Source organism: Lissotriton vulgaris, chromosome 3_2, assembly GCF_964263255.1.
Source record: "Lissotriton vulgaris chromosome 3_2, aLisVul1.2, whole genome shotgun sequence".
Lineage (NCBI taxonomy): Eukaryota > Metazoa > Chordata > Amphibia > Caudata > Salamandridae > Lissotriton > Lissotriton vulgaris.
The window spans coordinates 26,375,611-26,519,789 of NC_141690.1; positions in this window are offsets into that span (position 1 = coordinate 26,375,611).

Here is a 144,179-nt window from a genome sequence, read left to right on the forward strand (position 1 = left end):
CTGTGGACCTCGCTCCTACCCCTGTGTTTCCATTGGTGGAACCTTAGCTTGCTCCACCAGAGATAATATTGGCACAAAGGCCTGTCCACCACAGTTTATTCTGACATTTGCAACAACATAATGAAGGTGTGGCAATAGTCATAGATTTTCCCTTCTTCTGTGTGATAGGCAAGACATGGCAGAGCCATCTGAGAAAATGGATATCCCTGACAAGCAAGGAGAAACATCCCTGCTTAAAAGGGCAATTTGATTTTGTTTAGAGGGAAAAATAACTCCATTGGGAGTTTGTTTTCACTAAACCAGAATTTTTGCCTAGCAGGTGTTTTACCCACTGTGCCGTTCTTCGAACCCGCAGAGCTGTGAAGGGAGGCGCCATGGCGGAAGCTGTTTTCCCAGCACAGACATCCTCATAAGTCAGATAGGGATTTTTCTATAGGGTGGAAAGTCATCCACCGGGTTGGCTAAGGCTCATGTTGGATCTAAATCAGTCACATCATTCGATATCCACTCTCCCAAGTACACCTTTTCTATGTGGAGTGCCCAGCAAGAGGGGTTATTCTGTTAGAAGAATGAAGTTGAATATGTAAATTACTCTTGTATTTGTTTTTTGTAATTATGATGTTTTGTGCCAAAAGTGCTGGAAACGTGGTGCCTCCGTGTCCTCTTCAATGATCACTGTTAATGAGTATAATAAATGAATAAATATATTTGTGGGAGAAAAGTATAATTATGTTGGTTCATATATACAGTTTTTAGATTCCAAACTGACTACTTGGTCGAGCTTTCTGGTAGCGGGGAGGAGGTGAATTGAGGTACTAACAGTATGCTATATATGACTTGCAGTAAAGACCGTGTAGACAATCATATGACACATGGTTTTCGCTTCTAAAGTCTGTTTGGGCTGGATTATTTCTATTAGATCCGGATGAAGTCGGATTTGCAGGTGAGTGGTCCCTGTCTACCGGAGGACAGTGGGTAAAAAGTATGAAATGGAATGTGACCCCAGTAATTACTGGTCGCTGAGATTAGTTGAAATATTCCACCTATTCCACTTTTTGTTTGTTTTTCTTAGTGCGATTTCTTGTATGAGGCAGGCATATGTTTGATCGTGTGGTCACTGTACTATAGCATTCCAGCTGCACCTCACTGATGAGGCTCAACAAGGCTGAAACCGATTAGGAGTTGGTTGCATTACCATATACAGCCTTTCTGGCCTGGGTGTGTTGTACCTGATCCCTTCTTTATGGAGAAATACTACGTTTGGTTTGCATATGGCTGGTCCTTGTCTGGAGTGATACAATGGGCAAACATAATGGGCTGGAATGCAGCTGTGGCTAAAAGTAATTCAGACAATCCACCCATCACCTGTTCTAGCTTTCTAACTGAGACACTCTAAGTGTGAGCAGTATTTTCAGATGTGGCTTCTGGGCTCAATGTTCCATAGGACTCAAGTCATCAATTTATTTTTTCTAAGTAAGGGCAATGTAGGCATTAAAAGTTTACTGTAAAAGAGTGTTCTCCTGTGAGAGGCATTGCTTCACCAGTTCATGATTCATGTAGTTACTATACCCGTCCTATTGCTGGAATGTCGTGCTGTTAATTCTGTAGCTTTTGTCTAATTCTCGTTTTCCTACAGCAATAATATGAGTGAACGAATTTTCACTAAACTACTTGACATCTGTTTCCTTTCGCGGAGTAACTCCAGATAAACTTTGATTATTAAAATGAATTGCTGACTAGCAGACTTCCATATGTTTAGCACGTCTCCTTCCCATTGATACTCTTTTCACTCCCAAAATATTTTGTAGTTTCATAAGCTTCACAAAAGCTGAATTCTAAATTTTGCTTCAAATAAAGATTCTTGTATTTCCCTTCTTTGGTGAGGTCATTTTTCAGAATAGCCACATAGCTGAGCAGGTCACTGGAGTGGACTGAGTTTAATCGATTGGTATTTCTTACTTGTGTGTTAGGCCTGTGGTAAAGCCATCCTTTGATGTAGCAGGATGTCTTCTGCCTTCACCTATAAAACACGAGGCACAATGTAATGTGGATGCGCTTAAAAGCTGAGCGGATATGTACATAAAAAAGACCTACAGTTAGAAGACAGGAGTGTTTCTTTGCCTAGTTGACCTATTAGAAACCTATCACAGTGTGCAGTGTAATTCTGGCACTATTAGTATTAGAAAACTAACTCCAGGAGAGGGTGTTCATTATGAACATGTTCACTTTGTTGTAGGTGCTTAGCTGGGGGCTCCTTCTTAGATACTGAACTCGCCATGGTTTCTTTGTCCTTCAGAGTAAGGGAAAATATTTTGTTTTCTGCACTGACAAGGATTTTATTTATTCTGCATGTGTGGTCTTTTGTGCTTTCTCTCGCCCTCCGATTGTGGTGTATGGCTTCTTAGGTCCAAACTACAATTTATTTTCCGCATAGTAGTCAAAATTGCTATTTTATGTTTAAAGTATTTTGTTTGGTGCAACATAAATGTACAAACATTCAGAATGTATGAGGCATCAGATCAGTGCGCTATTTTGAGGCAATTTAGTTTAAGTTCTGATTCCCCTTTTGCTAGAACAATTCAAGACTGTAATTGATAAATTAAAACTGATGAAAATATGGGGAGCTGCAGAACCTGCTCGTCTGGCTGGTCTCCATTGTTGCTGAAAACTAGCCAGATGGTGGAGGAGGAGAGAGGTATCACAGTTTTTTGGAGCAGGATTGTGCCCGGCCTGAAAAGAGTAAAACCAGTTCGAGGGCTCTCTAGCCTTGTAATATAGAGAAATAGAACTGGCAGGATCCATTGTATCACAAAGAAAATCAACAGAAAACAGATTACTTTTAGAAAAATATTTGTAAATGACATTATTGTGACTAGAGATATCTGGTCTATTTGCTGAGATATCTTTTACCCCCTTCCAACTGGCAAAATGTTAATGTCTTCTTCGAACTATTAACAAGAAATACCTCGTCCTGTTGATTTTGTCTTTGTTCACTGGAGAACGACACCGTGATATTATCAATGCTAAACCTGGAGATCACGGCAGAACTTGAGGCCAAATTATCAAGAAAGGGCGATACATTATCGCCACTTTTATCGGCAGGAAACTGCCGCTAAAGCGGCGATAATGGGCTTGATAATATGCCCTTGTGAATTGCCATAGAAGCCCAGGTAACACCAGAACCTGGGCTTCTATGGGAATTCACAAGAACACATTATCAAGCCCATTATCGCCGCTTTAGTGGCAGTTTCCTGCCGATAAAAGCGGTGATAATGTATCGCCCTTTCTTGATAATATGGCCCTTGGAACCCAAAGCAGCCCTGGCAAAAGACTTGTTGGTGTAAGTGTGAAACACTGCTACTGCCTTTATTACTGGGGGTCAATATTGCAACACTGCTGCAAAACCCGACACCAGTAACAAAAATAGCCCACATTGTCCAAAACCAGTCCCCACCTTTCCAGCCTGCTGGGTAAATGCCCGATACCTGCTACGACCAGTCCGGCCCTGCCCTATGCATCACAGTTATGGGTCCATTTCAGAACCTAACTCTCTGAGATGGGAGTGGCGGGACAGGCCCTAGCCTGGATAAAGTCGTTCTTGGCCGATAGGAGCTTTCAGATGCACTGTCCACCCTTCAAATCTTCCCTTAGAAAGGCAAGCCATGGGGTTCCCCAGGGCTCAAGTTTGAGCCCCACCTTGTTTAATATCTATATGGAACCCCTGGCTCGCCTAGTGGGAGTATTTGGGGTGGGCACTGTAAGCTATGCTGACGACACCCAACTGATGTTCAAACTTACACCCAACCACAGAGAAGATGCCACTCATTTTTCCAACTATCTGCTATCAGTGGCACCTTGGATGAACAGCAACTGTCTGCGCCTTAATGGCGCAAAAACAGAATTGCTGGAGGTGGGGAAATCAGTTTCTGCATGGTCACACATGTGGTGGGCAACTGAACTGGGTACCCCACCTCGTCCTGTGGATTCGGTACGTAATCTGGGCATAATGCTGGACTCAGATCTCTCTTACAAATCTCATGTCAGTAAAGTGACAGCTGGGTGCTTCAGCATTCTGAAAGTCTTGCGTAAGGTTTTAGATCTCCTGCCTATCGATGCCAGAAAGACTATTGTCCACGCTTTGGTGACCCCCCATCTCGATTATGGGAATGCTCTACTTCTAGGGTTGAGCAAAAAAGGCCTTCACCAACTGCAGTGCGTCCAGAACGCGGCTGCTCGCCTTGTGCTCAAAATCCCTCGCAGAGCATCTGGGAAGAACGCTCTGGCTAAACTCCACTGGCTCCCGGTCAAGGAGCGAATTAAATTTAAAGCCCTCTGCTTTGCGCATCGAATTGCCCAGGGCAAAGGCCCAGACTACTTAAAAAATCTTCTCACCATGCATCGCCCCATCAGAAACCTGAGATCGTCCGGTGCAATGTTGTTTAAACTCCCTAGAATCACCAGAGCTAGGATGGGAGGTTGCTCATTTAGATACCTGGCCTCCAGGTGTTGGAATGAACTTCCGCTCGACCTTCGAATGGAGCCTTCTGAGACCAGGTTCCGTGCAAAACTCATGACGCTCCTTTTTCCTTCTGTGTAACCTTTTACTAGTTTCCCCTCTCTGGCCATCCCCTCTTCTGCCTCTGGCGATTTAGCAGTATTTAGCGTGGGGACACACTGTTTTCTGTGTAACCAGGCGCTTTAAAAATGGTTTTATTATTATTATTATTATTATGAGGGTGCATTTTGCGTCCTTGCATTAGCGCCCCTGGCGTCCCGGCTACACCACTACAAGATGCTGCTTTCAGAAACAGGTCCATGATCCACAAATACGTGTATTATTTCTTTGGCTTGTTGAATCGATTGAGGCATAAAATGTAATAGCCACAAACCCATTTAGTAACCTTCATTGTTTTAAGGAACAGTAGCTTGTTTTTTTGCTCATGCTAATAATGCCTATGTACTGGTATCAATGCTTTCAGCAGCAGTCGGTGTACTGGTAATATATTTGATTTGTACTGCCTTTTATTCAAAACTGTTGCACACACTGTGCTGTAATTGTATTTCCATCACCTACACATAGTTTAATAGAAGCACTTTTATGAGTTTTGTTCCCAGTAGGTTTTCTCAGTACTAAAATCTTTCCAATCTATTTTGTGCTCCGTAATTCAAACGAGTGCAGGTATTCTCCAATGTGCAGGAAAATTGCTCTTACACAATCTGTGTCAAACCTAATAGAAAGACAAATCTAGTAGCTGCAAGTAGGGATTTAACGATTTTTCTTGTTCTAAAGATAATTTAAAATTAGAAATCAATTTACAGTTTAGAAAGTGTATTTTTCAATTCTACTGTATCCATGAATCATAAATGATTTGCAAATGTTTGTGTTTTAAACATGCTTTTACGGAGAGCTGTGTTTTTATGTACAAAATGCAAAGTAAAATTGAGTTATAACGTGTTTGGATTGAAGTAAAAATTTTTAGCATAATGTGTAGGCATATTAAGACATTGTGTAAATGGCAAATGTAGGTATGGAAAGAAATGCTTGTGCTGACACTAACTGCCCGTTATTAAATGTGTTGGTAGTGAGTGTTTTGCAACCAGCTTGATCGTTACTTTATTGCATTTGCAAGTAAGACAGATTGGGGCCTCATTTACAAGCTCCTTGTGCGTCGCAGCGTTACTTTTTTTTAATCAACGGCAGAGCAATCTATGTGCCAGACTGCGCCATATCTGCAAACTGGCACATTTGGTCCAATATGTCAGTTTGTAGAGCTCCGCCTCACGTTATACCTGCGCCAGGTATAATGTATGAAGGGTAGGCGTTCCCATGAAACATTTCACTGTGCCACTTTATGACTTCACTGCATCCCAATCCTTTCTCCAGCTCAGTCCAGGCATAAGGAATGACGCAGGGATTATACAATGGGAATCGCCTATATGTTCTGGCTTATTGCTGGAGGTGCGTCAGTTTAACCACCAATGGCAGCAATGTGTCGCTTTTGAGCCAACAGATGTGTCAGAATTTCTGATGCATCAGTTAATCCTTGTGTCATGGAGCCCTTTATTGTAAATGCAGCGCATCCATGGTGTTGCAAGGACATTTGGTGCAGTCTCAAGGAATTGCATCAGCTTCTTTTAAATGAGGCCCAATGTGTTTAGCCTCCTGGTCGTGATGACAATGGTCTCCCAGTAAAGAGACAGGGACAACGTTTTTAGGCTGTACATTTTTATTAACTGTTTTTCTTGCATTGGGGGTTACATTGGTTGGTGTCATAGTGGAACGTGGATAGATATGTGATGGGGGATGTATTTTAAGTGTGTGCCTGTTTATGACTTCTTGGGGTTTGATTTATTATGTATATATATATAAGTAGAGGTGTATCTATTTCAAGGGTGTTTAGCAGGTTTGTAGCCGGTGTACTACTGGATATATATGAGGAGGTATGCCCATTCAGGTACTCACACAAAATGATAGCTATTGAAATGATATATACTTGTAACACAGGGCTCCGATTCATAAATACATTTGTGCTTGTAAATCATGTCTAAAAGTGAAATGTCTACAAGACAGTCACAAAAGATGACAAACAGCCAGAAATCTTTTTCCTCCTCCCTAATTGTAAACCACAGCTGAATGAAATTGCGCAGGGATAGTCTCATAGAGGAGGTGGGGTGTGGTGTGGTTTGCTTTATAAGTTTGTGAAACCCCACATACCTGCAAGTCTATGAACATTCACAAGCACTTCCCCAACCTTTCCACTATCACACACAAATATGCGCTCTATTTCTTACAAAGAGGCAGACACATACATATAAATGCACACATACAAATGTACACTTCCATGCAGTCTCATGCATATCTAGACAATAGCACAAGCATGCACTATTGGACAAGCATCCAATCGATAATTGAACTTGTGTAGAGGGAGATATTGAGAGGCTACAATGTTCATCCCCCACTCATTACTGGTCCTATGGAGGGTTGGTGACACCTGTGAAATTAACGAAGCAGCTTAAAGTTTAATAATTTTCTTGCTGATAAGTTTTTACTAATCAGCAGGTCTGGTTCCTAATGTGAGTGCATTCTCAATAACAACAGCACAGTCATGGGAAAACATGACATCTTGGAGGCAAAACTTGCTTTTGAACTTATGTATTTTTGAACTCAGGTTAATAAGAAAACCAGTCTGACATTGTAGACCAGGTGTTGAGCCTTAGTCTTACTCTGTCCCTTTAAACGGGACCAGAAGGAGCCTTGTGCCTGTATATGATAATTCACTCTGTCTGAGGAGTATACCTTCACTTGGTGGCTCCACAGGGGATGTGTGCTGTGGTTGGGTGTATGTAGCATTGTGGTTAATCTCTTTGATATTTAATTAGAATTATCTGGTTCTAGAGAATGTAGAATCAGAATTATTAGTTTGGTTCTGTGTATTTATTTCTTGTCTTTAAATGTTTGTGTCAGATTATCCTGTGACTCAGCTTACTTGTATTATGCCGAGGGGTTGTCTGCTTATCATGTTTTATGCATTGTCGAGCCATGAGCCATTTCGCACGACGTGAAATACGTGCCTCCATTTTGTGACTGCATTATTCTACTGCTATTGCGACAATCGTCAAGTTTCATTCACACTTTGCCAACCACGTTTTGGTTCCTGATCGACATTTTTTTTTGTCCGTTGGCAATTAATTCATGAGCTCTTATTTTAGAAGACTTTACATACTTCTAGCTATTGAAAATTATAAAGATTTTTGTTTCCACCGTAAGTACTTTTATATTAAATTTTGGTTGCATTAACTTTTACCACTTTTTTTTTAGATTTCCTCAGCAATTCAACCTATAGCTAATATATTAAAAACATAATTGGAAATCTTGTTTTCTGAACATGCCTAAAACAGAAGAACCCCCTAGATCTTGTGCTTTTAATCTCAATTTGCCTAAAGAATTCTTATCTGATCCTGGTGAACCTAAAGTGCAATGGCTAGAATGGAAAGAATATTTCTTAAATAATATTGCCAATTTAGAAGATTGCTGTGGCGGTTTTTCTCCAGAAATAAAGAAAAGAATCTTATTGTACTGCTTGGGTCCAGAAGGTTTAAGAGTCTATAATCAATTACAAAAACGTGACAGATCTGGTGACTTTAATGTTTTTAAAAGTGCTTTATTAGACTTAGATGGACATTTTTCTCCCACAGTTAGCGAGGCTGTTATGAGACATGCTTTTTTTCAAGTAAACAAGAGAAACATGAATGCATTATTGACTGCGTTTCCGCACTAAAGAAATTAGCGATCACTTGCAATTTTGGCACTCTCCATGACAACCTCATCTGAGACCAAGTCATAATGTATACTAAAAACAAGTCGATTCAAGATAGACTTTGGGTAGATGGAGATTCCAGTCTTAAAGACATTTTAACTATTGTCAAAAAAGCTGAACTCTCTGAATGTTGTGCGAAAGTATCATTAGGAAGTACTAAGGTTGAGACTAATGAATCTGTGAATAAGATTTCTGATACTAAAAATAAATTTGTTCCCAATTCATCTCATATTAACTTTAAAAACAGGATCGTAGCACGTTACAAAAATCCTAATTTTGCTTGTTACAGGTGCAGAAGTCCATCTCATTCTGCAAACTTTGATAAGTGCCCAGCTAGATTCGTAAAATGTTCTGAATTCGGTCTAGTTGGACACTTTGCTAAAGCCTGTTTGCGCAAAGGTAAAAGTATGAGAAAAGTTAAGGTCTCCTGCATAAATGAGAGTGATGTGGAACAATCTTCTTCTGACAGTGATGGCGATCATTCCATTGTGTTCCGAACAAAATATAAGGTACTTAATGTCTCCAGTCAATCTGGTTGTAAACCTATTTGCTGCATTTCTTTTGGTGGTGAGTCATTACAAGCTGCTTCTTGTTTCAGGCTCTTTGTATCCAATTGTTGCTGAAATTATTTGGATTAAACATTTTGTTAATGCTATAGGAGATTATTTAGTGTCTCCTGACATATCTCCAGAAAGCTACAGTGGTGAAAAAATTGATGTTATCGGTTTCAGAGAACTCATTTTTAGATTTAAAGGTAGACATGCCCTATGCAAATTGTATGTAGCTAAGGGTGGAAGGACCAAAAGAAACTTACAACTATTCTAAATCCCAACAGCCCTGAACAATTTCTTGTTGCATGTGATGCTGAGGATACTGGAAAATGGGTTCTACGTGATTTTCCAGAAGGGTTTAACACCTTGGGTGCTAAGGGGTTTCCTCCTGCCACGCTGGATTTTCAGGATCCCCATTGTTCATGACAAGGTCAACTCGTCATAAGCACAGGGCAGGTAAAACCCATGACGAGTTGACCTTGTCATGAGCACTGAAGAGGCTAATGGTACTATAGGCAAGTTAAAAGGTTTTTCACACTTGATTAGGTTGAAACAAAATGCTTTGCCAAAAATACACGAAACACGTAATATTCCCTTCATTGTCAGGAATGAGGTCAAGGCAGAATTACAAAAATTATTACATGCACAAATTATTGAACCCATCACAGCATCTGAGTGGGTTTCGCCTTTAGTCGTAGCCAGACGTGCCAATGGCAAGGTTCGTTTGTGTGTAGCTTTAAGAGGGTTAAATGACAATATCGTGGTCGACCAATTTCCTTTGCCCCGCATAGATGAAATGTTAATGTTAACCAAAGATGCTAAGTGGTTTTCCACTTTAGACCTATCTAGCGCCTATCACCAGGTTGTTCTCAATAAAAAGTCTAAACATTTGATGGCCTTTTGTACGCCTTTTTGGATTATACCAATTCAGATGCATGCCTTTTGGACTTGCGTCGGCAGCAGCTGTTTTCCAAAGGTTGATGTTTGAACTTTTTGGCAACATAAAAGAGGTCATTTTTTTTCAAGATGACATTTTAATCATGGGTAAATCAAGACAACATCATGATGAGGTGTTAAAAAAGGTTTTATCTATTTTATCCTTGAAGGGTCTTACTGTTAAAATAAGCAAATGCAAATTTGCTGAAAAAAAGTTACCTATCTCAGACACAAAATCACCAACCAAGGCATTAAACCAAAACAAAAATTAGTTGAAGCTGTCTGTCAAGAACCTGCACCTTCTAATAAAGATGAATTGCGTTCATTTTCAGGGTTAGCTGAATTTTATTCTAAATACATGAAGAATTTTTCTTAACGTACACATGAAATGCGATCTCTAATAAAAAACGAAAACAACTCATAGGCAAATGGAAAGCAAAGCTTAAACCTACCCTGAGCTCCTGCTGTAACTCTGACTACCGCTTTCACAAACAGCGGATTCTAGCGCTGCTTTGTAAAGTTGTTTTCGACGGCGCCATCGCCAGTCGCGAGGCCACGCCCACCGGACAGGCCACGCCCACCCCGCCTGCCTATTAAAGCACTGAACACTAGTGCGACCATTAGAATACACCACCTCTGAGGCGGAAGCCGGAGGAGTTGAACTACGACATTTTAAAATTGTTTACTTTGGTTATTCATTGCTTTTAAACTTATTCACCTACCCTGAGCTCCTGCTGTAACTCTGACTACCGCTTTCACAAACAGCGGATTCTAGCGCTGCTTTGTAAAGTTGTTTTCGACGGCGCCATCGCCAGTCGCGAGGCCACGCCCACCGGACAGGCCACGCCCACCCCGCCTGCCTACAAATGTGCCTACCACGCAAGCGCAGCGGACGAGCGCAGCGGGAGCGCCGTTTGCGCGCCGAAGGCGCGCCTAAGGCAAGCCCGTCTGCGCCCGTCCGCGCCAGCACACGCCTGGAGCCAGGCAAGAGGCCTGAGGTAAGAACTACCTATTCAGGGGATGCTCTTCGCTATCTCAACAGGCCCGTTCCATCTCCATGCTCCCAAATACTAATGGGAGACTCCCGCCTCAATCACTGTCCACATTGCTCCTTTAAATACACCCCCTCTATCACCAACGTCCCCACCCAGACGACTATAAACATGGCAATGATCAATTGCAGATCACTACCCAAACACGCCCTTGAAATAAATATGCTTATTGAAGACCTTAGTCTTGATATAATTTTTCTTACAGAAACATGGCTGACATCCAACTCGGACGCCGACATAGTCCTAGCACTTCCCCCAGGATTCAGTATCCAACATCTTGACCGGCCCAAAGGTAGAGGTGGTGGCATTGCTGTCATCTCCAAGGACTCAATACCATGCCGTTTCCTTGATAGTCCTCTGGTAGACTGTGAAAACGTCCAATTCACCTTGCAGATCTCCCCTTGTTCCTCTCTTTCCGGACTCCTTATTTACCGCCCCCCCGGTTCTATGGGAAAATTCCTTAACTCCCTCCTAGAATGCTCCTTGGCCAGATCTAGCACTCGGACCAACTTCCTCATTCTAGGGGACTTTAATGTCCATTTTGAAGACAGCAAAGACAATACGGCCTCAGAACTGATCCAAGACTTGGCTACTCACCAATTGCACTTACAGAATTCCCTCCCTACTCATAATCGGGGGCATTTGCTCGACCCCATATTCTGTAATTTCCAGGACCTTGTGACCAGGCCCCCCACTCCTGTGCCATGGTCCGACCACCTTCTTATTCCTTTCAGTTGGCACACCTTCCCCAAACCGCCGCAAACTCAAGCCCCCGGCAGACCATCCAGACCCTGGGCGAAATTAGACTTTGCTATATGGAAACAAGCCCTCGAGGATACAGTCCCCACCCTTAGCTCAACCATCGACCTCGCAGATAGGGAATTTTTATCCTGGATTACCAACTCTTTAGACCTAGCCCTCCCAAAAAAACCTCATCGTAAACCAAGGACAAAAGCTACCTCTCCATGGTTTACCCAAGAAATACGCCTTCTAAAGAAAACCTGCAAGAGAGCAGAAAGAGTCTGGAGAAAAGACTTCAATCCTATCAGCAAAAACAACTACAGACTGATGATTCTCAATTATAAAAAAGCTCTGAAAAACGCACAAATCTCCTTTTACAGCGAGAAAATCAGCAAAGCAGCAAACTCGTCGAGGGAGACGTTTCTCACTTTGAAAAAGCTTCTAAAACCCCCCACTCCCCCAGCTGCGCGAGACCCTACAACCGAACACTGTAATGAGTTAGCCAACTTCTTTGACTCTAAAATTCAAACTATACTCAAACAACTTCCGCCTCTCTCCCCCTTAGACCCCTCCCCCCTTCCCACCTCCCAACATCAGAGCAAAGGCGTTGAGCTAAGCAAATTCCAACCCATCAACGCGGAAACTCTTGGTTCTATATTACAAGCCCTCAAAAGCGGATCGCCCCATGACCCAGCCCCGATGAGACATCTTAAACAGGTGGCCCTGAGTATCCTACCTCTTATGACCAACTTACTGAATACCTCTTTCGAATCTGGAATAGTGCCCACAAGCTGGAAAAAAGCGGTGGTGAAGGCACTCATAAAAAAACCTAACCTTGACCCGGACAACCTGGCCAACTTCAGACCTATATCTCTCCTCCCAGGTATCAGTAAACTGGCGGAAAAACACATAAACTCCCAGCTTTCACATTATCTGGAGTCCAATGAGCTGCTAAAAACCTCTCAAACGGGCTTCCGCCCGGGCCAAGGGACAGAAACAGCAATGGTGGCGGTAGTCGAAGAAACCAGGAAAGTCATCGATGCAGGAGGATCAGTGGCAGTGATCCTCCTGGACCTCAGCGCAGCATTCGACACCGTCAACCATAGCATCCTTGCCCAACGCCTAGAAAACCTCGCCATCTCCGGGACGGCCCTCAAATGGCTAAAATCCTTCCTCTACAACCGCTCCTTTCAGGTGGCAGATGGAGACTGTATCTCTAAGGAAACCCCGATACGTTGCGGAGTGCCTCAGGGCTCCTCTTTGAGCCCGACACTCTTCAACGTATATATGGCACCTCTGGAACAAATCGTCGTCCCCTACGGCATTAAACTCCTGACCTACGCGGACGACACACAGCTGGTCGTTTCCCTGAGCCAGTCAGAACCCCCCTCCATCGATCTGTATTCCTGCCTGGAGAATATAGTCAGCTGGATGAGCGACTCCCATTTAAAGCTCAATGGGGAAAAAACCGAGCTAATGGTACTAGGCAACCAGTCCCTTTTCTGCCCGGAGTCTCTATGGCCTCCCAGTATGGGCCCACCACCAATCCCCAAAACTGATATCAAAAGCCTAGGGATTTGGCTGGATGACAAACTTACTCTCAACACCCAGGCCAAAAAAACTGCAGGAACTTGCTTTGGCTTGCTCCGCTCCATCCGCAAAATTCTCCCACTCTTACCATTCCAGTCAAGAAAATTGGTCATCCAGGGCCTCATACTGTCCAGACTGGACTACGGCAATGCCTTATATCTTGGATCCCCAAAGAAAGTCATCTCTAGGCTTCAGGTGGTGCAAAATGCGGCCGCCAGAATTCTCACTGGCACCAAAAAACGCTGCTCTGCCAAACCTGCACTCAAAGAACTTCATTGGCTCCCGGTGGAACAAAGGGTGCATTTCAAGGCCATGTGCCTAACCCACAAAATCCTGCACGGAAAAGCCCCCCCGGTTCTGAAAAATCTCGTGACTCCCCACACGACAACCAGAACCCTACGCTCTACCAATGCCCACCTGACCAAAATACCCAAGATCAAAAAATCACGTTTTGGAGGTCGACAATTCTCATTTCAGGCATCCAAGATGTGGAATACTCTTCCACCGGACCTCCGGGCCCAACCTAATCTCCTAGCATTCCGCAAATCCCTGAAGACATGGCTGTTCCCTTGATCCCTTGCTTTCCCTCCGGCCCCTCCCTTGGAGATCTTAGTGGATTCTGTCAGCGCTGGGACGCTCTCGGGCAGCCATGCGCTCTATAAATCTCCAAAATAAATAAAAAATAAAAATAAATAAACTTAGATGGTAACGAGTTTGGAGACTCACTTAAATTAGCAAATACAGTATTGAAGGTAGTGAATTTGCAGGCCCAATACTACAAGACCGCCTATGAGTTATATTATACCCGCATAGAATAGCGACTTGGGGCGCAACATGAGGTATAAGTTGTCTGAGATGCCAAAGTATGGGAGCAGATACAATTCATATGTTTGCGTCTTGCCCGAGCTTAGATCAATACAAAAGTTCAATAGAAAATGTTATGGATAGGTCCTTGGGGATCCCCATAAGGCTGAGCAATGAAGTGATGGTACTGGGAGTCACTAGAGAAGGGAGCCCCGCAGTCCACCCGGAATTAATCTTTTTGGCAGCAGCCATAAGTAGGTTATGCATTGCTTCCCTATGGAAAGATCCAAACCCGCCGACATTTCAACAATGGATGACACGTTTGTTAGCCATGTATAACCTTGAAAAGGCTTTGTATGAAAAGAAAGGATGGAAAGTAAAACAACGGGGGAAACGGATATGGGCCCCAGTTTCTGAGTGTTTTCCATTTCTTTAACTTTTTCCTGGTTTTTTTTCTTCTCTTTTCTCTGTATGTATAATATTTAAAAATCTGTATGTCTTGCAACTTGTATAGCGCAGATCTTAATATGGAAACTATATATTTATTGTATCCTTTGTGTGTAATAATGAAATTTGAAACTCAAGAAATGATGATGAAATAAAGAAAGTAAAAAAAAAAAAATTTGAATGGACTTTAGATTGCCAATATGCCTTTGATGATATCAAACTTCCCATTAGTAAAGCGCCTAAACTACAAACTTTTAACTCCACTGCTTCTACTTTTGTAACCACAGACGCCAGTGACAAGGGTTTAGGCAGTGTACTTTCCCATAGAGACGATAACGATTTGGATAGTGTTATTGCTTTTGCCTCCAGGACACTGTCTCACACTGAACAGAAATACTCTGTAATTGAGAGGGAGACATTGGCCTGTGGGACATTCCGGAAATTTCTGTGGGGAAGGAGATTTACGGTACGCACTGACCATAAACCTTTGACTAAATTACTTACCTCTGATGGATTGTCCAGAGCTTTGGCTAGAATAGCCAGACTTTCCATGCATCTTCAAGACTTTAATTATGATGTACAGTATGTTCCAGGTAAAAAAAATATGACCACAGACTTTCTCAGTAGGTTGTCTCTACCACTCAGAGAAATTGTTTCTAATCCCTGGAATGATTTCTGTGTTGCTAGCATCTTTTCCACTAATGAAACTAAAGGGTTACAAGAATCTGAATAGGAACAAGCTGAGAAGATTGATGATACCCTTAATTCAGTCAGGATCAAAGTTCAACAAGGTTGGGGTTCTGTTAAACCCGAACTTCTTGGTGAAATGAAAGCCTTTTGGGAGGTCAGAAATGAATTGGGTATTGATGGAATGTTCATTGTTAGAGGTGACAAAATTATTCCACCACTTTCTTTGAGAAACAAGATTATTTCCTTATGCCATGAAGGCCATAGTGGTATTACTCGTACAAAAAAAAACGTTAAAGCTTTATATTGGTGGCTAAAAATTGATTTAGAAATTGAAAGGTTTGTAAGATCTTGTAGTGATTGTGAAAGTGCTGATAAATCACAAAAAACTCTAAATCCCCCTTTAAGTTCTTTGGGTTGTCCTTCTCTTTCTAGGAATGAATTGGCGATAGATATTATGACTCCCATTGTTTGGAGTGATGGTTCAACCGAATATATTCTTGTACTTATTGATCTTTTTTCCAAATGGTTGGAACTCAATGTAGTTGACAAAGCCAATACCACATGTGTCATTGACTTCTTAGGTGATGTTTTTATACGTGAGGGTTTTCCTAAAAACATCCTCACTGCAATTTAAGTCAGTTGAGATGAAAAAAATTTCTGGATGTTGCTGGTATTTCAAAGACATTTTCTGTACTTTACCACCCATGGGGCAATGGTGTCGTTGAGAGAGTCAACTGTGTTATCAAAGGGGTTCTACAGTTGGCTATTCACTGTAAGAAAAATTCAGAGCATGAACTTATGAAAATGCTTTGGAACTACAGAGTAACTTGTCATGATTCTATTGGTGAGACTCCTTTTGGTATTATGAGAGGCGCATTCCACATTCAAAGATCAATCCGGGATGGGTGGACAGAAGCAAACAAGTAATGTGGGATGTTGAGAATAATAAAAGTTGTATTCTAGCTTCTTAATGTAAAAACAAGGAATACTTTGATAAAAAACATGGTACTAAGAATGTTCATCTGTCTGTTGGACAATGGGTTCATGTAAAATCCAACAAGAAAGTAACTAAGGGACAAAATAAATTTGGTCCTCCAATTCAAACTGTGAAACTTATAAAAACACTGTCATACTTTCTGATGGAAATGTACGTCATATGAGTCCTTTATTGTTAGTTAAAAAATTATGTCACACCTGGTGATCCCAAACAATTTGTATCGTCCTGCAACTGTTGGTGGATTAATATCCATCTTGAATGTTCTTCTTCTATTGTCAATTTTGATTTTTGTGTTCAGAGTGAGGATAGTCCTTGTGTTATAGACATTCCACCTTCTTTGGTTTCTTCAGAGGGCCTTGCTCAGCCTGAAAATTCTTCTGAATCCTGTTTGGACAATGTTCCACAACATTCTTGTGAATTAAAGGTTAATACCTTTGGTAAAAACATTGTTAACACCTTGGCTGCTAGTGGTTTTCCCCTCCTGTGCTGACATTCCATGAATCCCTCTATTCATGACGAGCTCAGCTCGTCATAAGCACAGCTCAACTGTGCCTCATGACGAGCTGAGCTCTCGTCATGAGCAGCAAAGTGGTTAAACTAAAACGTTTTGATGATTATGATTGTGAGTCTTACATTTTTTTTGTTTGTTTTCTCTTCTGAAAGAAGGAGGATTGTGGTTAATATCTTTGTTATTTCATTAGAATTATCTGGTTCTAGAAAATGTAGAATCAGAATTATTAGTTTGGTTCTGTGTATTTATTTCTTGTCTTAGAATGTTTGTGTTAGATTAACCTGTGACTCAGTTGACTTGTATTATTATGAGGCATTGTCAAGAATAAAGAATACATCTACAGTTTACTTGCTTCCAGCAGAATTACTACAGTGTACCAGCAAGCTGTTGCTGCTACATGTTTACTAGCTGCTGTTTCTTTGGTGCATGCACTGAGTCACAGGATTGTGGAACTGGTGCAGTGCTGTGGACGATGTTGGTCCTCTGGAACAGGTGCATAGCTTATTTAGCCCATGTGTTTAGACAATGAGGAGTGTCAGAAAGTGGCCCCAGATATAGACTGTATTTCAAACAGCACTTAGGACCTCATTTGTAAGTTGGCGGATGGCCAGTCGTTCTGCCAAGGAGAACTCAGTAAAATAGTCTGTCCCCCTGGTGGAGGGACTGCTCTCATCTTTTATAAATGACCATTAACCAGGAAGTCATTTATAATGCTTCGTCAGGAACCCTGAAACAGGATTTTCTTTTTGAAAATATCAAATGTTATGCTCTCCTTGCCATGGTAGTCACTCCGTAGGAGAGGTTTGGCTATTGCGGCAACAGAGTTCATTGTGTCGTACCATAAGCGACAGAAGGCTAGGTGCTGCCACTATGAATCTTGTTAAAAATTGGGGACTCCAGTTGTCAGTGGCTTGCACCCTGTCCAAGTGTTGACGCTTCCTTCTAGTCAGGGTAAGGGAGTTACACACCCAAGATGACCTGCACTCACCCCCTTGGCTGCTTAGCATGAGCAGTGAGGCTTATCATATAGGTAATGTGTAAAGGATTTGTGCATAACACACACAGTGAAAACACTTCAAATGAACACCACACCAGTTTAGAAAAATAATTTGTATCTAAACCAAACAAAAATAAAACGACATAAATCCAACAGATATACCTCAAACTATCACTTTTAAAAGGTATAAGCAATTCTGTCCATTGAAATCTATGGATGCATTGATTTGAGCACAATGTAACTTTGATGTGTCAAAATCCATGAAGAAAAATATCCACAAAGGAGGAAAGCATCAGAAAACACAGCAAATTGTTGGTTTTTGAGTTCCAAGGGAAAGGAGGCGTCAGCTCGGCTGCACGCAGTTGAAGTGTTGAATCAATTCCTTACTGCGAGGAGAAGCTATGCATCAGCTTCCTTTAGACGGGGTGATGCATTAAAAATTTGGCACATAGGGGCGATGTGTGGCAATCCCATGCTGCAATGGCGAAACAGGCATTGCGTCAGGTCTTTCAGCTGTGGACCTGTGATGCGTTAATTGTTTAAGACGCACAACAGGGCCTGCGTCGGAGTCGGAACGCTGGCCTCAGGCGTCAGAGACACTTTGCTCTGGACTTGGGCTGTGGTAGTTCTTTGGGCCACGAACAGGCGCTACATCAATTTTTCAGCCACGCGGCAGCAATGCATTGGTATTTTCAACTGCGCAGCAAGCTTGTGGTGGGAAAAAGTCACTGTTAAGGCGATGCATAGATTTTCAAGTCTTGAAGCAGCAGGCCACCTCCAGGGCCCAGAACTAGAAGTCGCACCACCTAGCGGGTCAGAACTCCCAGCGGTGGAATTCAAGGGGGCTGCAGATGAAGTCTTTGATGGCCCTGAGACTTCCAACAGGAAGGAAGCACACACAAACCCTTGGGGAACCGGGGAAAAGCCGGATAAAAGAAAACTAAGGGCCATATGTATGAAACTTGGGTTTTGCAATTCTCAAATTGCGATTTTTTGAGAATCTTTTTTTGAGAATCGCAAAACGCTATGTATGTAGGATTTGCAAATAAATTTGCGAATCCTACATATTCCTTAATTGAGAACTGCAAATTGTGATTCGCAATTAAGAAATACCTTCTCAATCATACCTATGGGCCTAGAGGCCCATAGGAATGAATGGGAAGACATTCTCAATTTGCGATTCTCAATTAGAGAATCGCAAATTGAGAATGCAATTTCAAGGGTGACAGGGTGTCAAAAGGACACCCTGTTGCATCCCTGAAATGTGCATGTTTGCACATGTGGCACACATACATGCCCTAAGGGCCTTTATGTGCGCCACATGGCACTTTGAAAAATGCAAAAAAGTGCATTTTTCAGAGAAATCGCAAATTACTACCAACTTGAAGTTAGTGGTAATTTGCGATTCCTTAAGGCCAAATTGCACTTTTTCTGTGCTTCTTACATTGCAATTAAGAAATAGCACTTTGCGATTCCTTAAATGCAATTGCAAAATAAGGAATCGCAAATTTTGTGATTCCTTATTTTGCGAGGCAGTTTTTCTTTCATACATACCACTGAGCCAAATTGCGATGTCAAACGCAAATTCTGCTAATTTCGGCATTTGGGATTGCAATTTGGAATGATACATATGGCCCCAAGTCCAGTTATTTCACTGCTCACAGACAGAAGCAGCACCTGCAAGCAAACCCAGCAAAGCAAAACACAGCAAAGGGGCAGTACTCTTCCTGACAAGCTCTTCTTCTTGGCAGAGTCCTCAGTCCAGAAGTGTTCTAAAAGTCTGGGGTTACAGGACCAATACTTATACCACTTTTGGCCCTTGAAGTAGACATACTTCAAAGGATTGTTTTGTAGTACACAGATCCTGTCTTTCCCTGACCTAACTCCAGACACACTACCGGGATTTGAAGACAGCAATGTGAGAGGGGAGGCACAGCCCTATTCAGGTGTCAGTGACAACTCCTCCCACCACTCTAGCTCAGGAAGACCCACAGGGCACATCTCAGCTTTATGTGAATGTCTAGAGAGAATGCACACACAGCCCCTTTCAGTCTAAACCAGATGTTGATTCCACAGGCATGTAGAGGCACAAAATGATAAAGCAAGAAAATGCTCACTTTCTAAAAGTGGCATTTTCAAACCCACAATTTAAAAAACAACTTCACTAAAAGATGTATTTTTCAATCCTTGTACTGTAGTTCCTATTTTCCCAATAGGCTCTGCGCATTGGAATAACATAAACAGCAGTGTAGACGTAGGACTGGGGTCATCTAGGTCTCTACTGACTATGTTAAACTTAATTTAGGTTTGCGCCAGCTAGCTCAGAGGTCACTAGAAACTTTCTTGAATGAATAGGGAGGGTTGAACTTCCCTGACTCAGACAAGAAGGGATTCAGTTTCGAACAACCGCATAAACATGACAACTTTGCTCCCTCAGAATAAGAGTGTATCTCTAGAGTTGTGTGAAAACAATAGGCAGCTATTTCACTCAGTCAACTGTGCATACTTAGTTTCACAAGAGTGCAGAGAAATAGAGAGACGGGCGTTTTCAATAAAAGGTGTTATTTATTGAGCAGTCTTCTTTCTCATGCAAGAAAAATGAATTGCCACAATTGCAATACTTATCATAAAGTAAAGTGCGTACAATAAAAGTAGTATTATGAAATAATACTGTAAAAGCATTGATATGGTTTCTTAGCCATATGATACTTTAAAATGGATAAAATATATACATACATAAAAACCTTTGACTAACGTACTCAACTGGTGCTTCTAATTAAGCCTACCCCAGTGTACCTGACCTAAGCCTAATACTTGGGAAGGAGTAAGTAAGTAGCAGTTTAAGTTAAGTTGGTTAAGATTGTTTTGCTAAGAATCTGCATCAAGAATTCTCTTAAGGGTTTAGACAGGTCCGTACCTTGGTAATAGAATGTGGGAGGTCTGGTATCTCTTTCCTCAGCACTTGATCTCCCAGCAACCCGCAAGGGTAGGCTGGAAACACCAGAGCTGGATTTTCTCGGCTGGAGAAAAAGACATTGTCTCTCTCAGTGTGTCAAACGGAAGGGGCGGCTTCCGTGGACTCTCGCATCAGCTGGGCTCTCTGGCAAGTAGATGGCCGCTCTGCTCCAAACCACTGTGTGTTTGCTCAAGGCAACTGTTGGTATATTTATACCTGAAAGGTGCCGGGTTTGACGTAAGGTTGGACATAAGACGTCAATACGAACTAACAGTTCTTTCTGGACTCCAGGAGTTCTTGTTCAAATCAAAACAAAAGCAGGGGGGATTTCCTGGGCTGCTGGAGGCTTGGTTTGTTTAAAGAACGTGTTGTGCTTTCTAGGAGTCAATGGGAGTAGCCGTGCTGTGCTTTGGACTGCATGGGCTATTACTGAATATGGATATGATTCTTATGCCTTTATCAGGACATTATTGATTATTACCTCACAAGTCAAGAATCGGGAATATCGAATTAGGGTCCTAGATATAAACACAACATCCTGAGATAAGGGAACCCAAACTCCAAATCTCTATCTATTCCCAATTGAAAGCTGCACTTGCAAGATGATACAGGGCACGTCCAATGATAATGTATGGGAGAGATAGTCCTAGCAATTGGAAAAAACTAAATTGGCACTTTTTCACTATCAGGACATGCAAAATACACCAGCACAAGTACTACCTTTAACATACACTGAACCCTGCCCATTGGGCTACCTTGGGCATACCATAGGTGTGTCTTAAATGTAGACAAAGGGAAGGTTTGGGGCCTGGCAAGTTGGTACACTTGCCAGTCTGACATGGCAGTTTAAAACTGCTCTCACTGACACTGCAATGGCAGGCCTGAGACATGTTTGCAGGGCTACTCATGTGGGTGCCGCAATCAGTGCTGCAGGCCCACTAGTAGCATTTGATGTTTGGCACCTGGGCACAAATAGGGCACTTCACTAGGGACTTACCAGTAAATCAAAAAATGCCAATCATGAATATAAACCAATCTCCATTACAATTTATACAGGGAGCACATTCACTTTAGCACTGATCATTAGTGGTTAAGTGCCCAAGAAAACAAACCAGCAAAATTGAAGCCCAGTACACAGTCCAAAATACAGGAGGTAGAGGCAAAAAGATGCCTAGGATGGCGGGTCTAACAAATCTTCTCTCACCATACAAACAAAATGGCACTGGTGTTCTATATTTTTGAACTTACACTTACATGCTGAGTCGATAGAAATTAATTATGCTTACTAATGTCGCTACGCATTTTAAAGTGGGTATATATTCCAAGTGCTTTGTGGTTTGTGATAGAGTTGTAATGTGCAACATACACCTGAAGACATCTTGATGCTCAAAGTCGCAAAAAACAAACTGAATAAACATGTCAGAGCAGATTGTCGAGCAGCAGAATGATAAGGGAAATTCAATGCAAAGAGGTAGAGAGTTTTGTTAGGATGGGGAAGATGTCGAAAAGCTCCCCCTTCCCCCACCCCACAGTTGTGGTTATTTTAACTATAATAAACCTGTCATAGAAATGAATCTGTGGACCTCAAAGAACAGAGAGGCTGATACCAGTTGAAGCATCAGGACAAAGGAGAGTACTTCTGATTGTTAACGGCTTTATGCGCTGTGCAAACGACATAAAAAGGGTCATTTTTCAATGGAAATCATTGCAAAAATGCCAAAGCTGAAGAAACGTGATCTCTACTTAAGAAGCCCAGAGTTAACTTGGATGCCGAATTTTTGGACCAATTGAAGCTTAGGCAATCCAGATAAAGAGCATTACTGTAATTGATCAGGGCGGTCAGGTATTCATTAGATGAACTTTATGCAAAAGGAAAGTAAAGGCAGATTTTCTTCTGATAAAAACTGGTTCTATTTATAGAATTTATTTGAGCTTGGTCAAGTTGAGAATCAAATCTTAGATCCAAGGGGCATATCATCAAGAAAGCTTGATACATTATCGCCGCTTTTATCGGCAGGAAACTGCTGATAAAAGCGGAGAAGGTGGAGAAGTGTGGCTCACCGGTTAGAGGCAGCAGACCCAGAAGCAGAGATCGGCCTGGGACCAGGGTACAATTCCCGACGCGGCAGGGTACGGAACCAATGTCAGCGGGCTCGATAAATCTCGCATCGGTGCCTCTCTAACCATGGGTCCCACGCTGCAACTCTGGGCAATAGCTTGCTTAATCTCCACAACAGCCCCCTCGCTGCCGGGGATGCCTGGCTTCACCTTGGGGATGCCCAATAGGGACCATCTCACAGGGAAAGCCAGGACGGGTTCCCCAGTGGCACACAGCGCCAAGAAACACTGGGGTGAACGTGCGCTCTACAAATTCATACTAACATAACATAACGATAAAGCGGCGATAATGGGCTTGGTAATATGCTCTATGGAATTCCAATCGAAGCTCATGTTAGATGTGAAGATATCTAACATGGGCTTCGATTGGAATTCCATAGAGCATATTATCAAGCCCATTATCTCCGTTTTATCAGCAGTTTCCTGCCGATAAAAGCGGCGATAATGTATCGAGCTTTCTTGATATTATGCCCCCAAGTTCTTTGCACAAGACATTGGGACAGGTTTAGCCCAAAAGGACTGCAACCAGAACGGTGGTATCAAAAGGGAGAAGCACTAAAGAACAACATACTTTCCAGTTCATCACCTATTAAGTTGATTGAAGCACATCCAGTTTTCAAGAGCATCAAGAAATCATGCCAGTTTGTGGAGCATGATGCAAGTGTTTTGTGATTTCGAAGACAATCTGAGTATTGTCTGCATATACAAACAAGCACTGACAAAGCCAATAGTAATGTCGCCAGCCATTGGCAATTCTTGTTTTGTTTTGTGATGGTATTTGCAAAACGTGATTGTTCAGATAGCTGCCGGGTGTTCATTCACCTTCAAATAATGCATTGACTAAAGGCAAAATGTTTTCTGCTCTTAAAAAGAAAACAAATACTATAGTTCTCCCTGGCACTGAAGGCTATTACTTTGTGTATGAATGTGCTCATTGTAGCATCAGCAAATGGCTTAAGTGGGCTGACACATTGCCCCTAGATGCATGCTTGAGTGAGTTGGAGTAAAAATGTGAATGACACAACAGATACAACAGATACATCGATGAATTGTGGTGAAAACCCCAATAAGTAAGTCATGCACATAATTTTAGTAAAATCATAAGGTCCTGGCAAACACAGACCTAAACAAGCCAATCATTCTGCCATTTCCCGCCAACTTCTTGCCTTGCTGTGAGAAAGAAAGAAAGGAAGAAAGAAAGAAAGTAAGAAAGAAAGAAAGAGACAGGTAAAAGAAAGAAAGAAGGAATCAAATAAAAAGAGCAAATAAGGAAAGAAATCAAGAAAGAAGGAAAGATGGAAAAAAAGAAAGAAAGAAGGAAAGACAGCATGAAAGAATAAAAGAAAGAATAGAAGGATGGTAAGAACAGAGAAACAAAGAAATAAGGAGATAGATAGATAGATAGATAGATAGATAGATAGATAGATAGATAGATGGATAGATAGATAGATAGATAGATGGATAGATAGATGGATAGATAGATAGATAGATAGATAGATAGATAGATAGATAGATAGATAGATAGATAGATAGATAGATAGATAGATAGATAGATAGATAGATAGATAGATAGATAGATAGATAGATAGATAGATAGATAGATAGATAGATAGATAGATAGATAGATAGATAGATAGATAGATAAGTAGAAAGGAAGAAAGAAAGAAGGAAAGAAGGCAAGAAGGAAAGTTATTTAGATGGAAAGAAAGGAGGAATGATAAAAAAGAATTAATGAAAGAAAGAAAAAAGAAAGAAATGAAAGAGACAAGGAATGAGAAAAAGGAAAGAAACTGAAAGAAAGAAGGAAAGAAAGCAGGATGGACAAAAGGAAAGAAAGCAAGAAAGGAAGATGGTTGGAGCTATAAAAAGAAGGACAGAAAGAAAAAGAACAAAAAGAAAGAAGGAACAAAGGAAAAAAGAAAAGGAAGATGAATGATAGAAGGAAAGAAGGAAAGAAAGAAGGGGAGAAAGAAAGAGAAAGGAAGGTAGAAAGAAAATGAAATGAAAGAAGGAAGGAAGGAAAGAAAGCAGACAAGAGAGAAAGACAACCAGAAGGAAAGAAACAAAGAAAGAAACAAAGGAAGAAGAAAGATGGAAAGAAACAAAAAAAGAAGGAAGTACATGAAAAAACGTGAAATAAATGCTGCAAATCAAACATGATAAAGGCTGTTATACTGCATGTCCGGGGAGTGGGGGGGAGTTTCATGCATCCCTCAGTCGGGGATTCTTCATAATTTTTTATTGTTCTGTTTTATGTTCTGGAGCAGTGCGAAGTTTGACTAGCTTTCCGGGCCTTCTGTTGACCCCACCGAGTGATGAGGTAGGACTAGAGGGACCATTCATCCGAAGTATGGCTGACCGACTTTACATTGTCACAGGGAATGTCTGAGGGCTCTGAGACTATACAAAGCGCTATAGGGTCCACTCCTTTCTTAGACACCATAAGATTCCCATTCCCTGCTTACAGGAGATGCACCTAGGGAATACTGAGGTGCAAAAGTTGCAAAAAAAGTGGACGAGTCAGGTGTTCTCTGATTCTTGCTCCACGTATGCCAGGGTGGTGGCCATATTGGTGGCCCCGGGGATCCCAATTCGGCTCACTTATTGAGAGGCTGATGTGGAGGGGCGATATGTACTAATCCAGAGTTCTCTGGAGAAGAGGAAGCTCACATTGCTCAATTCATATGCCCCCAATCTAGAATACAGGTACTTCTTTCAGGGGTTGCAGCATCTACTGTCGAACACTGTAGGATCCTCCATCATTTGGGGGGAGATTTTTGTTGTGTTTTGGATGGTGTGGGGGACCGCCACCCCCTCAGAGTTGGGACAAAACCTTTGATGACAAGTGCTTTGACATCAGCAATTCAGAATCTGTGGCTGCAGGATGAGTGGCGCCCATGCACCTGGAGGGCCGCGACTGTACATGTCAATCCCTAACACATTATACATCAAAATAAAGATCTCTGCTGTGATGCATATGGCCCAGTGTCTGTCTGATCATGCTCCAGTCCTGCTGGCATTGGACTGGAATGGGGGGTCGGATGGTTGCAGATTGTGGTGTGTGCCCTCTGACTTGCTGGAGGATCCCTTGTGTAGGGAGGACCTGCAAACTGTTCTTAACACTGATCTTGATAATAACTGGGGGACAATGAACATCAGGGCCATTGAATGGGAGGCCTTAAAGGTTTCTGAGCGGGATGCATGTATTAGTACTGTTTATGGGGTGCGTAGGAGACTCATAGTGGATAAAAAGTTAGGCGGACCGATTGGTCACTCATCAGAAACAGATTGCTCTTGTGGCTGGGGACTGTGTGGCGGTACTGGAGGCTCATAAAGAGGTACGCTCTCTCTGGGACACCCTGGACAAAACAGTTCTGAAATCCTACTGCCAATTGCTGCATAGCAAGGGGACAAATCGGGTAAACCGTTGGCATGGATTTTAAAACGGGAGGTGGAGATGCCCCTCATTATCTCGATACAGGATGCAGAGGGTAATCCGCACTCTCGGTGCCATGAAGAGCTAATATCGCTCTTGGACCACTTTAAGGAAGTATGGAAGGCAGGGCCCCTGGATGTCGAGGGCAGTCTGCAGGGCTTTCTGGCACAGGAGGGCTCCAATGGCTGCAGAGTATAGCCATGTTAGAATTGGAAAAGGACCTCTCAGAGAGTTGGGAGAGGCCATTTAGGTTACACAAATCCCAGCAGAATTTTATTGGGCTTATTATCCAACTTTTAGAGAGAAACTGGTCGAGGTTTATCTGGAAGCTAAAGCTAAAAGGCATTTAGTGCAAACTATGAGAGAGGACGTTGAGTGCTGAATTTTGAAACCTGGAGGGGATCCTGAGGGCAAATCCACCTACAAGCCCTTAACTATGCTTAATAACGACCTAATAATGTTATGCAAGATTTTGGCAACACGACTGGGGGAGGTTACCCGGGATCTAGTCCACGAGGACCAACGTGGTATCATGGAAGCGTCAAGTACTGCGCATAATATTCATAGACTGACACATGTGCAACATGCTGCCTGGTAGAGAAGAGGACATGGCACTGATCTTATTGGATTTAAAAAAGGCAATTGGTACGGGGCATGGGCCTTTCTCATGGCAGTATTGAGGGGTTTGTGGTTGGGTCCCAATTTCTGAGCCTGCAATCAGCTTTTATATACTGAGCTCTTGATATATATCAAGGTTGGAGGGCAGCACTCAGAGACTTGGCTGGTGGGGATGGGCACCCATCAGGGCCCCCCCACTCTCGCCTTTGTTGTTTGCGTTGGGGATTGAGCCATTGGCACTATTGCTGTGTGCAGAGATGGCCCCTCGGGACATTTGGGCGGGGAATCATAACCATGTAGTCTCGCTTTATTTGGATGATGTGTTATTGTTTATTCATGAGCCGGGAGTCCATCCTGTTGTTGTTGAGGCATTTGGGTGATTTTGGTGCTGTCTCAGGACTGAAATGTAACATTTGTAAGTCCTTGATGTTCCCCCTGGGGGGAATGATTTAGAAGTAGCCACATCAGCTACTAGTTGTGGGCCTCGGATGGGAATTGGAAGGGTTTCGAAATTTGGGAATCTGGGTTACACATACAGAGGACCAGCACAACCGTCAGAATGTCAACAGTATGTTGTCCGTTCTGGAAGATTCCATAGCCTTCTTGAATCGGCTACCCCCTCTCTAATGGGATATTCCATATCTGTAATTTAGATCTGGTTGGACTGCTTGTTTTTAATGTTTGTCAGCTATAGATTCTCTTCCGGATTTGACAAAATACACTGTATTTTTGTTGTTGCTGAAACATCTATAAAATACAGTTTTAAAAACAAACATGATAAAGGCTTATTTTCTTCCTGGAAAACGTTTATTAAAGAACCATTGGTGAAATTGAGTCCAGAATAGACATGTTCTGAAGAATTGTCCACTTATGACTTTGCATGTATAATATTGAAACTTTCCATTTGTGTATTGCATGCATAGTAAAAGAGAATAACTTAATATAAGACATTTTCAAACGCAAGGGGCCTGGTATACTGTGAAATGCCAGCAGCCAGATAAGCAAAGAACCCTTCAAAAGGACTTTACAACTGCATTGGCAGGTGGTAGGAACTGATTAAAAGTGGAATATGACCTGTGCTCACATCTGCTTTTTTAGTTCCTGCTTTTATCTCAGGCTCTAAACACAAAGGCAACACTAAGGTAATTATAAAGTTAAAGCAAAAACACTGGCACTGAAGGGAACTACCTGGTGAAAGGAAGTGTTCTTTCTGAAAGAGCAAAATGCAGTCACTCAAGATAACATTAACTAGTGGCTGAATGCTGCCTCATGCTATATGCTGTAGTGGGCAGAAGCAAAATGTGAATAACGTAAGAGCATATCAATGGATAAAGAGCGGTTTAAGTGAGTATATTACACATATAATTTTAGTAAAATCCAAAGATCTTGTCTAACGCCCCATAACAGACTAAAATAAGCAAAAGGACACATACACAGGTTAAAGTGTAAACAAATGAGGATACAATATGTGTTAGATTCTGTTAGTCAGAATGTCTAAAATCCATTTTAACACCGACTCTTTGAAAGTAAACGCACAACAAGTTTAGATGTTAAGACCTGATAGCCTATAGTTTCAAATACTGTTGACAGCTCTAATAGTAATACATCTGCAGTTGAGCCTTCTTTTAAAAGACAGCACAGTTCTTCTAACTCTGCCACAATGAACGGTCCATCAGTCCTTGAGCTCGAACGTAAATCTGCTTGCATGGAATATAATATTCCTTGCAGAAGATCTGTCAGGCCATAAAAGGCTTTTATTAAGTTTAGCCGGTAGAATACCTGCCTAAAAATCGATGGGTTTGCTTTTATCCACAAGCTGGGCAAAACATTGTTACAATCACAGACAAATGTAATAGAGTACCAATAATTGCAAACAATGAAAAATAACACTTAAACTTAGGTGTACAGTGATGCCTATTAATTGCTAAAGTGGTTATGTTATATGTTATTTTATGTGTGGCTACTTAACCATTGTAACCCATTTAATTAGTGACGTGCTCATGATGTAGTCATATGTATCTTCAGTTCAGCCCCTCCCAATGCACATTGATTTCTTGCTTTTCTGTAGCCTATTGTTATTTGGTGAGGGGAGGTAAGGTTTCCTGCCACTTGCATCAATTTCAGGCCTGTGCAAAACTGACTATTTTTGTGAAAGTTCACAAAATGTCATAAAAAGTTTGCATGTTCATATGAATGGCACAAAACTTATTTTGCAGGTATGGTACAAAAAATGGTCACACCAGTGCATTGCTCATGTACTAAAGTCATGCGAGATACAATAGGAGTCTGGCTCCTATTTAATATATATATATATATCACTGAAAAAACCATAAGTTATAGACCATATATAGTTAGGAATTTGGATTTACAAAACCTTGAACATTCACTGAAAAAACCATAGGTTATAGACCATATATAGTTAGCTGGACATTTTATTGACATAAAACCAATGAAATTCCATATATAGTTAGTTGCACTAACTATATATTTCGCGCACCCGCAATCCACTGCTGATGATGTCACATATTACATCATTCATGACATGGTCAGTGACATCACTGATGACATCACTGATGACATCTCAAATGACATCACTGATGACATCACTGATGACATCATCCAGTGACTGTGTGTTCCTGTGAAGTTAAAATATGTTTTACACATTGAAGAATGAGTGGATGTATAAGTGTCTGGATGAAGGATTTAGTAGGTGCGTGACTGACTATATGAGTGAGTGAATAAATGTGTTGTACTAAATGCATGGGTTAGTGACTAAACTGTCTGAATGTGTGCATCAGTATGTCTGTTGTGATGTAAACTGCTGCATGTGTTGATCATTAGCTATACGAGAGGCTATATGTGTTATTGATTAGTTGCCCAAGTATTTGTATGGGAGATTGAGTCTGTGTGGGGGTGGCTGGGAGGTGTGTGACTCTGTGCATAAATGTGTGAGCAGTTGATTCACTAGGTGTATGAGTTCAAGAGTGCATGTGGAAACAGCTACATGGGCGGTTGACTGTGTGCATGAGTGTATTGATGAGTGAATAGATATCTCAATGCTACATGTCTTAGTAAGTACCTATGTAAAACACAATACATGTGAGAGTTGGCATATATAAATAACTGAACATGAGAGCGAGTGAATGTGTGAGTGGCTGTATGGATCATTGTGAACTTGTATCAGTGATTGTATAAGAGAGTAAATATGTGTTAGTATATGTTTGAATAAGTAAGGTGTGTATAACTGTATAGTTGAGGAAATCGAGGTCAGATTGATTCTTTCCATGACTGACTAGGTGTGTGAGTAACTCCATGGATGAGTGACAGTGTGTGAGTGTCTGTATACACTGAGTGTATCTAAGGTTATATTAGAGTTTGAAGAGGTTCATCGTATTAGCACATGAATGATTTCATCAGTGATGTCATTTGAGATGTCATCAGTGATGTCATTTGAGATGTCATCAGTGATGTCATCAGTGATGTCACTGACCATGTCATGAATGATGTAATATGTGACATCATCAGCAGTGGATTGCGGGTGCGCGAAATATATAGTTAGATCAACTAACTATATATGGAATTTCATTGGTTTTATGTCAATAAAATGTCCAGCTAACTATATATGGTCTATAACCTATGGTTTTTTCAGTGAATTTTCAAGGTTTTGTAAATGCAAATTCCTAACTATATATGGTCTATAACCTATGGTTTTTTCAGTGAATTTCAATGGTTTTTTAATAGCAAATATCAAAAGCTGTAAAATGTATTCTTCTTTTAAAGGAAAAATATATTTTATATGTATTTCATATAATTTTTTTATGTATATACATTTTTTGAGGGAGAGAATTTATCAACTATCATGCTGAAGAAGAGTGTGGGGAAAAAAAAACAAAGAGGAGGACTAAGAGGAAAGAACAATCAGTTCAAAAATACAATTGCTTTAAAGCATGAAGTGCTTTTCCACACATTTACATTTAAATAACCCATATTAGAACATACAAAATATCTACAGAGGAGACGGTGTACATTGAATTTTAGACTCTTCATTGGTACCTACATGTTGGTACTTACATCACCCACACAACACAACAGCTCTATTCTGAGCTACCCTACCTCAAAGCACTATAAAATATTATTTTACTATTTCCCTTGGTTTTCCCCTTGTTACGCTTTCCGGAACGCTACCCGGTGCGCGGACCGGGCGCTAACCGTGAGAAAATTTTGGTTGGTTGGTTTTTTTCCGCATATATGGGCCTCCTCAACCACCCTCAGAAAACCTAGGGGGTCAGGATATGTCTCCCGTGCCCCCTTATACCCATTCCCAACATTGTTTATACTCCATCTTGTGACTAAATTCGTCCAAAACACAAGATGGCGGACTCCCATTACGCTACCGGTGAGCTACCTGGTTCGCGTACCGGGTAGCGCTTTCACCGCGAAAAATCGAAATAAAAATTATTTTATTTTTTTGCCCAGCGGGGCCCTTTAATAGCCCCCATATCAATGCTAGGGAGTCAGGAGGGGTCTACCTTGCCCCCTTTCATTCATTTCCCCCTTCCTTTATTTCCACCTCTTGTCTCTCGATCCTACCGAGAAACAAGATGGCGGCCGCTCCGGACTGTTTAGAATATTGACAGTAACCGGAGAGCCAATCCGCTTCTCCTCGCGAAGTTCCGTTACGCGTCTGGTACGCGAACCGGGGCACTAACTGGGACGCTGTCACGGATATATATATTTTTTTGAATGTTAATTTCTCAAAATCCACTGGAGCACATATCTTGAGACCTAGCAAAGGCACATCGGGCAAACAGTCTCTACAATTTTGCCAAGTTTCATAGAAATCCATTCAGCTGTTCGAGCTAAAAGTGAGTCCAACCGCCCTATGGAAAACTCAATGTTAAAAACACGTTTTGGGACCCCCCTTTTTCTCGGCCCCGGCTTGACGAAACCCCCCCAAACTTTCAGGGGACGCTCAGAAACAAAATGTGCCATTTTCCTGAAAAACGCCAAAGTTATTCAACATAGAATTTTCAGAAATCCCTATTCAAAAAAATCCCTATATTGTATATTATGATATTATTTTTGTTTAAATATATATATATATTTTTTTCATTTTTGACTTTTGTGCGCTTCCGGTGCGCGTACCGGTGCGCGTACCGTGCGCTCCCCCCGCGAAAAACGCAAAAAAAAAATTTTTGGGAGACCCCGCGGGGCCCTTTAATGGCCCCCATATCAAACCTAGGGGGTCAGGGGGGGTCTACCCTGCCCCCTTATGGTCAATTCCCCCCTTTGTTTTTGCCACCTCTTATGACTAGATTTTACCGACAGACAAGATGGCGGCCGCTCCTGACTGTTTCGAATGTTTACAGACAACTGGGAGCCAATCAGCTCTCTGCGCGCAAGTCGCGTGGCGCGCCCGGTGCGCGTACCCGTGCGCGTACCGGAGCGCGGCTATAGATATATATATTTTTTTGAACGTTAATTTCTCAAAATCCACTGGAGCACATATCTTGAGACATAGCAAAGGCACATCGGGCTACCAGTCCCTACAATTTTGCCAAGTTTGGTGGAAATCCATTCAGCCGTTCGGGCTAAAAGTGAAATCGACCGCCCTATGGAAATTAACATGGGGAAAACGCGTTTTGGGACCCCCCTTTTATCTCGGCCCCCGCTTGACGAATCTCCCCCAAACTTTCAGGGAAGGACCGGGGCTTGAAGAGGCCATTTTGAGAAAATTTTCAGGCAGATTCGTCAACCGGCGCCAAAGTTATTCCAAATAGAATTTTGAGATTTAACATTGAAAAAAATCCTAACTATATATACCTACTGGCGACCGCCAGTAGGTAATATATATATATATATATATATATATATATATATTTAGTAGCAACATTTTTTTTGCTCAAATCAATCTCTTGCAAGATAAAACAAATGCAAAGCGGCGTAATGCAAAATGTTGTGAATTGTAAATTTTGTATTATGCAACATTTTTTATTAAATCTTACCTGTTGTCAATGCAATTAAAAGGTTGCATTGACCTACTTGATTTTCATCTCTTGGAAGCTTCATCTACCACAGTATCACCTTCAGTGTCCCTGCAGAAACATGTGGTTTCCACACTAGCAACATTGAAGCCTGTGACTGCACTCCACACCTGGGTCGTCACAACAGAATGAAAACCGAGCAAATCCCAGGTCCGTTCTGGTACATTTGCAGGTATGAAGAGTTATGGATGCTGTATACTGCTTTCCGCAACCAAGGTTGAATCAGTGCAGTGGCAGCCTTGGGGTATCACTGAATGATACTGCACTTGCCCTTTCTTTATGTTTAAGCACTGGTAAGACATTTGACTCGGAGCTTTTTGTAACTAGTTGAAAGCTATCTTCTGTAACGTATTCTGTATCAGCATCATCTGCATAAACTCTCAGCATAATACAGTAGACAGAAAATCGCATTCATCCAGCAGTCAATGTAGTTGGCTATTACTGTGCTCACAAAAGTATGCATCTATAGTCTTGTGACAGAAGCATATAATTCAAAGGAACACAAATCTAAAAAGGCACAGACATTTAGGGGCATATTATCAAGGACCGGTGTTAAAATGATCTCAGTTTTATCGGCAGGAAACTGCCGATAAAACGGCGATAATGGGCTTGATAATACGCCCTTGTTAATTCCCATAGAAGCTCATGTTATCATCAGAGCATGGTTCTTCTATGGGAATTAACAAGGGCGTATTATCAAGTCCATTATCGCTGTTTTATCGGCAGTTTCCTGCCAATAAAACGGCGATACTTTTAACAACGGTCCCTGATAATATCCCCCTTAATGTAGTTAGATACCATTGGCCCAGAGCTGCCTAGCGGGACACAGGACGCACTATCCTATAACAGCACAGATTAAGACTAAACTACCAGCATACATACAACACACTTCAGATATGCCATTTAGGGCTAAAGTTAGTTCCAGCATCACTCAATAGCACAGAAATACATGTATGCTGGACATTGGGAAGTCCTACTGCCCTGAAAGTATGCAATCAATTTAGTTTAGCGCTCCGGTTTTACCTATTGAGCACTAACATTTTCACTAATATGATCAAACCTACAGAACCATTTGGAAAGACAAACCAAGCACTGCCATACCAATGACAGACTGTGAGATGTACAAATAACTACAACAAACCCGACACAAGCAAAAAAGACACTAAAGGGAGAATATATTTGCAGCAATATTTATCTCAATAATTCAGTATTCAGATTGTTTCTTGCAACCAATGTGTTAAGCATATTGCTGCTATTTATGGACAATGAGTTCCAAGTATATTCATACTGGTTTCATTCTCAGCTTACGACAAGTATGGGAAATAGAACCTCAGGTGGCATCTGTATTTAAGTCCAGGCTTTTTCAAAGGATTCTTTACAGAAGTCAACGGTAAACCGTGAACCAATATGATTGGTCACACAAAAAGGAAAGTATTCCTCTGAGAACAACAATACCAGCAACGTCTATCCTATTTGGTTAACCAGAAATGCAGCAATATATATCCAGAACAGAGTGCACCAGACTCGTACTCAAACATGTTCTTTAAAAAAAATATTTTATTGAGTTTTTAATACAAGAATAGGTAATGTATCACCCACCACCCACAACCAAGTTTGTGAGCCATACCGGTCGAATTACTTTAGTAACAATACCGTACCAAATTCCTATGACTCTGATTGGCAGGCATTTATACCACTTGTTTGATTGATTGATTGATTGATTGATTGTTCAGCATAACATGCATAGAAAAGTTCCCCATTTCGCTGAGGGTGACTCTCTGCTTCCATCCTCTGCCCGGTCCCAGGGCCTATTGGTGCCCTCTACAGGACCACATCCACTACATTGCTTCAGGGACTCCATATTTTGTCAAAGTTTCTTAGGTAACCTGGAGCCTGATATGCCATTTTTTTCTGCCCACATGCCCCAGTCTAGGTTGACTTGAGGGAAAACCGCATTCATGGAGGCAACCATCTGAACTCTGCTGCCAATGTTGTACACAAACCAACCTGGCCCTCACTGGTATCAACATGCCAGTTGGTCCAATAGATATAACCTAGGCACGTTGTGGCAGTACATGAATAATAAAGTGCATACAGTGCAACAACGTACCAAAATGATCAAGTAAGCACAGCCATGACTCATTGCAGTAATAGCGATTAAATTTAAAATTATACACGTAGAGAAATAAATACACCCAACATAACAGCATAATAAAAGCCAATTAGCATAACACAGATGACGATATGCATACAGTAATATCAACCTCAATGATTCGAACTACGGAACTGTGCAAGTGAATATATGCAGGGCTGGCTTAAGCGCAGTACGACTGATGCTGCCGCACTGGCACTGACCTGTGGAGGGGGTCTCTGACCTCAGGGGATGTGCTGTGTTTAGAAATTTCTTATGATTTGAGAGATGAGGCGCACTTTTGCCCAGTGGTAGTGAGAGAATCCGAAGAGCAGGTCATGGGGTGCCAAAAATGATTGTCGCATTGGGCTCCACCAGTGCTTAAGCTGCCCCTAAATATATGGGAAGGGCTCTTACCACACTTCTGCATGCTTAGCCCTCCGTTGATCTCATACACCTAAGCGCTGCTTTAGGAAAGGAGCAGACTCTGTAGCAGCCATCCAGCCTACCTAACAACTGAAGCTGCAGCAATGCAATCCTGCACTTGCGAAACACTAAGGGGGACATGCATCAATGAAAATACTGATCACAAACAGGCCAATTTTGCATCTGGGATATATCAACCAAAATGCAAATTCGCAATTTAAGTAATTGTAAATTTTGCGATTACGTAAATTGCAAATGCATTTAGTTGGGGAATCACAAATTGCGATTCCATATTTGGAATGCAACAAGCATTTCTAAAATCCAACTTTGCATTTAGGAAACACAAATTACCATCAACTACAAGTTGATGGTAATTTGCAAAAACTTAGAAAAATGCACAAAAATGCTTTTCTCAAAGTGTCATGTGGCGCACACACAAAGGGCATGTGAGTGCGCCACATATGCACACATGCCAATTCCAAGGGTGCACCAGGGTTTCCTGCAGCTTCATTACTACATTTGTATGGCGACGATCGACAGAGGATTGCTGGACCCACGTAGCTTCTCTTAGTTTGTCTTCAAGTATCTTCTAAGCTCCTCTTCTAGTATCCGGCTTTGGCAAGTTTTTGGTGGCAATACAGATGCAGCGTTAAAACAAGAGACATCCGTTGCGGATCTGAGGGCAAGGATTTTGAGGTACTGTGGGAGCACAGCAGCAGCTTCATTTACTGTTAACTACCCTAAGACAACCACATTCTTCCATGGTAACACACACCTGGCTCTTTGTATTTTGAAGATGGTTTTTCCAGTTGTGTTCTTCTTGTTTCTTTTTTTTCCTTCTTCAGTTTTGTTTTACTGGTGCCGCTCAACTCAATTTACTTCTTTTGGGGTGTATTTTCTTTTCTTTTATAAGTAGAGCTACTATGCAGTCTGTTTCACCTCCACCTCCTTTTCTTGAAGTACATGGAAAACTGCCTATAACTTGAAATAATTGGTATGATGAGTTTGAAACTTACTTGGATGCCATTGGAGCCTCTTATTATAGGACGGAAAGGAAACAAATGCTCCTGCTTCATTCTCTAGGATTCGAAGGTAGATTAGTGTTCAAACAGTTGCCACCATTGGCACGAGCTCAAGATAAGGAATTTGATGAGTACGTTGAAGCAGTAAAGAAGTTGGAGTTGCATTTCGATGAACAGCACAGTCTTGTTGTCCTCCAATACAAGTTCTTCAAAAGGGAGCCGATATCTGGTGAATATGTTGATGCTTTTGTCTCTGCTCCCCACAAATTGAGTGCTGATTGTCAATTTGAAGCGTTCACTGAGCAATTGGTCAAGGACCAGTACATTTGTAAGTGCTCAGACAAGTCTATTCAGAAAAGGGGGTGGTGATGAACAGAGTGTCTGAATTAAGCAGACCACTCTTACCCAGTCCAAAGATCAGGGCTTGATTCATCACCGTTTTTTAGCTCACTGCACCATCCCAGCTCAGAACCTGGCTACATGCAAATTAGTCTGTTCCTGTCCCAGTGCATGATGGGAACAGGGCAAACCAAACTACCAAGCCAATTCTTATACTGGGAAGGAAACAAGCTACCGGGGATCGGTTTCTGGCATTTCAGCCGTCGTCGGCCCGGCTTGCTTGAATCCTGATGGTGCAATGAGCAAGGGACTCACATCTGAGTATACCCTTCCACGCTTATGGTGGACAAAATGATTCAGAAAAGGGGGTGGTGACGAACAGAGTGTCTGAATTAAGCAGACCACTCTTACCCAGTCCAAAGATCAGGGCTTGATCCATCACCGTTTTTTAGCTCACTGCACCATCCCAGCTCAGAACTTGGCTACATGCAAATTAGTCTGTTCCTGTCCCAGTGCATGATGGGAACAGGGCAAACCAAACTACCAAGCCAATTCTTATACTGGGAAGGAAACAAGCTACCGGGGACCGGTTTCTGGCATTTCAACCGTCGTCGGCCCGGCTTGCTTGAATCCTGATGGTGCAATGAGCAAGGGACTCACATCTGAGTATACCCTTCCACGCTTATGGTGGACAAAATGATTCAGAAAAGGGGGTGGTGATGAACAGAGTGTCTGAATTAAGCAGACCACTCTTACCCAGTCCAAAGATCAGGGCTTGATCCATCACCGTTTTTTAGCTCACTGCACCATCCCAGCTCAGAACCTGGCTACATGCAAATTAGTCTGTTCCTGTCCCAGTGCATGATGGGAACAGGGCAAACCAAACTACCAAGCCAATTCTTATACTGGGAAGGAAACAAGCTACCGGGGACCGGTTTCTGGCATTTCAGCCGACAAGTCTATTCAGCAAAAGCTGTTATCCATGGATAATCCTTCGCTTGATGAGACTATTTCACCGCAAAAAGCTTCGAGCTCTCCAAAGCCTTGGTGAAAGGGTTGGAGGAGCAGTCTAAATAGATCCAAGGAAGTCAAAAACAATGTTGCATCCTGTTCTGATAATCTTTTTTCAAACAAACCAACTTGTGTTCCGTTGTGGTAATATCTTACATGTCAAAGGGGGTAGGGGTTGTCCAGCAAAAAATGTCATTTGCAGGTCCTGTGGCAAGCTTGGGCATTTTGCTAAACAGAAACGCAGTGGGTTGTTTTTCTAAGTGGGCAAACAGGTCAATACCCCCTCTGTTGCAAATGTGTCAGTTGCAGAGTGTGTTCATTCTGACAGTTACCACAGCATCCAGAATGAGCTGACGGATATGGTCTTGGTTGATGGCAAGAATGTGTTTCTTGTCGCTGACATCTCTGAAGGGAGGTGTATGTGGCTATCAAGGGTTTTTCCATTCTTGGTTGGTTCCACCAAGATCTCTTTCAGATGGTTCTTAGACCTGGATCAAAGGAACAAGTCTCTATTGTCTCCTCTAATGATTTTACAGATAAATATTTCAAACGTTTTCCATCAGTTTTTGGTGGAGGGTTGGGTCAGATCAGGGGTTTTACTCATCAGATTAGATTTAAAGACGACACCATTCAGGTCAAGCACAGACTCAGGAGTGTTCCCTTTAGTGTCAGGGATCAGCTTGAACATGAACGTAATGACAAATGCCAGAGAGGCATTATCAAGCCTATTGAGTTCTCTCTCTGGCTTTCTCCCTTGTTTGCGGCCAGGAATAAAAAATGGTGATCTTCGTGTTTGTATTGACTTACGCAGTCTGAACAAAAACATCTGGGTTGATTTTCACACTCTCCCCAAGATTTTAGAATGTTGTCCATGATCAATGGTCCAAAATGGTTCAGCATATTGGACTTAGTGTCAGCTTACCACTAAGTGGTTTTGGATCCTTCTTCAATGCATCTCACGGCATTTGTATCGCCGATTGGTACTTTTCAATTCTGTCGTATTCCTTTTGGTCTTGTCTCGGCTGCAGCAGCTTTTCAAAGGATCATGTGCCACATACTTGAAGGGGTTAAAGGTGTTGCTGTCTTTCAATAAAATGTTTTGTGTTATGGTGCATCTAAGGAGTTGCATGATGAGTCTTTGTACCGTGTATTGGATATCATGCAAGAAAAGGGAGTTGTGCTAAAAAAGAAAAGTGTCTTTTCATGGTACAGAAAATAGAATACTTGGGTCATGTGTTGTCAGAGGATGGTGTGGAACTGAGGCCTGGTCTTGTCAGTGCTATTGTTGACAGCTCTGCTCCTACTGATAAGGTTGGTATTAAGTTTTTCATTGAACTCATGGTTTGTGCAACCTCTTACCAACATGTTAAAGAACAGTGTGGTGTTTGTTTGGCATGATCTCTGTCGGGAAGTTTTTGAGTGGATCAAGACTCAATTGGTTGCCCCATTTATTCTTAAACCCTTTGATCCTAATGTTATGTGCACCATCACTGTTGATGGAAGTGATGTTGGGTTAGGTGCCATTCTTACTCAAACTAAAGACAGAACAGAGAATACTTTAGGTAATGCATCTAGAGTGTTGCGTGGCCCAGAGTTGAAATTCTCTGTTATCGAAAGAGAACTGTTGGCTTGCTGGTGGGCCATCAGAAATGTTCAACCATAAATTTGGGGTAACCACTTCATGCTATGCACTGGTCAAAACCCACTGGTCTCCACTCTTTCAGGGGACAAAATAAAAGACCACACTCCCAGGATTGCAAAATTGTCCACCAAGGTGCATCAGTATGATTTTGAGGTTTCCTATCTTCAAGGTAACAAGAATGGCAGGGCGGACTTTATCTCTAGGTTTCCTGTGTCTGATGATGATTCTTTTCATTGTGATGAGGATGATGATTTGGACAATTGTTTTATTTCTTTCATGGTTATGGGTGATATGTGTGCTGTGAGTGAGGAGGAGTGGAGGGATGCGTTGTCAAAGGATGCTTTGCTGTGCCAGGTCATAAAGTGGGTCAAGAATGGTTGGCCCAAGGAGAAAAACACACCGTACACTTTACAAACATTTTTAAAAGTCTACATGGAACTCTAAGTGGAAGACGGTATCTTGATGTGTGGTGACAGGCTGATTCCTCCAGAAAAACATAGGGGCAGGTTGATCAGTGGTGCTCACGAAGGGCATTTGGGGAACATTTTCACCAAGCGAAGGTTACATGAGTGTTTTGGTGGCCTCTTAAGGAAAAGGATGTTGATGTTTTTGTTTGTGAATGTGTAATGATGAAAAAGGACTGAAAGTGAGAACGACTCCTCTCCAACCCATTGCACTTCCAGCTAGGACCTGGGAGAAAATTGTTATTGATCTGGTTCGTCCCTTCAACCTTCTTCCACCCTCAGTTCGGTTTGCTGTTGTTGCTATAGATTACTATTCAAAGTGGCCAGAGGTCTGTTTCCTTAATTCCAGAAACGTCATCCATTTCCTCAAGACATTTTCCTGCGGGAGGGATTTCCCTCTACAATTGTTTCTGACAATGGTGTACAGTTCCTCAGTCAGGAATTTTAAGACTTCTTAGTTCAGTGTGGGATTTCTCAATCCAAGAGCTCCCTTTATCACCCACAGACCAATGGTCTTGTGGAATGCATGAATAGTAGCTTGTGCACTGGCTACAACTCGAGTGACAAGAACGGGCGGCCATTACACTGGTCGTCCCTTGGTCAACAAAATTGTTGGCCTTCTTGGAATTACTTTAATGCAAAATCTTCACAACAGACTACTGATCGGGATAAAACATTGGACATTTACTTCATATATGAGCCCTGACGAAGTTCATTCGAATGAAACTCGTTGGCTGAGGTTTTTAATCTGAATAGAAATAAAAGAATTTTGGACACTACTTGGAGCTTCCGAGCACTCTGTTTGGTGCACCGTCCTTTTGTATATGAACTTTTGGATCTGCTTTGCAGGAGAGTATTGGTGCGGCATACTGGACGTATTGTGCACAACTTATAAACTTACACATCATACTTTGAAATGTTATGTGCATAACCATGGTCAGCCGCCTGTTTCTTTTCAATTAACATGTCCAGAGTTGTTTAGTTGTCGGGACATGTTTCCAACAGTAGCTTCTTTTACAGTTCTCCTGATGTATCCAATGGAAAACACTTGCGTGCTCCTTTACCATTGGGTTTTTGTAGGAGTGTTAGATTTCACTAATTTGTTTTCCTGTTCTTAGAATGCTCCTTCACTGTTTGGTTTGCGAAGGAGCATTTGACAACGCTTTGTTCCTATTAGTTTACGCTTTTTCTTTTTCTTCCTTTTCCCTGTCTCTATCTGTTCTCCTTTCATTTCTGTCCTATTTCCTTTTATTTTGTTAAAATGCATTTAGGGGAGGGGGATAATATAGCGGTCTTTCCTTGTGGTTTACTCTTTTGTGGAATGCTCGCCCCTCGTGGGTTTGGGCGTGTGTGCATTCCACAACAGAACCTAGAACTCTGGGTTTAAAATAGTGGTCAGTTGTTTGCTGTGCTTCACTGGTGCTGGCTGCTGCACAGTCTTCGTCTTAAATAAAGCTTTCCTGCCCCACTTACCAACGTTTCCTGTGGCTTCATTACTACACAATCCTGGTGGCATCCCTGACTGTGCCAATCAAAAATAACTCAAATTGTTGATATCTATATATAAAAAAGAAAGTATGTCTGTCTGTCTGTTTGTCCTTCATGCATTACTACACCATTCATCCGATCACCATGAAACTTTAGGAAGTTGTTGAGTACACACCCGCGAAGGTTTCTGTCAAAAACAAAAGAAAATTTAAAAATCGGCCCCTCAGGGCCCTCATAATCTTTCGAATACTGAAATAGACAGCGATTTTGCGAGCATCGTTGACAGTTATGACCCCCAAACGGAAATCGATTGGTCAATCTACATCAGAAGCATGAAAGAAAAAGGCATTATGAGCTTCAGAAACAGACGAGCAACAGGAAAAAAGATTAGAAGCTGTTCGAATACAAACTGCTCAATCGCGTAATTCTCAAACAAACGAGCAACGAGAATCAAGATTGGAAGCCAATCTAGTACGCACTGCTCAAGCCCGTTCTTCCCAAACGAACAAGCAACCAGAATCAAGATTGGAAGCCAATCGGGCACGCACTGCTCAAGCCACACTTAGAGATGTTTTAAAAAATAAAATGAATACGTTTCAATGACAATGACACAATGTAAATTTAATGTTATCATAACGAGTTTCCTTGAAATTCCATTCTTCTGAGATCGCAGCAACACGCGACGGGTAAGCTAGTAAATAATAAACAACAGTCACACCAGGATACAAACCTGATCCACTCCTCTAGCAAGCGAGAAGGTGTCTATCATTTTTGCCTACCTGGCTAAAATGAGCCCTCACAACTACGTTCTCATGCAGGTTTTACAGACAATTCTCCAATGACACCTCAACCCCCAAATCTAACAGTATCAACCATAGCTTAGTTCTTTTACACAATCAAATGCTGGGAATAGGTCTGTACAAGGCAGGTACATAGGACATTGCTTGGCAAAGGTGTACTTTCCTACAATCAGATGTAATTTCACGCACCTTTCCATGGTACCCAGCCCTGGATGAAAACCAAATTGATAGGGACTCATAGTATTATTTAAATTAGCTGAAAATAGTAATCAATTGAATATCACCCTTATAATTATTTTGACTGTGCTGTCTGCCAAGGAGATTGGTCAGTAACATTTAGGTGCCATGCGGTCTTCTTTCTTAAATATGGGGACAATGATAGAAAGTGCCCAGGAACGCGGGATCATTTTACACAGAGAGCTATTCTACCCAAACCCCGGTGGGATCTATAGCGATTGAAATAAGTGTCTTCCTTAACTTCTGCTGAGCATTGTCTATCAAACCAACGCAGTTTCTCATGTAACCTCAGTCCAAAATCCTAATACACCAAGTTTGTAGTGATCTGTCATCGCCCCCACACAATCATCACTCAGACAGCCTTAAGGTGGGTTCTTAAAAGTAGAGTGAGAGTGACCCCTGGTCCCTTAAGGTGCCATACAAGCTTACAACCCTTATTAGGATGCTGGGTGACAGGGGTAATTTCTGCAGGGCTGTTTGATCTAAAGACAGGAAAATGTCCTGCTGCAGTTAAAGAATTATGGTCCTCCCATTCTGTCTCAATAATGGTACCCTTTGAGAACCTGGGTAATACATTTCTAGTTACAAATATGTAGTCAATGACTGATGCCCGTCCCACTCCTCTAAAAGTTGCTTGGGGTGGACAATATCTTTTAAACAAGTCTACAACATCTACAAGATCATGCATAGACAAGTGCAGACTTAACTACTTTCCTCTCCTATCTGATTTACACCTGTATGAGACACAGCACTTGGGGCTACATGCATGAAAAATCTAAATTGCGAACATCTAATTGCAAATTCCTGAGAATCGCAATTAGGTAATTGCAATTACAATGTATGAAACTCAAAGAGTTTTAGATAGTTATTTCTTGGGTTTGCAAATCACTCTACCTCATTAATACTAATAAGGTAGATCACAATTTTCAACCCCATAAGAATCACAAAAATTACCGGTATGGTGGCCTGCTGAGGTCAGCTGACCACCATGTCCATAATTGCTTTAAATAAAGCTTTGCAAAAAGTGAAATTAAAAGTTTACTTTTAATTTTTTAAGAGTAGGCAGTGGTCAATGGGACCACTGCTTGCTTCTAAAAAATTCTGTAACAAACATTCACAAAGGGGTCCCTTGGGAACCCCTTCCCATTTGCGAATGGGTTACCACCTACTTAAAGTAGGTGGTAAAATGCAAATGTTCTGCAACCGCATTTCTGGCAAAAAACATTCCTATATACCAATGCGATTCGGTATTAGGAAGGGATGCCCTAAACACGCCCCTTCCCAATAGAGAATCGCAAACCCATTTTTCAATTTGGTAACAGGTTACAAATCGCAAAAAAGGGTTTGCTCTATCTGAGAAGCATTTTTTGCGTTTGTTAATGGCCCAATTCTGCAAATCAGCCTGTTTGCAAAGGCAAATATGCTTGATGCATGTGCCCCTTGGATCCTGTCTCTCCAAATTGCTTACTAGTTTGTCATTAAAATCCCCACAGAGTATAAAATCTGGCTGAAACAGAAAACCAATCGATCTGAAGTTCACTTATTACACAATCCCCAAGTGTCTGATGGCCTGGACCGATTCAGCCGACCCTACCGGTCAGAAAGATTTCATTAGCGGAAGTAAAAGGAAAACAACTATTATGTACCAACCAATCCAGAACCTTATTTTTTAATTCCATATGGGATTCCCCCTGATCCCCACGTAGAGGAGGATCTCCCTTGAGTAGTTCAAAACAGGGACCGGCGGCTGGAGGGAGATTAACGGTAATATGATTGATATTTGGAATATTATCATAAGGCACGTGCATTCCTTTGTGGAGACTAATGGATGAGTGAATATCATACCTTGGCCAGTCTGATTTGTCCCATCAGGTAGCTGAGAAACCCCAGCGGTTGATGTCGACACCATAACCATAGTGAAATGTGTGACAGTGTCATGTGTTTCCTGCATGGCACATTATAGTTGTCCCTATGTTAGCCTAATTGTGCATGTTGTAGACTCCATTTTCACTTGCACAAGTTACTGTATAAACATACTTGCTTTTTGCCCCACTGTACTCTCACACGGAACCTTCATATGTTTTTGCTTTCTGTTCATTTCCTGGGATTTAGTCTGAACTCCCTAGACAACGTCATATAACAATGCCCCTTGTTATTTTATCTGGTCAGATACTAGCACCAAGACACAACACAAAAATGCAGCTGTTGTTTATGAACACACATGTCTTGTCATACAACGGAGCACAAGATTTCGAGAAAACAAATGGAGCAAGAGTTATGAGACAAGAATTTCTCCACAAAGCCAGTGGACAGCGTCCCCTTTTTAAATATGCACAGTGGGAATATTGTCCAACTACCCGTCAAGGTTCTAGAAAGTAAAAGAACAAGAGCACTTATTTTACGTGATATGACACAAATGGTTGTCATGCCCCTTTCCTTAATTCCACGCCTGGGTTTAAATCAAGCAGACCTGATCCCCAATACTCCCAGTCAACACATTCTAGTATTATTACCACCTATTTGGTGGGAAAGGTATGTCAACAATGGTTGGAACATTCTACACTGTCTTCAGTGAAACAACATCTTTCTCTCCTGTCTGAGGACATTAATTTATCAGATTTTCTTTTAGGTCCCAGATCCCCAAGGTCTAAAAGATTTTTATATGCAAATTACGATGACATTTGGAAATTGTCCCAAATGGATACTGCTGTACGTTTAAGAAAAATTGACCAAGATCATTTAGGTAAAGTTCCAGCTTTTGTTGATAATAGTATTAATACGTTGTCATCTCAGAGTTACAACTGTTACTGTTTATCTGCAATGGATGCTACTTTTGTGGGCGCTCTGGAGCTTGCACTGCTTCAACACTACTTTGAGCATATGCTTCAAATCTTTGGAAGGTTAAAACTGCAGTATCTGCACCTTGATTGATTCCTAACATTTCTCCTGCCTGGTTTACCTGTGTGCAACATGTGTTCCAATGTATCATCAAAGGGGCACTGGACATATGCCTGGCTTTGAAGACACCTGCTACTTTGGACATTGAACTACTAATGAGACCCTTAGTGAACCATTTTCAAACGTTTTCCTTCGATTTGCTGCTTCTTCACAATGTGAAGTTAGAGCCACTAGCCTACAAGACAATAGGTGAATCAGCACATGCATCACAGGACACAGGCTTTGCTAACTTGGATGCAGGTTGCCCGGTAGCCGTCTCAGCATCAGCTGTGACTGGAGATCATGTCTGTTCCTTGGAGCTCGTGACTTTGGCAGTTGACCAATCATCATGTGTGGACTCAGATTCCTTTATGGAGTCTCTAATATTTGAGATGGTGAGTATCGCAATGGATTCCTCCAAAGCAACCTAATTTGACTATTTTTCCAAAGTTACATTTTCTTCTGTTCACTTTCAGTAACTGCCATTTTTAAACTATACTTTAAGTATGTTTATATTCTGATTACATTTATTTAATGCTATTATCCTGGCCTAAGGGAGGGTGTCATTCATGTGTTTCCTGCATGGCCCATTGCAGTTTTCACTATGTTAGCTTAATGGTGCATGTTGTAGGCCACATTTTCATTTGCACGTGTTTCTTTATAAACATACTTGCTTTGTGCTACGCGGTACTTTCACACGGAACCTGCATATGTTTTCACGTTCTGTTCTTTTCCTGGGATTCATTCTGAACACCCTAGACAAGGTCAAGCAATTATGCCCCTTTTTAGTCTATCTGGTCAGACACTAGCACCTAGCTACAACACGAGAATGCAGCTGTTGTTAATGAACACAGGTCTTGTCATATAGCTGAGCACACGTGTTTAAGAAAATACATTGAGTGAGAGTTCAGAGACAAGATCACTGCAGCAATTGAGATGTAGAGTGGCCATCTGTGTGTGCTAAGGCACGGGGTCCACCACTAATTCCAGAGATCTCTGATGTATAATCATTTAGCTTCAGTAGAAAAAAAGGAAAGGAGGGGCTTTCAGGCTAAATCTGTCTTTTAGTATGACAGTGCTTTTTATAGTATATGGTCATTAGCCCTCATAACAGTATTTTTAACAAGCAGTTGGTTTCTAATTGTGGCACAAAAACAAAATTTTAGGACAAAATAGTTTGAATAAACATTCCTTACTTTCTTTGTGTCTTTTGTTTATTTTATTGTGGACAAGTGTGAGTGAGAAGTGCCAATGTTTGTGTCCTGTTACTGCAATCCCTGAGAGGGTCGAGAGTGTTGTGTTCTGGGGTGTCTCTTCACTTGTTCCTCTAAAAAGGTTAGGAGGATAAGTTAGGCACTATAGCTAGTTGTACAAAGGCTCATAGGTACTCAGGTAGCATGGTGACTCAATCACTATATGCCGATGTTTTATGATTCCAAGCGTAGTTCTGTTCCTGAGCAGAATCCCTGGCAGGGAACCTTCCCGATAACCCAGAGGTTTTACTGCAAGTGCAGGACTAGAGTACAGTTACAGGAGGATGTTCAAGGTTAGGCGAGTTTAAAATGGAGATGGGTTGTGGGGACAGCCATGCAAGGATGGCTAGCTGAGACTCTATTAGTTTAAGTCTTTCCATTAGCGGATAAAGTTTAGCTAGAAAGAGCGATTTAAATTTTACAAATTAATCTTCCATAAGGTGTTCAATGCAAGACTGGCTGGAACTCAAATCCCCCAGGATAACCAATGGGAAACGTAGGTAACGCTGTGGAAGGGGTCCTTAGATGCAGAGCTCGAGGCCATAGTCTGACTATCCTGATGAATATGGCTAGATGATGCTCCATGCCAAACACAAGTTCCCTGCCTGACCTTCTTTCTGGTGTTGGCAGAGGTAAAGGGCTACTGACATCATGCTTCGCTACAATTGGTGGGTTAAGAGGGCAAGCAGCTCTCTCAATAGGTAAGTGAAATGCGGAGGACAAGCCAGATGACGGGTCCATGAATGAGTCAATAACAGCCTCATTAAGGGGAAGACTAAGGCAGACCTCAAGCTCAATGACATTTGTCTTTCAATCAAGGAAATATCAGTGAAAATGACCTCCATAGTACTCTCCAGTAGCATCCTATCAATTTAGGTGCCATTCATTGGAGAAGTTAAGATGGGTTGACAGGCCAAAAGGGTTTTTCATTCCCATAATGTTGGGCAAGGGAAGTCACAGACTTAAAAGAAATTAGTAGAAATTAGACAAAAGATATCTTTTAAAGAAAGTCCAAGAAGAGTGGCCCAGTTGCCTCTGGGATTCGACGGTCATGGATTGGCTTGTCCTTAGTCTGGGCTTTGACCGGCCTCAGCCCTTGTTAATACCATGCAGCAAGAGATTAGAGACGCTTTGTAGCACTAGAGAAGCTCCTCCTCAGCATTGACGCTCAGGGTGCAATGATCACTGGGGCTTATAGTTTCTCCCCGCAGAGCAGTAGATTTAAGTGGCGTCCAGCACAGTGGATGATTGGAGGCACTTTGTAGAGCTAAAGAGGCTTCTTCTCCCTCTCCTCCATGTTGGCACTCAGGCCACAATGATCAATGCAGTTTTTTGTCCCCCCCACAGGGCAGCAAAGTTGTTTGGCATCCAGCACTGCAGGAGATTGGAGACACTTTTTAGCGCTAGAGAGGCTCCTCCTCGGTGTTGGTACTCATGGAGCAATGACCACTGGGGCTTGTAGTACCCCCTAAAGGACAGAAAATGTGCATGGCATCCCACTCCTTAGCAATGGCGCACAGGCGGCGATAATCACAGAGGCTTGTAGTCCCCCCTACAGGGCAGGAAAGTTGTGTGGAGACACGTGCAGTGGGAGATTGATGGCGCTTTGTAGCACTGGAGAGGCTTCCCCTCCTCAGCATTGACGCTCAGGGCTTGATAATCACTGGGGCTTGCATTTCCCCACAAAGGGGCAGCAAAGTTGCGTGATGTTGTACTGTATTACATAAACAGCACTCAATACTATGCAATAAATTGCAAATATACACATGATGGCAGGTGGAAATGTACCTATTATGACACACTTCTAATAGTTTAGACGACTATGGAGCCTGAACCATAAAACCAAAATACCCCTACATCTAGTGGACAAAATATTATGTGGTAAGAAAGGCCTGCTGGGTTTGTCAGTGTTGTCACCATATTAACAAAAGAAGAAATACATCATAATAAGCCAATAAAACACCTTTAAACCCTCTAAGGATGATACCACCTTACAATTACATTCATTAGGGCATGCAATTATTTAATGTTAACTTTGCATTTTCAATTATGAATTTCAGTGGCCTTCATTAATACATGCAATATTTCACTTTTATCTTTAGCATTATCAATAAAGTATTTTGTTAAATGTTTGCATGAGCTTTTTCTACTTTTACATATGTTATAAAGCAGCCTTAGGACCCACCAATAGGAATATGTGTACTCCAGACGGTTTAGGTTAAAACTCAAGCTCCAAGATTGCTCGTAAATCATGGGGCAGCCTACTCAAGTCATGTATCCTTGACCTGTGAGAATTAGGGTAACTATCCTGAATTTTATGTTGGGCTACTTTGAGAGCTGCTGCAATACCTGCAGCCCCAGAATAACTTTGGTAATGTTGGTGGTGCCTCTGTCCCTTCTGGGGCACCACATCAAGTGATATGCAAACGTATTGTGCTCCCCAAAAGGTTTTTAGGGCACCTATTTTGCCTTGGACTATCTTTTTCTTTACTTTGTCAGCTGCCTCATGATTCAACAATAATATTTTATTGTAGATCTGGCCTTGTGCTGTGTCTTATTTCCTTAGTTTACGTGGATGCTGTGCCCTCGATGGGGCATCCAGGATATAGCAGTCCTTGAGTCATATAAGGGCCTAATCTCATGTGACCCAGCTAGCTGCTTCTCGTTTCCCTTCCTGTGTCCATGCAGTCAATGTAGTGTGCTCTCTGCTGCCCCCAGACAGGGCCAAGGCAAATGGAGAAGACAGTACATGGTGCTCCCAAGTCCTGGGATCCCCTAGCTGGAATTCTTCAGGAATACAGTGGCACTCCAATAACCTTGTTTGGCTCTTGAAAACTGGAGCCCACAGGATACCACAATGGTGGTGTGCAATGGTGCTTGTTCTTTGCTTTGGTTCCCATCTTGAGATGGCCCACTTCTTTTTTGTCTGCAGGGAATGGGGGTTCATGGGGACAACAAACAAAATATAAGGTGAGGACACCACAAACGCCATGCTGACCATTTGTCTCCTTGAACTTTGACCCTCCCTGTGAAAGATTTGTTATGTTATGTTATAGCCGTACTTTTAGAGCGCACGGCTACCCCGAGGGGTGTCCCGGCGCTTTAGCAAAGAGGCCTGAAAAACTCAGAAACACAAGGCAGAGACGCAGCAGTCACGGAGATCATGAAGAGAAAAGCACGGTTTGAAATAGGAGGGAGCTCCATACACCCAATCCCAGCCGGTTCCTGGGGGAAAAACTCTTTCTCCTACTAGAAGGCTTTTTTTCACAGGCACCCTGGCCTTTAATATATTCTTGCCTTCTAGGAACTATGCTTCTTCTTTCCCCCCCCCCATTAAGTGCGACCTTAGGGCCACCCTCCTGCCTCTTCACACATGGCCCAGACTCTGACCTTTTTCCAGTGTCTAGTGTGCCCCTTAGCTTGGGTCATCTCCAGAAGCACCTCTCAGCCCTCAAGACAGAATATCCTTAATGCCTGAACATTTTAGGTCCCATAGCCTACTTTACCACTTGCAGGGCATCCATGTGGCAGCAGAAGTCAATGACTGAATCTCCGATAAAGGTTACCCCTCTGCAGACCCAGACCTCAGAACTTTCAGGGGACCACTTCTCCTCACATTACCAAGCAGGTGCCCTGACTTCCATAGGTCACTGGTTCCTTCACTCTAAAATTTCAAGGGGGACTACTCCTTTGATACACACCAAGAGTCTGGCCTTCTCCCCTTTTTTTCTGTGGGAGGCTTCCAATGCCAGGTGCAGTGTAAAATGTATTTAGCACAATCAAATTCTGTCCACACTATTTGCTCTCCCAAGAGAAGGTCTAATTACTGTCAAATTGCCCTATCATGTTTGGAGGCTTTTGGTCCTTCATATGGCTAGAAGAGTAATTAACTTGGTCTAGCATGTGGAACAAAAAACAGGTGTTAGAAACTGGGCTTTATTGCAGTTAGCACCATATTTGTTGCCCCATTAGAACTGCTAGATCCTGATTATTTACTCTTATAGTGCACTGGGACCTGCTAACAATGCCCCAGTACCCATGCTCTCTCCCCCAATACTAATGTGAAATGGTTCACCCAATTGGCAAGGTACTTTTCCCTCATATAATTCCCTAGTATATGGTAATAGTAATACCCCGAGGAAGGTTGATTAAGGGGTCACCAGGGCTGCAGCACTGTACTGTGCCACCTTGTGTGACCCAAGTAAAAGTGTGCAAGTCTACCATTGCAGCCCTACATGAGCAGCCTATATGCTCGACAGTGACTCTACATACAATAGTTGCTGCAGAGCAACAACACTACCTTAATGTATGTAAGTCACTCTTAAGGTTATCCTCCTAAGCCCAGGAGGTAGAGTGCATTATATCAAAGGTGTGGATATAAATGTTTATACATATATATTCCTACAGTAACCATTTAAGGCAAGATTTGACTGTAAGTGTCTGTCAATCCATAGAGTAACATGGGCTCTCTACTAAGGAAACCTAAGATAGCTAGTACAGTTATGGAATGACTGAATTATGTTGTGTTTGTTGTTAAACACTGTGCTTTTTCAGCCCCAACATGATTCTTGTGTTGAGTTTGAGCTGCTTGCACAGTTGTGCCACCTTGAATGGGTACCCCCCTAGGTCCCAGTGGCCCAGTGCCTTGGCAGGCTTCCATGAACTGTTGATGCTAAGAAAAGAGTCTGCCCTCCTAGTGGGATGTGCTAGCTCTTCTCCAGGATGGAGAGAAAGGTTTGGGCAGGAAAGAGGTCACACCTCCTCTCTCCCAGGATGGCTATGTGTACAGTCATCAAGGCGCTGATCCTCAAAGGTTTTCACTGCCCTTAAAGTGAGATGGCATGACCGCTACTGGAGGACAAACCTCTTCCCATCCTGTCCAGCCTGGCAGGCGGGAAATTTAGGTATTCAGGAGGTGTGCACATCCAAAAGGCTAGCCACACCTTTAAGGTGGGCTAAGAGGTCTGTACAGCCAAGGAAGTGTTCTACCATGTTGGAAGACCCTAAATTAGAGCACACTGGGTAGAAAGGTAACTTATACCTACAGGATGTTGTCACCACAGGGGCTTGGTTAGCCCCCAGGACCAGTATCTCATTGGCGACTGTCCTTTATACCCCTAACGCCCCCTAAACTAGGATTTAAGGGGCTATCCTGTCACCAGAACCTCAAGGCTGACTTTGTATCCGAGAGGAGGCACAAAGGACATGCTGTCACTGACAACAAGACCCTGGACTCTGCCGCAGTGCAAAGATAGATGCAAAAACAACAATTGATGGACAGAATGCCTCATGGGAACAGTCCAGCCCGAACTGCCAAGCCATGTCTTTCCTGGACCGGAATCAAGCATCCTAGGACCGGTTTCTGGCTATCAGCCGTCTTCAGCCAGGATAGCTTGACTCCAGTGGTGTGGAGAGCATGGGACTCACGTCTGAGCATACCCATCCCACTCGGGGTGACAAATGCAAAAACAACAATTGATGGACAGAATGCAGAGCAATGTCATACATTCACCCCAATACAGAGATCTGGGCCTAAATCCATTGTTTTGTGGTGTGGAGTGCAAAAAAATGATGGATTTGGCCCCAGATCTCTGTACTGGGGTGAATGTATGACATTGTTCTGCATTCTGTCCATCAACTGTGGTTTTTGCATTTGTCAGCCCGAGTGGGATGGGTATGCTCAGACGTGAGTCCCATGCACTCCACACCACTGGATTCAAGCAAGCCGGGCTGAAGACGGCTGGAATGCCAGAAACTGGCCCTCGGATGCTTGTTTCCGGTCCAGGGAAGGCATGGCTTGGCAGTTCGGGCTGGACTGTTCCCATGAGGCACAGGGTCAGACTGATTTGCATATGGTCATGTCTGACCTGGGGTGGTGTGGAGTGCAAAAAAACTATGGATTTGGGCCCAGATCTCTGTACTGGGGTTAATGTATGACATTGTTCTGCATTCTGTCCATCAACTGTGGTTTTTGCATTTGTCACCCCGATTGGGATGGGTATGCTCAGACGTGAGTCCCATGCACTCCACACCACTGGGTTCAAGCAAGCCAGGCTGAAGACGGCTGGAATGACAGAAACTGGTCCTCGGAAGCTTGTTTCCGGTCCAGGGAAGGCATGGCTTGGCAGTTCGGGCTGGACTGTTCCCATGAGGCACAGGGTCAGACTGATTTGCATATGGTCATGTCTGAACTGGGGTGGTGTGGAGTGCAAAAAAACGATGGATTTGGGCTCAGATCTCTGTACTCGGGTGAATGTATGACATTGTTCTGCATTCTGTCCATCAACTGTGGTTTTTGCATTTGTCACCCCGAGTGGGATGGGTATGCTCAGACGTGAGCCCCATGCGCTCCACACCACTGGATTCAAGCAAGCCGGGCGGAAGACGGCTGGAATGCCAGAAACCGGTCCTCGGAAGCTTGTTTCTGGTCCAGGGAAGGCATGGCTTGGCCGTTCGGGCTGGACTGTTCCTATGAGGCACAGTGTCAGACTGATTTGCATATGGCCATGTCTGAACTGGGGTGGTGTGGAGTGCAAAAAAATGATGGATTTGGGCCCAGATCTCTGTACTGGGGTGAATGTATGGCATTGTTCTGCATTCTGTCCATCAACTGTGGTTTTTGCAGTGCAAAGATAGGACACTGCCTTGAGGAGACCATATACTGGAACCATGTTTTGTCATAAATCTGTGGACAAAGCTAGTTGCTCCCAGCAAGAGGGACTCCAGTGGACACCAGACACCAAGCAGAGTCCCTTGGATTGCTGTGACTAGTCCCTCAAATTGAAGGAAAATCTACATGCTGCATCACAAGAATTGCGAACTGCTGGGCCTGTTGAGGGTAAGCCCTTAGAGAAGAGGTGTTCTGCAAGGCAGGAGTGGTAGCTAAGCTTTCACTAAGTTTCAAGCCGCATTTGACTCCTGATTCAGAAAAGGGGGTGGTGATGAACAGAGTGTCTGAATTAAGCAGACCACTCTTACCCAGTCCAAAGATCAGGGCTTGATCCATCACCGTTTTTTAGCTCACTGCACCATCCCAGCTCAGAACTTGGCTATATGCAAATTAGTCTGACCCTGGCCCAGTGCATCATGGGAACAGGGCAGACCAAACTACCAAGCCAATTCTTATACTGGGAAGGAAACAAGCTACCGGGGACCGGTTTCTGGCATTTCAGCCGTCTTCGGCCCGGCTTGCTTGAATCCTGATGGTGCAATGAGCTAGGGACTCACATCTGAGTATACCCTTCCACGCTTATGGTGGACAAAAATGATTCAGAAAAGGGGGTGGTGATGAACAGAGTGTCTGAATTAAGCAGACCACTCTTACCCAGTCCAAAGATCAGGGCTTGATCCATCACCGTTTTTTAGCTCACTGCACCATCCCAGCTCAGAACTTGGCTATATGCAAATTAGTCTGACCCTGGCCCAGTGCATCATGGGAACAGGGCAGACCAAACTACCAAGCCAATTCTTATACTGGGAAGGAAACAAGCTACCGGGGACCGGTTTCTGGCATTTCAGCCGTCTTCGGCCCGGCTTGCTTGAATCCTGATGGTGCAATGAGCTTTGACTCCTGTCGGCCTCCAGAGGCCATGGTAAATGCTGACTACATTTGCTGCAATCAAGTCTTGCTGATTGCCTTGCGAGTGATCAATGACTCCTTGAGTGACAAATCACCCAGCGACCGATATCAGCAACAACCCAGCTGCTGTGTTCCTGCATCCTGAAGTTGTTGTTGTCAAGTGTGTAACAAAGCATTTTTGGCGCAACCTGCCCCGGTGATGGACAACTTCCAGCTACCTCTGCACCCGGAGCTGCTGAGCATGGTAGAAGAAATCCAGCTGTTGAACCCAGGTCCTAGGTGCCAAAAGGCCTCTACTCTCCAAAAGTAGAGTGGAACTCCATCTCCAAGTGTGGTTTTGTCAAGTGCTGCAAGTTTGACAGCTTCTGTGGGTCCAGTTCAGTGCCAAGGATAGCTAAGTTACAGCTGCACTCGGATTCCATGGGTAAGGTAACGAAGTAACAACTGCTGGTCTAAGGACCCACATGACCTTATCCACAAGAGGTTTCATTTGAAGTCACACTTCAAGTGACCGAGTGTCACATGTGTATTCCCCCATTCATTTCAATGGGAGTAATTTAACAGAAGTAATGCATCTATTTTTTAACTATTTAAAAATCCACAACTCACCCAGGGTCACAATGAGCATTTAGGACTGGGAGGTCACATATTTGTTCTGTGCAATCATTGTGTGATCTGTGTTCCAATTATACATGTACAACATCATGGTAGATTTTAGCTGACACTGGATGAGGTCTTGTTCAGCACATCTTCTGAACTGAGGCATTTAACCTGTTGCTTATATATGAATATGATAAAAGAAGAAGGAAGCTGACATTAAATATTTGGCTAGGATCATAGATTGTGGTAAAGTATAGAAGCTTGGATGGTAGCCTCCTACACTGGATTTACCCTGTGCAGTTCAGCCACCAGATGTATATATTTTACTTCCTCTACATCCCCATTAGTATTCCATAACTCCTCTTCAAACACAACCCAACTGGCATCAGTGTGACCCTCATTCACATTAATTTCCATACTTCTTGGGCTCTGGGATTATGCTTGAGAGTTTTCATATCATGGATTTACAATCCAGTTGTAGATACTCCACTTCATATGGCACCAGATAGCCTAATATGTATGTACGGCACTCACTTGCCATACATTTAGAATCATCCTTTGACTAGCCAACATGATGTGATATGGCATGCTGTAATTCAGCATATGTGAGCATATTGAGATGAGGGACAACAGTAATGTTAGACACACATATCATACTTCAGACATTAAATCCACATTTTATGAGCATGATCATTCAGGTGCATCATTCTTGGGTTTACTTACCAGGGTCCCCCATCCGCCCTGTGTATGGTTCCTGACCAGATGTCATAGCCCACATTGTATCAGGTCTGGCATTGTTGATGGACTAAATGTAACTTGTCCATGGGTTGTCTGCTAACAATATAGGCTTTTGGACCATCACCTGCCCACATTTCTTTACCAGTTTTTGATGGTGGGATAGTTTGTTGTGGCTCATATTGTTGCCTCCCAGCAGATGAAGGGACCTCTGCTACCGTGGATGACTATACTCTGGCTGTATGTGGCAATAGAGGAGAGCAGAGAAAAACAAGCATGCAAAAATTATACATGGTCAATGTGTCACAAATGTCACCATTGCAGCTACATGCTAACAGTAATGCTAAGTGCAAAGAGCACTTTGTCTATTGCCATTTAACAGTGTTAAGTAAATGCACCCCAAGCCTGGGCCCCTGATGGGGACTGAGGAATTGGGATTTGCCATTTCTGTCACAAAGGAATTTGGGACTAGTAGCACATTGTATGAAAGGAGACACATGAGGCTCTGACTCACCATGCTTTTTACACAAACTTGTAACAACTTCCATAGTGACAATTTTGGTGCAACACAGACAGATATTTCATATCAATGTTATTGTCATCACATTAACCTGGCAACACATTGCGGACATCACTCACAGGAAGCCTATGGAACATGTGTGGGAGCATGTTGTTGAGGACATCCTCCTCTAGTGGGGTGAGATGAGAGTGGGGTCCAGATTGTAAACCAGGTAGAACTCTGGCCACCTCTATCTTGGCATACTCCTCCTTCACCCGACTCCGCTCGTCCTGCCACTTCTTCTTAATGTCAATAACAGTTTGGGCATCCTCCCCAACGCTGTGACTGCAGTGGCTAAATGCTGCCATTGGGCTGCATTCTGCGTGCCACTGGTGGTGTAGGGAGGAGACCATGGAGCCTTTTAGTTTGAAATCTTTTGATTGAGTTATCAGCAAACAAGATGCAGTGAGAAATGAGGCCTAGGTCATAGGCGGGCGCCTGACGTATTTCTTTGCAGAGCATCAAAATAACACCAGAATGAACTCCCCCCCTCCTTGTTCCCAACCGCTCCTCCCCCCACCTGTCTCCTGCCCCGTTTAATATGTCTGGACAGAAAAGCGAAAGGCAGACCCAGCAATCCAGTGCACCGAATAGTGATTTTTAGTTTGAACTTTGGCTCAACTCGGGAAGGCGTATCGGCTGTAAATAACTAGGGCAGAACAGCTCCCAGGATTTAGTGCACAGCAGAGAGACAAAGGACCGCCATCAGTGAAAGAAGCCCCGTCTCCTTGAAGTTAGAAGGAGATGCGTGCCATGCCAAGAACATACCACAATCGAAGTAACCATCCTTGCACTGTTGGTGTTCTGTCTTTGCCCCAGTATGATAATATATTCTGTAGTGCCGCCCCTAACGCTATACCTAGTTGCTTACCTTTACAAGACTTGAGGGGAACGGTAAGCCTATCGGACAATCCCAGGAGCACAAATGCAGGAAAGCCTAATAGCATAGAGTTGAAGTGACAATCAATCTCGTCCAGTAGGTAGTGAGAGCAGGGCACTCGCCACTCCCACAACAGGTGCAAGAGTGTGCCTTCAGCGTCGCACCCCCTCCAGCAAGTAGGGGAATGGTCAGGGTTGCTCTTGAGGAGTCGGGAGGGTGTAAGACACCAATATATCATGATTTTATTGGCTGTTTCAATGCAAGATATATTTTGCGCTGAATGTCAGGCTCTGTAATAAACGTTTGTCCATTCTTTATGGGCCAAGGTCCGACCGAGCTCGGCCTCCCACTGTATTTTTCCTGCTGACTTAACCAACTGTTCTGGCGGATGCAGGATGTGGTAGAGTTCTGTGATAAGTCACTTTGTGGATTGTTTCGAGAGAAACCAGCGCTCATACTGAGTGAGGGACCTCTCCGCTTCAGGGCGGATTTGGTGTTGCTTGACCCAGTGTCATATTTGCAACTAATGGTAGCGTTCGTTTCGGGTATAGGAAAGACAGACTTAAAATCCTCGAAGGATATAGGGCCTTCGATATAAAAAAATGCCCTATAGACCTGTTCCAGCTGCATCTCACTGACTAAATGCCTCCCAATCAAGGCACGGGGAGAAATCTGGATTTTCCGTAATAGGAGTGAGGGGCGAAGGGAAAGTTGTCAGACCATTACGGAGAGCTGTAGCATCCCAAGCTTTCAGTGTGGCGCAAGCCACAGGGGAGCCAAACAGCCCAGAGGGCCTAGAGGCCTTGCGAAGTAATGGAATTTTCCACAAAGCCATTTTGCTGGCACTCGCTCCATTAAGAGCCAACACTTCTCAGATTCCGGTTTAGCCCATTCTAATAGAGTCCACAGCTGCGTTGCTTTAGAATAGCGGTCAAGATCGGGGAAACCCAGCCCCCACCTCCTCGTGGGGTCTAAAACCAAGGTCTTTATTTATTTTCGGTCTCTTGTCCGCCCAAACAAATGCATTAAATTTGAATTGTAACTGTTGGAGCATCCGCAGAAGGTTCTACCGGGAGGGTTTGGAAGAGGTATAGAACTCTGAGGAGTATGATCATCTTGAGGGCTGCTACTCTGCTCAGCCACAAGAGATGAAATGGCCGCCATCGTTTGAGCTCCTGCCTTGTCTGATGCAGTAGCAGAGAGTAGTTTAGGGATGTTGTCTCAGTGGTGGATAAGGACAGTGTAATACCTAGGTAGGGCATAACCTTTTGATCCCACCAAATAGGGCATGCCTGGGCCAGAACCGTGATGGTGATCTGCGTCAGTGAGAAGCCCAATGCTTGGGACTTGGCCACATTGACCTTGAATCCAGAAACTGCTGCAAATGCCTCTAATTTTGCCAAAACCCCAGAACTGAGGTATGAGGGGACTCCAGCTTGGTGACAACATCGTCCGCATAAAGGCTAATGGTATAGTGCTCTTGCCCAAAAACGATCCCCTGAATCTGCTGGTTCCCCCGGACCTGGTGAGCAGGCAGCCCTGACGCGTTCCCCTGGTGATATTAAAGGGTGCAGGGATAAAGACGTTTATTCTGAGAGGAACTGAAGGGTGGCTGTAGCCGCTAAAAACCCATTGGCGAAAGTGGCGCCCAAATCCAAACCTCTCCAAAATAGTCTCCAATAAGAGCCAGTGGACCCTATCAAACGCCTTCTCTGCGTCTATTGATAGGCACTCCTCCGACTGTCGGTGGGACTTGTCCAAGAGATGTAGTAGCTTTCTTGTATTATCGCCACACTACTTAGTCGCAACAAATCTGGCTTGGTCCAGGTCAATTAATCCCAGCATCATAGACCCCAGTTGTGCCGCAGGAATCCCTGCGAAGATCTTGAAGTTGATGTTCAAGAGAGATATCGGCCTATATAAGGCACAATATCTTTTGTATTTGCCGGGCTTCAGAAAGACTGTCACTGACGTCAAAAGCATTTTGGATGGAAGCCCCCTGGTGTTGCTGATGGCATTGAAAAGCTGTGCCAATATTGGGGCTACAAGTGAACAAAATGTTTTGTAAAAAAGGGTGGTAAATCCATCTGGGCTGGGGATTTAAGGAGTTTAAGTCAAGCTATGGCTGATATAACTTCTACGACTGTGATGGGATTATCTAGGGCAGCTTCCTGGTCAGCCATCAGCTTGGAGTTTGTTATGCCTTGACAATATCTGGATGGGTTCTGGTCAGGTAAAGACTGTGCAGTGTACAATTTTGCTTAGAAATCTTGGAAAATGTTTGCTATAGCCTCACCCTACGTGTTCTCAATGCCTTCGTCAGTTAGAATGAGTGGGACTATCACCGCCTGTCTTTGCATGCGTAATTTATGGGCCAATAAGCGGCCGCACGTGTCCCCCCAGTATAAAATGCGTGTTTCAAATGAAGAGTAGCATATTCCACGCTTTCAAGATCTAGGCTGGCCATCTGTGCCCTGGCGGCTTTTAGTTTTCTCCAAATTCAAGGGGCCCATTCTCCTATGGATCCGTTCTAATTCAAGTGCTTGCTTGGAAAGTTCATCCCTCTCCTCTCTGCGCGGCCTATTATCAGCAGCCGATGTAGCTATGAAGTCGCCCCTAGCTGATAATTTGAGGGCTTCCCAAAGGGAGACAATTGAGGTGTCTGGCGTGTCATTTATAGCTAGGAAGTCTTCCAGCGTCTTTGTGAGGTGGGTGATGACTTTAGGAAGGTGGAGGAGTGTATCCCTAAGTCTCCAGGAATATGATGGTCTAGAGGTAGGGGGGAACAGAAGAGTTGTGGTCATGGCTACATGATCTGAGAGTGCCTGGGGCTCAGTGACTGAGGTCTGCAATACCTGAAGGAGAGAACAAGTCATTAGGAAGTAGTCCAGTCGGGCACAAGTCCCTTGTGCATGAGAATAAAAAGTGTAATCTAGTGTGTGAGGATGAAAATGCCGCCATAGATCCACTAGTACCAGGTCATGCAGCCATTGGGGGTGTATGTCAGAGAGAGCCCCCGTCAGTCACTGTGCAGAACGATCAAGCTGACCATCAAACGCAATGTTCAGGTCGCCCCCAATGAGGATTTGTCGATCGGGTGTGGCAGTTAAGTCGCCTATCGCCTTGTGAAAAAAGGTCTCCTGACACTCGTTAGGGGCGTTTTTAATGGTCAGTGTTAGGGTGTGTCCACCTATGGTCACCAAATGCACCACAAGCCTCCCTTTAATCTCCAATACCTTGGCCCCTGCCCTCCCAGGAAACATATGCACAACTAGGATGGCTACCCCGGCCTTCTTGATAGGTAGGGAAGAGTAGTACTGTTGCAGGAAAGTCTTCAAGCGCATTCTATGGGTATCGTTGGGCATCAAGTGGGTCTCTTGCACTAAACAGATATGGGCCCCAGAATTTTCCAGATAAAACAGGATAGCCCTACATTTAATTGTTTTGTTAAGCCCTTTTACATTTAATGTTAGCATCTTAACACTCAGCTACTGTAAATGTTGGGGACGCCATGCGCTGCAGATGTCTAGAGGCCAGTCGAGCCATAATTGTCCTAGAGCCGAGGTAGCCCAGGTAGTAGTCGCTGATAATATGCATGTGTTACTGCCCTGCATGCACACGAGAGAGACTCAGCAGGGGGGAGGAGACCCCAACATTGAAAAAAACAAAACCCCATTGTCGGATGCCCCACAAGACCTACCTTTGCTTGTGAAGCGATTCCGCAGAGACGACAAGAGCCACCGCCCCTATACCCACCTGACCCATGCGGAGATGTGGTACCCAGTAGGGATGAGATGGAACCAGGGAAGGGAGACAAAAACGAAATGAAGAAGCCTTGGTGGTTGTGGAGCTGGGTAGGATCATTTGGGGCCAACTGGGGAGACAAGAAGGCTTAATTAGAAAAAGACCACACCACCCCCTTAATGGCAGACCTCTAGACACATACAGAAAGGATTCCTTTAACAATGGACTCACCAGGGCTCGTGTAGACCTATGAACCATGGAAATTATGAATGCACCAATGAATAAAGGAAAAACCAAGGCAAGCGCTCCTGCGCTGTAGAAAGAAACCAAAGTACTGGGCTCCTGCAAGGCAATGTGAAACACATGAATAGCACTCCTGCGCTGTGGAAAGTGACCAAGGTACTGGTCTCCTGCACGGCAATGTGCAACTAATGAATAGCGCTCCTGCGCTGTCACTGTTTAACTACAAAGAAAAGCGCACCTGCACAGCTAATGAATAAACAAAGAACAATGCTCCAGCGTGAACACAGACCTGACTGCAGCGCAGATCGGTAGCCCAAGTCCTGCAGCAGCAAGCGTTTGTAAGGCACAGCAAGGAAACCGGAAAACAAGGTGTCCGTGGAATCCCTGGTGTTTGGCTCCGAAGGTACCAGGCAAATCCGGGTAGCAGGACGAATCCGAAGCACAGAGCTGGCAGGAAACGCAGCGTTTAAGCGTTTTCCCCGGATGTGCTTTGGTGGAGGCAGGTCGTGGAAGACTAGACCGGGACTCGACTTCCGCCCGGAAGTGAGTATTCTGATTGCCGTATGTGTCTAGCGGCCTCTCTGGAACAGCAAGACACCGCAAACATGCAGTACCCCCCCCTAAGACAGAACCCCCAACACCCCCGGAATCAAAAATGGGAGGCGGGGCGAGGGCTAAGCGGGTGACTCAAATGGAAAGCACGGACCAGAACGGAAGCATGGCGTACATGGGACAAGGGTTCCCAGGACCATTCGTCGGGACCGTACCCCTTCCAGTCCACCAGGTAGTAGAGCTTCCCCCTGGTACGACAAGAACCCAAGATGGCCGTGACCTCGTACTCAACATGGTCCTCCACCACCACCGGGGAAGGAGGAGGGGGTATCGTGCTGCCGGGACAGACCGCATGAAGAAGGGAGACATGGAAAACAGGGTGTATCTTCATGTGTGGAGGAAGCGAGAGCCTCATAGCCACGGGGTTGACCACCTTTTCGATGACATAAGGACCCACAAAACGAGGCAACAGTTTCTTGGAACCATGCACGTTGAGGTGCTGAATTGAGAGCCACACACTGTCGCCCTTGCGGTATTCAGGCTCTTTCTGCCTATGAGCGTCAGAGTGTGCCTTATAGGAGTCCTTTGCCTTGGCCAGCTCGAACCGGGCTTGTTGCCAGAGACTACACAAAGCATCATGGCAAGCCCGCACCGTCGGCAACGGGCTGTCCAGGGGTGCCTCCCAAGCAGTGGTGCGGGGGTGTCCTCCTTGGATGCAGAAGAAAGGAGACATGACTATGGCCGAATGCTTACTGTTGTTGTATGTGTATTCCGCCATCCATAGTATGTCAGACCATTCCTTTTCAACCACAAGCAGCAAGCAGCGGAGGTATTGCTCCATGGTATGGTTCGTTCTTTCAGCCTGCCCGTCCGTCTGGGGATGGTACGTGGAAGAAAGGCGTACATCCATTTCTGATATCCTGCATACTTCTTTCCAGAAACGGGAAATGAATTGCGACCCCCGATCTGTTATCACCTCCGATGGAATGCCGTGGAGGTGAACCACGTTGTGCACAAAGACCAAAGCCATCTCGGCTGCTGTGGGTATCTTCGACAAAGGCATGAAATGAGCCATCTTGGTTAGATGATCAACCACGGTAAGTATCGTGGTGTGGCCGGTTTTGGTAGGTGGGAGCTTCACCACGAAATCCATGGAGTTGGTGTGCCACGGATATGGTGGTACCGGAATGGGACGCAGAAGACCTGTAGGGGGTTTCGAACTGTTCTTGCCTTGCAGACAAAGGGCACAACTGGAAATGTGGTTTCTCGTGTCGGCATCCATGGTTGGCCACCAGAATTGTCTCTGTAGCAGGTCGAGCATCTTGTGGTAACCTGGATGGCTCGAGAGGAAGTGATCGTGACACATGCGTATTGCTTGTTGCTGACGAGCCGCCCTAGGCAGGTACAGCTTGTCTCCTTTGAACAGGAACCTGCTCACCCTTGTCATGCCCTTGTGTCCTTCTGCTAGGACAGCCGGATCGGTTAAGTCCACATCCTTTTGTAACTGAGTCATGAACTCCGAAGAGGTTATGATGCCCTGGAAATGTTGTTCCGGTATGATGGGAACACGCTCGGTAGTATCAGTAGAGTCATCGGCTTCCTCTAGTCGGGAAAGGGCGTCCGCTTTGGCGTTCTCTTTTCCGGGTCGGAACGTTATGTTGAAGTCGTATTTGTTAAAGAACAAGGTCCAACGAAGCTGTCGGGCTGTGAGAGCACGTGCTGAACGCAGGAACTGAAGGTTCCTGTGGTCTGTGTAGATGGTTATGGTGTGTTTTGCGTCCTTCAGGTAGTGGCGCCATTCCTCGAACGCCGTCTTGATAGCCAGTAGCTCCCGGTCAGACACAGTATAGTTACGTTCAGCGGGTTGGAGTTTCTTGGAATAGAATGTCACATGGTGTAGCTGTCCTGTGCTGGCGTCTCTTTGTGACAACACACCCCCTATAGCGTCCTGTGAGGCGTCCGCCTCCACTATGAAAGGCAGCTCGGTGTCTGGGTGCGCAAGAACAGGGGCTGTGGTGAACCGCCTTTTCAGTTCCTGAAATGCGTTGTCTGTCTTCTGGTCCCAACAAAAGCAAACCCCTTTGCGTAGCAAGCGTGTGATGGGAGCCACCATTCCGGAAAAGCTCGTGATGAACCAGCGGTAGTAGTTAGAAAACCCCAGGAACCTTTGGACCCCTTTTATGGTCTCAGGAGTGGGCCATTTCAGGATGGCCTCTACTTTGTTGTTGTCCATCTGAATGCCAGCTGGAGGGATGATATGCCCCAGGAACTCAACAGCTTTAACGTGAAAAACACTCTTCTCCAATTTTACCTTCAAACGATGCTTGCCCAAATGTTGGAGGACAGAAGGCACATGATGAACGTGTTCTGCGACGGTCTGTGAGTATATCAGTATATCGTCTATGTAGACAATACAGAAGACATCGATGAATTCCCTCAACACCTCATCGATGAAATACTGGAACGCTGCGGGGGAGCGTTCCAGAGTCCGAAAGGCATGACCTGATATTCAAACAGGCCAAATTTAGTTCGGAAGGCGGTCTTCCACTCGTCACCCTTTCGGACTCTGACCAGGTGGTAGGCACCCGGTAGGTCCAGTATTGTATAGATGGAGGCGTTCTTTACCTGATCCAAGAGGTTGGAGATTAGCGGCAAGGGGTATCGGTTCTTCACCGTGATGGCGTTTATTGCTCTAAAGTCGATGCAGGTCCTCAGATCGCCCTCCTTCTTCGACACGAAGAAAAGGGGAGAGGATACCAGAGACCTGGAGTGGCAGATGAACTCGTTGTTCAGATACTCATCCAGATAAGAGCGCAGGTGGACATTCTCCTTCTCCTTGAGGAATTAGATTCTGCTGCATGGTAACGTGGAGCCAGGTATCAGGTCTATCCTGCAATCAAAGGAACGATGTGGCGGTAAGGTGTTGGCTCCTTTCTTGTCGAACACTTCCGCCAAGTCCAGATAGGCCTCTGGTACTTCTGCTTGAGTAACCATCCCCATGCCTTGTAAGGGCAATGAATGAGCTTGTACGGTACGAAGACCAATCAGGTCATCTTCCGTGTAGCAGGACCTGCAGCAGTGTTCCGAATCAAGGGTCAGAATCCTGGACACCCAATCGATACGGGGATTGTGGTTTACCAACCACGGCAGACCCAAGATGACCTTGAACTGTGGGGCGTCAATCAAGTCAAAGCTGATGGATTCGGTGTGGCGATTCGCGAAGGTCATGCTCATGTCCTCGGTTTGATGCCTGATAAGGCCGGAAGTCAGGTCCGTTCCATCCCCAGCCTTGACCGTTTCTGGTTGTGCCTTTTGCACTGTGTTCATACCCAAGGCTTGAGAATAGTTAGTGTCAATAAAGTTGCCGGTTGCTCCGGAGTCCAGCAGAGCGGTTACCTGCCATGTAATGCCTGTCCAGTTCTGCAAGGTCACTTCCACACCTACGTGGTGACTACCGTCGAAAAGTGCAGGGATCGCTGAGTCGCAGGAAGGGAAACCCAGAGGACGGACCCCTTTGTCTACTGGGTTGCCTCGTTTCCCGTCTGGTCGCCCTTGTTAATGGGCAACGCAAAAGGCCTTCTGTTCCGTAGGCGTGTGGGTTTCACTGGACATTCCCTGACGAAGTGTCCGCTTTTGCCACAATACAGACACTGGTTCTGTTTCCTCCTCTTTTCTCTTTCTTGACTGGTTAGGGGCCCTCTGATGCCTCCTATCTGCATAGGCTCCGGGGTGTCGCCTGGAGGAGCTGCTTCCTCCTTGCTTTTATCCATGCCCTTATCCCCGAAAGAAAGGAAGCAGTTGTCGCTGCCTTTCCCTTTTTTGGTTCTTCTTTCCTGTAAACGGAAGTTCATTTTGACCACCATGTCTATGAAAGGGCCTATTACGTCAGGCAGATTGGGCATCTGCGATATGAGATCCTTAAGGTCATCACGCAAACCCCTATAGAACACTGATACCTCTTGGACTCGGGCCAATGGGCCTCGATGACGAGCCTACTGAACACAGTGATGTAATGGAGCAGGTCGTTGTTACCTTGCTTTAAGTTGAGCGGTTCATTGTCGGCGGCTTGTACAAAGGTGTGACGGGCAAACATCCGCTGCATGGCTTCCTTAAACATCGGTAGATCATTGAGCATGGAATCATCCTTTTCAACCAGCGAAATGGACCACTGAGCGGCGTCCCCACCCATATAAGACAGTACAAATGCGACTTTCGATGCATCGTCGGGGAAGGCTGATGCCCTGGACATGAAATGCAAATGGCATTGATGGAAGAAGATGCCATATTTGGCACTGTTGCCATAGAAGCGTTCAGGTGGAGCCAGCTGCACAGGGTGAGGTGTGACGACATGTATCGCTGTGTCCTGATTGGTGGCAGTGAAGGACCCACCAAAGGTGAATGTAGGCGGCCTCAACAACCCCTTTTGTCTAACTCTGGGGCTAGGGCTGGTTCCCCAAGGGTTGGGAACACCAGCTGCCAACTGACTCTGAATGGCCTTCATGTCATGACGTGGGCTTAGGTTCTCTGCCTGCATAGCAGCCAGCATGGCTGCTATGTCTTGCAGGGACACCTCCGGGTCGCTGCTGTCGTCTGGGCGGAATGGAGTACGTGGGGTTCGGATTCTGTCGGATGCCCCACAAGACCTACCTTTGCTTGTGAAGCGATTCCGCAGAGAGGACAAGAGTCACCGCCCCTGTACCCACCTGATCCGTGCGGAGATGTGGTACCCAGCAGGGATGAGATGGAACCAGGGAATGGAGCCAGAAACGAAATGAAGAGGCCTTGGTGGTTGTGGAGCTGGGTAGGATCGTTTGGTGCCAACTGGGGAGACAAGAAGGCTTAATTAGGAAAAGACCACACCACCACCTTAATGGCAGACCTCTAGACACATACAGAAAGGATTCCTTTAACCATGGACTCACCAGGGCACGTGTAGACCTATGAACCAAGGAAATTATGAATGCACCAATAAATAAAGGAAAACCCAAGGCAAGCACACCTGCACTGTAGAAAGAAACCAAAGTACTGGGCTCCTGCACGGCAATGTGCAACACATGAATAGCGCTCCTGCGCTGTGGAAAGTGACCAAAGTACTGGGCTCCTGCACGGCAATTTGCAACTAATGAATAGCGCTCCTGCGCTGTGGAAAGAAACCAAGGTATTGGGCTCCTGCATGGCAATGTGCAACTAATGAATAGCGCTCCTGCGCTGACACTGTTTAACCACAAAGAAAAGCGCACCTGCGCAGCTAATGAATAAACAAAGAACAATGCTCCAGCGTGAACACCGACCTGACTGCAGCGCAGATCCGTAGCCCAAGTCCTGCGGCATCAAACGTTTGTAAGGCACAGCAAGGAAACTGGAAAACAAGGTGTCCGTGGAATCCCTGGTGTTTGGCTCCGAAGGTACCAGGCGAATCCGGGTAGCAGGACGAATCCGAAGCACAGAGCCGGCGGGAAACGCAGCGTTTAAGCGTTTCCCCCGTAAGTGCTTCGGTGGAGGCAGGTCGTGGAACTAGACCGAGACTCGACTATCGCCTGGAAGTGAGTATTGCGATCGCGTTATGTGTCTAGCGGCCCCTCAGGAATGGCAAGACGCCGCAAACATGACACCCATAAAGAACAAAAACATAAGGTGATGCGAGGACTCGGAGTCAATGTCCAGAGGGTTCTGCTCTTAGAAAAGAGAGAGAAAGTTACTCATGGCCCATAGCTCCCCACTCCCACCAGTTGGACCCACAAAAATGTATCTACACCATCGGCTGGAAGGGAGGATGATCTTTCGGAGCACCAAAAGGCAAGTAGTGGAGGTGTCACCTCATTTCGAAGATGCCCCTGCGAGGGATAACAGCACTGCTTGCCGCTCCTTGGCCATAGTGTGCAGATCAGGGTGCGCTGTGGAACTTGGGGGTCTAATGGTGGTCCAGTCATGCTCGCTTGGGTGTCTGCGAAGATGCGAGTTCTGGTTAGATTGGTCCTGTGTGAGTTCAACACTGCCCAAGAGTTTATAGGTCCCTGGGAGTGAACAGATTTGCCTTAGCTCCCTTTTGTAGGAGAAAATCAACCTGAATGGGTGCCCCCAGGAGTATTTTATTGCCAGAGTCTCGGAGGTCGAGCATGATTGGCCGGAAAGACTTGCGCTTGAGCAACATGGAGACAGCTAAGTCCTGGAATAAAGTGGGTCTGTGTCCCTGATATGTGAAGTCTGGATTCCACTGAAACTCACGAAGAATCCTCTTCTTTAGTTGGTAGTCGTGGACAAAGGGTAAGGTGTCGCTGGGGGCACAGGGGCTGCCCTGGTTGGGCCCACCTTGTGGGTGCATTCCAGCCTGACCGGGAACTCCAGAGATTCCCCTAAGATGAAGTGAAAAGGCCTGCCACAAGGGCCTTCATGTCACTATCATCGTGCACCATAACTGAGATGCAGATGTTATTCGTCAGGACCTGTTTTCTAAGTCCTTGGTTTGGGCCTACAAGTTCAGGTTCTGCTGGAGGTTCTCAATTTCCTCATCCCTTCCAGCTTCATGCTCCTCAAGCATTTGGACTCACTCTCCCAGAGAGTCCACAATGCGACGTACGTCCCGCAAGTCCGCCTGAAGTTTGCGCTTCATGGTAGCCAGATCATCTCCAAGAGAGGAAAAGAGGGATGAACGACTGACCGGGGCCTACGGGGCCTCACTCCCGTCAGTTTTGTCTGCGCACCCCAGACTCGTCTGGTGTCTGTTGAGTGGACTTGAGTGGTAGCTCCTTTACGGACATGTCTTTCTTGTCTTTGGGGGCAGCCATAGCTTCTGTGCATGTTGGACCAACTGCTGGAGTGAGGGCAAGGTGTACAGAGGTCCACTGGTGAGAAAGGCCATGAAAAAGCGGTGGAGAATAATGCCAGGACCACAGCCGCATGTCCTCTCATTCAAGCCTCCCCGGTCACCCCACAGTAGACAACACAGAAAAAGCGTGGAAGACGTCTGAGGCCTACATCTGGGGCCTTGCCTTCTCAGCACTGTCGCGATCGTGCTGTCTTCACAGCTAAGGGGTCCAGAGCTGCGCTCTTCAATTGCGCTGCCGGACGAGATGTCTGGGGAAGACCACTAGACCCGCCATTTTGAGTGCCCGGACCTGGTGTGGCGCTTGTCCTCCTTCGTGGGATTCTTTGAGCATTGAGACCCCCCCGGGACCCCCTTTGAAAACTGGCCGGGACCCGAGGGCTGCCTGAGCTGGCGAAATTCTTGGCGGCTCCCCGCCGAGAGAGGTGATGGCCTGGCGGGCAAGAACTGCACACCAGCCGAGGCGCCCGCCATTTTCAGCGACTGGGCCCTGCACTATACTGCTGGAATCGCCTTTGCTTCCTCGTGGTGCTGGGGGCTTGCCACGCTGCCCTGAGTTGCGCGAAGGGGCCTGCAACCAGAATTCATCAGAGAGACTCGTCGCTGCCCCCACCTGATGAGGCGCCCGCTGTTTTTGGTGCCTGGGGCCCGCTGGATCCCGCTCCGAGATTGAGGGACGTTGGAGGCCTACTGGCCCGATCGGAGGCGTACTGAGGAGCCTGCAGGGGACCCGAGGGCTATCTGAGCCGGTGAAATCTTTGGCAGCTCCCCGCCGGGAGAAGTGGCGGTATGGCTGGCGAGAGCTGCACAACAGCCGAGGCTCCTGCAGGGGACGTCAAAGCGCAAAGGACAAGAAGCGGTGAGCCCCCCACCACCCCTTTCTATAGCAAGGGTCAGTGCAGAAGGCCGAAGGAAGCCTGGAGCCAGGCGTCTGCCATTTTCCTTCCCTGCGCACTGCGCTCCCTGGAGGCCGGGGGAGTCTGGAGGCGTACTGCGATACCTGGGGGAACTTTGCAGCACCTATAGCAGAGAGCGGAGGCAGCCCCCCCTCTACTCTGGCTGCCCTGTGGGAGAAGTCACCGGGGGCGCCCATCACCCCTGTTACCGGAGCTTTTGAGGAGCCGTGGAGTGTGAGTGGAGCCTGGCGCTTTGCGGCCAGAGCCCGGCTGAAACCTCACCTGGACGTTGGAGACTGGCTGGCAGCGGCGGGGCCCCAGAGAGCGGGTCCTGAGCAGGTACAGAGGTGGGGGGTGCCGTTGCCACTGCGGGGTGTGCATTGCTGCGTTTCGGGTGACCTGACTCTCCTGCACTCCTGTTGATGCCCTGGATTTGGTGCTATACCCTAATGGCGGCCCCTCCACCCCTACCTGTGTGAGTTGGGCCCTATTGGGGGGGGTCCGGCCATAACTACCTTGATCCTCGCTGCCTCCTGTAGCTCTTGCTGGGGCTGGACATCCCCTTGCACCCTCCTAATTAACTTGCGCTGGTGACGTGGCCTACTCTGCACTCCCTGTGGCTACTTGGGGCCTCTTCGCCGCTGCTGTTCTAGCCCCTACACGGCCGCACCACAAACGCTAGCCCCCTGACGATTCCTGCCACGGGTCTGTCTCCTGGAGGCCCTGTATTCTGCCTACTGATCTGCCCTCACTGCATGGGACCTTCCTGGCTGCTTGGAGATCTATCTGGGTTGCTTATACCTAGTGACTCACTGGACGACGAGTCTGTTGCGCGACAGCCCAACCCCTGCATAGTTGGTAACCTCCTATCCCTCGGAGCACATCTCTGCCTCACGCTATTTGGGAACTTGCGGATGCCCCAATGTGCTTGCTCCTTCTCTGACCTGCGCACCCGTTGGCGTCTGGGCCTAGAGGCTGGGTGGACAGCTAACTCATAAGACGGCAGCTCCTAACAAGGTGGCGCCCCCGTGGGGTCCACATTCTCACTGCATCGCTCCTACACACGGGAAGGACCCCTCGTCAGCCTAGTCAGCCTCGTCAGCCTCTGGGGAGGGTGCAGGCACAACTGCAGGGGACAATTTGGGGCCGACCTCTGCTTCGGCTGAGGTGATGGTGACTGGAGGCCCCTCCGAACCAGTCATGCAAGCATTTATGACGCTCTTTATGAAACAACTCAAATCTGAAATCGAATCTCTACTCAATGAGGTTCAAGCCTGTGTCAAAGACCTCCGTAAGGAGGAGGGGGAGTTGGGGAACCGAGTAGACGACTTGGAAAGAACCTTGGATACTCGTACGGAGGATCAAGAACACCTGTGGCAGCGGCTGGCCAACCTAGAAGAGCAGCACATCGAGTTGCAAATCAAACAGGAGGACTTGGAAAATAGGGGGTGCCGTAACAACATACGCATACGGGGGTTCCGGCCGACGCAGAAGGTGCGCATATAATGACGTTTGTGGCGGACCTGCTCCGTGACATCAGGGGAGATGACAACGCCCATCGCCTGCCTTGGACTGCGCGCATAGAGTGACTGGACCCACGGGGAGGCCTGGCCTTGTCCCTGACATTCTAACTCGTCCATTTCTTCACCGAGAAGGAAACGATTCTCAAGGCGGCGCGGGACAAGCCCGAGATCCGGCTCAATGGGACTCCTATCCAGCTTTATCAAGACCTAGCCCCCACGACACTCCGTCGCCGCAGAGACTTTAGACCCATCACCAACAAGCTCCGGGAGCTTAACATCCGTTACCAATGAGGACATCCCTTCGCTCTCATATTCCAGTGGAAATCCAAGCGGCGAGTGCTGAGATCGTATAAGGAAGCAGCTCAGTTACTTCACATCCCTGACTCTCCCCGGGCTAGCCCCTCCCGTACATCAGCGAAGGTTCGAGTGCCACTAAAGCCACAAAGGAACCTGGTAAGTCATTCTCGGCACCCATCCTCTGGAGACCGCAGCAGCTCCACACAGGAGAAACAGGACATAATCCAGCATATCAAATCCCTGGATGGGGGCCGATTGCCTTCGAGCTCGCTAACGGCTGCTACCAAGTACCCGGACTCTGCAACTTCTGACCATCTCAAAAGGCTCACCCTTCATTATGCAAGTACTCTCCCTTATTGTCAATTGGGCAACTCTCTGGAGATCTCCCTGCCACGCTCTGCCCAAAAGCATTTAGGGCCTGGTCTGGGCTATGACCTCCGTAGACTGACACAAGCCTGATCAGCCCTTCCCTTGCCGAAGACAGCAGTTCACTGGTTCAGTGAGGGCGAGCCGCACCACTGCGTACCTGCCTTTTGATAGATGTTGCGCCTCCAGCAGGCTCGCAAACCTCTGACATGGAGCCTTCCCTGGTGGCCTGCGTTGCACTCCTGTTGCCTGTCCCCGGGCAAACCTCTGACTTTTTTTTTTTGGTGACCTTCCAGTCATGTCCTGCCTTTGACTGCCAGCAACAGACCAGTGCCCACCGGGTTCCTTCACTCTGCAGGGCATGCCATTTCGGAGTTTCTGGGTTCTCAACCTTGTAAAGCGACCATGTCACTTGAAAATACTTCTATTTGGCCTATCACACTTCCCAGTCGCAAGTCCGTGCTCCCCGGATGCTGAACAATTGGTGGGCCTTTGGGGTGCTACATTGTGCACCCGGAAGGAGCCTCATGAGGGCCCACGCCGCAAATGACAGGGACTGGACCACACTGGGCTGGGCGCTCCTTCCTAAAGGCTTGTGACAGATCTTCCCTACCTAGTGGATGGGCTACTCTACCCTGCACGGGAGGCCCAGGCAGAGCCATGTCCTCTATAGGCTTGTAGGCGGCGGCGACTAACTACATCACTCTGTCTCCAGTGGTCAGGCTGCACGGTCCCTTTGCACCTCAGTGCGGGTAATAATGCACCAATGAGGAACTGTAACGCCCACCTTCTGCCTCTTTGCCCTACGTCACAAGTTGCCTCACTAGACACTTGTTGTACGACATGACGGCGGCGGCCTGGGGCTGTGTCCCAGTCTTCTTGACCTAATGTGCAGTGCGACGACCGACTCCACACCTATTCCTGGGAGAGTGACATCTCCGGGACAGCCTGTGCCGGCGTGCCTGGCTACTCCCTGGACTGGATTAGGATATTGTTGGCCATGTTGGCCATTACAGTTATTGGGTTTTTTTTGTCTCTACTTTTCCCTCCTCCTTCTTCTCTTTCCCTGTCCCCTTGGCCGGGGGTGGGGGCAACTGAATTCTAGGGAAACCTTTCAGGGGCTTAACACCTTTAGGGACCACTTGCTAGCCACAGCGTCACTTCCCTACAGTAGCTGACTATGGCCTCTGTTCTGTGTTTGAGGGTCCTTTCTCTTAACGTGAAAGGGCTTAACTCTCCCAATAAACGCCGCCAAATATGACGCTACTTACTGTCACAGAGCCCAGACATTATTCTCTTACAAGAGACTCACCTCCTTAGGCGCGATGTCAAGCTCATGTTACACCCGCGTTTCCATCACCAGTTTTGGTCCTCGGCAGTTACTTAGACAGCGGGAGTCGCCATTATCTGCAGGGCGGGTATTCCACAGGGAGACACTAAAGTAATCCGGGACACGGAGGGCAGGTTTCTTAAAGTGGGGGTCAGGACGGGACATGGCGCACTCACCCTCTGCAATGTGTACGCGCCAAACCAGGGCCAAGATGCTTTCTTGCGCAGGGTTCTCTGTGAGCAGATAGGGCCGGTGAATACGGACCTCATAGTTGGGGGAGACTTTAATTTGGTTTGGGATGCGGAGCTGGATCGTAGTGGGAGTGCCTTCCACGAGTTAGGCGCTATGTCGGCGGCAACGAAAAAACTCCCTTAATGCCTTAAATCTTATAGATGCTTGGCGTTATCATTCGCCCGAGGATCGCAGTTACTCTTATTATTCACACGTGCACCGTTCTTACTCTCGCATTGATTTTCTCTTTGTCTCCCACTCGCTTATTGGGGGCGTCCTCTTGGCTGACATCTCCGACATATCAATATCAGACCATGCGCACGTGGAACTACTTCTTCATGAGCACTTTGCACACCCCAAACGGCTTACGAGATGGCGGTTTCCGCTCCATTTTCTTAGAGATCCAGTTGATAGAGAAGAACTCCAATCGGCTATCACCTCTTACTTTGAAACTAATTACCTCCCCGACTCACCTCTTCCTGTTTTGTGGGATGCTTTCAAAGCCACGATACAAGGTGTGCTCACGTCCCTTGCTATCGCGCGGGCACGAGAAGCTCGCCTTTATGAAACCAAGATTGCATGTGAAATCAAAGTGTTGCAGAAGATGGATCAGGAGCAAGCCATAAGCGATGCCTGGCGGTCCTCAGGGGTCAGCTTAGGGCCCACAGGACAAATGCAGCGGAACGCGCCTTGCTTGCATTACGGCAGCGCCACTACGATGGAGGGGACAAAGTAGGAACTGTGCTGGCGCGTCGCCTGGGGGTGAGGGCAGCTAAAGCCCACATTGCAAAACTGAAACTGGGAGACGGATCATGGGCCACTACGGAAGCTGATAAGCTGCGAGCGTTTCGAGAGTACTATGCATCACTCTACGCTCTGGACCCACCCACTGCAGCCCAGATCTCTGCCGCCTTGGATGCTTGCGATTGGGACTCCTTGACCGGCTACCACTCTGAGCTTTAAGAGGACCCAAACACGCTGGAGGAGCTAACTGGTGCCCTCAAGGACCTCCCGCTTGGAAAAACGCCGGCCCCGATGGACTCCCAGTCCTGTTTTATTGCACCTTCTTGCCACATCTCCAAGTGTATCTGCTGCGGCTCTTTAACTCATTCACAGACTCTGTCGGGCCGTCACCTGATATGGCAATGGCGGAAATCGCCCTCTTCCCGAAACCAGTGAAAGATCACACACTGTGCTCCTCCTTTCGCCCCATTGCCCTATTAAATACGGATCTCAAATTATATACTAAAATCCTGGCTAAACGACTTAGCGTGCACCTGCCTTACCTTGTCGGCCCCGATCAAGTAGGCTTTATTCAACAATGTCAAGGGGCTGACAACGTGCGACGAGTAGCGCATCTTGTAGGGAAGGCGCAACATTGGAGGATCTCGGCTTGTTTGCTCTCGTTAGATGCCGAAAAGGCGTTTGACCGGTTGAACTGGGGATTTCTTTGCGCTGTCTTGCAGAAGGAAGGCCTCGGACTGCGAATGATAAAGCGCATCATGGCCTCCTACATTTCTCCCCTTGATAAAGTACGTGTTAATGGGCAACTTACACAGCCCATCTCTATTCTCAGGGGCACAAGGCAGGGCTGACCCCTGTCGCCCTTATTGGTTGCGCTGGTAGTGGAACGTCTTGCTATTATGGTGCGCGGGTCACCTACTATCCGTGGCGTCATGCTTGGGGGGGGTAGAACATAAGATTGGCCTCTTTACCGACGACCTACTACTTACGCTGACGGACCCGCTACACTCGCTTCCTGCAGTGCACACCCTGCTCCAGTTCTACGAGCAAGCATTGGGATTTAAAATTATTCACACAAAATCCCGGGCTTTTAACCTGACAATCCCGGTCGACGAGATTCCGGCCCTTCAAGCCCTTGTCCCCTACCAATGGGTGACCAGTTCTGTACGCTACCTTGGCCTTAACCTAACGCCAGACCTAGCTACCCAGACCCAAGCAAATTGGCAAGAATGCAAAAACTCAGTTATCGGGGATTTGTGAGCGTTGAAAGGCCTGCCACATTTGTGGTTGGGACGCCTCAACACAGTCAAAATGTCTATCCTGCCCAAAATCCTTTACTTGTTCCAAACGCTTCTGACACCTATCCCTGAAAATCAGATCATGGGGCTGCAGCGCAAACTTGTTGCCTTTGTATGGGGGGAAAGAAACCTCGATTCTCTATTAAAATGTTAATGCTGCCAAGGGATAAGGGAGGTCTTGCCTGTCCTAATCTGCTGGAGTACTATTGGGCTTTGCACCCCCAATTCATACCAGAATGGGCGGCGTGGGAAAGCGAGAAGGTGTGATTCCTTATGGAATGAGCGGTCACCTGTCGTCCTCTCTGGGACCACGCATGGCTGCCACGTGAAGTGCGACATCGTAGCGCGTACATGGCAGTTCCTACTAAAATGGTCCTCGAAATTTGGGATAAGATGGAGGTTCGCAGAGGCCTCACTACCTTCCCGTCTCCGTACACTCCAATCGCTCGCAACCAGGGCTGGACTGGCTACCGGGCAGTTGTGTGTGCTGCCGAGCTGGGGGCTGTTTTCGTTTACAGGGACCTGCGTGTTTAAAACGAAATTCGTTTTGCTTTTTTTATTTTAATGCGCACGCAGGTCCCCATCAACGAAATAAACCCCCACCACAGAGGAATTAGCCCCAAGCTCGGCAGAGCACACAACTACCCGGTAGCCAACCCGGCCCTGCTCGCAACCCGCAGTTCCCTCCTGCGTGTCGTCCGCCTTACTTTGCAAACTGGACAGACAAGGGCTGCAAAATGATTCGAGACCTATTTATCGGGGAAGACCTCAAAATGTTCGCCCAGTGTAAAGAAAGATTCCGGTTAACTGAGAAGGACAGATTTATGTATATACAACTTCGGCATTGGGTGCAGGGGTCCACCCGGCCACAAGACCTTTTACACCGTTTGAACAGCTAGCACGCACCTTTAGCTCCTCCAGGGGGTTAATATCTAGCATATACCAGATTCTCCAACACTTGCGCCGCTCGGACCTCCATCCCTACCAACGGCAATGGCAATCTGTCTCGGATGCCGACATCACCCCCTCTCAGTGGGCACGCATTTGGCAAGATATTCCCAAAACTTTTCATAGCATTCCCCAGCAAGAATTTGCTTACAAGGTGATGACCCAATGGTACTCTACTCCATCTAGGCTCCAAAAGATGTTCCCTAAAGCATCGTCTCTGTGTTGGCGCTGTACACAAGCAGTCGGGGATTTCATACACATTTGGTGGGTGTGTCCTCTCCTTGCTACATACTGGAAAGAGGTCCTCAGCCATATCAAACGAGTGTTAGGCTGCTCGTTACCTGAGTGTCTGCTTGTCATCATCCTGGGCCATAAGCCAGTGAACATGCAAGCAATGACCTGCTGAGATCGGCACCTCAGCCTACACATGCTGGGAGCTGCAAAGCAAACTGTTGCGCTGCATTAGAAGAAACCAGAAACACCTTACATCAATGTATGGTTCACTCGCCTATGGCACACGGTGGCAATTGAAATTCTCTCGGCGTGACTGCAGCTGCGGGAAACTAAATTCACGAAGCTGTGGAAGCCACTGGTAGACCACCTGGGATGTCTGGAAAACCCCAGACTGCAACCGCGAAGACTCCGGCCCCTACAGCTCTTTGATGACGCAGTCTCTCCTACGGATCCGGAGGTTTTTTGGAATGCTGACACCTAACTATACACTGCACTGTCCCACGACATGCCTTCAATTCAGACATCTTCCCCAATAGTGCACAGGTCAATACTGTTATTCACAAACCCCCAGCTCACGCACATTCAGAGGCACTGTTGGTGGTTGCTGGAATGGTGGTCCCGTGTGGTGTGAATGGACATTTAAGTTACATCACAGCGCTCCTGCCCCCTGCCTCCCCCCCGCTGCCCGCTATCCCTTCTCTCCCGTTTTCCATATCCCACTCTTTCTAAGTGCATTCTTGTCAAGTTCTTGTTCTTTCTTTCCTTTTTGTCTTCCTTGATACATCTTTTGTTCATGATTTGCAGCATATCAATACATTGCTGCAATATACCTCAATCTAGGCATGTCTATTCGGAGAAGAATACTCACTTGCTGGAGGGTCCTATTGTCTTGTAGCCTCTTGACACCGCCCCTCGACAGTTGTAGCTCTGTACAGTCAGACGCAAGTGCAGCTGTTGCAGTCGTATACCAATGGTAGGACGCGTTCGGAACATGCACGGCGGGATGCAGGACAGCTTTGGTCTACCACACTGACATTGTCTGAAACATCATGGGGCTCAAGGGCCTTGGCTATCATTTCCCTGCTTGTGATGCTTTGAAATGTCCACACAGTAGTGTGCTGAATGTCATGATGTATTTGCATTCTCCTGCTGTATGCATATAAATAAAAAACGTTTTGAAAAAAAATATATATATATACTACACAGGGTTTATGCTTTCAATAAACAGTGATTTAATGAGCTTGTTCATAAAGTACACTTGTTAGTCCATTTAAATATCTTTTGGCACAATAAGATGTCACTTATGGTAACGCAGTCCAAATCACAGTAATCCTTAAGAGTTGTATTACTCTACAATGAAATAATGCAATTTCAGTTACATAAAAATCCATGGTGGTTAATCTTAGAATCACTTTCTCAAGTCATAACAATTTCCAATTCTTGTTTTCAAGTGAAATCGCATTATCATAACTTGTCAGAATATGTATTGCACTCACCGTAGTCGCTTGAAACTTTTGAACACCAAAGGGTCTTGCAATCATTTCTGTTAAAACAGAGCACAATATATCACTCCCTTTCACATTTTCTGACTACAAGTGAGCAAAGGAACCAACCTGATAAAAACAAGCATTTGCAATGCAATAGGTCTCACATTTGTGAGACTTGAAGCTATTGGCGTTGTAAATGAAAATGTCTTTTATTTATGTGCTTAGTTTGGAGTGTTTGTGAATTTTAATTAGGTGGGTTGCATTGGAAATGTTACTTGTGCAATTGTGTGGGGTGGAATTGTTTGGAGTGCATTTGTGTCATGGAATTATGGGGCATAGTGGTAAATGACTTTGGCATCTCCGTGAATGGGGTGTGAAGCGAAGAAAGAATGTTTAACTATATTTGAAACGGGGATTTGGTGCAGCTGCCTCAAGAATGTAGCGCTTTAAAAAAAGTTACTGAACCAACATTATATAAGTGGAAATGCGTTCATTTAACTAAGTAAGGGGCAGATTTATGTTAACTGGCGCATCCCCAGGGATGCGCCAGTTAACGTGCGCCACAGTGCGCCACAGCTCCGCCACCCATGATGCGCCGCATTTATAATGCGGTGCACCATGGTTCATAAACGGCACAGATGCGTGACGCATCTGTGCCAGAAATGTGGCGCATTGCTGGAGTTGCGTCTCAAGCGCGACGCAGCTCCAGCAAGGCTCGGGGGTGCCCCATTTACACAATGCTGCGTCAAGACCTACGCCTGCTTCAAGCAGGCGCAGGGTTTTGACGCAGCATTGCCCTGAAAGTGACTGAGTGAAATCTCATAGATTTCACTCAGCCACTTTCAGGAGGCGTTCCTGCGCAGGAACGCCCCCCCCTGCGCAGGAACGCCTCCTTATGGCGCAGTGCTTTACAACGTGACGCATCTCCTAGATGCGTCACGTTGTAAATAGGGCGCATTGTTTGAGCCGCAGTTGCGTCAAATAAAGTGACGCAATTGCTGCGCAAAGAGGCGCAACGGCCTCATAAATCTGCCCCTAAGGGGCAGATTTATGTTAACTGGCGCATCCCCAGGGATGCGCCAGTTAACGTGTGCCACAGTGCGCCACAGCTCCGCCACCCATGGTGCGCCGCATTTATAATGCGGCGCACCATGGTGCAAAACGGCACAGATGCGTGACGCATCTGTGCCGGAAATGTGGCGCATTGCTGGAGTTGCGTCGCAAGCGCGACGCAGCTCCAGCAAGGCTCGGGGGTGCCCCATCCATACAATGCTGCGTCAAGACCTACGCCTGCTTCAAGCAGGCGCAGGGTTTTGACGCAGCATTGCCCTGAAAGTGACTGAGTGAAATCTCATAGATTTCACTCAGCCACTTTCAGGAGGCGTTCCTGCGCAGGAACGCCCCCCCCCCCCTGCGCAGGAACGCCTCCTTATGGCGCAGTGCTTTACAACGTGACGCATCTCCTAGATGCGTCAGGTTGTAAATAGGGTGCATTGTTTGTGCCGCAGTTGCGTCAAATAAAGTGACGCAATTGCGGCGCAAAGAGGCGCAACGGCCTCATAAATCTGCCCCTAAGTCTTTAAGTGTTAATTCTAGGTTAATCACGTTTTTAATTAGGAATAAACTGATGATTTTAGTTTTATATTTTACAGAAATTTGAGATAAGTAGTGTTACACTTTTTACCTTAGTGCACATTTAATTCTGCTTACATACCGTATGAGTCATCACAATGTGGACCTAGGAAAAGCACTGCTAAGAATGCTACAGGAAAATGTATAATCATCATCATTATTGGACATACCAGACCTTAACACAAAAGCACAGTAAAGGCTGCAGAGGAGGACATGGATTATTCAACATTTTATCGCATTTTCGTTTGCAAATACTCATCTGTAAAGTCTGCAAAAATGAGTTTCAGTCAAGACACCTTAATAATGAAGTCACACAAAATATTCACACTATTTATGCGCAATGGTCCCATTAAAAAATGGAAGTCTGGATTCAAATAGGTAATGCCACGTGAAATATTGTGGAATCAAATGTATTGCTTTGATGATTTCTGCCATGAACATTTTTTGTTGTTGCTTGTAACATGATAAAACATAAACTCATAAGTAATGCTACCTAGGTTAACAAACTGTTGATTAGTGATGCCATGTCACCTCTCCTGCTTGTGTTTATGTTTATAAAACCATTGCAATCATTAGCTGGGTATGAACATGTCTGGAAACGAAATGAAAGGAGAGCTTAACCAAAGATTAAAAGAGACACTTTCAAATATATTGGATTGGTTGTCAAGCTTGCATTGCATTGAATATATGACCATTTACTCTTTATTTGATGTTTATGACTAAGGCTTTTATTTATTCAGGGCCAGACTGGGAACCGAAAACAGACTTGGCAAACAGCTCGGCCGGCCCCCTGGGAGGTGAAGGTTCAAGGTGTTTGCTAGGGCCGGTTTCAGATGATTTTGTTACAGGTTGCCAATATTGAGGGTCCCCGGTAACAAAAGCGGACCCCTAGTGGCTCAAAACCGGCCCCCAACCTGGCAGCCCACCGAGGAAACACCCGGTGCCTGCTACGGCCAGTCCAGCCCTGCATTTATTCGCTCTGGTAAAGACTATCTTCTCCCATACAACAAATGCTCTGAATGAATACGGAAAATGATAAACTATGTTCTCTGTTACGTGGATTTCAAGAAGTGCAGACACAAGTACTGCATAGCGCTCGAGGACTGCATGCTCAGAATCATCCTGGTAGGAAAGACAAGTAGGACACTGGACATTGACGGGCTCCATAATGAATGGCAACTCCAGCCAAGCTAGCGCCCAGTCGAATCCACTGTGTTGCGCGCAGTGTAAAAACAAAAGCAAGGAGCAGGCCACATATCTATACTACTATTATAAAGAGAGAACTGTGAACCTTTGAGGCGGGTAAACTCGGGAACCACAGCGCTAATCCAAACACCCAATACATCATTAGATTTGTCAAGGTCTGCAGAGTGACATAGGCTATATACCACCCAAAAATATACGTTCTTTAAAAAATATACGTTAAAAAAAAGTAGTCCCTTGGAAGTAGCGCCGGCCTTGTGCGCTAACGACGTGCGTGATGACATCATCAGGAGCCCGGGGAGGATCGGCGGACAGGAGCGCGAGGAGGAGTGGCGGACAGGAGCGCGGGGAGGAGCGGCGGACAGGAGCGCGGAGTTTAGCACACAGGGCCTTGGGGAGGCGGGGTGAGGTTCCGTGACAATCGTGATGGTGTTTCCGACTCGGTCTAATATGGGCGAGTTTGGTATCTATGAACCGCAAATGACGAGTTTAGTGGGTGTATGCGTTTTCGCTACACTGGCCTGAACCGTTCGTCTTATTCGTGGGTTTCTTCATCTGAACCCACGGGTTCCATTTTAGATACGACAGCCATTTTGTCTCTTGCCCTCAAGTAGCCAGCGAACGGACACTGTCCGCTTCGTGACCCTGGGATTCCCAAGCCCTTGTGGAAGACACGTGTTCCTTTGAGGGTGTCTTTATGATGAGGGGGATGACACTGCAAAGGCAGATGGCCCCGCTCGAGGCTCATCTTGCCGTGCCGGTCTATTGTTTCAGCCGTGCATACATTAGGCACAACTCCTTTGATCCTGCAATCGTGTTTCCGATATTGCCCCCTACACTCTTTTCGATCTGTTGTCTGTCTTCCTTGCACCTGTTTCTGTCTCTTCCTAAACTCGTTTACAGCCGGAATGGAATGTACTTAATGATGAGATACGTACTTTTACAGTTGGGAACCGGCGATGCTACTGTAATTATGTTCCGGGACCCTGAGTACATGAAAACGACCCTTTTGAAGTTTACTGTGGGAACTGAGTTGTAACCTTTTGTTCGCCATGTTGTGCTATGACTAAAATCTGTATAAAAGGAGCGATCCACTGTTGCAATTTGAAGCAGTCTCCTAGAACCTACACGTGTTGTACTTCTTGTGACTTCTGTTTTCCCTGCAGTAAATAAACCTCGATCTTTGACGCCGAAGGAAGTGTCCCGTGTCTCTGTAATTTGTACGCTGGAACAGGTAACCCACGAAGGTTTCAGTTGTTGTCCCCTGGCACCGCTGGGCCTTAGAATAGCCCAGTCCTTCAGTTGGCGCCCAAAGTGGGGCGACATCAACGGTACCGGTCCAAAGCCCGACGATCGTGAGGAACTTCGTGTGAAATCTCCGAGGGAAGGTGCACCCCGCTTCATCGATCCGGTTGTCGAAATAAGTTGCCCGAAGACTTTTACCGCGAAGATTCCCGCCTCCTGACGGCTGCGACGGACTGATGCCCTGACTGTCGACCTGTTTTGGTGCCTGGCGTAGTCCTTTGTACGGCGAGACGATAGACGGGCCTTCCTGGTGACGCCATTGTTCTTTCAGTTAAGTATTTGTGGGTCGCTCCCAGAGTCCTTGGTTGTTGTTGATACTTGGTTGTTTGCATGGTTCCATTGCATTTGTGGTTCTTAGTTGTTGGTTCTTAGTTGTTGGGTTTTATTTGACGATTGCAATTGCCAAAAACCAAGGGTCTTGCATTTTTGCGAGGACATCGTAAATCGATAACCCTTGAAGTTTGTGAAACTCGGTTAGTGTGCACGATGCCTGGCCGTAGTACTTTGTTTAGTTGCTTTAAATGTTGCGGTGCGGATTCCCGATTGGAGGACTCATGCCCGATACCTCCAGTTGGAACTCCGATTTATGAGCTCTATAGTCGACACGGAGTGGGTCCTATCATATATAATGATTATTGGATCCGCTATACTAAAAATGATGGTGTCCTTAGTTGGCCATCCCATGGTAGTTTCAAAACTGCGATTTTGGATAATCTCGAAGCTAAATTGTTCAAAAGGAAATCTAGGCCGGCCATGTTTGATTCCTTTCGGTTATGGCGCAAGGAGGCCAAGCAGAAAGAAATCAAACAGATTAAGAAAAATAAGAGAGAAGGTATCATTACGGTGATGAGAAATGCAGAGCAGTTTCAGCGAGACAAAGAAGAGAAGGAAAAGGAAGTTTTTTGCTAGACTGCAACATATGGCGGTGGATAAGTGTTATCCTGTTTTACCGTCGAGTACTGATAAGAAGGGAGAGGAAGCGGTAGAGGACCCTTTGTTGTCCTATCTACTGAAATCGCCACCTCCATACGCACAGGATACTACAGCTCCTGTAATTCCTCCTGTTCCTCAACTCGTTGTTCTGGCAGCTGCTGGTCAGCCTGTCGCTGGTCCCGTTCTCCCGAATCCCCTTGTTCCTCAAGTCGTTCCTGTTCCTTTACCTGCCCTTCTTCCTACTGCTCCACTGCCTATACCTTCTCAGTCTGCTGTTCCCGCTACTTTTGCTCTTTTGGCTACTCCTACTGCTCCTACTGCTCCTGTGTTTAGTCCCCATGTTGTTGCCCCTGTACTTCTCTCCTCTTCTCCTTCTGTCCGTAGTCGCATACCTAATGCGGTTGCTAATCTTTACTCTCCATTTGTATCAATACTTGGGTCCGATGTTTCTGACGTCTCTCAAAGACGAAGTCAAATTCCTGGTGGTAGGGAGAGTGATACGTTAATAAAAATGACGCGTAAATGGATTAGGTATCCCGCTAAATACACCCCGCGCATGGTTTTCGACACGTTCTCTCAATTTATTGAGCCCACACAAAGATTTGTGTTTGAGGAAATGTGTAAATCCCTAAGAGAAGAGTGGGATAATGATGAGGTAGACAATGTACCGTCTGAAATGACTGAACTCCAGAATCAGTTTTCGAGCGGTATGATTGTGGGTAGTAATGTTCGACGTGCTGTAGAGCGTCTTTTATCTTTTCGATCTACAGTATTACCTCGAGCATTGTTTAAGGACGAAACCGAGGAGTGGATGGCGACACCGGGTCAGTATCCCATGCGAGAAGTTCCCCCGGTGTGGATGCCAGGTGATGCACAGGCTAATCTTATTATTCTATCGCACTTCCAGAGAGTTTGGATAAACCTCCCATGGAAACGATCGGAAGTTTTGCAGGTGAAACAATCTTTGCCTGACCCCCGCAAAAATCCGGCAGGTTATTATAAGGAATTATCCCAATTAGTGGATGCTACTGTTATTAACCTTGCCGATATCGACATGTTGTTCGGCAACGTAGTACCTCAACCAATTTGGGCAAAAATCTGTCAAGAGAATCCCGTAGCTGAGTTAGGCGGTGATTGGGCTGCTCTTGCGGCAGCCGACGGACGTCAAGTTGGTGGGGCTAAGCCTGAACAGCTCATTACTGATCTGCCCCAAAGAATAATTACCCTTATGAAGACACTTATGCCAGCAATGAGAGTCAATTGGGATAAACTGTCCGCGTGTAAGCAAAAGAAGGACGAGAGTGTCTCCGATTTCTTTACGAGATTTGAGGAGGCTTTCATCGATCACAGTGGTCAGGATATGAGCACTGAGGGAGGTCAGCGATTATTTGTAGATAAATTTGTATCGAATTTGTTGCCTGACCTCAGTAACAAGTTGAAAAATTCTGAAAGTTCGTGGGCTGTTTCTACTACTGCTCAAATATTAGCCACGGCTCAATACTATGAAAACAGAGAAAAGGAGGAAAATGATCGTGCAGATAAGAAAACGAAGGATCTTAAAACTAAGGTGTTGTTGCAGCAAGCGTATCCTCCACGCTCGACTCAAAATGACTCGCAGCAGCAAAATCGATCACAATCACAGTCTTCTAGGCCTCAGTCGCGTACTGACTTCTCTACACCAAGATCTATGCTTGGATATAATCAATGCGCATATTGTAGGGGTGAGGGCCATTTGAAGTTTAATTGTCCAGCTTTACGTGACCGAAATAATGGTGTTTTGGCTCGAGGAGGTCGTAGTGATCCTCAACAAGCATCACGTGGTAGAGGTCGCGGTGTTACTCAAAACCAGAATGAACGTTCTACCACTTCATCAGATCAGAACAATTGCTTTGATCAGCGCGATTCATCGTCAGGTAGATCTGCACAATATCATGTGGATGACTGTTACGTCGAGCATGATATTGATGACGGTAACTACTAGGACAGCCACAGACAAAGAGAGGGAGTAGTATCAGTTCCGGTTGATCAGAGAGGGCCTTACGTCGCAGTTGCCACATCGGGCATAGTTGAGCCTTTTCTGTTGGACACTGGTGCAGCGAAAAGTTCCATCATTCATTCGAAACTCCCTGGCGCACCTTTGTCTGGCTTAACGAATGTTTCCGTTGGATTCTCTGGCGCCCCCGTTAGCAATCCGGTTTCTAGCCCTTTGCCCCTTACAATTGGGCCTCGTGAGCTGGAAGCTCCTTTGATTTTAACTACTGGTTGTGGTGAGAATCTTTTGGGTCTGGATTTGTTGAAACGGTTATATGCGACCCTGTACTGTTCTCCTGCGGGAGTGGAGCTTACATTGGATCAGAGAGTGATCTCTCCTATGTACTTATCAACTGATAAGCTCCCACCGGAATTGAGTTCTCTTCCTGAGTCTTTGTGGGCAACAGGTCCCAATGACATGGGCCTGTTGGACATATCACCTTATGTTGTCCAATTGAAATCGAATGTGCGTTTACCACGTATTCCCCAGTATCGTATCTCTCTTGATGGTGAACGAGCGCTCTTAGCGATCATTTATGACTTGATCAAGAAGGATGTTATTGAGGAAACTTGGGGAAACGTGTGTAATAGTCCTGTGTTACCTATCTTAAAAAGGACTGATCCATTCAAGCCTCCTGTGTATCGTTTTGTCATTGATTTACGGGAGGTGAACAAAATTGTGATCCCACAATTTCCTGTGGTGCCTGACATTACGGCTTTACTGACTCTGATTCCAGCCTCTGCCTCTTGGTTCTCAGTGATCGATCTGAAGAATGCTTTCTTTAGCATTCCGATTGCTGAGGAAAGCAGAGGTCTATTCGGTTTCTCATTAGGTGGTCGCAGCTTTAGGTTTAAACGCGCTCCTCAGGGCTACTGTGAGAGTCCATCGATCTACAGCCAAGCTCTTAAGAGCCAACTTGATGCGTTTGTGTTACCGGCTGGTGCGGCCTTGATCCAGTATATTGATGACTTGTTAGTGGCTGCTGATACTAAAGAGATCTGCAAGACTGCTACAGTATCGTTGTTACAGCATCTCTGTGACTTACATCACAAGGTGTCACCTTCTAAGCTGCAATATTGTTGTCAAGAAATAACCTATCTAGGTCACTTATTGTCAAAGGAGGGAAGAAGGTTGACCCCAGAGAGAATTGCAGCGATCGCTCGAATGACTCTGCCAACAACTCAGAGAGATGTGCGTTCCTTTCTAGGTATCACGTCATACTGCAGGCAATGGATTCCGAATTTTTCATTGCTAGCGAAACCATTGGTAGCCCTCACGTGCAAGGATATTCCAACTCCTTTGCCATGGACTGAAGAGTGTCAGAAAAGTTTTTCTGAATTGCGTGATGCGTTGTGTTCGGCCCCTGTGTTAGGTACTCCTGACTACAGTAAGCCGTTTACACTATACGTTCATGAGAGAGAGGGTTGTACGTTGAGTGTTTTGACGCAACAATTTGGCGGTAAACAGCGTCCATGTGCATATTTTTCCTCGACCTTGGACCCAGTAGCTAGAGCATTGCCGAGTTGTCTAAGAGCGACAGCGGCAGCTGCGGGGTCCATCCGACAATCTGCAGGATTGGTCATGGATAATATGTTTACGGTGATGGTTCCGCATGCAGTTGACACTCTCTTGAATCGTACAAAAACTCAGCACTTGACGAGCGCAAGGTTGTCCGGTTACGAGTTGACGCTTTTGGCAAGTCATATACAAATAAAGCGCTGTAATGTACTCAACCCAGCGACGTTGTTGCCAACTAATATGGAATCAGATGATGTACCACCACATGATTGCTATTTGCGAACTGAGGAAGAAACGAAGGGTCGTGTTGACCTAAAAAACACCCCATTGGTAGATCCTGATGGTACTTTGTATGTTGATGGTTCATGTTTCAAGTTGCCCAATGGTGATGTGACGACTGCTTATGCTGTGGTGACGTTGAGTACGGTTGTGGAAACTGCGAGATTGAGTCAGAATTCTGCGCAGGCGGCGGAGCTGATTGCGTTGACGAGAGCGTGTGTTTTGTCTAAGGGAAAGCGAGTGAATGTGTTTACGGATAGCCAGTATGCATTTGGCGTTGCACATAGTTTTGGTCGTCTGTGGAGAGAAAGAGGATTTATGACATCGCATGGCACGAAGATCCAACACGGACAGCTCGTGAACGATCTTTTGGACGCACTTACATTGCCTACGCAGGTGGCAATTATTAAATGCAGCGCGCACCAAAAAGTTACAGATGATGTTGGTCGTGGTAACGCGTTTGCAGATGAGATTGCTAAGGAAACAGCCAAGAACCTTGCAACCCGAATGTACGTTACGAGTTCAGTAAGGTGGCCTGCAGAGACTGGTATGTGTGAGGACACTGTTGAGAGCGTGAAAGCGATTCAGAATGAGGCCACCAAAACTGAAAAGACTAAGTGGAAAGAAAGCACGGGAAAGTTAGATGCGCAGGGATGTTGGATTGATTTGTCGGAATGTCAGAGGTGGATGTTACCGGATGCATATGTGCTAGCCGTTGTGACTATGGCCCACGGCTTGTCACATATTAGCGCGAAAGGTATATGCAAGTTGCTGTCCCCTGTATGGAAGAATGATGGTATCACTAAGTGTGCTGAGAGAGTGGTTAAGAATTGTATGGTATGTATGATGTACAATCCCGGCAAAGGCACCCCCACTCCACCTGGCCATTTTGCTCCCCCTACCTATCCCTTTGAGGTTATCCAACTGGACTTCATCCATATGGAGAGATGCAATAACCTGAAGTACGTTTTAGTTGTGGTTTGCGCGTTCTCCAAATGGATTGAGGCCTATCCTCTCAAAGACAATACTGCTCTGTCCACAGCGAAAGTCCTACTGAAGGAATACTTTCCTCGGTATGGAATGCCACGGATTGTATGGTCAGATAACGGAAGTGAGTTTGTGGGGAGTGTGATGAAGAGTGTGTGTAAGGGCCTTGGAATTCGACAAAAATTCCATAGTGCCAATCATCCCCAGTCAGCGGGTTTAGTTGAAGGGTACAATGGTACTCTGAAACTGAAACTTGCTAAGATTCAAGCTACGACTGGTCTGTCATGGCCTGATGCCTTGCCTCTGGCTCTCTTGTCGACCAGGGCGACTGTACACTCTCGAGTAGGGCTTAGCCCATATGAGATTGTGTTCGGCCGTCCTGCGAATGTTTGGGGAGTCCCTAGGCCTAAGGCCTTTGATAGTCTTGAGTACCCAATGTTAATTGATTATCTTCATGATCTGACTGCTAAACTGAGGTTAATTCATCAACAGGTCTTTGAAGCACTACCGGCACAGACAGAGGGTCCTGGACATCGGCTCCAACCGGGTGACTGGGTGGTCACCCGCAACTTCGGCAGAAAGCGCAATTTGGAGCCGAAATTTGTGGGCCCGTTCCAAGTCCTCTTAGCCACAAGGACTGCAGTTCATCTGGAAGGCCGGAAGAACTGGGTGCATGCCACCCACACCAAAAAGGTGCCTATCCCTTTACCAGCAGACTCCTGGGTAAGGACTGGAATCGCCGCAACGGAAAGGGAGACCCCAACAAAATTTGTGCCGTTTAGTGATGCTCAACTTGTAGGAGACACTTCATTGCAGTTAGATACATTTGTTGAACCTTCAGCATTGGAGAATTGGAGGCTTGAATTGTTATCTGATCGACAGGACGCTGTTTTACAACCTGAACAATTATTTGAAGAACAGACTCGTCCTGGAAGAAGCAGATATTTTCTTCGTTCTCATAACAAAGACTAATAAATACAAACTCTTTTGCCTTTTTCCCCTTTTTGAGTTCATATTACCCCCCCTTACTGTCATTTTGAACATTATGAACAATTGCATCTTCTATTAATTCTTGAGTTCTTTTCCACGTATGTTTTTCTCCACAGCTAAGAGATTCGTATTGTAATTGAATGTTTGATTAAAGAAAACCTTACATCTGGGTTGACCGTAGGGCCGTGCGGGTACTTCCTTCTGTTTAGCAGGTTCCTGACACTAGGTTGGTACTTTTGTCGATTCCTGGGAACTCCTGGGAATTGATAATCGCTACTCAGAACGAAGTGCGTCAAGAACGTTGCGGACAGTTTTTAGAGAATGGAATTCTCAAAGTTGTCGGAAGTGGAGAAGATGTCAGCTCAGAGATCGACACTGTGTAGGGTTGTACGAACCAAATGTTTTCTGTTTCAGGTGTTCCTGCTGTTTTTGACTGTGTCCATGTTATTGATGGGTGGAGTGTATTTTGGAATACAGTCGTTATTGCCTTCTGTTTCACTTACCTTTTCTTCTAAACTGGATTCTATTCCCACTGTTTCTCCACATTCCTTTCATCCTCTGCCCCAACACGAACAGGTTAGACGTGCGGAATTCATGAATAATTCCTTTGTCCAGCTTCTTCATCAACATCAGTTGGTGATGAATACTACTAACTGTTGGGTGTGTGGGTTAATGCCACATACCATGGATTTTATTTATTTATTTATTTATTATAAAGTTTTGTATAGCGCGAACAAGACCCAAGGGTATCAGAGCGCTTCACATAGGCAGGTTACATGTTAACGGTGTATGTACAATAAAAACAACATATTAGTATGAGGTATAACGTTATAAGGTTTAGGTGCATATAGAACTATATCCATTCCAAATGTGCAATATGTGATAAGAGGTAGGTTAAGGCTGAAACTTATATCAAGTTCTATTACGCAAACATATAAAGGTAAGGATTATCTGGATTTACCCAGTGTGCTAAAATATAAAGTGAAGTGAATATATACGATTGTCTTTACTTGAGGTAGCTTTTCGTTTACAGTTTAGACTCGGTGGAGTCACCAGTCTCATATCGTCTCAGCAGAGTTCAGTAATCGGACTGCACTTGATTGTAGTCGAACCAGTCTATGTGGAGAATTTTTCCATCATGAAACTCTTCACTTCCCGTTTAAAAGTTGAGGTATTTTGGATCTTCCTAATTCGTGGAGGGAGTGAGTTCCAAATTCTGGGGGCAGCTCCCGAAAACGCTCTGTCATAGGTTTTCTTCTTTCGGAAGAAGGCAGGTCTTAATAGTAGCTCCTTAGCACTCCTAGCTGGTCTGTTACCTCCAGACAGCTCAATTTTGTTGGCTAGGTATCTCGGCGTGTTGTAATGGAGCGCTTTATGAGTGATGCATGCTATCTTTAGTTGGATTCTGGCTTCAAAGGGTAGCCAGTTTAATGCTTTCAAGTGTGGGGATATGTGGTCGAATTTTCTTGATCCCGTGATGAGTCTTGCCGCAGCGTGCAGGCAAGCTTTTAGTGGTGCTGTCGACGCGTTTGGTAAACCGGCTAAGGTGGTGCATCCATATTCAATCCGAGAGATGACTAGGGATTGGGTAGCCAGTTTAAGATCGGCTTCTGAGATGAATGGTTTCAGTTTCCTTAGGTAATTCAAATGGAAGCGGGCACTTTTAGCCATTGAGTTGATATGTGTTTTCATGTCAAGATTTTCATCTAGAGTGATTCCTAGTGATTTAGCTGAGTTGACTAGGGTGGGGGTGCAGTTTAGCGCCGTCACTAGCTTGATCCATTCCTTTATTTCTGCTTGGCTCCTTGTTGGTGAGATTAATAGGAACTCTGTTTTATTAGCATTGAGTTTCAGATGATTGGCCTTTAACCATTGCAATGCCATATTTAAGGTCTCGTTCATTAGCTTAATGTCTTCAAGGGAGGCAATCTTCATATATATCTGCGTGTCGTCCGCATACATGTGATAGGATATCTTTGAATTTCGGAGGATTTCTGTGAGGGGTTCAACATAGAGGTTGAACAGGTCAGGTGATAGCGACGATCCTTGTGGAACTCCGATTGAGTTAGGGCATGTAGGAGAGATTGATTGGTTAACCAGGAATCGTTGTGTTCTGTTTTGTAAGAAAGACTCGAACCATTTCAGAACCTTACCCTCCAGTCCCATCCTGTTCCGCAGCCTGGTCAGTAATGCTTCATGTTTTACTGTGTCAAACGCCGAGGACAGGTCTAGGAGAATTAGTAGGCAAGCTTGGTTTTGGTCAAGGGCCTGTAGCGCATCATCAGCGATATGGAGGATCGCAGTTTCCGTACTATGCCCTGATCGGAATCCTGATTGACATTCATCTAGAAGGGAGAACTTGCTGATGTGTTTGCTCAGTTGGCACTGCACACATTTCTCAATTACTTTGGCCAGTAAAGGAATGTTGGTAACTGGACGAAAGTTGTTCGGATCCGATGCATCCGCTGTAGGTTTTTTGATTATGGGAACAACTTGTCCTGTTTTTAGGCAGTCAGGGAGGATCCCTTGTGATAGTGATGCATTTATTATTTTCGTCCAAATTGGGACCACGATATAGTTGATTTCTTTTACGCACTTCGCGGGTAGAGGGTCATGATAGTGGTTGTTAGGCTTTATTTCCGAGAGCGTTTTGGCGACCTTCTCCTGGTCAAATAGTTCGAATGTATCCCAATATGCTTTGTTTTTTGATTCACTGCGCTCTATAGCCCTGTCGTGCTCGTTCGCCGTCAATGGTTGGGTTGGCAGGGTAGCCGCTGCGCTTGTGAGCTCCAATTCCAGTGCTTTGGCCTTCTCCGTGAAAAATGTCGAGAAATCCTCGCAGCTTAGAGTAGTTTTTGAGTTCTCATGAGCGGTTTTGGCTAACTTATTTGATTGTTGCTTTAGGATCTCGAAGAGTTTCCGTGGTCTGTTTTTGGCATTGTCCAGTTCGGATCTTATATATTCCCTTTTGGAGTTGATGACCTTTTTATTATATTGCTTTCTGATTTTCCGGAGTGCTGTCAGCTCCGGGGATGTCGGGTGTTGTCTCCATTTTCTTTCGGCCATTCTCAATTTGCGCCTCTCTTCATTGAGTGATCCATTAAACCATGGGTTTTTTTCCTTTTCGGTGACTCTTTTCAATTTTAGTGGCATGGCGTCGTTGACGATGTTCCCGATTGTGGTTATGTAGTGTTCTGTCATCTCATTTACATTCTGCAGATTGCTGGGTACCTTCAGGTCTCTCTCACACCTGTCTACAAGTTGCTCCATATTAGCCTCTTTTGTAGCTCGACTCCATTTTCTGTGTGTGAAGGGTTGAACAGTCTTACTTTTTTTCACTACCGGTATCAAGAAAGATATGGCATGGTGATCAGACCAATCACACGGGTCTATGGAGAGGATTGATGTGTCTTTGGCTCCTGAGATAATCCAGTCAAGCGTTGCTCCTTTCGAGTGAGTAGGTTGTGTGCATGCTTGATTTAGGTTTAGCTCGACGAGGAAGTCTTTAAGCGCGTTGACAGTTTTGTCATTGGAATCCTCCCAATGAAGGTTGAAGTCGCCTAGGTATATATTATTGGAGTCGATGTTGGAGTTGGCCGTAATGATCTCCATTAACTGTTCCGTGAACTTTGTGTTCTCTCCCGGTGGGTGATAGAACGCATGCAGGTTACATCTTTGATTGGTTGCAGATCTTACATTGAGACCTAGGTATTCGCAGGATTCGAGTGGGTCAGATTGTATTAGGTTGACCTCTATATCCGATCTATGAATGCAGGCTATCCCGCCTCCGGTTTTTTTTTTCGGCCTATCTCGTCTCATAATGTTATATTGTGGAGGTACCAGTAGATCTAGAGTTGGCGATGATGATTCTTTGAGCCATGTTTCTGTGAGGATCGCCAGATCAATTCCATTATTGATGATGAGGTCTGCTATATCGGACGCATGTTTGGTTGCCGATCTACAGTTGAGTAGGAGGCAGTTCAATGCAGTCTCAGAGCTGCTAAGGTTCGTCCTTTCAGTTTCGGTTATTATCTGGATTTGATGTAGGTTATCGAGGTCCGGTTTTCTATCGTTCTTTCTGGATATTCTATTGGAGTCGATTGGAACTATTTTGATTCTTTCCTCCTTCGTATGCATCGCGGGTTCATACGTTCTGAGTAAGGTCAGCGATTCCTCCTTTGACAAGGGTTTAGTTCTGTTTGGTCTGTTGTGTCTATTTGTTGCTGGCATGGCCATCTCGTTGCTCCTTCTTTGCGAGTAGTGTACAAGGTTTTGTAAATGCGTGACTTTGGAGTGTGTGCTTGCCGTTATTTCCAGTATTTTTTCAATCGTTAGTCGAGAACTAATTGTGTCTTGAGCCATGTAGCCAACTAGTTTCTGAAGATCTTTGATATCTTTCCGATATTGAGGGGACTTCTTAGAAATGGTTAGTCTGCCTGTCCTTGTTCTGCCTTTTTCTCTTCTCTGTTTTTGGTCTGGTCTAAATGTCAGAGTCTTTTCCATGATGTTCACTGTTCCATTGTTTGTTCCGCTTCTTTTTGATATGTTGTGTATAATATCTGCGTTTGTAGATGCTAGTCGGTTTTTTGTTGACGGAGCTCTCTCTGAGTCATTTATGATATTGGACGGAGGTAACGGGAGCTTGTTATCTTCGATCATATTTTTTTCCCAATTCTCATTATGTGGTTCTTTCAAGCTAGGTGTGCATCCAGCTTCGGAAGTCCCATCACTAGAGATTAGCGTCGGCTCCTCCCTAAGGAGTAGGTCTTGTTCGTTGTTCTCGTGACTAGTCGACCTTCCTGTCTCTTCAGCCTCCTCATTCGATACTGTCAGGTCTGTTTCATTTCTATACCTTGTGTTAATCACCAGACCCTGTGCCTGGTGGTCTCCATTTTGATAGGCGTCTCTGGTGGTAGAGCTGGTGTTTCCGGGGACGACTTCATGAGTGCTCAGATGTGGTTGGTGTCTTGGTCCCTCAAGCCGCTCTTTTATGGATGGGAACATCTTGTCGAATTTATCTAGTTCGCCGTTAGCTGCTTGAATCAGCACTATCCCTGTTTTATATATGGTAATATATAGTTCGGCTCCATCTCTAATTGAAGGCGAGGTCGTTATTTTAGTGCCGTATGGGATGTTCTTTATAGTCTTTATGTTAAGCGTATTTGTGAGGGCATCACGCCATTTAGCCGTTTTATATGAGAAGAATATTAAGTCGTTCACTATAATTCCTTTGTCTATGTTAAAGTATGGGTCAAAGAACAATGTGTCAGGGTGTTTCTTCAGGGTATCATGTTTAAACTTTTTTGCTGCGTTTTTGGATAGGTTGGATGGATATTTTAAGCTCAAGGCGTTAGTGCCAGAAGCCACAGGGAATCTTTCATCCATGTTGCGCCAAGTTGTAGGATATATGTTGGGTCTCCACTCTTTGTGTATCTTAAATTCTTCCTCTATTGACGTTATAGGATAGATTAATTAATGTAGACCTCTCTTGTAATTTTCTTATGAGGTCTCAGCTTTCTCCTATCGGAAATAGGCTTAGGGTGTTAGCTCTGTCCAACGTTTCGTTATGCCTTATATTATTTCCTTGTCTTCCTGCAATGGTTCGTCTTTCTGTTTCAGTTATTCACTAGATTTGATGCATGTTATTGAGGTCCTATTTTCTGTTTCTAATGACTCTCCACATGCAGATGAGAACTCTATGGGCGGTACTCTGTGGCATATGCAGTCACTATTTGCAAGTCAGGCATGACGTTTTCTCACTGTTTCCACACTTGCATCATTCACTATAGGGGCATTCCAGCAGTCTTGTACTACTTCCACTGCCTGTTCCACCTAATGATGAGATGGGTTTCTTCCGTTTCTCCCAGTTTTGTCACAAGCATTCTGGTCTCTCGATGTCCTGTGCAGCCGCCATGCTTTGGTCAGGCGCGCTATTATGAATGAGTAATTCCACTTCTGTGGAATACTTTATGCTATATGTATAGTCTATATGAGCTTTAGGCATACACTTAATTCTTGCCTACTTCGCCATGAGTGTGGTCGTCTTTCTCCGCTTTTTCCAAACGACTCGTGCTTAAATAGGAGGTTAGACTATGTCCTAATCGGCCGCCATCTTAAGGTCAGGCGCGCCGCTTCAGCCCTTCTCACTGTTGTGTTGGTGTTTAACTTTGTTCTAATTCTATTGTTCTCGCCACCTACGTCGCGCTGCAGGCGGAGGCTCCTTCCGATTCCCCGGCTCGTCGTCGTCCCTCCGCTCTCTCGATTCTCGTCGTCTCAACTCCCCGTCGTCTCATCAGTCCACTTTCTACTCTCCAGGCTGGGTCCTCGCTCCTGGTCCGGCTCTCTCCGTGATCCGGTGCAACGGTGCAAGTTCCTCGGTGGGCCTTCCGCCGTCCCCGCCTTCCCTTCTTTTGTCCCCTGAAGCTCTCCGCGGATGATCCTTGTGCCGACCCGAAGTCCGGTGGGCAGTGGTCAAAACTGGACTCCGGACCCTCCCCTGCCGTGGTAAGTCGCTGTAATTTCCTAAATGCACGTTATTCTTTGACCGGGTCCTAGAGGGGGTGTGTGAGGGGGCCGGTTGTTGTTTTCTGCAGGGTTTACTCGTGGATTTAAACTAAAATTAGTTATCCCGAACCCTGAGCCCCTGGAGCTCTCGCAGTAATTGAACTCCAGTAGAGTATTTTCTTTGCATCAATAACTATCACACGCAGACGCAGCTCTCATCCATGGCAGTGCCTCTTTGGACAGGAGTCGGGGCCTTGTGCCCTGCTTCTGTTTCACCGCAGCAGAACGCACACAGGAACTCACCCCAGTCCTTAACTCCAGCTATTATGTGTTTTTGGTTCAGTTTTACATAGCGCGGACTCGACTCCTAGGTATTGGAGTGCTTTACACGAGCACCAGTCACATTACACAAGGACACGTTCATGTTTTTTTGTAGGCACGCCTGAGGAGATTACTTAATTTGGCCAGAATCGCAGGATGTTACGCCACGTCGAGACTTGATCCTGGTTTCCCATCTCCAAAATAGGGGTATTCCGTATTTGGTTCTTCCTTACAGCTCCCAGGGGTCAGCTCGAGCATTCCAAACTATGTTCCGTAGCGCACTAGATTCCTACCCCCATCGAGAGCCACGCACTGCAGACCATGGTCCCGGCCCGTACCACAAGCCTTTGGCGAGAGCGATTGCTGACCTAGATAGAGATATTTTTGACGCATCGCTCATCCCAGAGGAAGAGGTGCGAGCATACAAGGATCTGAGTGAGGCTGAGTATAGTATATCAGTGGGTGATAGACAGCTTAAAAGCTCGTCTCCGATCTGGATCGTACCCCATCTCGGTAATTTCTGCTTGCAAGGCCTTGGTCAAAATCCGCGAGCTCAACTTGGGAAGAGTGCTTGCACTGAAACGTATGTTTTACCAATGCTCTCTTCCCCTGTTTTCCTGACTGCCAAGGGTACCTACTTTGTATGTTATGATCGCGCATATACATGGTTGCCCCATGACTTCTCGGGCACCTGTTATATTGCGAATCTTTTGCCACCGACTTTTACAGTTGCCTCGGACTATCACAAGACTAGAGTTGTGAGAGGCGTTATTAGCAAAGAGGACACTGCCGGTCAAGAAGCAGGAGACTTCTTTAAGGGTTTTCTGCCGTTTTGGGGACCTATGGTTAATAGTAGGAACCTGAGACAGTTGACACGAGTGGTGGAATCGACTGCTAATATAACTGCAAGTGCTCTTGGTAATCTAACAGCAGAGCTTCAGGCGGATAGGCTTATGACGTTGCAAAACCGTATGGTTTTAGACGTTGTTCTTGCAGATAGAGGTGGTGTATGTAAGGTGATCCATTCGAGTTGTTGTATTTTCATCCCTGATAACGCTCCAACTGTCTATCAAGCCATTTCGAAGTTGCATAAAATCTCCGAGTCCATACACGTGGACGTAGGTGATTGGACGCTACTAGGATGGTTTTGAGGCCTGATGTCGACATGGGGTTGGAAGATTCTGACGATCATTGGGGTTGTTGTAGCATTTCTGTTCACGTGTTGTCTTTGTGTGCAGTGTGGTCCTGCCTTATGTGGCCTCTGTGCTACAACGTGTATAAGACGGCCATCTGTTACCAAGGAAACATTGATGGATAGAATAATGTTGCAGCAACATCTGAATGATTTGATGAATATCGAGATCGATTCTGATATCGACTAGTGCTTGCCTACATGAGGGCAAAAGGAGCGTCTGAGGTTCCGTGACAATCGTGATGGTGTTTCCGACTCGGTCTAATATGGGCGAGTTTGGTATCTATGAACCGCAAATGACGAGTTTAGTGGGTGTATGCAATCGTGTTTCCGATATTGCCCCTACACTCTTTTCGATCTGTTGTCTGTCTTCCTTGCACCTGTTTCTGTCTCTTCCTAAACTCGTTTACAGCCGGAATGGAATGTACTTAATGATGAGATACGTACTTTTACAGTTGGGAACCGGCGATGCTACTGTAATTATGTTCCGGGACCCTGAGTACATGAAAACGACCCTTTTGAAGTTTACTGTGGGAACTGAGTTGTAACCTTTTGTTCGCCATGTTGTGCTATGACTAAAATCTGTATAAAAGGAGCGATCCACTGTTGCAATTTGAAGCAGTCTCCTAGAACCTACACGTGTTGTACTTCTTGTGACTTCTGTTTTCCCTGCAGTAAATAAACCTCGATCTTTGACGCCGAAGGAAGTGTCCTGTGTCTCTGTAATTTGTACGCCGGAACAGGTAACCCACGAAGGTTTCAGGTGTTGTCCCCTGGCACCGCTGGGCCTAGGGGGACCTTTGCCGACTGCGCTGTGGGCTGAGGTAGGTGAGAGGCGCCCGCGGTGGGCTGAGGAGGTGGTTGGGGGCCTGGATTTGGCGGACTGCAGCGGACAGGAGCGCGGGGAGGAGCTGTGAAGTTTAGCACACAGGACCTTGGGGAGGAGCGGTGAACTTTTGCCAACTGCGCTGTGGGCTGAGGTAGGTGAGAGGCGCCCGCGGTGGGCTGAGGAGGTGGTTGGGGGCCTGGGTTTGGCCGACTGCAGCCGACACGAACGCGGGGAGGAAAGGTGAAGTTTAGCGGACAGGAGCGCAGGGAGGCTGTAAGCAAGCCTGATTGCCCCCGGACATTGTCGGGACGGGCGGAGGCTGTAAGCAAGCCTGATTGCCGGAGGAAAGGTGAAGTTTAGCTAACAGGATCGCAGGGAGGCTGTAAGCAAGCCTGATTGCCCCCGGACAACATTGGGACGGGCTGCTAGTTAAAAGAATAAAGCGTGGAGTACCGCAGTACAGCAATTAGAAAAAAGAAGTGGGATTCACCTTAGCAGCAAAGACAAACAGGACTCTGGCGGGTTCCCATTGATGGCCACCCGGCTAATAATGAATGACAACGCAAGCAAAGCTCACACCCTGCTGTATCTAGGGCACTGGACGCTAGCAGGCTCCAATAAAGAATGGCAGTACGAGCAAAGCTTGCACCCTGTTATATTCACTGTGTGGCATGCGCTGTAAAAAACAAAAGCAAGGAGCTGTATTTACTGTGAGGCGCGCCCTGTAAAAACAAAGGCAAGGAGAGGCCGCTATATTAAAACAATAAAGCGTGACATATTGGTATAGCAATCAGAAAAGAAGCAGGTGTCATCTTTGCAGCAAAGACGAGCAGCATAGTCGACGCTAGTGGGCTCACATTGAAGACCACCCTGCTGTTATGGCAGCTTGCTATATCTACTGTTTGACGTGTGTTGGAAATGGCCCTTTTTGAAAGGTTATCCCCAACTATTTGCTTTTTCCTCTGATTTCTTCCTGCCCTGTTTGTATTGGATTTAGGACTCTGGGCACGTTACCACTGCTAATCAGTGCTAAAGTGCATATGCTCTATGTGTAAATTGTGTTATGGATTGGTGCTTCCATGTTTGGATATTTGATTTACTTGTTAGTCCCTAGTAAAGTGCAATGAGTGTGCCAGGTTCCGTAAATCAAATGCTACTAGTGGACCAGAAGCACTGATTGTGCCACCCACGTGAGTAGCCCGAAAAGGGTAACTCAGATCTGCCATTGCAAAGTCTGCACGCAGTTTGTGACTGCCATGGCGACTTGCCCAGTGCACACACTTGCCAGTCCCCAACCTTACCTTTTCTACATGTTAGTCCCCTAATGTAGGCCCAAGGTACAACTGTGGGTAGGACATGATCTGATATGTGTGGCATGTCCTGATAGTGAATTACAGCCCATTTCGTTTTTTACTATTACAAGGCTACATGTTCCCCATAGGACAGAATCGGAAGTTTGTTTATAACATCTTATAAACATAAATTACCCTGGGAACTAGGTGGGAAAATAAAGTTTAGTATGCCTGAACTCAGAATCTAAATATGCATCTTTTAGGGAAGTTGATTTTTACATTCTGTGTTTGAAAATACCACTGTTAGAAAGTAGGTATTTTCTTGCTCGATCATCCCTTGTGCCTCTGCTGGAATGTGAATTGCCTGTCTGGGTTTTGGATGACAGAAGGCTGGGGAGCAGGAGTGGCTCCAGATAGTCTAGGTAGAGTCAGGAAAGGGCTGAATAGACCTGGGCTGTTATTGGGGAAGGGAGAGGAGATTTCCTTTCACCTCAAAGAGTCTGGTCTGCCTCTGACAATGCCGTCTCGACCTAATGCCAGGAAATCACACCAGAGAATGCAGAACTGGTTCTGGCTAGGCACAGACACTCTTTGCCTAAGAGATCAAATGATTTTGGGATATAAATATTGGGTACCAGACCCCTGAACTGTAGAACTCTTTTGGATCAAGAAGACTGCCAAGAAGAAGTGCTGGAGAAGCAGTGAGGAGTGACTTCCACTTTGCTCTGCGCTTTGCTGTGTTGGCCGCAGTGGCTGCTTCTGTCTTGGGCAGTGAAAGGGCTGGACTGAACTTTTCTGCAATCTAGTTTTGTGAGTTTCTCCAAGGGCTTGAGGTAGAGCTTGCCCCCTGTTCAAGAAGTCTCAGGAACAGCAAAGACGTCAATCTCTTCTGCCCTCAGCACTGGGGACTGTGTTTTGTGCTGCAACAATAGAAAAGCAACTCGGCGGCATCTACGATGCTGCTGCCGACTCCGTGTCCTGAAGACACAGCAGAGGGCACCGCCGCACCGCGACCCTGGTCCTACCTACGACGCCTTCTGATGTCACCACTGAGCCGCTGCTCGCACTGTGACCTGTGGGCACTGCACCACTTTGCGACAACGCCTTGGCACCCCAGAGGGCACCGCCAAAATGCCACACCACAACCCTGGTCTCACCGACTATGCCTGTTGATGCCACCACCGAGCCGTTGCTCGCACTGCGACCTGTGGGCACCGCAGTCCACACCGCCTCACTTCACAATGATACCCTGGTATCCCTAAAGACACCGCTACACGCCGAAATCGACGCCGCTGCTTGCACTGTGATTCGAGGGCACCGCTCATAAAATTACATGACGCATCGCCCTCATACCGCACTGCAGCGTTGGCCTACCGACGCCGGCCCCATCGACTCCAGTTCCTCAGTCAACGACAACGCTTCAGCAATGACGACGCCGCTGCATGCACTGTGAACTGCCAGCACAGTGACAAGCACCACCTTCATCTTGCACCATGACCCTGGTCTCACAGATGATGCCATCTGATGCCGCCACTGAGCTGCTGCTCGCACCGCAGCCAGAGGGCACCACACGCCACACCCCTGCACTTTGCACCGCAGCACAGCAAGCGCTCCTGACTCCATCAAAGAGGAGATCAACCTGCAATGCGTGTGACTTCAAGGGTCCCGATGACTCCTGCACCCCCCTCTGGAACCGACTCCTGCAGACACCGTGCTTTCCGAAGCTCAACAAAAGATCTTCGACGTGCAGCATTTCTAAAAGGTACCATTTGCGCGTCTTCCCGACTCTATAGCTGGCCTGCTATGCTGCGGTCAGCCAGAACTGCTTAGATTTGTTTGCCCATGATGCCGTGATAGCCCCGGACGGAGGTATCAACATCAAGGAACTGTTTTTAAAGGGTATTTTGATAACTGTGGATATTTAAGTATTGTATTGTGGATTTGTGTCGTTTTTGGTCTTAAGTATGTAAAAATATTGGATATTTTTCTAATCTGGTGTGGTGTCCTATTGTAGTGCTTACACTGTATTACTGTTGGTTATGTGCAAATGCTTTACATACTGCCTCTAAGATAAGCCTGACTGCTCGTGCGAAGCTACCAAGGGGGTGAGCAGGGGTTATTTTAGGAGTGTAACTCCCTTATCCTGACTAAAGTGATGGTTTCTGCCTGGCTTTGGCACATGCCCTAGCATGCCAAAAATCCCATTTCTAAACAGCATGCCATGTGAATAAAAAGCAAGGAGTGGCCAATATATTGAAAGAATAAAGCGTGGTGTACCACAGTACAGCAATTAGAAAAAAGTGGTCCCTAGAAAACATAAAGAATGACTTTAGAAAAAAACGTTCTGCCTAGATACATAAAGAAAAGAAGTTGAAAGACATTGTAGTTAGGCGGTGGTCTTCTACAGAAAAACAGAAGTGAGGTATTGCTCCATGAACCAATTCGGAAGTAGCAAAAAGAGCAATACTGCATTGATGCAATGGTAAGGCCTCCGGCGGGAGCAAAGTCCTACATTCCACACAGCAGGTCTTTCAGACAGCGCATCCACACTGCCTAGGCTTGACCTAATGATGCACTTCACTACCTATAAAAATACACTTGCATTTCTTTATTATGAGCACTGAATATTTCATTAGTGTGTATTTGTATATGCAACCTAGATGTGCGTATTCCTCTGTTTAACAATATTCTGAACAATTGTACCATATATTCTTTAGGAAAGAGAAAACAATTATACTTCATGCTCCATGGTGACAAAATCCAAAATTTCTAGGTGGCATGAGACACCAGCATACAAGTAATTTACTTAACAATAAACAGAAGCAACCAGCAGCTGACTAAGGTTTCGCACATCCACTTCGTCTGTTTCAAAATTATTAGGCGGTGCGGCTACTCTCACCATCCGCTGCCAAGGATGTATATCAGACCAATGGTTGTGTAAGAGCAGAGAGGCGCACACAGTGAAGTCAATAGTATACGGAAGTCCAAAAAGAATTGTAGATCTTCGGTTCTTATTTGTAAAAGTATTCTTTATTTTCATGTACAGCGGCACAGCCAACTCGTTTCATTCCCATTCGTGCCTTGGGAATTTCATCAGGGCATGTTTTAGACAGTCTAGTCTGTGCGGTTACTCTCGATATCGTGCTTCTTCAAGAACAGTTTGAAGGGCAGTCTCGGTGGGTCACAATGTGTACCTGCAGAATGCTTAATGTTGAAATCCAAGTGGAATGAAGGTCCAAGTTTCCACGAAATATCAGGTCGCTGTCACTATGATAGGTCAATAAAAGTAACAAATCCGGACCCCTCGGGGGAACTCCAGAGGGGAAAGGGAGTCTAAGTGCCCAACGAAGTCTCCGGCTTCAAAAGGGGTCCGCAGAAGCGTAGTAACGCCACGGTGCCTTCGGTATGGCCCCCGTTCTCCGCTGCTCCTCCTCCTGGAATTTTGGACGTAAGTAATTTACTTATGTCAATCTACATATATGTGATATGATATGTTTGCTCTGAAGAAATATGTTTGAGCATAATGCTGTGCATGAGGAATACCTGCTTCTGGAAGGTAACGTTGTGCCTCTTGTGTAGTTAGCAAAGTGTAGAAGGTGTGTATTAAATACAGTTATATATGTGGAAACAACTTATCAGTGCACCATTATGGCTAATTTTGCTAACCCTCAATGATCGATTTGGTTGCTTGTTGAACTTACTATGCATCTATTACTGCCTTCCTTGGCCTCCAGACTTGTGCTTATTATAGCTCTCACTCAACTAGATCGCAAACAATCAAGTACAAAAATGATTTTGTTGAGAGACAAGCTTTCGGTCTCTGCAAGGCATCCAGAAATAGGCATCAGCTTAAAAATAAATAGCGAGCTTGTTTCCGGGACCTTATCCTTAAGATTTTGGGGCCGATTATGATGTTGTTCGGAAATTCTTCCGACCGAAGTGGCTTCAGAATCGTTTCCGACTGACTCGTGTTCTGCGAGTCGCAACAACTGATTACGATGTTCCGAACACCGTTCGGTCGGACTCGCATTGACTTCAATGGGAGCCTGTGTTCCAAAGAAGAACACAGGCTCCCATTGAAAAAAGGGGTGGTTGGGGGAAACCATGCACCCTGTGACGGGCACCCCATGGTGCCTGCCACACTGTGCATGGTTTAACGGGGGGTCCCTTGGGTACCCCCACGGACCCCAACCAGAGAAGGGGGAAGGTGGGCCAGCTACTAGCCCCCAAAGTCCGATTCTGGCAGCCATTTCTTGTTGGGCAGACCGAATCAGAACAGCTGTTCAAATCAGTCATCGTAATTGCTCATTCCGAAACCGTGTCCATAGAGCTGCACAAATCAGCTCTAATCGACTCGGGCTATCCGAATGTTGTTCAGAGCTGATTCGGACAGCCTGAACCGTTTATTTGCATCGTAATTGGTCATTAGGAAAGGTGTTCAATCCGGTCGGAAACATAGGTTCCGAATTGGAGTGCTAAATCCGAATCCCGTTCGGATCCTTTCTGTTCTGGGGTTGGACTGATCTATACCCAACCAGGCAGTGTGGAAGGGCTGGTCTGACAGGTCAGTGTGTAGGCTGGCGTTTTGGCTGTTTGTGGGGTCTGTTTTATGGGCTGGTGGCCAGTTTTTGCTGATGATTCCCCTGATATTACCACAAACATTGTCTGCGGCAAACACATGTCATTTTCTACACCTTATACACAGTGTCTTTACAAGTTTAAAACTGCCCTAAATTACAAACATACAACACTTTTTTAGATATCTGATTTGCTAATGTGGGTTGGGGCAGGACTTTTAATTTGATGTCCGGCCCAATTTTCTATCCCAGTCTGCCTCTGAATATAGCAAGGTCTATAATTTCAGCTAAGATCTGGAAAGCACTGTATCCCAGCTCTAGAAATTTTGTCAAACGGCATAGAGAAAATTGAAGTTTTAGGTTATATAAAAAAATAAAAACATCTCACATTTTCTTATGTGTGATCATCATTCTTCCAGCTAATCACCAACTCCCACACATTCAGTAAAATATTCAGAAGACTCTGGGGCCGATTCACAGAACTAATCTGAGACAAAATCCTAAACTTACTTCTTTTGGTATTCACAGAAGGCACTTACAATTTTTTGTATTCACAGAATGCAATTACAACTCCTATCTTTACGTGCGCACAATTTGCACTCCCCTTAGTGTTGACTGTAGTGTTGACACCATAGTCAACACTGAAGGGAGCGCAAATTGTGCACTGCATGTACCATGATGCAAAGGAGAAAGCTTTTCTGCTTAAACTGTTTTTCATGACCTCCTCTACCATTTCTCACACATTCCTAATGTTCCTTTTTGTAACAATTGCATTCCAGCCCATTGATTACACTTCATCCGACCAGAGTCAGAGAGTATGGCCCGAGCCGGAGAGTACGGCTCGGGTGCAGAGATTCTGGCCCGACTGCCGACGTAAAGATACGACTGTGAATACCAAAAGTCGTAAATGACTTCTGTGAATATCAAAAGTCATAAAATTAGACTTTTGTCTCAGATACCCTTTGTGAATCGGCCTCATTGTCATTTACAATGCCAATACGTCTAACTCTCACAAATTCAAGACCAATTTGCAGTGCAACTGTTTGATTTGCTCAAGTGTCTAGTGATACATTAGTTGTTTCCACATCTACAATGTACCAATGTCTCACGTGCCATGGTTTTGTGTAATGGCTGATGGATAATGTGGACTAGCCTATGTAATGTCAGCAAGACTAATGGGTAAAATCTGATAGCTACATTGGAAGCAGCAAAAATGTGCAATGTGCAGAAGCCCAATGCGTGTCTCTCATCCTCCCTAATCTTATCTGGCTCCAAAGAAGGGTCATCTTGACATAAGCTTCTAACCTGCCTAGTGGAGTAATGCTGGTTTCATGTTTAATCTTCCGGAGGTGCTCTTGCATCAAACTCTAGAGTGAAATTGCTGTCTGTGTCATGTGTCAGGCACCCATTGGCATCTCGTGTTTATTCTCTGTTGGAAACTGATCCAAGGTATACCATGTCTTTGTGTGCCTTTGTACAGCAACTCATGAAATGCCATCTCTATATGGCACTTTATTTTTCCCTTGAGGAGTCTACTGTGATTTCCGCTAAATGAAAACAACAACGAAGTATGGGGCATATTATCAAGAAAGGGCCTTACATTATCGCCACTTTTATCGGCAGGTAACTGCCGATAAAGCGGCTATAATGGGCTTGATAATATGCTCTATGAATTCCAATCGAAGCCCGTGTTAGATGTGAAGACATGTAACATGGGCTTCGATTGGAATTCATAGAGCATATTATCAAGCCCATTATCGCCGGTTTATCGGCAGTTTCCTGCCGATAAAGTGGCGATAATGTAAGGCCCTATCTTGATAATATGCCCCTATGTCCGTGTATAACTAAATTTTATCCATGCAACTTTCCGATGAAGTGAACTGCATTATCCATTTTTACAGTGCTTACAGAACTGTGGGGCATATTACCAAGCAATAGCGATAATTATGGCTATTGCTTGGTTAGAGACAAAAATTTACCGGTGAGCTGCGGCGATTTTTATCGCAGATAAACCTTGGTATTACCAAGGTTTATCGCAAATGCGATAAAAATCGCCGCAATGCATGAATATCGCTGAAAAGTCAGCGATATTCATGCATTACCGAGCTAATGCTCTTAGCCATGTTATCCACCTACCATTGGATAACATGGCTAAGAACTGCTCAGGGCAGGTGTTAGCTTTTGGAGATATTCGCGTTGGTAATAGGAGATAGCGATGTTAGCGGCTGTTTCCAGTCGCTAACATCTTGGCACGTCCACTTTGCATGTCATTAGTGATAAATATCACTGACATGCAAAGTGGGGCCCAAGATGGTCGCTATCTCCTACTAGCTGTCGCTAACTGGTGACAGCTAGGTAATAGGGAGATAATTTTATCTCCGCTTTCTTGGCTTTTAAAGCCAAAAAAGCAGAGATAAACCCCCTTGATAATATGCCCCTACGATTCCAGAATAAAGTACTTGAGAATAAAATACCTCTCACTTAGTACAGTTATTTCGACTTCTATCAGTCCAAATATTAATGACATTTGTATGTGTATATGTTTGTGCTGCAAGTTTTCATTGTAAAAAGAAAAAGGTTTACTTTGCATAGCTGGCCTCACTAGGATGTTTATAATACAAACATGACACTATCATTGTAATTGTCTTCCAGCACTGACGCATTAGTGAGTGTTTGGCTACAATATAGGCTACAATATAAATGCAAATATCCATCTTGGGATGTAAATGCATGTTTTCAGCTTATCCAGATATGTAGGCCCTAATTTATTATTGCCTGCTTATCCGTAATATTTCATAAAAATACAGGATTATAAATAAAACACAAATTTTTCTCTCAGTCCCCTTATCAATGAAATATCAATCAAGCTAACGATTTTCACAACTTCTTAGCCAAATGACCATCTAATAAAAGGGAAATACTTGTTTTGCATGTCAGTACTTCAAGCTACCAGTAAATAGCTAGTTATGTTAGATGAACAAGATTTCCTCTGATCACCAAATTTAGTAGGCTTGAGAAGCTATTTAAGCGAAATCACATGAGACATTTTAGAGAAAGTAAGTCCCACACTGATAATTAAGAAGGAGAACGACATTTTCTCTCATATACAGTGAACTGGAAGAGATGATCAGGATGTCTGCGTTGTCAACAACTCAAGGTCCATCTCCCATGGAAAATGAGACGAAATGGCTGTTTTAATGTTTGATATTTGCAGGGTATTTTTAGTAGGAAGAATTGATTGAATTCATGTAAGCCATGCTTTGTGTGATTTCCATGGGTCTCTAGTTTTTTTAATTTGCTGGGCTCTTTGGATATTCCTGGGTACTAACCAAGTTCAAACTAAAAGTATTGCTGCCACCCCGATATGAAGCTCTTGGAACCCACACAGTAGCATAGAACACAAGACCCCTCTGGGGACCCAATCACTCAATGGACTGTAAATACCACGGTTGTGTTGTTATATAATGCTTTGTTTTTTGTATAGCACACAACTAACCTGGGATAGTATCTTGGCGCTGAAGCAGGAGCTGTATGAGCCATGCAAGGTTTGCGGCTAGGTGAAGAGAAAGGACTTCAGTGTTTTGTGGAATTCAAGAACTGAGGTCGAGGCTTTCATATGCAGAGGCAGGTCATTCCAGGCTTTAGGAGTAATGCAGCAGAAGGCATGACTGCGTATGGGGAGCTGTGTGCTAGTAGGAGTACGGATGAGAGGTGGTGCCTGGAAGTTTTTGCGGTTTGAGAGGTACTTGGTGACAATGTTGTCTAAGGCTTTGAATGTTTTTCTGTGTGTGAGGAGTTTGAAAAGAGCTCTTTTGTGGGTTGAGATTCCTTGGGTCTCTTTGAAGTGTGGCATGATGTGAGTGCTCAGTGGGAGGTTCAGAGTGATATAATAAACTAACTGAGGGGACCTGGAGCCAATATTTAAACAGGCCCTGCACCCGTTCTCAAGAGTAACTTGATTAATCACAGAAGCATGCAGTTCGTAGGATCGGGGAAGAGGATGTCTTTTCCAATAGTGCGCTCAAACACCCTGAAGGATGTTATGCTTCATCATCGGGCGTGCTCTTCGTCGGGCCAGCGCTGCAATGCCCAATAGGCACCCGCAAAGGGGCTCTTTAGCAGAGATCTTTTGGTGATGAAGCTGGTGGGTGGGCTGGATAGTGCAGTGGAATTAAAGAGTAAAATAGGTGTGGGAGAACCCTAACTTAATTTGTTTATTATCACTGGACCCTAGCCTAACTAAAAGTATGTCCTCTAGCCGCTGCGCTAGGATTTGAGCAAGGACGTTTTGAGCAGAGGGACTGCACGTCCCAGGGGGCCATTGTTACTGTCCACACCTGAACCTGCTTCTGCTGCTACGTGAGCCCTCATTACCTCTCGCAACTCGCGCTTCGCGGGAGCCGCTGTGCCTGGATTTGAGCGAGGACGCTTTAAGCAGAGGGACTTCAAGTCCCAGGGGGCCATTGTTACTGCCCGCACCTGAGCCTGCTTCTGCTGCTACTTAACACATCATCACCCCCGCTTCGCGGAACATGTGTGGGCGCACTCCGGGCAGGCCTGTTTGAGCCCGTTAGAGGCTGGGAGAGGCTAGGCTGCCCCCCTCTAACATCTGTATCTGTTCAGGTTAGTGGACATTTACGTACTTCTGGCGTACTGCTGTTCAACATCGATGGTATTCTTCTACTCCTGTCTACCTGTTTCTTTCTTCCTTGCTGTGGACGTGTTTTTATTATAATGAGTACTCGCGAGGGGAAGAGTAAATCTGTGTTCCCTGGTGAGAGCATCACAGGGACCTTAGATCAATTTCTGATTAGAGCTAACTCGGTCTAAGCCCATGAAATAGCACTGACCGAGCGTCGCCTCTCTCTAGATCTCCCACAAGGTAAACGCTCATGTTAGAACCGGCTGTCTCTAGTTGGCAGAGGTATGCACTTCTGACAAATAGGGACACACCTTTTCTAGTCAGGGCAAGGGGATCACACCCTTTGATAACCCCTGCTCACCCCCTTGGTAGCTTGGCAGAGCAGACAGGCTTATCTCAGAGGCTGTTTGTTAAGCATTTATGACCACATACAGTAATAAAGTGAATACACTACAAATGGACACAACACAGTAGTATTATAAAAATAAGGATTTTTATATAAGGCTTAGCACAAGACCAAATAACGACAAAAATGTACACAATCTTAATAAATACTCTTGGAAGGAAAAATAATAGTTCAAAGGTAGTTTCTTCTTAGCACAAAGTCTTTAGCAACTCTTCTTCTTTAGAACACAGTTCTTGGCAACAATGTAACCCACACGGGAGTTACACGACGTTGAGGCAAAGTTAATCCAAAGGTTCGGCGTCGACCGCGAGGAGCGCTACGTCCAGCCCGGAGTCACACGGACCCCCAACAACACAGTACCTTGGAAAATGAAGCACACGATGATCAGCGGCATCGAGCAATCCGGCGTTGCGTCTTCGGTGTCGATCAGGCCTCAGTAGTCGTCGATGTCGATGATGCTGTTGCAAAGTGTGAGCAGCGCTCACGGCGTCGAGAGGGCACGAAGTCGATGCGATCAGCAGCGGTGCAGACACGAGGTCCCTTGGAGCTGGAGCCGAACTCACTACTCACTGGCGTTGCTGCTGGCGTCGATCAGGCCCAGCGGCCGGCGTCGAGGAAGCGGGACACTGGAGCCGTTACTCACTATGTCGAGCTGGATTCGGCGACGTCCGTCGGCGTCGAGATTGCTGGTTCTTTCAGAGGTGCTGGATTCACAGGTTCCAGCAAATAGCACTTGTAGTAGGTGAAGTCCTTTAGCCCTGTGACTTCAGCAGGAGACTGGCACTCTTCCAGTCCTTGGAGATTTTCTTAGCAAGCGTGAGAGTACACACACAGTTCCTCTCTCCTGGTTTCCTTGGCAAAAATAAAGAAGCACTGCAGGATTCCCCCAAGCAAACAGCACACTGGCAGAAGGGGTAGGCAAGTCCTTAGATCACCAGGCTTCTTGTCCTTGGTTACAGGGTTCCTTGTCAGAAGTGATCTAAATTCTTGGTTCAGGGGTCCTTCTCTTATACCCCTTTTTGGCTTTGATCCATTTGTCCATGCAGGGGAATTTCCCAACATCCTGGGTCTGTGGTGGGTGGAGCCAGGCAGAGGCACCTGGCCTATTCACTGAGCAGGGCTGGGCCCTCAGACGCCCAGCAGGAGGTGGAGCCAGCATTGTCACTAACAGGAGCAGAGCTATCGGCCTCCTGTAGGAGGTGGGGCTAGGATCGTCAATGGCAGGCACAGAGCCATCAGCCGCTTGGCAGGAGGTGGAGCCAGCATTGTATCAGGCAGGGCAGGCTATCAGCAACTGCTCTCCCCCTACTCTCAACGCAAATGTCCCACTCATCCCACACTGACTCATTCAGACCTCTGGGGCCACCCAGCTCCTGTCACACGCACGCAAAACCAGCATAAACCAGAAATGGTCAGACAAGAAAATAGATACTTTCTAAAAGTGCTATTTTCAGACCCAGAGTCCAAAAACCATCCACACCAACGGATGCGTAATTAAACCCTGAGTTCAGGGATACCAAACTCGACATTGCACCATGCTCCCCGAGCCAGCTAGGATCATAGCATTAATAATCCCGGCGGCCCATTCTAACTAACGGAGAGCACGTTACCTCGCAATAGTGAAGAACGAAGATGGCTGTCATTCACTATTTAGGACATGCCAACTTGGTCAGGCTTGTCCTACCTTATACTTACAATGCACCCTGCCCGCGGGCCTACCATAGGGGTGACTAACATGAAGTTAAGGGAAGGTTTGAGGGACTGGCAAGTAGGTATACTTGCGCAGCCCGCGTGACAGTACCAGACTGCACGTAGGTCTCGCAATGACCGACCCGTAGACATTCTTTTACGAGGCCGCTCTTGTGGGTGGCACAACACGTGCTGCAAGCCCACGAGCGGCATTTGGATTTACAAGCCCCGGCACTCCTGGTGCACTAGACTAGGGACTGACAGTAAACCAAATAAGCCAAACATGGAATACAATCGATACATCAATTTAACATAGGGAGCACTTGCGCTGTGGCACTGATCAGCAGTGGCACAGCGCCCAAAGCATATACCAGCAAAACATCGTAAAACAGTGGAGGCAAACAGAAAAAATGGAGGAGAGACTCAAGCCAATGATGTCAGGTCTAACACGTGTCCCCTCCAGCTGAAATGTGGAGAGAACTACCCTTGACCTAGGGAGTCCTCATCACTAAGGCGGAAAAATCTGGACAGACCATCAGCATTGGCGTGATCTGTACCAGGGCGGTGTTCCACCGTAAAGTCCATCCCCTGTAGGGAAATGGACCACCTCAACAGTTTTGGATTCTCACCCCTCATCTGCATCAACCATCTGAGGGGCCTGTGGTCTGTCTGAACCCGGAAGTGAGTCTCAAACAGGTAGGGTCTTAGCTTCTTCAGCGCCCAGACCACAGCAAATGCTTCTCTCTCTATCGCACTCCACCTCCTTTCCCTGGGAAGTAACCTCCGACTGATGAAGGCTACAGGCAAGTCTCGGTCCTCTTCATTCACCTGAGCTAGAACAGCCGCCATGCTCTGAAGCGTCCGTCTGGACAATAAACTCTTTCGAAAAGTCGGGTGCCTGGAGTATAGGTGCTGTGCACATTGCAGTTTTCAGGGTATCGAAGGCCGTTTGACAGGCATCAGTCCAGATCACATTTCGTGGCTGCTTCCTGGAAGTCAGCGAAGTCAAGGGGTGCACAATGTTAGCGTAATCCTTGACAAACCTCCTGTAGTAACCCGTGAGACCTAAGAAGGCTCTCACCTGAGTTTGGGTTTTGGGCGGCGCCCAAGCCAGGATGGTATCAATCTTGGGTTGTAGGGGGGCAACCTTGCCGCTCCCTACTTGGTGCCCCAAGTACACCACAGAACCCTGCCCAATCTGGCACTTACTGGCTTTGATTGTGAGGCCTGCTCCGCGCAGGGCCAACAACACTTCCTGGAGGTGGCGCAAGTGTTCCTCCCAGCTGGCGCTGAACACTGCGATGTCGTCCAGGTAGGCGGCACTGAAATCCTCCAGTCCAGCCAAGCCCTGGTTGACCAACCTCTGGAAGGTGGCAGGGGCATTCTTCATCCCAAAGGACATCACCCGGAACTGGTATAGCCCATCTGGTGTGGAGAATGCGGACCTCTCCTTTGCCCCATCAGTCAAGGCGATCTGCCAGTACCCAGACGTCAAATCAAACGTACTAAGGTACCGGGCAGACCCCAACCGATCTATGAGCTCATCAGCTCTGGGGATGGGGTGCACGTCAGTCTTCGTGACTGAATTGAGTCCTCGGTAATCCACACAGAACCGAAGTTCCGGTGAAGCACCAGGCGCGGCAGCCTTCGGGACCAAGACCACTGGGCTGGCCCAAGGACTGCTAGAGGACTCAACCACCCCTAACGCAAACATTTCTGAGACCTCCTCCTTAATGTATGCTCGGACCTTGTCAGTCACCCTGTAAGCCTTGTGCTTCACAGGAGGGCTGTCTCCGGTGTCAACGTCATGGACACACCAATGAGTGACACCCGGAACCAAGGAAAACAGATCCGGGAATTGTCCCAACAGTTGGCGACAATCCTGTTTCTGCTCAAGGGTCAGTGTGTCAGAGAGGACCACACCATCCACTGACCCGTCTTGCTCTTTAGCACACAGGAGGTCAGGAAGAGGCTCACTCTCCTCCTCCGTTCCAGCATCTGTAGCTAGGAGCATGCCCACTTCGGACCTTTCTAAGTGGGGCTTCAAACGGTTGACATGCAGGACCCTCAAGGGGTTCCTGGGAGATTTCAAGTCCACCAAGTAGGTGACATCGCTCTTCTTCTCCACAACCTTAAACAGTCCAGTCCACCTGTCCTTGAGCGCACAAGGTTCCACAGGGGACATGACCCACACTTCCTGACCAGGCTGAAGCTCTACCAGAGTGGCATTCCGGTCGTACCAACGCTTCATCTCCTCCTGGCTGACCTCCAGATTTGCCTGAGCAAGTTCTCTGAAGTGCCGAGTCTGGTTCCGAAAGGCCAGCATGTAACTGTATACATCCTGGGGAGGTTTCCTGGGAGATTGCTCCCAGCCTTCCTTGACCAGACTCAAAGGCCCTCTTACCGGGTGACCATACAAAATCTCAAAGGGGCTGAACCCTAGAGACTTCTGCGGCACCTCACGGTAAGCAAACAATAGGCATGGCAAGAGGACGTCCCATTTCCGCCTCATTGGTTCTTCAAGACCCATGATCATGCCTTTAAGGGTCCGGTTGAATCTCTCAACCAGCCCATTACCTTGAGGGTGGTAAGGAGTGGTGAACTTGTAGGTTACCCCACACTCCTTCCACAGAGACTTCATGTAATTGGAAATGAAGTTGGTGCCCCGGTCTGACACCACCTCTCTGGGGAACCTCATTCGGGAGAAAACACCCATCAGTGCCCGTCCCACCACGGGGGCCATCACTGTTCTGAGAGGGATGGCTTCCGGGTACCGTGTGGCATGGTCCACCAAGACCAGGATAAACCTGTTGCCCAGGGCTGTCTTGGGGTCCAGGGGCCCAACAATGTCAATGCCCACCCGGTCAAAGGGGGTACTGACCACTGGAAAAAGTTGGAGGGGAGCCTTCTGCTTCCTTCCGCTTTTCCCACTTGCCTGGCAAGTGTGACAAGTCTTACAATGGATGTCTACATCCCTTCGCATCTGAGGCCAATAAAAATGGGTGACAAGCCTGTCATAGGTCTTGTCCTGCCCCAGATGTCCAGCTAACGGAACGTCATGAGCCAAACCCAGTAGGAAGGCCCTAAAGCGCTGGGGTACCACCAGCACACGGGCTGACCCAGGCTCAGCAGCCTTAGGCTCGCTATACGGGAGGTCGTTCTCCCAGTACACAAAATGTGACCCTGACTGATCACCTGAGGATTGGGCTGAGGCCTGCTGCCTCATACCCACAAGAGAAGGGCACACTTTCTGTTCGGCACAGAATTCCTCCCTGGAGGGACCACCATCCTGCTGCCAATGGATCAGCTCGGGCAGGTCTCCCAGTTCGGCAATTTGTTCCCCTGTGGGCTCCAGGGCATCCCCCTCAGGGTCTACCTCCTCCTGGACCACGGGAACTACGGGGGCCGGTTTCCCGCGCCTCCTGCCTCTTCTCTTCACAGCCGGGTCCTGGGCCGTACTTTCAGGCTCCGGGACCCCATCAACACCCTTACTTGCTGTCATCGATCGAGTGGTTGCACACACCCACTCTGGCACACCCAACATTCTCAAATGTGTCTCCCTCTCCACCTTAGCCCAAGGGGAGTCTTCTAAATCATTGCCCAGGAGACAATCGACAGGCATGGCTGGCCTCACAGCAACCTGAAGAGTACCTGAAACTCCCCCCATTCAAAGGAAACCTGAGCTACCTCACACTCTTTCTGGGAGTTGTCAGCAGCTATCACAGGGTAGAATGCGTGGGGAACCACCTGCTCTCTGGACACCAAGTGACACTTGACAGCTGCCACACTCGCTCCGGTGTCTCTGAGAGCTTCCACTCTATGGCCATTAATGGTCACCCACTGCCTATATTTACTAATGTTACTAGGCAGAGGGGGTGGAGGGACCATTTGCATGTCTCCTAGCGAGACCAGGGACATTTCTGCGGGACCCCTCCCACCAGGGACAACCATCTCTTCCCCTCCCAGGGCTACACTCGCCAACTGACGGGGGTGCACGCGGCGGTGCATTCGAATTCTTCATGGGACACTGGGGGTCATAATACTGGTGTCCCACCTGCCCGCAAACGTAGCAGGTTAGGGGGCCCCTATGAACAGGTTTACCCGTCGGGCCCCTGGCTTCTTCTCAGGGGGAGGCTGGGAACCTTTCCCTTGGTTCCCTTGGGGATTACTTTGGGGCCCTTTCTGGGACTCCTTCTGTTTACCCTTGTCCCCCCCACACTTCTGCTGGGGACCCTGCCCACCTTTGGATGAGTCTCCCACTGGACCCTTGTGGACCCTGGTACTGACCCAGCGGTCCGCCTCCTCAGCAAGTTTTCTAGGGCTAGATATCTTGCTATCAATAAGGTGCTGGCGCAGCTCTGGAAAACAGTTATTAGACAAATGCTCGCAAGCAAACAAATCATAAAGAGCTTCATAACTTTCCACTTTGCTGCCCTTTACCAACCATCCATGGCTCTGCGAAAATAAGACACATACTCAACCCACGTCGTACCAGGCAACTTCTTACATTCTCTAAAAGCTTGTCTGTACTTCTCGGGGGTTAGGCCATACCGTAACATTAAAGCATCTTTCATATGAGCATACGACATCCTATCCTCAACAGGCATGTCTAACAGGGTATCTCTTCCCTCATTCACAAAGCGACCCCACAACCCCGCTCCCCAATCCTTCTCAGGGACCCGGTGGGCCAACAATGCTAACTCATACGCTTTAAACCACTGACCAATATCTTCATTCCTATGATAATCTATTATCACATCTTTCGGGAAATAAAACCTACTTTCTGCAGGCCCAGATGGGATGCTGCCACCAGAGGTATTCAATTCTAACTTCTTAGCTTGGATGTCCAACTCCCTCAACTTGGTATCACGCTCCAAAGCTAACTTCTCTCTTTCAAAATCCAACCTTTTGGTCTCCAAATCAGCTTCTCTCCTACCTCTTGCATTTTCTAACTCCAACTGCCCATTTATCTTTAGCCTTGCTATTTCCATGTTGTATGCACGCTCCTTCGCCCTTTCTTCTCTTTCTTCGGGGGAAAGACCTTTGGAGGAAACACTGCTTCCGGGAGAGGGCACCGGCCCATTCACTGGCGCTTCCTCATCCCCTTCCACTGGCGGTTCCACCACCGGATCAGTGGGATCTCTGGTCTCCAACCAGGCCTGCAATGCTTTGAGATATTCCTCTTTTCTTGAGATGCCTTTGGTAGGCACTTTCAACTGCTTGCAAAAGGATTTCAGCTCCTTCAAGCCGTAGCCGTTTATCTTCGCTCTGTCGAATTCCTCCACAACAACAACAGGGGTAGTGACTCCGGTGTCACTCATGGTCAAAACTGGCAGTGTTCAAAAAAATCAAGTTTCAGAAAAGCGGAGAACCAAAAATAGGATCCTTCCAAGTAGATTGTGGCTGCGCTATGGTCTGCTTTCTCTATGTAGCGCACACTAATCACTGCACATGGGTCATTAATGCAAGGTTCAAATCCTCACCGCTGCGTCCAATGTTAGAACCGGCTGTCTCTAGTTGGCAGAGGTATGCACTTCTGACAAATAGGGACACACCTTTTCTAGTCAGGGCAAGGGGATCACACCCTTTGATAACCTCTGCTCACCCCCTTGGTAGCTTGGCAGAGCAGACAGGCTTATCTCAGAGGCTGTGTGTTAAGCATTTATGACCACATAAAGTAATAAAGTGAATACACTACAAATGGACACGACACAGTAGTATTATAAAAATAAGGATTTTTATATAAGGCTTAGCACAAGACCAAATAACGACAAAAATGTACACAATCTTAATAAATACTCTTGGAAGGAAAAATAATAGTTCAAAGGTAGTTTCTTCTTAGCACAAAGTCTTTAGCAACTCTTCTTCTTTAGAACACAGTTCTTGGCAACAATGTAACCCACACGGGAGTTACACGACGTTGAGGCAAAGTTAATCCAAAGTTTCGGCGTCGACCGCGAGGAGCGCTACGTCGAGCCCGGAGTCACACGGACCCCCAACAACACAGTACCTTGGAAAATGAAGCACACGATGATCAGCGGCGTTGAGCAATCCGGCGTTGCGTCTTCGGTGTCGATCAGGCCTCAGTAGTCGTCGATGTCGATGATGCTGTTGCAAAGTGTGAGCAGCGCTCACGGCGTCGAGAGGGCACGAAGTCGATGCGATCAGCAGCGGTGCAGACACGAGGTCCCTTGGAGCTGGAGCCGAACTCACTATTCACTGGCGTTGCTGCTGGCGTCGATCAGGCCCGGCGGCCGGCGTCGAGGAAGCGGGACACTAGAGCCGTTACTCACTATGTCGAGCTGGATTCGGCGACGTCTGTCGGCGTCGAGATTGCTGGTTCTTTCAGAGGTGCTGGATTCACAGGTTCCAGCAAATAGCACTTGTAGTAGGTGAAGTCCTTTATCCCTGTGACTTCAGCAGGAGACTGGCACTCTTCCAGTCCTTGGAGATTTTCTTAGCAAGCTTGAGAGTACACACACAGTTCCTCTCTCCTGGTTTCCTTGGCAAAAATAAAGAAGCACTGCAGGATTCCCCCCAGCAAACAGCACACTGGCAGAAGGGGTAGGCAAGTCCTTAGATCAGCAGGCTTCTTGTCCTTGGTTACAGGGTTCCTTGTCAGAAGTGATCTAAATTCTTGGTTCAGGGGTCCTTCTCTTATACCCCTTTTTGGCTTTGATCCCTTTGTCCATGCAGGGGAATTTCCCAACATCCTGGGTCTGTGGTGGGTGGAGCCAGGCAGAGGCACCTGGCCTATTCACTGAGCAGGGCTGGGTCCTCAGACGCCCAGCAGGAGGTGGAGCCAGCATTGTCACTGGCAGGAGCAGAGCTATTGGCCTCCTGGTAGGAGGTGGGGCCAGGATTGTCCATGGCAGGCACAGAGCCATCAGTCGCCTGGCAGGAGGTGGAGCCAGTATTGTATCAGGCAGGGCAGGCTATCAGGAACTACTCTCCCCCTACTCTCAATGCAAATGTCCCACTCATCCCACACTGACTCACTCAGACCTCTGGAGCCACCTAGCTCCTGTCACACACACACCAAACCAGCAGAAACCAGAAATAGTTAGACAAGAAAATAGCCACTTTCTAAAAGTGCTATTTTCAAACCCAGAGTCCAAAAACCATCCACACAAATGGATGCATTATTAAACCCCGAGTTCAGGGATACCAAACTTGACATTGCACCATGCTCCCCGAGCTAGCTAGGATTATATCATTAATAATCCTGGCAGCCCATTCTAACTAATGGAGAGCAGGTCACCTTGCAATAGTGAAAAACGAATATGGCTGTAATTCACTATTAGGACATGCCAGCTTGGTCAGGCTTGTCCTACCTTATACTTACAAGGCACCCTGCCCGTGGGCCTACCATAGGGGTGACTAACATGAAGTTAAGGGAAGGTTTAGGGACTGGCAAGTAGGTGTACTTGCGCAGTCAGCGTGACAGTACCAGACTGCACGCAGGTCTAGCAATGGCAGACCTTTAGACATACTTTTACCAGGCCGCTCTTGTGGGTGGCACAACACGTGCTGCAAGCCCACGAGCAGCATTTGTATTTACAAGCCCTGGCACTCCTGGTGCACTAGACTAGGGGCTGACAGTAAACCAAATAAGCCAAACATGGAATTCGATCAATACAGCAATTTTACAGAGGGAGCACTTGCACTGTGGCACTGATCAGCAGTGGCACAGTGCCCAAAGCAGTATACCGATTCAGAAAAGGGGGTGGTGATGAACAGAGTGTCTGAATTAAGCAGACCACTCTTACCCAGTCCAAAGATCAGGGCTTGATCCATCACCGTTTTTTAGCTCGCTGCACCATCCCAGCTCAGAACTTGGCTATATGCAAATTAGTCTGTTCATCACCACCCCCTTTTCTGAATCAAAGCAGTATACCAGCAAAAACATCGAAAACAGAGGAGGCAAACAGAATAAAATGGAGGAGGGACTCAAGCCAATGATGTTAGGTCTAACACGTGTCCCCTCCAGCTGAAATGTGGGGAGAACTACCCTTGACCTAGGGAGTCCTCATCACTAAGGCGGAAAAATCTGGACAGACCATCAGCATTGGCGTGATCTGTACCAGGGCGGTGTTCCACCGTAAAGTCAATCCCCTGTAGGGAAATGGACCACCTCAACAGTTTTGGATTCTCACCCCTCATCTGCATCAACCATCTGAGGGGCCTGTGGTCTGTCTGAACCCGGAAGTGAGTCCCAAACAGGTAGGGTCTTAGCTTCTTCAGTGCCCAGACCACAGCAAATGCTTCTCGCTCTATCGCACTCCACCTCTTTTCCCTGGGAAGTAACCTCCAGCTGATGAAGGCTACAGGCAAGTCTCGGCTCTCTTCATTCACCTGAGCTAGAACAGCCCCCACGCCATGCTCTGAAGCGTCCATCTGGACAACAAATTCTTTAGAAAAGTCGGGTGCCTGGAGTATAGGTGCTGTGCACATTGCAGTTTTCAGGGTGTCAAAGGCTGTTTCACAGGCATCAGTCCAGATCACATTTCGTGGCTGCTTCCTGGAAGTCAGCGAAGTCAAGGGGTGCACAATGTTACCATAATCCTTGACAAACCTCCTGTAGTAACCCGTGAGACCTAAGAAGGCTCTCACCTGAGTTTGGGTTTTGGGCGGTGCCCAAGCCAGGATGGTATCGATCTTGGGTTGCAAGTGGGCCACCTTGCCGCTCCCCACTTGGTGCCCCAAGTACACCACAGAACCCTGCCCAATCTGGCACTTACTGGCTTTGATTGTGAGGCCTGCTCTGCGCATGGCCAACAACACTTCCTGGAGGTGGCGCAAGTGTTCCTCCTAGCTGGCGCTGAACACTGCGATGTCGTCCAGGTAGGCGGCACTGAAATCCTCCAGTCCAGCCAAGACCTGGTTGGCCAACCTCTGGAAGGTGGCAGGGGCATTCTTCATCCCAAAGGGCATCACCCGGAACTGGTAGAGCCCATCTGGTGTGGAGAATGCTGACCTCTCTTTTGCCCCATCAGTTAAGGCAATCTGCCAGTACCCAGACGTTAGATCAAACGTACTAAGGTACCGTGCAGCCCCCAACCGATCTATGAGCTCATCAGCTCTGGGAATGGGGTGCGCGTCAGTCTTGGTGACTGAATTGAGTCCTCGGTAATCCACACAGAACCGAAGTTCTGGTGAAGCACCAGGCACTGCAGCCTTTGGGACCAAGACCACTGGGCTGGCCCAAGGACTGCTAGAGGACTCAACCATCCCTAAGGCAAACATTTTGGAGACCTCCTCCTTAATGTATGCTCTGACCTTGTCAGTCACCCTGTAAGCTTTGTGCTTGACAGGAGTGCTGTCCCTGGTGTTCACGTCATGGACACTCCAGTGAGTGACACCAGGAATCAAGGAGAACAGATCAGGAAATTGCCCCAACAGGTGGCGACAATCTTGCTGCTGCTCAAGGGTCAGTGTGTCAGAGAGGACAACACCATCCACTGACCCATCTTGCTCTTTTGCATACAGGAGGTCAGGAAGAGGCTCACTCTCCTCCTCCATTCCAGCATCTGTAGCTAGGAGCATGCTCACTTCGGACCATTCTAAGTGGGGCTTCAATCGGTTGACATGCAGGACCCTCAAGGGGTTCCTGGGAGATTTCAAGTCCACCAAGTAGGTGACATCGCTCTTCTTCTCCACAACCTTAAACGGTCCAGTCCACCTGTCCTTGAGCGCACAAGGTTCCACAGGGGACATGACCCAAACTTCTTGACCAGGCTGAAGTTCGACCAGAGTGGCATTCCGGTCGTACCACCGCTTCATCTCTTCCTGGTTGGCCTCCAGATTTGCCTGAGCAAGATCTCTGAAGCGCCCAGTCTGGTTCCTGAAGGCCAGCATGTAACTGTATACATCCTGGGGAGGTTTCCTGGGAGATTGCTCCCAGCCTTCTTTGACCAGACTCAAAGGTCCTCTTACCGGGTGACCATACAAAAGCTCAAAGGGGCTGAACCCTAGAGACTTCTGCGGCACCTCTCGGTAAGCAAACAATAGGCATGGCAAGAGGACGTCCCATTTCCGCCTCATTGGTTCTTCAAGACCCATGATCATGCCTTTAAGGGTCCGGTTGAATCTCTCAACCAGCCCATTACCTTGAGGGTGGTAAGGAGTGGTGAACTTGTAGGTTACCCCACACTCCTTCCACAGAGACTTCATGTAGTTGGAAATGAAGTTGGTGCCCCGGTCTGACACCACCTCTCTGGGGAACCCCATGCAGGAGAAAACACCCATCAGTGCCCGTCCCACCACGGGGGCCGTCACTGTTCGGAGAGGGATGGCTTCCGGGTACCGTGTGGCATGGTCCACCAAGACCAGGATGAACCTGTTGCCCAGGGCTGTCTTGGGGTCCAGGGGCCCAACAATGTCAATCCCCACCCGGTCAAAGGGGGTACTGACAACCGGAAAAGGTTGGAGGGGAGCCTTCTGCTTCCTTCTGCTTTTCGCTCTTGCCTGGCAAGTGTGACAGGTTTTACAATGGATGTCTACATCCCTTCTCATCTGAGGCCAATAAAATTGGGTGACAAGCCTGTCATAGGACTTGTCCTGCCCCAGATGTCCAGCTAACGGAACGTCATGAGCCAAACCCAGTAGAAAGGCTCTAAAGCGCTGGGGTACCACCAGCACACGGGCTGACCCAGGCTCAGCAGCCTTAGGCTCGCTATACAGGAGGTCGTTCTCCCAGTAAACAAAATGTGACCCTGACTGATCACCTGAGGTTTGGGATGAGGCCTGCTGCCTCATACCCACAAGAGAAGGGCACACTTTCTGTTCTGCACAAAATTCTTCCCTGGAGGGACCACCATCCTGCTGCCAATGGGTCAGCTCGGGCAGGTCTCCCAGTTCAGCAACTTGTTCCCCTGTGGGCTCCAGGGCATCCCCCTCAGGGTCTACCTCCTCCTGGACCACGGGAACTATGGGGGCCGGTTTCCCGCGCCTCCTGCCTCTTCTCTTCACAGCTGGGTCCTGGGCCATACTTTCAGGCTCCAGGACCCCATCAACACCCTTACTCGCTGTCATGGATCGAGTGGTTGCACATACCCACTCTGGCACACCCAACATTTTCAAATGTGTCTCCCTCTCCACCTTAGCCCAAGGGGAGTCTTCCAAATCATTGCCCAGGAGACAATCAACAGGCATGGCGGGCCTCACAGCAACCTGAAGAGTACCTGAAACTCCCCCCCATTCAAAGGAAACTTGAGCTACCTCACACTCTTTCTGGGAGTTGTCAGCAGATATCACGGGGTAGAATGCGTGGGGAACCACCTGCTCTCTGGACACCAAGTGACACTTGACAGCTGTCACACTCGCTCCGGTGTCTCTGAGAGCTTCCACTCTATGGCCATTAATGGTCACCCACTGCCTATATTTATTAGTGTTACTAGGCAGAGGGGGTGGAGGGACCATTTCCATGTCTCCTAAAGAGACCAGGGACATCTCTGCGGGACCCCTCCCACCAGGGGCAACCATTTCCTCCCCTCCCAGGGCTACACTCGCCAACTGACGGGCGGGTGCACGTGGTGGTGCACTAGAGTCCCTCATTGGACACTGGGGATCATAAAAACGGTGTCCCACCTGCTTACAAACATAGCAGGTCATTGGGCCCCTATGAACAGGTTTACCTGTCGGGGCCCCGGGCTTCTTCACAGGGGGAGGCTGGGAACCCTTCCCTTGGTTCCCTTGGGGATTACTTTGGGGCCCTTTCTGGGACTCCTTCTGTTTATCCTTGTCCCCTCCACTCTCCTGCTGGGGACCCTGCCCAGCTTTGGCTGAGTCTCCCACTGGACCCTTGTGGACCCTGGTACTGACCCAGCGGTCCGCCTCCTCAGCAAGTTTTCTAGGGTTAAATATCTTGCTATCAATAAGGTGCTGGCGCAGCTCTGGAAAATAGTTATTAGACAAATGCTCCCAAGCAAACAAATCATAAAGAGCTTCATAACTTTCCACTTTGCTGCCCTTTACCCAACCATCCATGGCTCTGCAAAAAAATGACACATATTCAACCCACGTCGTACCAGGCAACTTCTTACATGCTCTAAAAGCTTGTCTGTACTTTTCTGGGGTTAGGCCATACCTCAACATTAAAGCATCTTTCATATGAGCATAAGACATCCTATCCTCAACAGGCATGTCTAACAGGGTATCTCTTCCCTCATTCACAAAGCGACCCCACAACCCCGCGCCCCAATCCTTCTCAGGGACCCGGTGGGCCAACAATGCTAACTCATATGCTTTAAACCATTGACCAATATCTTCATTCTTATGATAATCTTTGATCACATCTTTGGGAAAATAAAACCTACTTTCTGCAGGCACAGATGGGATGCTGCCACCAGAGGGATTCAAGTCTAATTCTTTAGCTTTGAGCTCTAGCTCCCTCAACCTTGTGTCACACTCCAAAGCTAACTTTTCTCTTTCAAACTCCAACCTTTTGATCTCCAAATCAGCTTCTCTCCTACCTCTTGCATTTTCTAACTCCAACTGCCCATTTACCTTTAGTTTTGCCATTTCCATGTTGTATGCATGCTCCTTCTCCCTTTCTTCTCTTTCTTCAGGGGAAAGACCTTTGGAGGAAACACTGCTACCAGGAGAGGACACAGGTCCATTCACTGGCACCTCCTCCTCCCCTTCCACTGGCGGTACCACCACCGGATCAGTGGGATCTCTGGCCTCTAACCAGGCTTCCAATGCTTTCAGATATTCCTCCTTTCTTGAGATGCCTGTGGTAGGAACTTCAAACTTCCTGCAAAAGGATTTCAGCTCCTTCAATTTGTAGACATTTATCTTTGCTCTATCAAATTCCTCTACAACAAAAGGGGTAGTGCTACCGGCATCACTCATGGTCAAAACTGGCAGTGTTCAAAAAATCAAGCTTCAGAAAAGCGGAGAACAAAAATAGAATCCTTCCAAAATAGATTGTGGCTGCGCTATGGTCTGCTTTCACTATGTAGCGCACACTAATCACTGCACATGGGTCATAAATGCAAAGTTCAAATCCTCACCGCTGACCCACCAATGTTAGACTTGGCTGTCTCTAGTTGGCAGAGGTATACACTTCTGACAAATAGGGACTCACCTCCTCTAGTCAGGGCAAGGGGATCACACACTTAGATAACCCCTGCTCACCCCCTTGGTAGCTTGGCAAAGCAGACAGGCTTATCTCAGAGGCAGTGCGTTAAGCATTTATGACCACATACAGTAATAAAGTGAATACACTACAAATGGACACGACACAGTAGTATTATAAAAATAAGGATTTTTATATAAGGCTTAGCACAAGACCAAATAACGACAAAAATATACCACAATCTTAATAAATACTCTTGGAAGAAAAAATAATAGTTCAAGTGTAGTTTCTTCTTAGCACAAAGTCTTTAGTATAAAAAGCAACTCTTCTTCTTTAAAACACAGTTCTTGGCAACAATGTAACCCACACGGGAGTCACACGACGTCGAGGCAAAGTTAATCCAAAGGGTTCGGCGTCGACCGCGAGGAGCGCTACGTCGAGCCCGGAGTCGCAGAGACACCCATAACACAGTACCTTGGAAAAGTGAAGCACACGATGATCAGCGGCGTCGAGATGTCCGGCGTCGCATCTTCGGCGTCGATCTGGCCTCGGAGTCTGGGCGACCTGCAGCGGCGTCGACTAGATTTCCAAGCGCCGGGAAACCCACTGCGGGTAGCTGTGCGCAGTACAAGTTCAAATAAATAAATGTCAGGCAGGAGCAGCGCTCACGAGGTGAAGCAGGATACGGCGTCGTCGTCGATGTCGATGATGTTGCAAGCGTGAGCAGCGCTCACGGCGTCGAGAGGGCACGAAGTCGGTGCGATCAGCAGCGGTGCAGACACGAGGTCACTTGGAGCTGGAGCCGAACTCACTACTCACTGGCGTTGCTGCTGGCGTCGATCGGGCCCGGCGGCCGGCGTCGAGGAAGCGGGACACTGGAGCCGTTACTCACGATGTCGAGCTGGATTCGGCGACGTCCGTCGGCGTCGAGATTGCTGGTTTTTTTCAGAGGTGCTGGATTCTCAAGTTCCAGCAACAAGCACTTTTAGCAGATGAAGTCCTTTAGCCCTGTGACTTCAACAGGAGGCTGGCACTCTTCCAGCCCTTGGAGATTTTCTTTAGCAAAGCTTGAGAGTACACACTCAGTTCCTCTCTCCTGGTTCCTTGGCAAAAATAAAGAAGCAACTGCAGGATTCCGCCAACAAACAGCACACTGCAGAAGGGGTAGGCAAGTCCTTGGATCAGTAGGCTTCTTGTCCTTGGTTCAGGTTTCCTTGTCAGAAGGGATCTAAATTCTTGGTTCAGGGGTCCTTCTCGTATACCCCTTTTTGGCTTTGATCCCTTTGTCCATGCAGGGGAATTTCCCAACATCCTGGGTCTGTTGTAGGTGTAGCCAGGCAGAGGCACCTGGCCTATTAACTGAGCAGGGCTGGGTCCTCAGACGCCCAGCAGGAGGTGGAGCCAGCATTGTCACTGGCAGGAGCAGAGCTATCGGCCTCCTGGTAGGAGGTGGGGCCAGGATCGTCCATGGCAGGCACAGAGCCATCAGTCGCCTGGCAGGAGGTGGAGCCAGTATTGTATCAGGCAGGGCAGGCTATCAGGAACTACTCTCCCCCTACTCTCAATGCAAATGTCCCACTCATTCCACACTGACTCACTCAGACCTCTGGAGCCACCTAGCTCCTGTCACACACACACCAAACCAGCAGAAACCAGAAATAGTTACACAAGAAAATAACCACTTTCTAAAAGTGCTATTTTCAAACCCAGAGTCCAAAAACCATCCACACAAACGGATGCATTATTAAACCCCGAGTTCAGGGATACCAAACTTGACATTGCACCATGCTCCCCGAGCTAGCTAGGATTATAGCATTAATAATCCTGGCAGCCCATTCTAACTAATGGAGAGCAGGTCACCTCGCAATAGTGAAAAACGAATATGGCTGTAATTCACTATTAGGACATGCCAACTTGGTCAGGCTTGTCCTATTTTATACTTACAAGGCACCCTGCCCGTGGGCCTACCATAGGGGTGACTAACATGAAGTTAAGGGAAGGTTTAGGGACTGGCAAGTAGGTGTACTTGCGCAGTCAGCGTGACAGTACCAGACTGCACGCAGGTCTAGCAATGGCAGACCTTTAGACATACTTTTACCAGGCCGCTCTTGTGGGTGGCACAACACGTGCTGCAAGCCCACGAGCAGCATTTGTATTTACAAGCCCTGGCACTCCTGGTGCACTAGACTAGGGGCTGACAGTAAACCAAATAAGCCAAACATGGAATTCGATCAATATAGCAATTTTACAGAGGGAGCACTTGCACTGTGGCACTGATCAGCAGTGGCACAGTGCCCAAAGCAGTATACCAGCAAAAACATCGAAAACAGAGGAGGCAAACAGAAAAAAATGAAGGAGAGACTCAAGCCAATGATGTCAGGTCTAACACCCTGTCAATGTCTTTAAAGCTAATACCACCTTATGGGGCCCATTGCTGACACAAGTGTTTAATACCTGTATCTCTGCCGGCCTTGTCTCGACATGGTATGAGTCCATTCTGGTTCCAATATTTAAAAAAGGGGATAGGTCTGACCCAGCCTGTTATCGTCCGATATCTTTGTTGGACTCAACTGTGAAAATTAGGGGCCGGGTCATATTAAATAGACTCCAGGATTGGGCGGAGGAAAGGTTTATGATAAGTGATCTGCAGTTTGGCTTCCGCGAGAAACTAGGCACTGTTGAGCAAGGTCTGATAAATACATTAAAGCAAAAAAGGGAGCCCTGTATTAGGCATTTGTCGACTTATCATCGGCTTTTGACTGTGTGAGGCACAATAAATTGTGGTTGATTCTAGAGGAGCTGGGTGTCGAAGCAGTTTTAATTTCTTTTATAGGAGAGTTACATTTAGGGGCAAAAGCTAGAGTACGATTTGGGGTGGGCGGGGAATGCACAGGTCCTCTTCATGTAAGACGTGGTATGCGGCAAGGTTGCGTCCTCACCCAGTTCCTCTTTACCTTAAATATAAACGACCTTGATAGGTTTTGGTGAAAGAATGTAACAACCTGCCTGTGGCTGGTAAGCGCCCTATTTCCGCATTGTTATAGGCTGACGATGCGGTCCGAATGCACGCACACCACTAGGAATCCAAAGAGTGGAATACAGAATTGCAAACTTAAGACTAAAAGGGGTCTTACTATTAATTCAATCAAAACATTTATTATGAATTGTGGAGCTGGATGTATTAAGGCCAGATCAATTTTTTATCAAGGGAAACCGGATCAAAAATACTAAGATATTCTCTTACTTAGGAATTTTATTTGATCGTTTTGGGTCATGGGTGCAGACAGTAAAAACAAAGAGAATACTGTATATAAAAACTCTATCTGCACTCGCAAATTTTAGTAGGAAACTAGGTAGACACCCCACAATGGAACTACTGAATATTTATAAGGCAAAAAGTGTTACTGTAGCTTCATATTGGAGCGGGTATTTGGGGGTATGCCTTCAGGTAGCTGAAAATACGTTTTTGAGATGTTTATTAATGGTCCCTAATGGTACCTCTTCTTTCATATGCCACACAGAACTAGGTTTGCCATATTTGGAAGACATCTTAAAAATTCAGCAGTTTCTGTTGTGGCATTGGATATGGACAACAGGGGAAACAAAGTTTAATCGTGGGATCTTATCAGATTGCCCAGGGCTAGATGGAGTGGCGAATATTAGATGGCTGTCCTATATTAAAATGTTTTTATACAATTTAGGCCATCGAGAATTTTATGATGATCCGCCCACTATGGCAAGGCACTCTAGGAAAGATCTTAAGAACTAATGCTTGCGCTATCTGAGCGAACAGAGATTAAATGCTGAATTGAGTAAGGTTACGGTACAAGTACACAACCTTACATTAACTACTTTTAAAATGCAGCCATACCTATGCCTTATAACCAACGACTACGATAAATTGTTATTGATGCGCTTTCGCATCAGGACTCTGTATAGATCCCTAAGTTTCCTAACTATTTATGACTGGTCAAAACAGCTATGTAAATGCCCATGTGACGACATTTCTGATCAGTCCACCATACATGTTCTATTTTTCTGTAAGTTTTACTCCGTACAGAGAAAAAGGTGGATTGTTCCAGTCTTAAAAACACTTGTTATGAGGACGTGTCACCGAGCTTTTGTGGCTCACCAACAATTAGATACAGCATTTTTTGCAGCTTCTGTTTCCGCTTTAAAAACAATTGTTTTTAGATATAGGAAAACGATTGTGATGCAAAAATTACAACAATGAAATCTAAGCTGTGTATGAAGAACGGTGTTAATTGGTGTAAATACGGATATCTGCCCTGTATATTTTAACAATATTTTTTATTGTGTGCTTTTATGGTTATTTATATGTAACCAAATAAAGTTTTTATTGATTGATTGATGTCCCCTAGCTGGAAATTATGATCGTAAAGGGCTAATGTGGTGTATAAGGCCAACATGTTTCGTATCTGGCAGCCACTGACAGGTCAAATGGCACTTCATCAGGACCAAAGTGAATAGAAAAGGTACTCTTAGCACTATAGCATTACTAGTTTGCCATTTGGCCAATTAATAACCAGATGTGGATAATGCCCCAGGTCACCTGCCACTGTCAACTGCAGTACATAGGTAGGACCACGCGCCCTGTTAAAACTAAAATGACAGAGCATAGAAGCAACATCAGGTGCAACAAAAACTAACACCAAAATGAGCACCGACTTCTTGGAACACAATCACACCCACAACCACTTCCAATGGCAGCACTGGCCCAAATAGGAGCACACCCGATGATGAAGCATGACATCCTTCGGGGTGTGTGCGGGCACTATAGGAAAAGATCTCCCCTTCGCTGATCCTGGGAACTGCACACCTTTGTGACTAATCAGGTTCAGAGTGTGCCTGGCAGCTACGAATATGACGCATCGCAATGCGAGTCATTGCATTGTGCGGCATTACAAGACATTTGTTACAACGACTGCGTTGTTACCACGCAAAGCCATTATTACGCAATTCATTACATCAACTTGCAGTAGATCGCGCGTTGACATTAGAAATGTATAATTTACTATTCCAACTCCAGCATACATAACAGTAGAGAAGGTGTTGGAATAATAAACTATACTATTCCTAATGCTAGTGCGTCATCTACTGTAAGTCGATGACTTATGCCGGTAGGCTCTGTTTTTGCAAGCCAAAATTTAAGCAAAACTTGACGCATACGTCTTCTTAGATGCATTAGAACAGTTTTTAAAATATGTTTTGCATTTTAATATACTAGAATGGATGAATATTATGCACCCTATTGGAATGCTGCTTGTCTGTGACACCAATGCACTTTATATATGTATTTTGCTGTATCTGGACATTGGGATTATTGTTTTCTCTTTCCCAGCTGTCAGCAATGTATATTGGTTTTTATATTGTACTTTTATGGTTTCCGGACGAAATAAAGGTTTTACTACTACTAGTACAGTTTATGGCACCAAACTGCAGAATTCTTCATTTGGTAAATGTGAAGATGAAGTGTTGTTTTTTTCCCCGTATTCATAATTTGCAGGGCATTAGAGGTAAGCAGAGCTTCTGCAATGCATTTGGAACATATTTCATTACATTTTACCGTATCTCTACTTTTCCAAAACGTACGATATTAGGTTTTTCCTGGGTACAAAAGCAGTACTACTTGTCAAATCTTAATGATGAAACCATGCATCCGAAATTCTCGAGGCAAGGATGCAGGATCTGTCTGTCATTCCCTGCTGTGGTCTGACCACTGTGGCACATAATGTCTGATCACAAGGAAGCAAAAATACACTGGAAAAACTAGAAACTGTGATGTATTTATTATAGCAGAAGATTTCGTGAATATTTAATTTCCAGTTACAAATGTTATTCTCCCAAAGTCTCTGAGGTATAGTCAAAGGTTCTGGTAAAGTCAGAATTATTCCTATTCTCTCTTTATGTTTCTTGTATTACCTTCATATTGTTTAGGACTTGTATTCCATTCTCCCGTATAAAGAAACACAAGAGACCATAAATGTCATTCTTCTATATCCTGGCTCACTGAGACCTCCTCCTTTCAAACTCTCCCTGTTGCTCTCTAGTAAGGCAAGTTTCTCCTTTCCTTCTGCTGGCTGAATATGATGAGATGAGTGAAGTGAATCACATGCTTCTTAGCTCCCTGCCCCGTCTTAAAACTTAGTTCCTCTCCTTTTGCGTTAGTGTGATCTGCTGGATTTTGCCAGGGGAAAATGGACAAAATAGATCAAAATTTCAGTAAGGGTGATGCATGGGAGTTGAGGCTGATGGACTGACATTCTCCACTTTCACCATAACCTGCCTGATGTGACATGGTATTCAGTTTCAAATTATGCAAAAATGCCAGCAGTTAGGTATAGAGGTGTTTTCTGCCCTTATAACTCTACCACTGGTTGTATCCTTCGTTTCATTCTCAGTCCTTAGTTTGTATGTTTTTACAACTTCAGGAAAATGGTAGTGATGTGTAAAATACTTGCACTGAAGCAACGTAATCTGGCCATCTGATATCAGATGTAGTTTTAGCTGATGCGCTGTGACACCTGCACACAATGTGGTCTCATTTTATGAGCATATAGCTTGTATAGATGAAGGTTGAGGGAGTCAGACACTGAGTATGTGGACAGCTTGTGTAAATCCCCCATTATAAAAAAAATGTCACCCCCAATCTGTTCTACTAGAGGAGCTGCAATACCGATGATCAATGATGATCAAAGAGATGGAAGCCTTGTGCCAGGAAGCCAACTCTCTACTAGTTTTGCACTTTTTGTTTCACATAAAAATAACACTGGTGTCTAGGGACCATTTCAGACAAGCACATCGGTGTTAACTCCTTTCTGAATCTGCTTCCATGGAGAGATGAAATTCAGATGTTGGGTACAGATCAGAGAGGTAAGCACCATGTTTAGGAAGCCCAGCTCTGGGTTCCACTTTAATTTTCATTTCACAAAATTCAATCGCTTGTGCCCATATCTAAATTCAACATTAACGGAAGGGTACATATATTGTAAATTGTTGTGTCTTGTAAAGCGCACTGCTACCCGGAGGCCTCGTAGCGCTATAGACCGCTGGGGAACCCGTCCTGGCTTTCCCTGTGAGATAGTCCCTCCTGGGGGTCTCCAAGGTGAAGCCAGGCATCCCCGGCGTTTGTGTGGGGCCGTTGTGGAGATGAGGCAAGCTAATGCCCAGAGTTGCCGAGTGTGATCTCTGGTCGGAGTAGGCACCGATGCGAGAATTATCAGTCCGCTGATCCTGGTCCAAGACCCTGCCGCGTCGGGAATCGAACCCTGGTCCCGGGCCGTTCTCTGCACTCGGGTCTGCCCCCTCTAACCAGTGAGCCACACCTCTCCATATGGAGAAGGGAAGTGTAAAACACATATCGTCTCACATTGATGTGTTCTGAAATGCAGAGAATGGGTAAAGGTCAGAGACAGTAAGACCTTTTTCCATGAAGCCAGACTATCAACATAGACTTTTTTCACAACTAATAGATTCTGATAACCAGGGACATCTTGGAATCCTTAAATTGTGTATGTGGCTCTCAACAACTAAATGCCCTACCATTGGAGTTCAAAGGCAGATAGTGGTAAGAGTTCCGACAGATGCACACCTTGTGCCGGGAAGTTTGGCTGCACCCAAGATTCTATTTTTCATCTGTTTTCAGAGATCATTTAAGGTCCCCTCAAAGAGATGATTGGGAATTAACTTCCATGATCTGCTCCTCCGCAGGATCTACAAACCAAATGGTAGGTAAGCGGCAAAAAGATTGATGCAATGTGCCATGTAACCAGTGCCTTCAAATCTAGGTCCAGACTTTTGTTCAAATTACTTTACTTAACTACAAACGTATTTCAGTTTCTTACTCTTTTTCCATCTTTTCCATTCATTAAAAAAGTCTGTGATGTTAAGGCGTCATATCTGTTCCCAGAAGATGGCAGACCAGGAGAAACACTGTCAAACCGCTTCCCTAGGAGAGCTGAAATGAAGATAAGAGAAGCAAGTGGAGGACATAGAGGACAAGTATTATGGTATTGCTAGCACCCAGAGGACTTCAGGTCCCTAGGGTCAGTGTCCACAACATAATACATTTAAACTGCTTCCACAGAGGAACTTAAATAAGGATGGTGGTCAATGGCCTTTTCGAAGCACATCATATATCAGGATGATATTCGCTTATTTTCTATTTTTTTGATTCATAAACAATAATCCTTTGTGTGCATATGGAATGTCAGGTCTCTAGAGATAGGCAATATGATAGATATAATCCTCAGTTTGGACCCCCTTGCGTCTGGATGTCCTACTACTCACTCAATTTCTACTCAATGATCACAAAATGTGAACCCTGATATTCAGGGACCATTTTATGTTCCATGTTGTCAGTAGATAAGTAGGTTAAAAAACGTCTATAGTAGGTAGACTCCTGGGATAGGAACATCTTGTGTCAAGAAGTCTAGCAACTTGCTCACTTTCCATTATATTTTTCCAAAATTGATCCAGGCATCCATGGTGCATTCAAGCCCTTAACAGAAAACAGTGAATAACACAGTGAATATGCTCCAGGTGATCTGAAATGACAATTCTCACTCAATTTCCTAATTGTGTTGCTTGAAAAAACTGCCCCTGTTAACCAGGGAAAATTTGGATACCAGATGGGTATGATGGCCTGGTAATTTGTGGGAGGAGCTCAGAGAGAGGAATACCTTGTCCAAGACAAAGTCAAGCAACCCATTATGTTTCTATAAATACTTTCTTTCCCAAAAACGATCCATGGTGTCCAGGGGTAATTTCAGGCCCCCTTTTTTGTGTCAGATCAGCAGTTAACACCATTAATATGCTTAAGTCAGGGAGCTAAAATGCAGGTGGAGGGTAGAGACCAGAGAGAGCCAAATTGTGATGCAGGAACCCCAACTCTTCACACGGAAGGAGCAGGTTGACAAAGATATTGCATTGACTTACTGCTGATATACTCTTTTGTAATGCATGAGTAAGCAAGGAGTGCTACAAGAGTAATTCACACGTATTCAGGCACTCATCTTTGTGAATTAGGTCTCGTTTTTATTTTCAACTTGACCAAAATAAACGTTGTGGTTTCGGTTCTTTTCCGATCCGTGGCAGGGGCACATCAGGGGAGTTCAAATATATATTGTAAGTAAAGGTCAGACAGAGACATTACTTGCAACTTGAGAAAAACTTGACTTGCATCAAATGTGGATTTATCTATTGGGTGTGGAGATTTGAGGAAGATTCTGCCCTCTATCTGGAGATAAATTAGCACCACTTCTAAATTATTTTAAAGATAAATGGATTGCCCATCTAAGCGGGTCGGGTCATAGGAGGGGGCCAAGATATCCCATTAAATGATGGAACTGTTACATGACCTGTTAGAAGGAGGTGCAAAGCCTAACCATGCCAATGAGGGATGGCAAAATTACTTCAGCAAATCAATTGGCAAACTTCACTTAAACCTATATAATTATTTCGAAATTTTGAAGAAGGAACAGAGGGCCTGATTATGATAGCTTTTGTCCGACCGCCATTCTGTTGGGGATGGGACTAGCTGTCGGCGGTCCCGCCATAGGGATTACAGTAGGTGGTTGCAACGTTCATGTTTTGTATTACGGCATGTGCTGCTGGCTGCAAACACACGCCGAAGTATAAACAATACACATTTTGCATATCTCTGCACCAAAAGCCAATGCTGAGAGCAAGGGCTGATGGAGGCCCACTAGCGGCCCCCAAAGTCCCTTTCTGCCTGCCTTTTCATGGCAGGTTAACCGCCATGAAGTGACCAGCGGAAAGACACATTGTAATCCCTACAGCAGTGCCTGAGCAGGCACAGCCACAGTTGCAGAAATTCAAGTCCTCCAGATGCACCAACGGGCTCCTTGAGCCAGTCGGATGTGTGGTGAACAGTCTCTCTGACTGACAACTATCCACCTGCCATTCTAATGCTGCGGGCGGACCTCCATGGTCGGATAGCAGTGGGACCACCACAGATGGGCTAATGGTGCCTGTCCCACCCCAATCATAATCAGGCCCAGAGTTTCCAGGAAACAAGACTTGCACAATCACAGTCAGGTAGCCTGAACCCACGTACATACACACAGTGTAAAGAAAAGTCTGAGAGATTATTGGGTCAAATTCAACAATTTTTGTTGATGGTGACTTCAGACTATCTGGACAGTACTGCATGCATATTACATTTCTAATACTAACTAATATTTCCTTAAGGTACATGCATGTTTTAACAATTCAATACATTGCTTGCATTTTCTTTTTTAGTTTAAAGGACGTTTATTTGATATAAACATAAGATATAATGCAAGAAACAAAAATTACGCATGTGCATAGAATAACAGTGTAAAAAGGAGAAAGTGAAAGAGGTAAAGAAATAAAAAACAGAGGGAGAGAAAGATAGAGAAAGGGGGATAAACATCCATTTTATGCTTGATATATAAAAAAAACAATAATTATGTATAAAAATCCCTACAAACATCAAAATGTTCTTATGACCATAAGATACATTTATTATTAAAACAACAGTAAGTGCAAATTCAATGGGGTTTGGGTACTTCTTTAATGCAGGGGTTATGCGGTAGTAATTTTTTAGCGGAACTATTTAAGAATTCAGTAACGGGCATCCAAAGATCCTCTCTGTTAATAGCAAGCGAGACTGGGTGTACATAAGCTATATCTAACCTATGATTGTAGCAAACGCCATACCACCATGTTTGAAAAGATACTGCAGAAGCATCTTTCCATGATTTAGTGATCTGTTGAAATGCGACAGCTATGAGTAAGTCAATATAATGAAATGAGGGTGACCAAACTTCAGAGACACTACCTAGGAAAATATGTGAAAAAGAAAAAGGAATGTGGGAATGACAAATTATGTAAATCTGCCGCTAGACCTGGGTCCAAAAAGTATGGATTGCTGGACTTTCAAAAAGCATATGTTTGAGATCTGCCAACGGGGATTTACATGAACAACAGGACGAGAACATTTTGGGGGTCAATCTTATGTAGTTTACTTGGAGTGATGAGAAGTCTGTTGTAAATAAAGAATAAAGTTTGAGTAATATTATTGAGTAGTATTAGCTGCTCTAGAAGATCTCCTTACTTTAGTCCAGATTTTATTCCACAAAGGAATAGCGAACGATGAACCCAAATCAGATTCCCAACTACATTCAAAGCCAGATTTATTATGAGAAACCGGAATGTCCATTACTTTTTTATATATTAGGGATGCCGAAGGAGACTTACTTAAAAATGACTTGGTAATAGGAGTTGAATGAATAGGAGGAGGAGAAGAGGAGAAAGAATTATAAGAGGCCTGAACAACCGCCACCAAAGATATATATTTAAAGTGAAATGAAGAGGAAAGAGAAAAGAGAGATTGCAATACCGAAAATGGAATACAAGTGCCATCTTGAAAAAGTTGGTAAGTCCATTTGAGATCATAGGATAACCATTCTTTCCCAAAAATATATTTATTGTTGAGTTTAATGTGTTTATTGTACCAGATTGATGAGTTCATAAATTGTGCACGTTCATCTAAAACACATGAAAAAAGTGGTTGGAACAGTTCCCGAGCATTTTTAAGAATAGGGAGAGGAAAAGATAAAGGAGCATGAGAAAGAGAAACAAATTCTTCAAAGGAAAAAGGATGAAAAAAGGCTCTCTCAATGTCAACCCACAATGGGGAAAGGTGAGAATCAGTCTCACTCTCAGACAATAAGAAAGGGGAATTTCTAAGACAAAATGAGGAGTAAAAGCCTGAAAAATTAACCCCACCCAAGTGCTTAGGATTTTTAAGCTTACTAAGAGATATCCTAGGGGGTACATTATGCCACAGAAATCTATATATAGTATATGGTATATATAGATTTGTAAAAAGACTTAGTAATATTAATGGTATATTTGATAGGTAACATTTTTATCACTGGAACCAGCATCATTTTTATAGAATCTAATCAACCCCACCAGGATAAACATAAAGGATGCCAGCAGACAGTAGAAGAGCGTAAAGTAGTTTGTAATTCTTTAAGTTTAAAACAACAGTATCTTTAATAGAGGAAGTAAACCAAATTCCAAGATATTTTATTGTAACTGAGTTCCAATGAAAAGAAGAAGATAAGAAGTCAGCATGAAAACAAAGCTTGTTCAGAGGGAGGATCTCACACTTATCATCATTGAGTTTATAACCTGAAACAAGGGCAAAGTCAGTTACCTCTATCTAAAAAGAAGGCTGGTAAAGAGGATTTCAGATTTGAAATGAATAATAAAATGTCATCTGCATATGCTGAAAGTTTTAACTGATTAACTCTGTAGGAGAAACCAGTAATGTTTGTGTTCAACCTAATTTTTATTAAAAAAGGCTCTAGGGAAAGGATAAATAAAAGTGGAGATAAAGGACAACCTTGCCGAACTCCTTGAAGAAGGAGAAAGGAAGGAGATATAAGTCCATTAGCTAAAATAAAGGACATGGGAGAGGAATAAAGCAAAGAGAAATAATTAATTCATTTTGGTCAAAAAACAAAACCAAGCAAGTGTAGAAAAGATAAAGGACCAACTGTCCTCATCAAAAGCTTTTTCAGCATCTAATCAGAATACTGCTAAGGATTGTGTATATGATTTAGATTGGCTTAGAACGTTAAAAAAACAATCTAGTATTATCTGATAAATGACTTCCTTTAATGAAACCACATTGTTCCTTTCCAATCAACTGAGGCAAAAAAGAATCTAAACGAAGGGCAAGGACTTTTGCAAAGATTTTGTAGTCTAAATTAAGTAAAGAAATGGGCCTGTAATTCTTACAGAATGTGTGATCCTTGTTTTCTTTTGGGAGTAGGCAGATCAGCGCTTATTGAAAAGAACCTTCTGATTTTTTAATGGAAATGAAATATGTAAATAACTGGTGTAATTTGGGAAGCAGAAAGGGGGAGAAGTGTGAATTGAATTCAATAGTTAACCCACTTGGGCCAGGTGCTTTGCCTTTCTTAATAGCTTGAATAGCAGTAAGAATATCAGCAGTTTGAATATCTTTATCCAAAGTGAAAAAAATCTACTTTGAGGGATGACAGTGGAGTGATAGATGATAGATAACAAGAAATATCAGTCAGCTGAGAAGGAGATTCAGAGTTATAAAGATGTTGATAAAAATTGGAAAATTGGAAAATAATATCTTCTTTTTTGTGGACTTTAGTGTTGGTTAAAGTTAAAACAGATTCATTCTTATTGCGCTCTTTTTTGATTGTAAGATAATTGGCAAGAAGATTGCCAGCTATATTTGGGCGCTAAAATATTTAGCACTAGATTTAAGTGAATATTAATTAGCAGATTCAGTAGAGAGTTTGTGAAAGGTAAACTTGGCTTCGATAAGTTCAGTCAAGTCAGATGGGGTTTTTGTGGCATAATAAGAGTGCTCTAGTTGTTTAATACATGAAGTAAGCGAATTCATGACCTTGGTGGATGGTTTCCTCTTTTGAGCTAGTAATAAAGAGAAAAAATGAAATCTCTAGAAGTAGCTTTGAAGGGGTCCCAGATTAGAGGGGGAGAGGTAAGAGGAGATTCATTTTCTAAAAAGAAAGTGTCTGCGAATTTCTGGAAAGCAAGAGTAAATGCAGGATCTAATAGAAGAGCATTATTAAATCTCAATCTCCTAGTACCTGCAGTGGGAGGGAGTAAAACGAAATCTAAGGATATATGAGCATGATCTGAGATTAATATAGATCATATGTCAGAGTGGGAAATATGCTGAGTAAGGGCTTTTGAGATAAATGAATAGTCTATACGAGATTGTGAAGAATGAACAGGCGAAAAAAATTGTATTCTTGGAGAGTAGGGTGAAATAACCTCCAAGAATCAACTAGGGATCTTTGACATATAGTAGACGTAAAATGAGTTTGCATGGAAGAGGGTATACATTTAGATTTGGAGTGTCTATCTAGAAAGGGGTCTACAACCATATTACAATCTCCACCTAATACTGATTAATCATCAGTAGATAACATCAGTTTAGATAACATCTGAGGCCAGAGGAGGTTGTCTGGGGAGGTGGGAGCATACACATTAAAAATAGTCTGAGGGATTTTATTATCAAGTAACGAAACTGAAACCCATCTGCCTTCAGAATCAGCCTCTTGATGCAAAAGTTGAACATCTAAACACTTATGACAAAGAATAGCTACACCATTCTGTTTACCTGAACCCGTGATGCATAAACGTGACCCACCCATTGACCCTGAAGCTTGGAAATGTCTGTGCTTGTTACATGAATTTCTTATAGTATAACTATATCACCTTTTAGACCAGCAATATGCGATAAAACCCCCCGACGCTTGATGGGGAAGTCAAACCTTTAACATAAAACTTAACATGAAATGCTACCAGTAAAATAACATAGCACATCATAAATACATGTCCAATAAGAAGAATTCAAGAAGAAAAGTATTATGCAGAGGAGAGATACAAAGTAGAAAGAAATATCTTAGTGAAATAAGAAATGAGTAATGATGAGAAGAGAAGGAGAAGACCAGCAAATAAAATGGCGAGAGAGAAATGGATGAGAGGGAGAGTGTAGAAACTGAGACAAGAGATGAAAACAAAAGATAGAAAAGTAAGGAGAAAGGAAGAACATAATAGTAGGAAAAAGAACCAGGTGATAAATATATAGTCAAAAAGAAAGACCAAACACTGCTCTTTCTACCAGTTTGCCCAGCAGAGGTCCATTTAAAATTGGTCTTTAGTTGTCAGGGTTCAGCGGGTCCAAGCTTGTTTCCATCAGTAATGGGGGTATATATGAATTTTTTAGTTCTTCTGTAAATATTCTGAAAGTTTGGGATTTGTTGATGATTCTCCTTACTGCTGTGGCAGCAGAGGCTGTTTGAAGAAATGTCTTGAAGGTTTGCAGCGGACATGGGTCAGAAAGGGTGATGGCAGGTCTTTTTGCTTTGACCAGGTCTATAAAATTCAGAAAATCATTGTGTGAAATTTGTTGCAAGAAACGGAGAGCCTGGGTTAGAGTATTCTTGGATTGTAGCTTTTGTCATTTTACAGCACTGCAAGGACAGCACTGTGCTAGTCCTATGCTTAAAAACTTTGCTGTAGAAATGGCAAAAGACTATGTCCATTTCTATCTCGGTGTGGATAGCACTGTGCCAATCCTATGCTTAAAGACTTTGATAGAATAGCAGACATTTGAGGTGAGAAGATCTAGAGTGTCGCTGGAGTTGAGAGTGCTCTATACAGGAGCTGCTTTCTACCTAAACTTGAGAACTACCCAGAGTTCTCTGCTTCTTTTTTGCATAATGTATTCATTACTCTATGCCTGAAAGGGTATTTATTTATATATATACACACATATATATATTACCTACTGGCGGTCGCCAGTAGGTATATATAGTTAGGATTTTTTCTCTATGGGATTTTTGAAAATTCTATGTCTAATAACTTTGGCGTTTGTGGACGGAATTGGCTGAAATTTTCAGGAAAATGGAACATTTTGTTTCTGAGCAGCCCCTGACAATTTGGGGGGGTTTCATGAAGGGGGGGCCGAGAAAAAAGGGGGGTCCCAAAACGCGTTTTTCCCGTGTTAATTTCCATAGGGCGGTTGGCCTCACTTTTAGCTCGAACGGCTGAATGGATTTGCACGAAACTTGGCAAAATTGTAGGTACTGTTAGCCCGATGTGCCTTTGCTAGGTCTCAATATATGTGCTCCAGTGGATTTTGAGTAATTTAGGTTCAAAAAAAGATATATATCTGGGCAGAGACTAACCACACATCTGATCTGATTGGCTGTCAGCACTTCATCCAAGAAGTGTTGGCAGCCATCTTGGGACCAATATACATGATAGCACCTCATTAAAAAACATTGTAGTTAATAGAGGGTTTTAGGACTTTAGTTACATTATAAATCATTTGTTGATGGTACCATACTCGTTTTAGGAATTGTGGTGGGTTCTAAGGTGATTTTACCATGTGAAAAAACCTTCTGCTGTGATATCATGAATATTGTTTGAAAGACAACTAATATCTCATGATTTTCCCACAGTGGTTTGGAAGGGGATCTATAAGCTAAACTGAAAGCATATTTTCTGTAAATTCACATTATCTTTCTCAGTCATGTGAAAATGAAGTCTGACATTCTCAGTAAAACCTGTACATCCAACAAGGACAGAGACTGTCAGTTGATTCCTTTGTGCTCTACTGCAGCCTCCTAAAGTGTTCTAAAGAACAACTAGAGCGCTAACAGTCCTACGTATTACAAAGGTATAGCACACCTGGAGCCATCGTGATTGGAATAAAGTGGTAACTCTTAAAACATTTAATTTAAAAAGGAACAAAATGAGGGGGTATATTATGCAATAGAAGGTATTATTAGTGCTGCAGAAAGAAAAATTAGGGCACATTTTGAGTGACTTTTCAAATCCTCTTCTATTTCATTAAAAAATTCTGACATGCAGTCTCCCAAAATGGCCACCAGAGACAAAAGAGCCCAAATGTAGCCCAAATATCACCCAGATGTAGCCCAAGTATAGCCCAATGACAGAATGTCCCAGAGTGTTCTAAAGAACAACTAGAGCGCTAACAGTCCTACTTATTACAAAGGTATGGCACACCTGAAGCCATCTTGATTGGAATAAAGTGGTAACTCTTAAAACATTTAATTTAAAAAGGAACAAAATGAGGGGGTATATTTTGCCATATGAATTATGATTAGTGCTGCAGAAAGAAAAATTAGGGCACATTTTGAGTGACTTCTCAAACCCTCTTCAATTTCATTAAAAAATTCTGACATACAGTCTCCCAAGATGGCCACCAGAGACAAAAGAGCCTAAATGTAGCCCAAATATCACCCAGATGTACCCCAAGTATAGCCCAATGACAGAATGTCCCAGAGTGTTCTAAAGAACAACTAGAGCGCTAACAGTCTTACTTATGACAAAAGTATGGCACACCAGAAGCCATCTTGATTGGAATGAAGTGGTAAGTCTGAAAACACTCAATTTAAAAAGGAACAACATGAGGGGGTTAATTTTGCCATAGAAAGTATGATTAGTGCTTCAGAAAGAAAAATTAGGGATCATTTTGAGTGACTTCTCAAATCCTCTTCTATTTCATTAAAAAAATTCTGACATGCAGACTGAAACATGCACTTTGAATACCAGCAGCAGACGTCCCTGGTGAGCAGTAGCTTTACTACAGTGATCTAATGTGCAACTAGAGTGCTAACATTCAGAATTTATGGCAAATGTGTGACACATCTGAATGCCTTCTTGATGGAACCAAAGTAAACAAGCATTGAAAATGCAATAGATCTCGCCCTCGTTTAAGTTAAAGCCATTCTGTTTGTAATGAGGTGGCTTTGTAGCTTTGCTTTTATTAGTGTTTTTTCAACTTTCATGTAAATAACATGCATCTGTATGCATATAAGTATATGTATGCATGCATTTATGTTTGTATTTATATAGATATACAGATGATATATGTATGTATATATATATATTCACTGAAAAAACCATAGGTTATAGACCATATATAGTTAGGAATTAGCATTTACAAAACCTTGAAAATTCACTGAAAAAACCATAGGTTATAGACCATATATAGTTAGGAATTAGCATTTACAAAACCTTGAAAATTCACTGAAAAAACCATAGGTTATAGACCATATATAGTTAGGAATTCGCATTTACAAAACCTTATTTTACTCACACAAAACCATTGAAATTCCATATATAGTTAGTTGCACTAACTATATATCGCGCACCCGCAATCCACTGCTGATGATGTCACATATTACATCATTCATGACATGGTCAGTGACATCACTGATGACATCACTGATGACATCTCAAATGACATCACTGATGACATCACTGATGACAACATCCAGTGACTGTATGTTTCTGTAAAGTTAAAATATGTCTTACATATTGAAGAATGAGTGGATGTATAAGTGTCTGAATGAAGGATTTAGTAGGTGCATGACTGACTGTATGAGTGAGTGATTAAATGTGTCTCACTGAGTGCATGGGTTAGTGACTAAACTGTCTTAATTTGTGCATCATTATGTCTGTTGTTCTGTAAACTGTTGCATGTGTTGATAAGTAGCTATATGAGTTATTGATTGGTTGCCCAAGTATTTGTATGGGAGACTGAGTGTGTGTGTGGGTGGCTGGGAGGTGTATGACTCTGTGCATAGATGTGTGAGCAGTTGATTCACTAGATGTATGGTTTCAAAAGTGCATGTGGAAACAGCTGTATTGGCGGTTGACTGTGTGCATGAGTGTATTGGTGAGTGAATGGATAACTCAGTGCTACATGTCAAAGTAAGTACATATGTAAAACACAGTACATGTGAGAGTTGACATATATAAATAACTGTGCATAAGAGCCAGTGAATGTGCGAGTGACTGTATGGATCATTGTGTACTTGTATCAGTGATTGTATAAGAGAGTAAGTATGTGTTAGTATATGTTTGAATACGTAAGGTGTTGTGTTTATAACTGTATAGTTGAGGAAATGGAAGTGTGATTGATTCTTTGCATGACTGACTAGGTGTGTGAGTAAATCCATGGATGAGTGGCAGTGCGTGAGTGTCTGTATAGGTGTATGAGTGCATATGATAGTGTTGTATTGATGAGTGACTGTATGTATGAGTGATTCTATGGGTGAATGAGTGAATGAGTGTGTAGACCTAGGAATCAGTGAGTGCGTATGTAGTAACTGGTATTGGTGTGTCAATGGTTTCAAGAATGGTAGTCTGCATTTAACACTGGGTGTATCAAAGGTTGTATTAGAGTGTGAGGAGGTGCATCGTATTATCACATGAATAATATCATCAGTGATGTGATCAGTGATGTGATCAGTGATGTCATCAGTGATGTCATTTGAGATGTCATTTGAGATGTCATCAGAGATGTCATCAGTGATGTCACTGACCATGTCATGAATTATGTAATATGTGACATCATCAGCAGTGGATTGCGGGTGCGCGATATATAGTTAGTGCAACTAACTATATATGGAATTTCAATGGTTCTGTGTGAGTAAAATAAGGTTTTGTAAATGCGAATTCCTAACTATATATGGTCTATAACCTATGGTTTTTTTCAGTGAATATATATATATATATATATATATATATATATATATATATATATATATATATATATATATATATATATATATATATATATATATATATATATATATATACACTTAAAAAACCATAGGTTTCAGGTCTTATATAGTTAGGAATTAGCATTTTAAAAACCTTTAAAATTCACTCAAAAAACTATACGTGTTGGGGTGACTAGTTAGCTGGACAATTCACTCATACAAAACCATTGAAATTGTTCCTTTATAGTACACAAAGAAGGTGACAGTTTACATGCAGCGCACAGCGTGTATAAGTCAATCACTTCAACAGGTAAGCAGGTGCTCAAAGTGAACAAGAGTCTGTCACCAAGACTCTTATAATCACCAAAGGATGGCTCGTAATAATACAATAATTCACCAAGCACTCAAATTCAAGTCCACTTAGAGTTCACAAAGTCAAAAAAGCTTCTCCAGATCCTTTCTTTATTCGGTCATCAAAATTCAATGAAATTCTTGAACAGCGATACAGCCAACACGTGTTTCGTCTAGCCTTTGTTTGACAATTAGACTTCTTCAGGGCTGCAAGTAATTACAATAACCTTTGTTTAGGTTTGTAATACCAATAATTATGGCAAAACACAAATTGTAATGTTAACATAAGTTTAACATTTTTTTTTTATTCTTCTCAAAGTTACCGAGCCGTGTAACACAGAGAAAACGTAAAAAATACAGTAAGTCCCAAATACCAAGCGTGAAAGATTGAATCACCACAGCGTAATAGAATAGTTCGCCAAGTTGGCAGTCCAAAGTGTGAAACCCAATAAGGGGTAAAAGATAAGTCAACAACGTAATAGAACATACCCGTAGATGCATAACTTAAATATTCATCAGTCCTCAGTATACACGTATCCTCATCTGGCTGAGAAAACATAATACCCTAATCACAAGCCATTCACAGGGGTTCAATAATGAGTAAAGGCACAAGCAACTAACTAAGTAACTCACCCACTAGGGTACACAAATCTCTTGTAGCACGTCTTAATATTATCACCATCTCATGTATGTAGAGCAAGTAGTAACCTCAATTCTCATATAGTGTAGCTGCAACTGCAAATCAAACATAGCAAAAAAGTAACTTCTCCATTCTCTAATAGTGCAACAAAACATGTCAAAAAATACAATTCATGCCTTACCCTTATCTATCTGTATGCCGCTTTTCTACATCCAATAGTCTAAGTCCCACGTAGTAAATCGTCTTTCAATGTAATTTTACCTGCCAAAAATAATAAAGTATAAGTTCTCTACGTCTAACTGATATTGCTGAACGATGTAATAGAGTGCTGGTGGCCTTTCCCTTCGTAAATCTAACTTTCTATTTACCTGTATAAGGCAGTCTCCTAGTGTATCGTAAGTCCGTAATTCCGCGTGCTACGCGGGCGCCATCTTGTAGTGGCTATAAATAGTGACAAAGTGCGTGCGCCATCTCAGAGTAGTATGTTCAAATCGAAGCATGTTACCGCATTAGCATTTGCTAATCTTACCTTCGCAAACACAATAACCTATAAATATGTACTCGTATCTTCACTAGTATCTAATTTAAGTGAATTAATTAAAAATTTACGGGTGACTACTAACACTCGAAAAATACCATCAGTAATTATCATGAATAGGTAAAATAAACGGGCGCCATCCTGTAACGGCTAAATAAAGAAATAAGGCCTCAAACCTCAGTAAATAGAGATTATGGGTGAATACTCACAATCGAAAAATACCATCTGTAATCATCACTAAAAAGTAAAATAAACGGACGCCATCTTGTAACGGCAAATTATTGTAATAAAGGCCATAAACCTCAATCACACCACCCAAATTATATTGAAAAAGTAGACACTCACTGCATAAAAGTAAAAGTCGCAATACCAGCTGATACATAATATATGTGCCAAATTTCACACCACCATATTCCCCTGTCAGAATGGCTTATAACTCGGAAAAGTTACACACATTAGACCAAGGTCAGGATAGATAAGCAT